Source organism: Sceloporus undulatus, chromosome 5 (genome assembly GCF_019175285.1).
Source record: "Sceloporus undulatus isolate JIND9_A2432 ecotype Alabama chromosome 5, SceUnd_v1.1, whole genome shotgun sequence".
In the NCBI taxonomy this organism is placed as follows: Eukaryota; Metazoa; Chordata; class Lepidosauria; order Squamata; family Phrynosomatidae; genus Sceloporus; species Sceloporus undulatus.
In genome coordinates, this window is record NC_056526.1 from 75,678,250 (window position 1) to 75,822,428 (window position 144,179).

The 144,179-nt window shown below is 39.3% G+C and overlaps 7 protein-coding genes across 15 annotated transcripts in view; 3 read left to right on the forward strand and 4 right to left on the reverse strand.

Moving 5' to 3' along the window:
- Positions 1 to 6,926: 6,926 nt before the first annotated feature.
- Positions 6,927 to 18,645, forward strand: LOC121930689 (phospholipase A2 inhibitor and Ly6/PLAUR domain-containing protein-like). The gene is made up of 5 exons (XM_042467369.1): positions 6,927 to 6,975; positions 12,883 to 12,999; positions 14,094 to 14,249; positions 16,738 to 16,878; positions 18,431 to 18,645. Exons 1-5 carry the CDS (start codon positions 6,927 to 6,929, stop codon positions 18,643 to 18,645), a joined length of 678 nt encoding a protein of 225 aa, XP_042323303.1.
- Positions 18,646 to 25,135: 6,490 nt separating this feature from the next.
- On the forward strand, positions 25,136 to 49,752 carry HDAC10 (histone deacetylase 10). Of its 8 annotated transcripts, none has more exons than XM_042466718.1 (22): positions 25,140 to 25,251; positions 27,584 to 27,650; positions 29,162 to 29,231; positions 30,569 to 30,703; positions 32,748 to 32,844; positions 33,975 to 34,072; positions 34,163 to 34,267; positions 34,360 to 34,428; positions 35,877 to 36,003; positions 37,198 to 37,263; positions 38,601 to 38,660; positions 38,793 to 38,882; positions 39,292 to 39,398; positions 40,199 to 40,266; positions 40,773 to 41,058; positions 42,541 to 42,619; positions 45,052 to 45,137; positions 46,410 to 46,463; positions 46,957 to 47,038; positions 47,549 to 47,734; positions 48,361 to 48,520; positions 48,753 to 49,752. In XM_042466718.1, exons 2-22 carry the CDS (start codon positions 27,605 to 27,607, stop codon positions 48,776 to 48,778), a joined length of 2,097 nt encoding a protein of 698 aa, XP_042322652.1. In that variant the 5' UTR covers positions 25,140 to 25,251; positions 27,584 to 27,604; the 3' UTR covers positions 48,779 to 49,752. The 8 variants fall into 8 exon arrangements, with proteins under 8 accessions (XP_042322660.1, XP_042322658.1, XP_042322652.1 ...); XM_042466719.1 differs by having other exon boundaries at positions 25,176 to 25,306; XM_042466724.1 differs by lacking the exon at positions 48,361 to 48,520 and having other exon boundaries at positions 25,138 to 25,251.
- A 7,920-nt stretch (positions 49,753 to 57,672) lies between these two features.
- Positions 57,673 to 86,518, forward strand: TUBGCP6 (tubulin gamma complex associated protein 6). Its single transcript, XM_042466727.1, is given in 33 exon segments — positions 57,673 to 58,463; positions 59,747 to 59,910; positions 60,749 to 60,959; positions 61,619 to 61,792; positions 63,243 to 63,364; positions 65,093 to 65,168; positions 65,603 to 65,712; positions 66,361 to 66,452; positions 68,179 to 68,318; positions 68,424 to 68,573; positions 71,331 to 71,346; positions 71,545 to 71,615; positions 71,700 to 71,803; positions 71,947 to 71,993; positions 71,996 to 72,035; positions 73,593 to 73,717; positions 73,824 to 73,927; positions 74,181 to 74,246; positions 74,249 to 74,321; positions 74,324 to 74,435; positions 74,437 to 74,641; positions 74,643 to 74,731; positions 74,890 to 74,968; positions 75,048 to 75,675; positions 76,236 to 76,288; positions 77,776 to 77,971; positions 79,181 to 79,349; positions 80,175 to 80,316; positions 80,512 to 80,706; positions 80,928 to 81,060; positions 81,451 to 81,664; positions 84,643 to 84,842; positions 86,071 to 86,518. Coding segments are annotated over 33 exon segments (5,139 nt in total). The 5' UTR covers positions 57,673 to 57,716; the 3' UTR covers positions 86,163 to 86,518.
- Positions 86,519 to 92,208: 5,690 nt separating this feature from the next.
- On the reverse strand, positions 92,209 to 101,569 carry LOC121931645 (angiopoietin-related protein 5-like). Its single transcript, XM_042469619.1, has 7 exons — positions 101,460 to 101,569; positions 99,947 to 100,026; positions 98,766 to 98,790; positions 96,933 to 97,024; positions 96,110 to 96,242; positions 94,004 to 94,189; positions 92,209 to 92,501 (listed from the first exon to the last, which is right to left on the reverse strand). The coding sequence occupies exons 2-7, from the start codon at positions 100,016 to 100,018 to the stop codon at positions 92,209 to 92,211; spliced, it is 801 nt and encodes a 266-aa protein (XP_042325553.1). The 5' UTR covers positions 100,019 to 100,026; positions 101,460 to 101,569.
- A 4,241-nt stretch (positions 101,570 to 105,810) lies between these two features.
- On the reverse strand, positions 105,811 to 119,942 carry SELENOO (selenoprotein O). Its single transcript, XM_042468551.1, has 9 exons — positions 119,361 to 119,942; positions 117,820 to 118,023; positions 115,430 to 115,610; positions 114,357 to 114,487; positions 113,247 to 113,527; positions 112,920 to 113,070; positions 112,087 to 112,272; positions 111,419 to 111,575; positions 105,811 to 111,261 (listed from the first exon to the last, which is right to left on the reverse strand). The coding sequence occupies exons 1-9, from the start codon at positions 119,912 to 119,914 to the stop codon at positions 111,061 to 111,063; spliced, it is 2,046 nt and encodes a 681-aa protein (XP_042324485.1). The 5' UTR covers positions 119,915 to 119,942; the 3' UTR covers positions 105,811 to 111,060.
- A 3,323-nt stretch (positions 119,943 to 123,265) lies between these two features.
- LOC121931152 lies at positions 123,266 to 137,933 on the reverse strand. 2 transcript variants are annotated; one of them, XM_042468554.1, is made up of 7 exons: positions 137,781 to 137,933; positions 136,877 to 137,346; positions 131,204 to 131,486; positions 130,543 to 130,645; positions 128,213 to 128,442; positions 126,486 to 126,606; positions 123,266 to 123,831 (listed from the first exon to the last, which is right to left on the reverse strand). In XM_042468554.1, the coding sequence occupies exons 3-7, from the start codon at positions 131,279 to 131,281 to the stop codon at positions 123,551 to 123,553; spliced, it is 813 nt and encodes a 270-aa protein (XP_042324488.1). In that variant the 5' UTR covers positions 131,282 to 131,486; positions 136,877 to 137,346; positions 137,781 to 137,933; the 3' UTR covers positions 123,266 to 123,550. The 2 variants fall into 2 exon arrangements, with proteins under 2 accessions (XP_042324488.1, XP_042324487.1); XM_042468553.1 differs by having other exon boundaries at positions 123,266 to 123,837; positions 137,781 to 137,932.
- A 5,743-nt stretch (positions 137,934 to 143,676) lies between these two features.
- TRABD (TraB domain containing) overlaps positions 143,677 to 144,179 on the reverse strand; it is a 40,769-nt gene continuing 40,266 nt past the window's right edge. The window contains exon 10 of the mRNA XM_042469549.1: positions 143,677 to 144,179. This exon is cut by the window's right edge and continues 2,824 nt beyond it. The gene's annotated coding sequence lies outside the window, so the exon portion shown is untranslated.

The following is a 144,179-nucleotide window of genomic DNA, read 5'->3' on the forward strand; positions in this document are numbered from 1 at the left end:
TTAGTATCATTTGTATATATGGGTTTAATGTGATTTTGTTATACTGCTTTGTTACCCTTTTTAAGTATTTAGATAAAAACATTTTATACTACTTTGTCCCTTTAGTCTCTTTTCAAACCCATTGTTACAACTGAATGTAACAAAGTTGAAGTGCCCGGGTATTGCTATGTCTGTGTTTCTCCCTGAATGGAATGTATATGTATATATCGATCTCTTAATAAATATAATAAATATAATAAATAACCTAAAAAGAATACCAAAGGAGCCTGCTTATTCCTAAGTAAATATTCTGAAACTTGCATACTTGAAAACTTTTAAGTGGAGTATTGATGTTAACTGAGCCTGTTTGATTTAGCCGCTATCACGTCCTTTATATCTTTAGTACATCATAACCTGGTTTATATCTTTAGTATATTTGATTATCTGTAATGACTATTTTGTTTTATTCTGCATTATGTGTGTGTGGGGAGGTCATTGTACTGTATTTAAGTATGCAATTTTTGTATTTTATATTATTGGAATAGATATGTTTCATTCTGTAACTATTTATAAAGCACCATGTATAAGGATGGTGCTATATAAATAAATGATGATGATGATGACAATGATGACAATGACAACAGCAATAACAGCAACAGCAACTCAATGTCAAGAAGTAGATAGAAGGAACCCATTTGTGCAGTCAATAATTGGTCCTCAAGCAATCACCATCTTTCATCAAGAAATGACTGTCCAAGCAGCAGATCTCAGTGAGGGTTAGAAGGCAACCCTCTGAGTTGAGAGAATGTGCAAGGAATCCAAGCCCTAGAAGACGGACAACTTGAGGTACCAATAATCCAGTTTTTGTCCATACTTTAAAAGAAGCTATCTAGGGTACTAAACTATATTCCCTATCAGTGCCATGGATAGCTTCATTAAAGTTTATGGGTGGCAAGGGGTTCAGAAAGGTTTCAACCAAGACAATGCCTGGTGGCCAAGCACAAGCATCAGCCTCCTGATGCTAGTTCCATTTTCCTAGAATGTTTCCTCTCATACATAATATCTGGCAAAGTTCCTGTTTCCAATACCATCCATGCCTGATAGGCATAGGTAGGACACTACCCCAATGATATCATAACTACCAGCCTCCCCACCTCACCATTAGATGCTAGGAGAAGAACATTTTCTACTAAGAATTTTATAACCATGACTTAAACCCTTTTAATCTGGTGATAGACAGACTGATACAGACTGATACAAAGGTAGTGCTAGCTTTAATAAACTGTACCACATCTGCAGGACTACTGATCAGATTCTAGTAAAATTCCCTCCCTGATAAAAATTCAAAAATACACATTATGGCTATATCCTTATCAGGCCAAGCAAAAGGTCTAATATGTTTAACATGGTGTGTATGTTTAACAAGGTCTGAATCCCTGATCAGGTATGGAAACCCATTGGGTGACTATGGGCAAGTCACACTTTCTTAGCCTCAGAGGGAAGCAAACGAAAAACCCTCTGAACAAATTTTACCAAGAATACCCCATGTTGCCATAAACCAAAAGAGACTTGAAGGATACAACAACAATGGGTTTAGTAGTGCTTTTATGTTGTTTTATGTTTTATGTGTAGGATTAATGTTCAACAACTAAATTTACTTACTGGTAAATTAAAAGGTGTTTGCAGAGAATAAAAAATGAAAGCAAAATTAGGTGTCTATAAATGAGCCAGGCTTAGGAGCAGAGTGACAAGTAGGCCAGCAAGAAAGAACCCAAGGAAGGAGTTAGAAACAGAGAAATAGCTAGAGTGTGTTGGAGAAAAGTTGCCTGTAGGCCTCTGCAAAGAACTGCTTGCCTGGAACCTGAGATGAAGATGACAGGAAAAGTGTAAAACCTATATTTCATAGAGATTGTGATTAGATATGCCTAGGGCTAGTCTACATAATTAAAATACTCCTCATTCCAGTAAAATAGAATACAATCCACACGTGACTCGCAGGTGTTTGGGCTCACCCCCCCCCCCCCCATAAAATACTCCTTAAAATTGGTAGAAAAGGGCTTTACCATTTTTCTGGAATATCCTCATAAATCAACAGAAATGCTCATTAGCACACATGTAGTCATCTGTCCGCTTTGCATGGATTCAGATGGCTGTGCATTTTCCGCAGAGGGAGGGTAAAAAGATGCAAATTTGCACAGGAAAGTAAAGACAATTAACTGTGGATGTGAATGTGTGAAAATCCTCAGCAACATGCAGAATACACTTAAGTGTAGACTAGCCTCTAGCTAGAAGAATATGTTTATTTTATTTTCCTATTGCTCAATTGGGACTTACTGCAAATTGAAACAAAATATATTTTTTAACCATCTTAGGATCCAATTCTGAGCACTACCAAAATATAGGTTTTGTTGTTGTTATCCCTCAGAGTGTGGTGAGGTCTCCTTCTTTGGAGGTCTTTAAACAGAGGCTGGCTGGTCATCTGTTGGGGATTGTGAGTTCCTGCATGGCAGGGGCTTGGACTGGATGGTCCTTGTGGTCTCTTCCAACTCTACGATTCTATGATTCTATAAGATTAATAAACCTTTTTATTATGTTTTGTCTGCTTTTAGTATGTATAGTAGTTTTAGATATGCATATATATAATGAGTTTGTGGTTAATCACTCCATACCTAAAGCCTTACCAAGTCATCAAAAAGAGGGTTCACTTGTGGAACAAAAATTCTGGGGCTGTTTTGGTGGAAACATCCCAACAAAGACACCCACCTGATGGCAGCAGAAGAGTAAATACACTGTTGGAAAGAACTGCACACACTCTTTTTAGCCAGCTTTATCCTCCCCGCCACCCACTCCAGACAAGGCTAGGCTGGTCTGTGACAAAATTATGGGAACTTTCAAAACTCACTGGCTTCTTTATCTGACAAAGATGTTAAAAAATAATTGATGTTTGTAGTTGTGTGGCTTCAAGTCATATCCACATTTTTCTATTTTAAAAAATCATGTGGTGTTGTAGAGAGACAGAAACAACTTTGACAGCACAGAAATAAGGCTTTATCAACATAAAGCAAGTAAAGATAGGAAACCAAACAGAGGGCCCGAACAGACAGGCTGAAATAAAGCTGTTTCGGGTCACTTTGGAGGCATGCTGTTTAAGTGACACATGCATCTTAAGAGACCCGAAGCTGCACCAAAGGTGCTCCCCAGTCCTTAGGACTGGTGCATGGCTTTGGCATGGCTTCTGGCCTCTTAGGATGTATGCATCGTTTAAACAGCATACTCCTAAAGTGACCCGAAGCAGCTTTATTTTGGCCTATCTGTTCAGGCGCAGAGGCTCCTCAAAAGAAAAACCAGTTGGGGGCCTTCTGTAAAGACTGCAAACTGAATTAATGGAACCATGGGTTAAAAGTTAGAATCCACTAGAAGCTGACACAGAAGAAGTGTTAGAAAAATATAGTAGGGAGCAGCACCTGAAGCATTCAGCATGGATGTAATGAACAAGGGATAAAAAGTAATCTCATCTTATGCAGGGTGACCAGATGTCCTAACCACAAAGGAGGACAAGGCATCATGAAATGTAGAACATTCAAGAAAATGTAGGAAATTACCACATAAAAGTTAAAAACATTAATATAAATATAAATTAATGCTTCTTAGACATGTTCAAAATGGAGGACATTTTGACATTCATCCTGGACAGAATGTTGAAATGTAGGACATGTCCTGGAAAAGGAGGACATTTAGTCACCCTGATCTTGTGGGAGAGTTGATGGAGGGAAAGGGTGCCCCCATTCTGAGCCATGAGGGGACAGAAGGCTAAAGCAGTAAAATCCATTAGCTGTTTTGAATGCAGAGGCTCACACATTTGAAATACTGGGTTCTTGGGTCAAGGTGTAGCTTCTTATGACCAAGCAGAGCTCTCCCATCCCTGTTAAGAATGAAACATGCTTAAGGAAGGAGAGGCCAAGGTGGAGTGTCAATCAGGGACAGATTTCTTGTTGAGTAGAGAGGAGAAATGTAGGAGGCATAAGGAACCTGCTGTTTGGGAAATCTGGCGCTTGTTTATCTGTGCTTGCCCTGTGGGTTTAAAAGGAAGCAAGTGGGGTGACTCATTGGCCTTTACATTCAGTCTTTTAACATCCAGGCTGGCATGCACAACTTGGGAGGAATGTTTTTGTAATGCCAGGGTAAATTCCACACATGTGAAGTCAAAGGCTTTCATGGCCGGCACCCATAGTTTTCTGTGGGTTTTTCGGGCTATGTGGCCATGTTCTAGAAGAGTTTATTTTTGATGTTTCACCAACATCTGTGGCTGGCATCTCTGAAGATGCCAGCCACAGATGCCGGTGAAACATCAAGAATAAACTCTTCTAGAACATGGCCACATAGTCTGAAAAACCCACAAAAAACTAAAGTCCTGTCAGGGATGATGGGAGTTGTGGCTCTTCACCTGGCCTGGAACTCACCACCTGGTTGTACACCACGCTGACCAGTTTTGGCCAGTTGTTGTATTTTTGCAAGAGTTGCAGCGAACTGGCTGAAGACCCCGACAAACTCTCCAAGCCTTCTCACTCTTGCTTCCACAGAAGTCTTCACCCTTCTTCACCAGGGTCCTGCTGGTTCTTGTAGCTTCACCCAAGACATCAGACAACTCAGTAGTCTTATATAAAAGATCTACTTTATTCTACTATATACACAACTCCAAACAATACTCAACTCCTCACTCTCCAATCCCACTACTACAACCCACAAAATACATTGGGATGTATAGTCCTTATTATAGCCATATCATGGTACCACCTACTGTGGTCTGTTTCCACCCAGTAGGCGTGTACATCATTCCCATTGGTTCTCCTTGTTCATCCCACAATTAATGATTTCATCATCTCAGCCTTGAACACTTAACAATTGTCAGGTGTGTCCAATTATTCACTTTGCAATTCTTGTCCTTGGCACTCTGGACCTGTTAATTGTATTACCATTCACACCTGTGTGGTTCTCAGTTGGCTTCTGCTGAGTCACTCTGACTCTCACATACATCTTTTATTTCACTTACTGTATAACCCATGTTGCTTTTTCCTTAACAAGTCCATATACATTTAATCATTGTATATAGATCAGGGGGTTTCAAGCTTGAGTCTCCAGATGTTGTTACTATTCCTATTCCCAGACTCTGTGACCATTAGCTATGCTGCCTGGGGCTTCTAGGAGTTGCAGTCCAACAACATCTAGGGACTCCAGATTGGGTGCCATTGATGTAAGTAACAAGGAAGGTTTGTGAGTTGTGCATCAGGAAACCGAGGAAGCTGCCTTATATAGCCTTTTTAAAAACATCACAGGAATGTATTGAGGGGTGCATCTACACTGTAGAAATGGAAAGGTTTTTAGCCTTTTTTACCTCACAAAACTACAAATCCCAGGATTCTGTAGGATGGAGCCACAGCAATTAAAGTGGGGTTGAACTGCATTATTTCTACAGTGTAGATAACAGCCTAAGGGGAGATTCACACTCAAGTTTTTTGTCCCAAGGAGATGCAGATCACTGCACTGATGCATATATAGAGATCATTGTTCCCATTACGTTTTGGGTACATGAATCTTTCCAAGTCATTTTAACCCTTGTCTTACTCACACATACCATTGTTTCAGGATAAAATGGAGCCGCCTCCACTCCCTTGAATGATACAGAGTGATCCAAATCAATTTGGAAGTGTATTCACACTGCCAGAAATGCGGATTAATGCAGTTCTTTCAGGAAAGCTCAAGAAAAAAAACGGTATCCAATATCCCAAGTTATGTGGGGGGGGGGTTGGTAGCCCCCCCTAAAAAAAGTATACTGAGTGCATTCAAGGTGAGTGTGAACACCAAGGAAATAACCTGGATTCATCCCAGATTATTTTCATAGTGTGAATGGGATGCCAGTGAGCTTCAGGCTTTCATTTCTCCCTACTCATTCAGCACCTGCAGCACCATGAAGAATCGACTGGAAGCTTCTGCTATTTGGTATTATATTTGAATCTCAACAAACTGTGGTACCAAATTTCAAACTATGGAGGAGCTGACTTATTCCAATAAATTATGATTACAAATCAGCACAGCTTATGGTTTGCATATCATGTTACAGTAAACTGAAGTTAGTACACAATAAAACACAGGCCTCCGTTCCACTCTTTGTGATGAACTGGTGCAGGGTAGGGAGAGTTTGCAATCTGAGGTTTACTTAGGTGTGTTCCTTTAACCATAGGTCATCCTTTTTCATTATGCCCAGACATAGCTATTGTTTGCTGGTGCTATCAGGTTTTGTTAGCATCAGTGTCTCTGTTGATGAATTTATGAGAAACAACTTCTGTGTTTTTATCCCCAGCACAATTTATAGCAGACTCTGGCACCTATAATTTAATACAGCCTGCCATATAAACAGAGTAGGCTTCTACATCAGTGAGGCAATCAATCTGTTCTGGTTGTTAGTCTAAACTTTAAATATCCACAGTAGTGAATCTATACTGAGGATAAATTCACTATTGGATAGATCCTTGAATGTTTAGACTTACCTCCAGAGCAGATTTGCCATGCTACTGACGCCGAAGCCACATTTTCAAAATTCCTCTTCAGCTATGAAACTCACTGGATGACCTATGGGCTATCATCATTTTCACTCGTTCTCAGCTTATGCTACCTTGCAGGGCTGTTGTACGGATAAAATGGGAGGGTATATGCTTAGCCTCTGTAGAGGGTGTATGCTCAGCTTCTGAGTTTTTAAAGAAAAAATTAAGTAGAAAGGTAATAGTAAAGAAGCCATTATTGCACAACTTCTTCTCCAGTTGTGTGACCATGAGGAGGAATGATGCCTTGGAACACGCCTCCCTTATTTGCAATAATTGTTTGTATGACTATAATTGCCAGCGGAGGAGCTAGCTACATCAGATGCTTAGCCCAATTCTCACTCAGCCACAATGCAGGTTTCCCTTAGGATTGGCCTCCTCTTAGCCTTCCTAGCCAGAGGTGAGTATCTCATTCTATGATGATGGCAATCTATATGGTATGGACAAAGTGATGCCCTATATATGCTCCCCCTGTGGTTTGTGTGTAACTATATGTATGCACATACATTAGAGTCATAGAATTAATTCCATAGTAGTTTTCATTCACGTGCTTTATCATAAAGATCTATCCTTCCTTCCAGAACATCATAATCCCCAATGTGTACTTTTCCTTTCTGGATAATATTTCAGAATATTAGAGCTCCGTAGTTCCTAATCATGGAACTCTACCCTGAGAGGTTTGTCTTGTCTTCCTTCTTAATGGTGTTTCACAAGAAGGCAAAACCCATTCTGTTTAGAAAGGTGTTTTTGTTATCAGAGCTATAAATGTTTTTATGCAATGCCTTCCTTTTGTCTGCTGCATCTTTCTCTGTTTTCTAATCTTCTCTATTTTTGGCTGCTGTTTAGAATTATATTGTATGTTGTGGTTGGTTTAAACTGTTGTTAACCTGTGTAAGAACCAGATGAACCTGAGTGTGTATGTGTGCATGAGAGAGAGAGAATGAATCTTCATCTCTGAAAACGAATGCTCTTCATTTCTGAAGTGTTCATCTTGCTCCCATTTATACCAGCTATACAAACCTGTGAGAAACACAGCTTTTATTGTTCCTGTTAGTAAATGAAACCAAACCCCACAACCCATTAAAAACATCTCTGGAAGAATGCCTTTGTAAATTGAAATTATTCTAAGGGCCTTTTAACCCAAAGTTTGTTGCTGGGAAGATATGATATCTCATCCCCTGCCCACTCCCTCCATATTGGTATTTGGATTGCTGTGTAATCCCAATATACTGTGAAAGCATCGCCTACACACTTACACTGTAAAAATGTAGTCACGCAGGTATAATGGGACCTTTTAGATATATATTTTGTGATGAAACAAGTCATAAGAGGCAATAGTTTGTTCTGCCTGTCTGCACTTCTAAGAACTCCCCCTCTTAAGATTTCATTTCATTTTTAGTGTTTTCTGTTTGGTAGTCTAGTTGTGTAACTCCAGGAAAAAAAGCCTTCATTCCATCATTTATTACTTCAAAAAGGATCAACAGATGACAGGTTAACATATTTCTTCCTTCTTGCTCTGTCTTCAAACATGCAGCAGTGCTTCACACAATTTTTGTAAACTTCTTCAACTATATATTTTATTTGAAGTATACAGAGCCAGGATGGTGTAGTGGTTTGAGCATTGGACTATGACTCTGGAGATCAGGATTCAGTTCACAGCTCATCCATGAAACCCACTGGGTGACCTTGGATAAATCACAGGCTCTCAGCCTCAGAGGAAGGCCATGGCAAACTTCATCGGAAGAAATAATTACAAGACAACCCCATGATAGGTTTGCATTAGGGTCACCATAAGTCGGAAATGACTTGAATGCACACAACATACACACAACACATACAATATTTTTTGCCATCAATGAATAAATAAATCTTCCATATCCAGAGGTAGTAAGGCACTAAAAATACCTGTGGGGGGAGTGGGCAAGAGTGGAGATTATTATCCCCAGTTTGTACACTTCCCAAAGACACATGGCCAGTAGCCAGTATAGGAAGTCAGATATTGGATTAAATGGAATGCTATCCCAAAACAGTTTGTTGCACTAAAGTATTTGAGTTCTGGTTTAAAAAAAAATCAAATGTCAAAACAGAGCATTTGGAAACAAAGAAGGAGACTAACAAGAGAGAGGGGGAGAGGAAAGATATTGAGAAGAGTCTTTTTCCTCCCTTCCCTGCTTCCTCTCCTACTCAATGCTACATCCAGCAAGTTGCCAGGGAATGTTTGGAAGTGTAAGCAAGAACAGACTGTCAGAAACATATCTCACAAATTTATGCAACAAAAGGCTAATCTAGATGAGACCCAAAGCAAAGCAACAAATTGTGTCACCATCCCATACACCCAAAATCAAGTTGCATAATGCCCAGACCAATCCAGTTCTTTCAACATGCAATGCCCAAAGTGTTACAAGCATCTCACCCCCCCCCCTCCCTAACAATCAAAGTATACAAAAGTTCAAAATTCAATGCTGAATGTTTTGCTATCCTTTCAGATTAGTGATCAAAGGTAGCTATTCACTGGCAGGGCCAGCCCTATAGGTCCCACAGGACTTGCTTTTTTAAAGAAGAGGTTACCCATTGCAGCTTTTCTGTGCTGGAGCAGATGTCTGAGAAAAGTAAAATTCAGAAGGGTTAGCATTATTACACTTATTGCTGTGTCTCCTAAGATATGGCAGGGCTATAGCTATGGGGGTGGGGAGCAAAATGAAGGCATTGCCACTCCAAATAAGAATTCCACCCCCCTGAATTAACTTTTCCTTCAGTCCCCAAATTTATAGCACTTAGCATTTAGAAGTACAGTTTAGAAATCCAAAGAAAAGGGGCAGCCAAAGTTATCAAAGGAATGGAACACAGCAAAAGAGGAGTCCTGGGTATTTATGATTATCAACGTCTCACTCTCTGCAATGCTAGAAATTTGAGGACTGAAGGAAAATTTCATGGGGGAGGACCAGAATCCAATTTGGGAAGGCAATGTCTTCATTTTGATCCCCGGATATGGCTAGGTTGTCATGCTCATGATCTAAAAATAAAAGAAATTGCACAAAATATGGCATGCAGGTAAAGTATATACAGTATTTATTGCTCCTGTGGTATGGGCATGAGTTTTAAACTTAGGTCTACAGAATGTGCTTTCTACTAATTGATCTCATCTTGTTTCAGTGTAAAGCCTTGCTATCATAGGATCTTAATAATTAGGAAGATATTAATTGGTAAATAATTGGCAAATAATTGGTAAAAATAATTACTAAGATATAAATTAATCACTATTATTAGGCTGTTGTTGTTGTTGTTGTTGTTGTTATTTGAGTCTCCCCTATCTAGAATTCCAAAATGCAAAATTTTCCAAGATCCAAAGTTGTCTACATGGGTCGCTCAGATAGTGACATATTTGCTTTCTGATGGTTTAATATACACAAACTTTGTTTCATGTACAGAATTATTAAAAATGTTGTGTATAAAATTACCTTCAGGCTATGTGTTTAAGGTGTATATGAAACATAAATGAATTTCATGTTTAGACTTGGGTCCCTTCTCCAAGTTATCTCAGTAGGTATATGCAAATACTCCAAAAGTAAAAAGAGGTTAAGATCCACTGATCTAGAGAATACGTAAATACAGGGATGGGGGATATCTGGCCATCCAGCATGGCAAACTGGTGGCAGTGAACCTATTTCAGATTTTAATCAAAAGAACTATCCAAGGTTCTGAAGCCCATCATCAAAATATTGTCACTAGTGTCCACTGGCCTCTCTCTCTATATATATATATAATCCATATCATTCCCATTGTCCCTCACCATTGTCTAAACTAGTGCTGATGGGAGCGGAAATTCAAAAAGATCTGAGGGGATACTACTTCTATTTGTTCTCAAGTTATCTGGATTTATTATTGGAATTATTTTGCTGGACAACTATCTGCCTGACACAATGACTTGGGAGGATGGAAGATATTGTCAGCCTGAGAATTTGATGTCTTATAAGATTGCCTGCAAGAGTACACATCAAAGAGCCTGAGTTCTGGCTATCTGTCTGCCTAGCTATATGTGTTTCTAAGATTTACAGTTGTAAACATAAACTTGACACTTGTATGTAGACAATGCCTAACAACGTATTAGCAGCCAGGTGAAAAAAAGAGGGGATAGGATTTTATCATTCTACATAGCTTTTCATTGTTGTTGTTTTGTTTAAGAAAAGCAGAATAAATTGCAAATGCTTGAACATTTTTTTTCTAATTTACATAATATTACTGGTCGCAGAATTCAATTTCTTTCCTGTAAAAGGTATTGGCTATTTTTTAAGGTTTAGAGAAAAGCCTGTGAGCAATCTTGTGACGTCTTTTAAGTTTAGAAAGAATGACTCATCCAAAGCCAGCCAGAATGTTTCTTTGCTGATGGTGAACAGGTGTATGAACCAGATCAACAGGTTATGTTTTTGGCCGTGTTTGCTCTACACAAGTCAACTTAGCATAATATTCAGTAGACAGGTGGCAGGAATAATCTCTAACCACACAGTGTCTCAAGATATTTTCCTTTCACTGGAATTTCCAAGATCCCTCATTGGAATCCTACTGCCAAAAAAATTACACCTGGAATGAATAATTCTGAGTCCAGGAGTTCATTTCAAAAGCTAGAACAGAACAGAAACTGTAGTTGTTCCATTCAAAAAAACTACTGTTAGTTACTCTAAGCTTTCATTATGACAGTAGTGGGGTAGGGCATTTTGCTGTTGTTAAACAATGGAGAGTCAGAAACTCTTGCTGGTGCACTGCAAATGAACTGAAATCGATCAGTAGTTCCAACTTGACTCCTTTTCCATGTATTTATTTATCTATATATTTAGGATGTGTGCACATCACCCTTCAACAATAAAGATTCTAAGAGTGGTCTTCATTTAGTTAGTTTGGCAGACCCCTGCCCTCAGGATTACAATTTGTTGCACAAGAAAAGGAGGATGGTGGGGTGGAAACTACTGTACACTATATACTTGACTATAAGTCAACCTCATGTATAAGCCAAGGGCACGTTTGGAGGCAAAATTATTGATATTGATATGACCCATGGATATGTCGAGAGTAAAACCTAGGGGCATGTAACAAAGGAGCTAAAGAATGAAGCAAAGGAAAACGATGCCAAACAACTTACAAAATTCCAGCAGGCACAACTCTTTGTGCATACTTTAAAGGCTGGATGGATGAGAGAACAGAGGGGGTTCAGTGCTACCAGGATAGATTACACTCTTCCTTTTTATTAGAGGATGGGTCCTCTTTTATATAAGAGTTAAAGTATAGTACTTACATAGACCGATGGATAAGCTGACTCAGGTTTTTTGGCTCAACTTTTTGACTAAAATTTCTAGACTTATACATGAGTATATACAGTAAACTCAGCAGTCCCTAACTGCTTTTTCTTCCTCCTCAGAAGCCACAGCAGTACCAGCTGGAATGGTAGGAAGGGCTTTCGCCAGTTCCTGGGCCCAGACAGATGGAACTGGGCCCGACTGCTCTTCTCTTCCTCCGAAGCCACATCAGTGGCAACTGAAACATGGAGGGAGTTGTTGTCACTAGCCACTGGGGACCAGGCTGTACCTAGTTGTTCTCGTTTTTCCATTAGAGGACACAGCAATGGTCATTGGAATGGATGGAGGGTTTCTCACCAATCACTGGGCCCAGACATGATGTACCTATGCCTAGGTGCCTTCACTCACACAGAGGCCACCTTTAGCAAGACAAACACCAAGATTTGGCATGTTTGGATATCTGCTGAGAGCCCAGTGCCAAGATCCCTCTCCTCCACTTCACCATCACAACCTTCATATTTGCCTGCCTCTCACTGGTCCAGGCAACAATGGTGATATGCATAAGAAGCTGTCACTTTCTACCTGCTCTCTTGTACCCCAAATGCAGGAGCAACAGCTGATAGCAAAATAGGTAAACAGGCAGATTGAACGAGAGACAGGGGTACATTGATTGTTCCTTATTCAAATGCCCTTCAAAGCCTGGTGCTGACACTGTTGTTTAATCTGATATTCATCAGGATGTTAAGAATATAAATTTGGTCTGCTTTTCCTCCCATATCTTGTAAACACATAACTATATACACACCCATAATACTTCAGCGTTAACTATGGGTACAATTTTTAATCCTGTTAGGCAAGTTTCTAGTTTAGTAAAATAGATGTGAGGCTTTAGAAGGAACTTTGGTTCTCCAGTTGTTTAAAGTCAGCCTTTTCCACCCTGAAAAGCACTTGAGGAGATGTGTAAAATCACTTAAGACACTACCTTTGTCTCCTTCTTCCTTTTTGTTTTTCATCCTTAGGGACTGCTCTGCAATGTGAAGTTTGCACAGGTCTTGGCCACAACTGTACTGGTGAAGTGGAAACATGTCCTCCAAATCATGATTTTTGTGCCATCAGTATGTTTGAAACTGAACGGGGTAAGCAACATGGGGAAATGTGTTTTTGTTTTTGTTTTTACAATTATTGTATAGTTTATAGAATTCAGAATACGGTACTCATGTTCTGTAGTTGCAGAATGGAGAAGGCCCACTGTAGGTTGTTAATGGCATTTATTTATTTATTTGATTTACATCCTGTTTTTCTCCCAAAATGGGACCTTTGTGGTATTCTTTTCCCAGGGTAATGGGTAGGCAGAAGACCAAAGCTTTTGTTTTCAGAATCCTGTACCTCTTTTTTGATAGCCAATTGCATTTGACAACTTAAATCTAGGATGATTTTTTAAAAACTTTCATGCTATTGCTATATTTAATGAGCTTTTAGACTACACATATTATTATTGTTGTCATGTGCCCTCAAATAGTTTCTGACTTATTGTGGTATCATGTGTTCAGACAGGGTTTACAATTGACTTTCTCTGAGGCTGTGAGGGGATGCTTTGCCCAAGGCCACCCAATTGACTTTCGTGGTTGAGCAGGGATTTGAACCTTGATCTCCTGGTTTCCTAATTCAGTACTCAACCCACTACACCACACGGACTTTCAGTACAATGTTATTGTACTGTATTGTTTAGGCAGAACCATGGGCAAATTTTCTGCCCCCTAACCTTTGGTATGGGGCAATTGCACAAATACCTAAAACATAAAAAAAAATGCAAACCAGAACAGAAACAGAAGTGGTAAAATGATCATTGGGTTTCTACAACCTAACTGAAAAGCAGATGGCAGACAATTCATCCTGTTTTCACCAGAGAAATGGGATCCAGGGAATTTGGAAATGCTGAGGGCCATACAATTATCCCACAAAGAAATTTTGCTCACTGTTGATGTACAGTGTATGACGATTTTGCAATCTACTTCAGAGAATAGTCTTGGCTTTGAAGCAAACAACAGCAGCAATGGTCTTGATACATAAAATTTGAAGCATTCTATCAGAATGAGAAGTGACTGGCATAAAGGGCCTCTAGTCTTCCCAGACCCAGATTAACACAAGCTTAAAGAAATTATTTGCTTTTAAACTTCTTTGTATCATCATTATATGCTGGAAAATTTCTCTCACTTTCCTTCCTTTGCAGAAGAAATAAAAGTTCATGGTCTTGTTAAAAACTGTGTTCCATCCACTGTCTGTGAAGCTGGTTCTGCTGATATTAACTTGGGTAAAAAAGGAAGATCGCGGACAGGTGTTTTTTGCTGCAAAGGCGATGCTTGCAATACAGTTTCTTCTGCCAAACGTAGGTGTTTATCAGTTTTTGTACTTTTACTATCTGGTCTTCTTACACCACTGCACCACTATTTGAGGGAGTTGTATCCCCCCCTCTTTATTATAGTTTCCAAAATTCCCAGTTAGCATGATTACAAAAACAATTTTTCCAAGCTCTGCCGTGCATCGCACATGCATACAAACACACACTCCTACATACTTCCTCAAGCTTTTGTTAAAAGAGGAATGGCCGGAATAGGCCCAAGACATTTTGCCTCTTTAAGCAGCAGTATTGCATGATTTGAGATCCACGCACTTGTTGCTTCTCATAGGGTGCTTGGACTCTTTGGTAGCACCAGGCTTCAGCAAAACATCATTCAATTTAAATAACTTTTAAGCAAGCAAATGCCATATAGATCCCAGGGATGACTTGACTATGCAAACAATTTAAATAACTTTTAAGAGTTATTTAACCATATATATGGTTCTCTTAAAAGTTATATATATGGTTCTCATAAAAGTTATATATATGGTTCTAATAAACATTATTTAAATTGTTTGCATAGTCAAGTCATCCCTGGGATCTATATTGTGTATGGTATTTGCTATAAGGAGGTGGCTGCTTGTCCAAAGTCATCAGCAATAGTGATGACTTGCTTAATGGGCTGGAAGTGGTGGGGCCCTTAATTGGGAGTGACCATATTCTCCCAGAGTTTGTTATACAGAGCAAAGGGGAAGCCAAGCGTAGCCAGATATGCATTCTAGACTTTAAGGAAGCTGATTTCAGTGAACTTAGGGAAATACTGGGTGTGAACCCATGGTTAGGAGTACTAAAAGAGAAGGGGTTCATGATGGATGAGAGTTTGTTAAAAGTGAGATACTGCGGGCATAATTTTGAAGGTTCCAATGAGAAGGAAAAATGAGAGGTGTCTAAAGAACCCAGGACAGATGTTTAAAGAATGTTCATTTGAGCTCAAATTGCAAAGGGACATGTACAAGAAATGGAAAATAGGGGAAATCACCAAAAAGGAATTCAAACAAATAGCCAGCATGTGTAGGGAGAAAGTCAGAAAAGCTATAGCACTGAATGACTTCAGGCTTGCTAGAGAGGTTAAAAACAATAAAAAGGGCTTTCTTAGTTATGTCCATAGCAAAAAACAGAACAAGGAACTGCATGGAGAAGATGGCAAAATAGTAACATGGGACAGAGAAAAGACAGAATTACTCAGCACCTTCTTTGCCTCAGTCTTATCCCCAAAAGACAACAGTGCTCTGCCTAAGGAATATGAATCAGATGATGCAGTAGGAGAAATGCAGCACAGAATAGGTAAAGGGGTACTACAGAAATGCCTTGCTACTCTAAATGAATTCAAGTCTCCAGGGACAGATGAACTACATCCAAGGGTAGTTTTAAAAAAAGTGGCAGAAGTGAGAATTTCTGGAGAACAGAAATCCCAAGAGACTGGAAGAGGGCAAATGTTGTCCCCATTTTCAAAAAGGCAGGGGGAGGGCCCAAACAATTAGCAACCAGTCATCCTGACATCAATACCAGGAAAGATTCTAAAGCAGATCATGAAGCAAATAGCCTGCAAACACTTAGAAAGGAATGCCATGATCACTAAAAATTAACATGGATTTCTCAAGAACAAGTCATGCTACACAAATCTTATCTCTTTTTTGGATGGAGTTACCAGCTTTCTAGATGAACAGAATGCTTTGGGTGTAGCATATCTTGATTTCAGTAAGACCTTTGACAACCACTCCACTTCACATCCTGTGCATTCAGAAGTGATGCAATCCAAGGGCTGTACACATGCTATTCTCAGAAACTAAAGACGATCCTGGCATGGCAGTTATAGTGGAGACAGAAAGCCTGTTAAGACTAACATTTGAGTGTAGATGATTTAGATGGTAGATATAATGAATAACTCAGCTCTCAAAATGGGTATAGCATCTCAGGGTTAAAGTTTCTCTTGGGGAGTAGGAAGTGAATCTGATCCTCACACCAAAGTTTAACTCAGAGTTGCCATTGTACAATGCCCATATATACATATATATTTGTTAGATTATTACAACATACAGTACCAGTTTTGCATTGGACAAATCTTTAACATATATGTTCATTTAAATTATATCCTTGACGGAATAAAACTAATGGTCAACATAGTTTATGCTGTTATTGTTGTTAAAAGACTTGCACTCCAAGGCTGGAAAGAAAACCACCAACAATTCAATGGTCCATTCAGTTCAATGGTCAGAAGATCTCACTGCTTTAGTTACTTATTAGTCCAGTATTTTATAGATGCCAGCTCTGAGAAAATATGGTCAGCTTAATATTAATCTATTTGCCTAGTCCCCATTTGGAAACTATTTATTTACCTGCTTCTCTGATTTTTTATCTTCTTTTCCTTTCTTTTCAATCATACTTTTAAAAATCCAATAAAGTTTATATTTTTTAAATGTTTGTAACACACATTATCATACTCAGAAGCTGACTTTCTCTTTTTGTGTTTGTTTAGTGCCACTTCTAGATCTCAGACTCAATGGTCTGCGGTGCCCAGCGTGCTATGCTTCATCTTCTGAGTCATGCAATGATGATGTAGTTGACTGTGTTGGATCAGAGTCTCACTGTATTGATTTGGTTGGATATGTATACACAGGTAATGTATTTATGATGCACACAGTCCTGCATACAGTTTGCTTTCTTATTGGCTTCAGTAATTGTCCCCATATCAGATTTGTAGTTCAGATTTGTTTTTTAAAGTTATGAATATTATGCAGAGGGAGAAATAAAGAAACACCTGCTGGATCTTGTGAAACTCATCCTAGTAGCCTTGCTACAGCAATCTGAGGCAGCATGATTATTTTTATGATACTGATCTAACACTTAATATATCATATATCATATATCATATCATGTAACAAAATATCTCAAAGCAGTTCTCATGCAACTCCAGCTTGCTGAAGTACAATGAATGGCAACGAATGGCAAGAAAAATGATTAAGGTGGGAGATAACAAGATAGACAGGGCATGAATGCACTACTGTGGCCCTCCAGATGTTGTCTGATGGCTAACCAGAATAATAATGAGGGATTATGGGATTTGTAATCCAGAAACATCTGGCAGACCACATACTATATAGAAGATAGATAATAGATAGATTGATAGATGTAAATGGATAGACAGAAAATCTGCCCTGTGTGTTAATCTAAACTTTAATGGAGTTATCCAAGGTGTAAAACATATTTTAGGCATAGGGTTGAAAAAGGGAACCATCAGAGTATAATTTGCCTTGCACTCTTTCCCAAACTGCTCTTAGAGATCTGTAGGAATAAAAAAGTGGTTAAATTCTTCTCACCCTGATGTGTTTTAACCATTAACTTCAATACAATAAACGGCTGGCAACTTTCCACATGAACTTATGTCCACAACAATGTTACAGTTTTTATTATTATCATTATTATTCTGGTTAGCCTTCAGACAATATCTGGAGGGCCACAGTAGTGCATTACAATTTGGTTACTTTTATGAATATGCTCCTAACTTTAGATACCATATGGGTTCATCAAGACAACAAAATTGTTAACTTCAGTCTTGATTCTTCTGTTTCATTGATCTGCTCTCCACTGCCTGTTTTCTTTCAAATCTCTGATTTATTATGCTGGTTTCATGTTAATATTGTATTGTATTTAATAGTTGCAGAAGACTAAATAATCCAGAGGCACCACATCCTGTCTGATCTTAGAAATTAAGCAAGCTCAGCTCTGGTTAGTTCTTGGATGGGAGACTGTCAACAAATAGCAGGTGTTGCAGGCTGTATTTCAAAGGAAGGAACTGACAAAACCACCTCTGAATATACCTTGCCTAAGAAAACCCGATGGGATTCATGGGATTGCCATAGGTCAACAAGTGACTTGAAGGCACGTACACTCAGAGTTTACTGTTAGCCACCTTGAAGCTTTTCTTGTTGAAAGAAAGAATATGAATCCATCAAAATTAAAAGGAAAAAACCACACAAAATGTGTCGCTTCTGAACAGGGAAGGGCACCAGCCAAGAGAGAACAAGGGAAGCTTTATCTAGCCTTTATACAAATACCAGTATAATCTTTTGTTCAAATCTTTAGCCAGTTGAGATGAAGATAGATGGCTAGCGATTGCCCCCTCGTGGCTAACCAGTATCTTGTTCATTTTTCTGTTCTAATATCATCAGGTGAAACATCAGAGAAAGTGGCCATGAAGGGCTGTGCAACTCAGGCGGTCTGTGATGCTACTGTAGGAGGTGCAGCCACTTTTACTGGGGTCAGCTCAGCTATCACAAAGCTTGAATGCAGAGCAGCCAGCAGCATTGCCAGCCTACCTTCTAGACCTTCTGGACTCTTTCTTTCAGCCATTTTTGGGCTCTTGGTGATTCAGCTCTCATCCTAATTCAATTGGCCCTCCATAGCCATGGATTTTTTTATCCACAGATTCAACCATCCACAGCTTGAAAATCTTAAAAAAAAATCCAGAAAGCAAACCTTGATTTTGCCATTTTATATAAGGGACACCATTTTACTATGCCATTTATTTAATGGGACTCAAGCATCCACGGATTTCAGTATCCATGGGGGATCCTGGAACCAAACCCCAGCAGATACCATGGGCCCACTATATTTGTATTGATTAACAAATGGATGGAGGTCCTAAACTGAGGACTATGCTAAAATTTAGCTCTCAGTTATGATAGTTGGGCATATGGGATAACTGAGCTCAGGGATGGTGCACAATAATTATGGTTGTATAAAAACCTTAGCCACAAACTGAACTTTAAAAAAAAAAGTTAGCAAAGGGTTTGATTCATCCATATCTGGTTATCTTACAGCAATATCATAATATCAGAAAACAGTCATAGCTACTGGGGAACATTTTGATATGCATGGTGATTTAAAAAGAATAGTGCAAAAGTAAAGCTGTTCTTATTCAATTCTGCACCATTCTTTTTGAATCATCCTGTACTGGTATAGTGATGCACCTAATGGCCCCGGTGCAGAAAAGTAAAATTCGCCTATTGCTTCTCTAATGGGGTGACATATGGCTTTAATTATGTTATCTGGCCTTTGTGTCTCTTTCTTGATGCCCACCTATATGCTTAGAAAGAGCAGTCTCAGAGGCCAAGGTCATTGTAAGGCCCTACTTTCTGACATGAAAGACTATACAGTACGACCCCCCATATCCACAGGTGATAGGTTCCCAGACTTACTGGGGAAACATGAAGCTGTGGATAATTGTGAAACCTACTGAAATGAATGACTGCTGGTAAAAATTAACCACAGACTCATGCTGGAGGGCCTAGAGAGTCTTAAAGCAAACACTTCTAGGCATTTCTAGGTCTTCCAGTACCAATCAACCTCTACTGGAAGCACACTGTAGATTCACACTGGAGGACCTAGAAAATGCCTAGAGAGAACATATATTTTTCAGATGTGGGTAAGTGAAACCATGGGTATTGGTTTCATGGATACAGGGGTTGTACTGTATTACATAATCCAAATGCTGAGATTCTGTTTATTCCGTGTTAGGCCTCAGCAGTGGCATCACTAGGGGGGTGCAGGGAATACAGCCTACACCGGGTGACATCCCAGTAGAGGGGTGAGACCCAGTTGGGCCTCCTCCAGCACCCCTCGCTGCCATCGCAAACACACTGATGGAGAGGGCCAGGCATGCCAGCCCCTAAAACCCCACCCCACAGGAGCCCTGCCCCTCGTACCAGGTGACACCCAGACATGCTACTGGTCCTCACTGGTGCCCAGAGGCTTCCATAACATGGGGGAGTGAATCCAGACTAACTTTTAAAATAGATAAACAGGGAGCCAAATCCTACCCAAAATAGTTCATCACCTTGGGTAGCTTTATGATTCACTTTAGAAAACAAAGCCAATTCATCTCTCTACTGACAATGCAAATCTCCAGCAGCCACTACTGCAGTTAATAACTTTGCCCCCAAATCCCAACTCTTGAGTAGTCATAGGAACAAATGGTAGGTACACTTGCACATGTGCAAAGTTCTTCCTTTGCCACACTGAGGGCTGGTCCACACACTCCTTTTAAGTTACAGCTATTCTGGATTTTGGCTAGATTATGTTGCTGAGCGAAGTTGTAAGCAAGCATAGTGACACTAAGCAATGAAGTCCACATACAGCCTTCCTTTACATTGCCCTGTTTTTTTTAAGAATATCCCCATCATCTAATTGACATTAAACTAAGATAACAAACTGATTAAATGTTTGATTGAAAAACAGTTAGATGTCTGACCTGTTCTTTTTAGACAACCAGTTCCTTAAATAGCAAAATCAATGACAGAAACAAAGTGTAAGATATTGATTTGTATGTTATTTACTGAAGCTTTGGACAGGTTATATTTCTTCTCTGTGTATTTTACAGCCTTGTTTTGATTTACTGATCAATGCATTGTCTGACAGATGGCAACAATAATCAATTATAGCTTTCCATTATACTCTACATTTTAGCTTTTTCATGCTGAAACTCAGGCAAGGGTATTAACAACATGGGTATTTAAAACATCATAATTTTCTAAAAGATAACTTTCTGAATGATGGTTAATTAATCTTATAGGTTTGTTTTTAAAACAAAGTCTTGCCTTTAAATTCCCAGCTTGACATAAAACATCCACTCACAATCCCAGTGGTATCTAATTTCAGGCTGGATCATTCTACAATCACGAGTAAATTTTTATCATCTAGTAATCTGATGTGAAGAGCTCAAGAATGTTTGGGGAATACTGCTGAAGCTAAACAAGGGATGAACTGGCGTCTGCTTGGACTGGAGACTAAAGAAAGTCTCAGTTAAGGAGCTTAGGGCTCTACAAATGTATAGCAAGACATCAAAGTGGGGTCATTGAAAATCAGTCCACAATGTCATTTTTTATAAAACTTCCACCTTAAAGTTCACTGCATGAGAGATTTTGGTGGCTACTGTAAGAAGATAAACACACAACAATTTCCAGATCTTACTCAACTCAGTCAATCATCCTTCAGTTACTACAGCTTTACTTACTTTGATGTTTGAGCAGTTCATATAGTCAGTAGGTAGGCACCACCTAAGCACTAGTTCTTTTGTTGTTGTTGTTAACTGCCTTCAAGTTGACCTTGACTCATGGTGATCATGGTCACCTTGTGAATAAAACATCTCCAAGACATATTCTCTACCACTCTGCTGAGGTTCTGCAAGTTCAGGCCATGGCCTCTCTGATTGAATCCAGCCATCTGGCATGTAGCTTTCCTCTCGTTCTATTGCCTTCCATCTTTCCTAGCATTATTGTCTTTTCTAATGAGTCACGCCTTCCCATAATGTGGCCAAAGTACAACCTCAATTTTGTCATCAGTTTTGGCTTCCAGGGAGAGTTCAGGTTTGATCTATTCTATGATCCATTTGTTTGTCCACAGCATCCCCAACACTCTTCTCCACCACCACATCTCAAATGGGTTTTCTTCTTATCTGCATTCTTCACTGTCCAGCTCTCACATCCATACATGGTGATGGGGAATACCATGGCTTGGACAATACTGACTTTAGTGCTTTAGGATCTTTCATAGATATTTGGGTACACTAGGGTAGTCTCTTGTTTCAGACACTTGAGAAATTGAAGATCTTTGTCCAGCTCTTTGTCTACCTTTAAATCAAAAAAATGGCTTTTTGACCTTGACCTCTGCTGCTGTTTTCTGATTTATCGCCAATGGTTCTTTCATTCATGCCATTCAACTTTATCTGAGAACCTGGGAAGAAGAATGAGAAGACAGGATTCCAGATTCAGTCCCCAAAACAGAACAATATGCACAAAAACTTTGGGTGAACCAAACAAAAGATTTAGAGACAAGAGCTGCCCTAAAAACCCTGTAACCATTGCCTGTCTTGTCCAAGGCCATCTGCAAGATAAGAACATCAAAGAGGCCATACCAAGGGACTAATAGCTACTAATTGTCCTGCCTTCCTTCCCCTTCTTGAGACAGCTAAAGGCACGGGATGGTGGAGGGAAGAAGAGGAATAGGCGTGCACCTGTTCCTACTCTTCCCCCATCCTCCCATCTCTCCATATGAAATGGCTTCGCATACCAGAGCGAACATGTGTGCCATAGGTTTGCCACCATGTGTCTAGGATAACAGAAAGGGATATTTTACTGTTCTGTTAAAACAAACAAAAACAAACACACTAGAATGATGGCAAAAAATACTGCAACTGTCAGCAGCCTCCTGATAGGTTTTCCCTATCTGGAGGGGCCCAAAATATTGGTCAAAATATAACATAAAAAATAAGCACTTCAAAAACAGAACATTGAAAGACAAAGCCAACAGCTGGCTTTTGTCCTTTGAGAAGGGGACAATTGTTGTCTACTCCACCTGCAGCCCCAACCATCCCCTTCCAGAAACAAGTCATACCAGAACACCTCCTATCCACTGGCACTGTGCTGTAGACATATCTCCAATTACAGGATTTGACTACAAGGCCTCTCAATATTGTCACCTCTGGCATAATGAAAGTGCAGTAAATGTCTTGCAGGAGCGTTTCTGTCACAGTTTGCTGTTGCCTCAGAGGAAGACAATGGAAAACCTCCTTTGAACAAATCGAGCCAAGAAAACCCCATGAAACTTATGGCCTTAGGGTCGCCATAAGTTGGAAGTGACTTGACAGCACACAACAATAACAAATTGCCTCTACTAAGAAAGAAAGACAGGGGTGGTGACAACTGAAAATTGATGGGAAAAGATCACTTGGTGGGAAACATGGTGCAAGATGAAGCATCAGCGCCTGCCAGCACAGCTGTACAATCTACAGTTTTCCCATAATGAGCAGAGAAGGCTAAATATCTCACAAAACTAGAAATCCTAGTATTCCATTAGCAGGACAGTTAAAATGATGCCAAACTGACATAATACTGCAGTATAAGTGCAGCCTCTTTACTCCCTTTTTTGCAGGTTGAGATGAGTGCGGTTTGAAATCAGAATCACAGCAGGGCTGTGTGGAGGTTTTTCTTAATAAGGGGAATTGCCACAAAGCTTTTCACAAAGGCATCTTGTGCTGATGCACAACTGCAGTACTAAAATATGAACCTATGTCAGGAAATGTACGTCTTCTGAAAACGATACACTTTGAATAGTGGCATTAGTCAGGTCTATAGTATTGGTACAGATTATTGATAACTGATTTTATTAGAAGCAAACAAAATCCTGTCCACTGTATGAACCATCATGACACTACTTCCCGCATTGAAACTCCTCAAGGGCAATATTCACACACATATTCTCTCAAGATAAGGTGGTAGTTGTGGTAAATAATGGCTATTTTGGCATGCAAATTTGGCTGCATCTGCACTGCAGAATTAATGCAGTTTGACACCTCTTTAACTGCCATGTCTCAATGGCATGGGATTCTGGGAATTATAGCTTTGTGAGATATTTAGCCTTCTCTATCAGAGAGCTCTCTGGGGCCACAACAAACTACCAATCCCAGGTTTCCATTGGATGAAGGCATGGGTGCATCTACACTGTAGAAATAATGCAGTTTGACACCATTTTGAGTGCTGTAGCTCCATTCCATGGAATCACCCTTGTGATAAGTCATATCAGCCTTGTGAATAAATGCAACCCACTTGTTTTCCACTTTGATAGCTACTAGTCAGGGCAAAAGGCCAATTGATTTCTCCGGGAGAATGTCTATATTACAATGATTCATAAAGGAGATACAGGGTGCATCTACACTGTGGAAATAATGCAGTGTGACACCACTTTAACTTCCATGGCTCCAGCCTACAGAATCCTGGGATTTGTAGTTTCGTGAGGCACCAGCACTCTTTGGCTTGTTGTTGTTGTTGTTTCATGCCTTCAAGTCATTTCTGAGTCTGACTTACGGCGACCCTAAAGCAAACCTATCACAGGGTTTTCTTAGCACGTTTCTTCAGAGGGGGTTTGCCTTTGCCATCCTCTGAGGCTGAGAGAGTGTGACTGGATCGGGGTCACCCACTGAATTTCCATGGCCGAGCAGTGATTTCAGTCCTGGTCTCGAGAGTTATAGGACTTTCTCACACGATGAAAATAGGGGCTTTAAACAGTGATTATCCTATGAAAAATCACAATTGCGATTAAGATTTTCACACACATTGCAAATAAAGAGCCATTATCCTGGGAATAAACAGGCAACAAACAGCAAGAACTCATTCACAGTATAATGGCTCTTTAATCGTGACGTTGTGTGAAAAATCTTAATTGTGATTGCGTCTTTTTCAAGGGATAATGTTTAAAGCCTTAATTTTCCTCGTGTGACAGTCCAACCCTCAAACCACTATGCCACACTGGCTCTATTATTATTATTATTATTATTATTATTATTATTATTATTATTATTATGTACTCAACCATATGTTTCTGATAAATTTACAGCACTCTATAAATAAAGCCTAATAATAATAATGAACTTCTCTACATAATTACAATGCCTTCTTGGCTTGCAATATACTTCTTAGGACTCCTCTTTGTCAGGCTCAGAATGGAGGACATTTTGTATATACACTTTTTTAAAATATACTTTGTGTTTTTCTTCTTCTTTTTCTTTTTATATGTGAAAACACTGGTATATGTTTTTGGTTTTGGGGGAGCAAAGAGGTGGACATTTTGGAACCCTCCCTGGACAGAAGCTTAAAATGGAGGAGGACATGCTTTAGCAAAGGCCAAGACTAGGGAATTATTAAATACCAGAGAGGCCTGGGGTCCAATCAGATACAATGAAGCAAAGAGAGGCAGGAAAGGAGCCTCTTTTTGTTTCTTTAGCCAGATGGAACTCTTCCGCCTCTGCCTCCTTTGCATTACTGCTTCTGATTGGGCCAGTTGGCTATCCTTTAGGCTTCCCCTGAGCCAATCAGGGCCCGCAATTTTAGGTCCCTCCTTTCCAGCCCTTTGAGCCTTTTGCAACTTGGGGGTTTTCTTCATTTCCCCAAATTCCTCTCCTTCAGCGCATAGGTTTCTCAGCTGGACCCTGATCTGGGTATGTAAACTTCTTGGATTCTTTCCTGGAATTGCATCGGTGAGCAGCATCGATGGTTAGTATCACAGGCAGGCAGAAAAAGACAGACAGACAGACAGACAGACAATCAATCCAAAACTCACTGCAGAAATAATCCAGTTTGAGACTGCTTTTACTGAGCTGGGAATTCCCAGAATCCCAGATTCCAGCTCAACGTTAGGAGGAACTTCCTGACAGTAAGGGCTTTTCGACAGTGGAACACACTCCCTCGGAGTAAAGTGGAGCCTCCCTCCTTGGAGGTCTTCAAACAGAGGCTGGATGGTCATCTGTCGGGGATGCTTTGATTGAGAGTTCCTGCATGGCAGAATGGGGTTGGACTGGATGGCCCTTGTGCTCTCTTCCAACTCTACGATTCTATGAATTGTACCTTGTTGTAGCACCAGAGCTCTCTGACAGAGAATGCTCAATGTCTCACAAAACTACAGTTCCCAGAATTCCCTAGCACCTAGCCAGGGCAGTTAAAGTGGTCTCAAACTGGATTATTTCTGCAGTCTCTTTTGGACCAAAGTTCAGTAAGCAGGGAGATAAAGTGAAGCCTTGCTCTGACCCCTTTGCCAATTGAGAGCCATTCTGTTTCTCCATATTCTCATTCTGACAGTAGCCCCCTGTCCTAAGTACAGATTTCTCATCAGGACGATCAAATCTAGTGGCACTGCCAAATCTTTAAGAGCGTTCCATGACCGGTGCAATCCAAGGCTTTGCTATAGTCTATACATCATATGCTGATTTTCTTTTGGTATTCCCTGGTGCACTCCATCAGCCCCCCATATGTTTGCTCCTAAGGACTGGAGTGCAGCTTTGGCACAGCTTCCAGCCTCTTAGGACGCATGCATCGTTTAAACAGCATACCTCCAAAGTGACTCAAGAAGTGAACCCTGCGTTTTAGGTTGCTGCCAGACTGCAGAATTTATGCAGTTTGATACCCCTTTAACTGTCTTGGTTCCATTCTATGGAGTCCTGGGATTGGTAGTTTGTTGTGGCACCAGAGCTGAATGTCTCACAAAATTACAGATCCCCAGAATTCCATAGCATTGAACCATGGCAATTAAAGTGGAGACAAACTGCAATAATTTCTGCAGTGTAGATGCAGCCTTAATTCCTTGATGTGTGGTTCCTTAAGAAGCAGATGGAGTGTGTGCACATATCTTTCGTCATCTTCACGGTATCACTGTTGAGAGGATGGGGCAATCTTTTTGGAGTAGTCATTGTTTCAATTAATTGAGAATGTTGCTAGAGTAAAACAAACATAGTGTGTGAGATGTGTGGTGTTGGGCACAGGATCCCTTCTCAAGCATGTGGGAACATGCCATAGTCTTGCAGAAGGGGCAAATATTCTGTATGTGTTCAGAGGCACTTTTGTATCAGTCCTTCTTGAAATTAGGTTCTGTGGCATGGCTCTGTGGATTGCTTTGTGAATTGCTGGTGCCACAACAAACTACAATCCCCAGAAATCCACAGCATTGAGCCATGGCAGTTAAAGTGGTGACACTTTGGATTATTTCTGCAATGCAGATGCATCCAAAGAGTGGGTGGAGAGGTGCTAAGATTCACCTCCATTCAGGGGGCTTCAAAAGCAATTGTTCTGTTCTCATGCTATGATGAAAAACAGGGAGAGGTTGTTGGGCCATTTGGAAGCTAGCTTTTCATTCTTGACATCCAGTTATTTTATCCATCTGGATGGATGGATGTGTTAGCCCCTAAAATGCCACAGCAAATTGCTTCATCTTCAGTAATTCATGGATGGATCATTATTTTCTTCTCACAGAACAAGTTATGGCAACACTACTATGAGGGGCAGTGGTTTGAACAAATTCCAAACTGTACACATCTTTGAAGGACGTTTGTGAACCACATACAAAATCATAGTCTTCATTTAGTGTGCACTGGTTGAGAGATAATACTAAACCATAGTTCAGGCTTGGCTTTCCAGATGTTTTTGGGTTGCACTTCCCAAAAGTAATAGATGCTTTGGTGAGGGCTGGTGGGAGTCACAGGTCAATAACATCTGGAAGGACACTTTTTCCCCTAACACTTGTTTTGTTGAAACAAGCTATGATCAGAAGCTTTGATTTGATCTTGGTTTGTTTCAGTAAACTAGAACTGTGCTACTGTGACCTTCCAGATGATCCTGGACTGTAATTCCAGATGTTGTTATATAAAAGATGGTGAGGATTATAAGAACTGCTTATCAAAAACATTTGACTGACCACAGTTGTCCATTATTACAGTAAACTGTAGTCTAAACTTGGCAAGTAAAGAACACTGGCTAATTTGTTTATTCTTATCTATTTAGGCCCTCTCAATTTGATGAGACATGTTGGCCATGGATTTTCAAGCCCTAAAAGATTCTTTGCCTCCAGGTGAGAGCAAGACAAGGAGTGTGATTTGTTTTGTTTTAAAGTTTCTGTACATACCTTCTCTCTGCAAAACTAATCTCTTTCCCTTTTGAGACTGAAAGCACACTGAGTTAGCACAGAAGGGTTGCAGTTGTGTATGGTCCAGTTTGGCATAGTAGTTCCACCTATGGACCTGTATTACATTTGGCCATTTATTGAAACCTTCACCCCCCCCCCAGGCCTACTGTAGAGTTGCTACAACCTCATTTCCTTGGCTGTTCTGTGCTGGTGAAAATGGTGGGAGCTCAGAGAAGAGTCTTGTTCTATGTGTGTTTTTTGCCTTCAAGTCATTTCTGATTTATGACGAACCTATCACAGGGTTTTCTTGGCAAGTTTCTTCAGAGGAGGTTTGCCATTCCCGTCCTCTGCAGCTAGAGACTGTGACTTGACCAGGGTCACACAGTAGGCTTTTATGGCCAAGCAGGGATTCAAATCCTACTCTTCAGAGTCATAGTTCAAACCACGCCATCACGCTGTCTGGATGTATACACATAACTAGATGCTAAGCAATTACATCACCCACAAAACTCCACTGGGGTCCTCCAGAGGTTGTCGCAGAGGATTTAATCATTTTGATCCTGGCTTCAGGACAAAGCCAGATGCTTCCACAAGACACAAAATTTCTATAGGGACACTGTAGTGAGTCTGCAATAGGGTAGGGCAGGGATTTGGTTGGCATGAAGGAAGAAAAGTAATGCTAACATCCACACTGACCAAAAATATACAGGGTTGCACCTGCACATATCACTAACAGAAAGCCAGCCAAGGACTGATTGTTTGAAAAGAGGCAGACAATCTGGTTGTTGCTGTGTGCTTTCAAGTCATTTCTGACTTATGGTAATCCTAAAGTGAACCCTATCATGAAGTCTTCTGAGGTTAAGAGAGTGTGATTTACTCAAGGTCACCCAGTGAATTTTCATGGCTGAGCTGAGATTTGAACCCTGGTCTCCAGAGTCATAGTTTATTACTCAAACTGCTATACCATGATGACTCTTGCAAATCTATCTACTTATAATCTGTACAAGTTCATACAACAAAGCATCAACCATTCGAATTTTGCACAAATTTTCTACATGTGTTTTCATTTTTATGCGTTTGTTGAAAGTGCTGAAAAATCCCTAACAGAGCAAGAAGCATCATTTTATTTTCTCATCCTTGTATGCATAGATGAGGCAGTTTAAATGACCTACTGTTTGTGCTTGTACTTGGTTTGTGCTTTATACTTGGTGAGTATAAAACTAAAACTGTGGGTGGTTTGAATATGAAAAAGAAAGCTTCCAGTCTGCTCTATGCTGGAAAGCAGCAAAAGTACTCAGTACTAAAATATTTAGTGTTATGTCTGAATCAGAGCAATGTGACAATTATTCTCAGCTCTGACTTACCGAAGAGAATAATAAAGGACTTCTGTTTTGGAAAGATGGTTTATTTCTGCCTGAAATATGTGCAGATGTTTTGTGTTTGTTTTGTTTTAATAGGAGCCATGGCTTCTGGAACAGCTCTCATTTATGATGATGAAATGAGAAGCCATAAACTCCTATGGGATGAGTAAGTTAATTTGCAGTTACCATTTTAACTGCTATGAACATTGCTTTAAACTGAAAGGAAATTACATGAGTACAGTAGTCCACTTTTCTACTAAGCAGCCCATAAATGACAACAGCTTTTTAGTGTTATTTGTGTTCAGTACTTGTTTGCAAGGTGTGTTGTTGGATTGCAGCTCCTATCAGCCAGTATTGTCCATGTTGAGCTTTTATAGGAACTGTAGTCCAAACACATCTGGAGAACTACAGTCGTTCATCCCTGCTCTAATAAACAGTGAGTGTCCAGACTTAGAGATTCAAACAGGGAGTATGAACATTGAGCCAGAATGAAATCTAGACTAATACCACTTTGATGAAACTTTTCCTTCAAACGTTTTCTGGGTGGGAGATCGATTTTCATCAGAATCACTGCAGAGAAAAAAGAATTCAGCTCCAATCTCCAGCAGTTAGGTTTGCAGCTGCGCTCCCCTTTCCAGCAGACTGCTACTCAGAAGTTTTAAAAAAGATGTACATGAAACAGAAGTACAACAACACGTTCTGTCCAGCTTGCTCCTCGGAGCTGAATTCTTAATCATTGGCTTCATCTAGTATCTGAGGCCAGAGTTTGTTTGCTTTGCCCTTGCTCTGGTAGATTTCCTCAGTGAGCAGTTCTTCCTCTTCGTGACCTTTCCATTGCAAAAATTAATGTATGCTGGGCACACCTATGCCTGCCAGTTATGAACTGTACTGAAAATATGAACTCTGGCAGATGTTCGGTCTGAGAAGAGATGTGCTAAAATTTGTCTGCTGCATCATTCCTAGCATACTGAAATATGGTATTTGGGTTTGACCGCTAGGAAGTGGTAGCTGGTGTCATCTCTGTCTGAGTTTGAATCTGTTCTAGTTTTTAAGAGCTTTAAAGGAGCTACCTTCTATTTTGGAGATAGGGTTCATCACCTTGGATAGCTCCTTTAAAGTTCATACTAAAACCCAGAATGGAGTCACCACCTCACTAACATGGAAGCTGTCAACTACTAGGATAATGGGGAGATTAAAAATTAGGGAAGGATGGCAGGGTTGTGTGTGCTCAGGGAAATATCTGGCATGATGTAATGCCCATGGGCTTCCACTTAATGCATTTTTAATAGCATGCCAACCCAGTATTGAAGTACTTTTTCAATATTTATTTCCTTCTTTAATTTTTCAGACAAGGAAAGAAATAAAAAGTGTATGTGTATATAATATATATACTTTTTATTTCTTTCCTTGTCTGAATATATATATTCACAGAGGTGATGCAAAGTGTTCTTTTACTGTATATCTTTACTGCCAAAAGAAAATGTATGTTTGTTTGTTTTTTAGCCCAGTTTGTGAGATTGAAGTGCCAGAGAGGCTCTCTTCTTGCTATGAGCACCTTCAGCGCTATAATCTGATCGAAAGATGCGTATCAGTACCTGTCAGAGAAGGCACTGAAGATGAGATCATGCTGGTTCACAGGTCTGCTTTCTGATATATAATGTATTTTCATCCCTGTCTGTGTTAGAGAAATAATAGAAAAGGCCTTCACTCTTAGATTTTTTTCTTGAACTTTACAATATGGTTTATTCTTATAATGAAAGAGCCCAGACGAAGACCTAATCCCCCTCAATGGGAAATGAAATCCCTGCCTATTGTGAAAAGTAAATGAAGCTTCACAGTGGAAGATAGGAAGTGCTTCCTCTTGATCAGTTTGGTGGGAAAGATGTGAGGAACAACTCAAGGCCAACATAGGTTAGCCTAAATCCAAACTTGAAAGTCTTTCAGTGGATTTTGGAAATAGGACTGGACTAATGATTAGGCTAATGAGACTGAAAGCTAAAACCTTCAATTTTCTACTTCAGCCCCAGAGTTCATTGGAGGCCTTAGGCTAGTTCCTCTTTCTTAGCCTTATCTTGCTGTTGTTCTGAGGATTTATAGGAAGAATAAGATGTGTGTGAGTGTGTGAGTGTGTGAGTGTGTGTGTGTGCGCGCACCATCCTAAATGCCTAGAGAAATGCAATAAATAAAGCCAATTAAAAGTCAGGATATCATATATTGTTATTCATACAGTGAGTAATCAGCATACATTGCCACTTTTAGCTGTCATGGTTGAAGGTACAATCAGAACAGGTTTGATATCCAAATTAAAAAAATAACCAGTTTTTAGAACTTGGTGTTTGTTGAGAGAATGTTTTCAGACATGTAGCTGAAGTCATAGTTCTTCATGCTGAGGTGGTCTGCCATACTGTGGCTCAGATGAAACACAGTGACAATTAGCTTGTTATTCTGGAAGTAATCTCTAAATTGGGACCTTTTTGGGAGGATGCACAACAGTGAGAATGCAGATCAAGGAAAGGCCATATATAATATCTATCAAAATTATTTCTGATGAATTCATTGGTTTGAGGACCATGCTGATGAAAAGTATAAGTAAGCTGAACACCAAAAAAGACAAGACAGACAATGAAGCAACTGTCCCCACAACAAGAAAGTTGTCAGAGTTACTACCTAATAATCAAATAGACCATCAGATCAAGGCCTTTTCTGATTTTGACAAAAACCTTGGGGTCCTAGCAGTTTTTTCCGTTTAATTTTTATGTTCCCAAGCCATTAAAGCTATCAGATGTTGCTGTCAGAAATTTCTCTCAGTAATTTGTTGAATTGACATTCTTCTTAGATGCTGGCAGCAAATGAAATTGAAACTACATTGTAGAATGATCAAAAATCTCCTCACCATGACTACTTGGCCCTCTTCAATATTGAGAATGAATTTCTCATATCTTACTATAAGGATGACATCATTTGTGATTTTGCCACAGCCAAAGCTAGCAAAATAGTTGTCTTTGAATTTATGAGTGTAGATATGATTTGTGTTTCACAAATTTGAATGCAGTTGCACTGATGGCTTGTTGATAGACTGCACATAGGCATGTGGTTGTCTACTGTGTGAATAAAATACTGGAACGAGACTGCTTTTCAATTTGACCTAGACATTATCATATGAAGTCCCTAGGCTACTCATATGCTTAATATGGGAACAGATTGATATGTAACATCCATTTCTTGCAGGTAATCCTGGTGCAGCATTATGTCTTGTGTTGAGGCTTGCACTAGCTGAAGCTTCAAAAGTAACCTCATTTCTATTCATAAGGGCAAAGTTTGATCAAAGCTAACCAGAATTAGCATTAACATTGGAAATTTAATTGAAACCCTCCCTTGACTTAGGATACTGAATGGTTTACCTTTCTAAAAAATATTTTAGGTAACTGCCTTTGACAAAGAATCATGCCCATTCGTGTTGTTGCAGTTTGGGGACCAAAACAAAAAAGCCGTGCTGTTTTCCATATAGGTTCAGTTCTGTAAGCCTGGGCTTTGCTTGAACTGATAGTGGGAAAGAGACTATGGTCAATCTGCTGGCAACTAGATCTGGCTGGCTGGGTGGGTAGATGTACAAGTAGCTGCTTGTGCTTCAGTACCATCATCCCTCTTCTCAACAGTCTGAAGCTTTTCTTTCTCTTTCCAGTTCAGATTATTTGGAAGTTGTAAAAAACACTGAGAAAATGAATGAAGAAGAACTCCAGAAAACCTCAGCTGAATATGATTCTGTTTATTTCCATCCAGTATGCAGGCACAGTCGTTATCCATTCATATGTATATAATGTTCTTCATCAATACATGTTTTTGTGTTTCTTTGCTAACTGAAATTTTGCATAGGGGAAGTAAGGAAAGGCAGGAAGAAAAGTTGAAGGCTGTACTTGGAAGCTTATTGTCATACATACCACAGCTTTGAAAAATCACTGTTTTGGACTGTAACTCTCAGAATCCCCCCCGTGGCTATGCTGGCTAGAGGATTCTGGGAGACACAATCCAAGTGCTTCAAAGATTGGATATATTATTATAGCAATCTGAATTGTCTGAGTGCCAGTTCATAAGAAGCCAAAACAGCACCATTCATGAACAAGAATGTGGTATCACTGTCTAGAATAAAAGAGGAAGAATATTTAAATATTAGGAAAGATCAGATAATCAATGGCAGCTTTAGGGGGAGGGGTGCATAGAACATACTCCAACCTAGGAAACCAATCCATTGGGGACAACGTTCTGCTCACTGTGAGGATCCTGATGACAAAAGACTGCTTAAGTCAGCTGAGGGACATCAGCTAACTTCCTGTTGGCTGTCCACATGGAATCCATAAACCCTTATTCCAGTGCCTCTGTGACTATGGAGCTTATCGCTTGGGCAAATAAGCTGGCCTATCTCTTTGGGCTTCAGTTCTGGATCCGGGATGCCTCCGGATGTTATCATAGCTAAATCGCTTCTAATCTAGGTGGGATGATGCCGCCCGGATGCATCCCTGGTTGAAGCCTTGCTCAGTTGGCCAATTTTTTTTAAGTTGGAAGCTCCCCAACTTCGAAAAAGTGCTTTCTGAGTGAGGCTTTGATCCGGGATGCATCCGGGTGGCATCATCTCACTTAGATTGGTGGCAATTTAGCTGTGATAACATCCAGAGGCATCCCGGGTCCAGAATTGAAGCCCGAAGAGATAGGCCAGTTTATTTTCCCAAGCAACAAGCTCCTTCGTTTCATTTTGGCAGAACCTCAAGCCTAAGTTCCCTGGGAACTGACTGGATCAAGATCCTGGAATCATTACAGTATTTTGTTGCAAGTCCCATTTATGTACTTCTAAATGCTAATTCTTTTCAGAAACTACAGTAGGGGGGATTGAGTCTTGGCATTTATTATTTTTCAGACTACATATCGCTGTGCCAAATTGGCTGTTGGAGCCACACTGGAACTTGTGGATGCAGTGATGTCAGAAAGAACATGTAATGGGATGGCTCTAGTAAGGTAACAATGTGGAAGTTGCTTCTTAACAAAACACTTGGGTGTTCTCCAAATCAATTAATAGCTAAGTAACCACATCATGTTCGTTTACAGGCCTCCAGGTCACCACAGCCAAAGAAATGCAGCCAATGGGTTTTGCATATTCAATAATGTTGCTATTGCTGCAAAACACGCCCAGAAGAAATACGATCTGCAAAGGTTGAGTATATATTTGTCACTCTGTTGATTGTCTTCTTGCTTCAATGTTTTTTCATTCTACTAGTGAATATTGTTATTGTTGGTTTCAACAGGATCCTCATTGTTGACTGGGATGTGCATCATGGACAAGGAATTCAGTATATATTTGATGAAGATCCAAGGTTTGCCAATTACATGATTTTGCACATTTGGGGCAACACTGAGTATGTTTTTCAAAATGCTTCTTCTATACTTGTTCTGGAAATGAGTTATGCATTTATTTTTAATCTGAAACAGCAAGTCCTAACACATTTTTGTCAACTGATATCATTAAAATGAAAACGTTGTGAGGTTTTTTTTTGTATTTAGTTTTGTGTGTGGTTTGGGTTGGGGATGTGGGAGTTGAGGGTACATATATGTATTAGTGTGAGTATTTTAGTACAATGTATTCTTATATTGCAATGTGTTTAATTTGTTTATAAATTATTATTTTTTAAAAGTGAAAAAGCATAAAATCATTAAAACAGATGCATATGTATATGTATATGTATAGAATGTGTGTGCATCTATATATCTATCTGTCTCTATATCTCTTTATCAGTCTGCTTGTATTCATTTATTTTATTATAAATATGCACTGTATGTCGTGTGTATACCATGTGCCATCAGCATGGAATAGGCAAATCTTGATACTAATCTTCTGCCGGTATAAACTCCTCTGACATTAGTGCATGTTCTTTCCTGTGCATGGTAGAAGGAGGTATCCACTGCCTCTTTGTGCAACAACCCTGCTGCGTGCAACCCAAACTTTACAGTGCAGGGGCACACCCTCATACCCAATCCATGGCTGGGAAGGGGATTCCCTGTACTGCAGTTTTGCAACTGGACTCGCTCTCCTGAACCTCCAGTGCTCTTGCTGGGTGGCCATGGTATCATAAAGCATCAATGTGCCCTGGAAATATAAAGCTGCATTGTATGGAGACAGAAGCATACCAGCAGGGTTTTACACTCTAAAAAGACTTTAGAGTTGCATTTGGTTTTAACATGGTTTATAATTATACATCTTAGGGCTTGTCCACATGAGTCAAAAGGCCCATGTTCCTCCTAACTTCATGTCATCCCAGGGGCAGGATCGGCCTAATCCTGCCAGACTGGATCTGGATATGGTGGATCTGGCCTGATCCCAGGGTAAAGGGGCCTCAACGCAGATCAAATTGACCTGCTGTTTGCTGCGGAGTTTCTTGAAAACTCCGTGATAAACCCTGCTTATCTTGTGGGTCCTGCATGACCCTTACCTCTGTAGTTGGTGCTGCACATGAGCAAACCCCCCATTGCTGCATCTGATGAAGAAATGAGGCACCTGGCCATGTGACTGCAGCTAGGCACTACAATTTCTGGCTTATACCAAAAAACCCCACTTTTTTTCTCTTGCTGGGTGACTGCTGAGATTGGCTTCTGTATTTGATGTAATTATGATTAACTAATTGTGCTTGGTTTTGTACATATTCTAAGTGTGTGATGTTTCAAGTTCCTTCTGGAGTTGCAGGAATGTCAGTCAGGCACAGCAGAAAAACTTCAGGTGATCTTTCATAACACAATTGACTTTGGGTTTTCTTTTTCTTGTTTCCAGTGTTCTCTATTTTTCCTGGCATCGATTTGAACACCAGCAGTTCTGGCCTTCACTCAGAGCATCTGATTATGATGCAGTTGGGCAGGGAAAAGGGAAAGGATTCAACATAAATGTACCTTGGAATAAGGTGAATGTCACCTGATAGCATAATAATGAAAATGCAGTGAGCTCTAGTAGTAATCCGTTTAGGTGCAAGGTACTATTAAGAAAGAAAGAAAGAAAGAAAGAAAGAAAGAAAGAAAGAACTCAGCCATTGTATACATATAGTGGTTACCAGTGATCCTATTCGCCCAGGGTTTTTCTACACTATTAAAAACCCATCAATCACTTTGAATTGGTAGCAATCCTGACATATTACATTCTAACTAATTCATGTGAGGCTTTTAGATACCTGATGGTTTTAATCTTTAGGGGAAAAAATCTTGATTTTCTCCAGAATTTCGCGAAAAATTTGGATGAGTGGATGTATGACCAGCAGATTTGCATTGGCGATGGAGAGAGGAATTCATGTTGATTGGGGCAGGACAAACAAGGACAAGCAGTTATATGAATATTCTGCCAGGAAGGGACAGTTCTCAAAAGACAGAAAGTTTAAGTGCCTTATTCATCATTTTTGCCCATAATTGGGTATCAGTATATCTGCTTGTATACCTCTATCTGTCCAGTTCTGGTTAACTACTTAGCTGTGCTTAGTTTAGTGATGACTGAAGGTGGTCCTCTCATGGTAAAAAAAAAGGAGACCAAAGAGTGTCCTGGACTAGGGAAGAAATGAGTATGATTGCATCCTTGGTGGACAAGGAGAAAAATAATAAAGTGCACTGGCCATGGATGTGTGGCCAAAAATGATTCAGGGAAACTAGCTAGTGGGACACCATTTTACGAGGCAACCTTGGAATGGAGGAAGGTGAAACTGTTTAAGCTGAATTTGCTATGCTTTGTCTTGGTAGCCATAGTAATAGTGTAGACAACTCCAGGGTTGCTGCAAATCTGGAAAGCCCAGAGCCCACCCAGATTTTACAGTAAGTGTAGACAAGCCCTTGGTGGTAAAGAAAATGGAAAGAAAACAGTTTCTCTTATAATAGAACTTCACATTACCATTCTTCTGCTTGTATGTTGGAACTCATTACAGCATTAAATGTGTGCATAAAGCATTTTTTGTTTCAGAATATGAATTTCTTATTGGATTCTGCTGATAATTATATGACCCACAGCAATTCTCTGCTTACCTACCTTTGGCCTGAGGTGATTTCCCCATATATCTTAGTGGAACTCTAGATCTATTTAACAATTTTAATCTTTCTTTTCTTTACTGGTTTTGCAGGTTGGAATGGGAAATGCAGATTATGTTGCTGTATTTTTTCATGTATTACTTCCATTGGCTTTTGAGGTAACTTTTAATCCTGGCTTTTAAAAGGAAAAAAAAAAACCCCAGCATGAGTGAAATGCATCTTGAACTCACCAAAACACATTCCTTGTACTGTCATCTTCAGAAATAATATTTGGGTAAAATAATCATTTTTGAAGGTTATGCTGCTGCTTCTAGTAAAAGCTATCTGCATGTGTGATGAAAGCTGTCAGATAAAAAAGACTAACGGTTGTATCGACTAGGGAAATAACTGAGGAAAGCAAATAGAGACTTTGAGGTGCTAATAATGTGAGGGATTTGTAGAATTGGAAGTTTATTCTCTTAGGGGAAGTATCATGGCAGATTGGTTTTAACCCTACAGAACTCCCTAGGTTATATAGTGAGGAATGAGGTGTGTGTGTGTATTTGTGTGTGTGTTTAAGAGAGAGAGGAAAAAGAAAGGAGTGATAATTATTGATACTATTCCTTCACTTTCTGTTCAGATCAGGGATAGGAATTGTGTGCCAAGCCCACTAGAGAGGGGGAAAAACACCTCATATGGGAATTTGCGGCTCAGAAGCTTCCAAGACAAGTTAATACTCATTCTAAGGCTATGCCATGATTTCCCTGTCTCTTTTTAGGCCTTAAATACACTAGTTCCACCCCTTTTTTGATCCTCCTGCACAAGAGGAATTGAGCGTATGCCAAAATCCGATTCTGTGTAATGGGGCACACTCCTGTGGCCCATTGTTTTGATTGGGACTTGCCTTCCATGTGAGCTCAAGTTCAGGCAAGGCAAGCCCATGTAAAGGGTAGGCCAGCTGTTTCCCTTCCAAAGCTGGACATTACTGGATATTTTTTTAATGGTTAGCTGTGGCCCATGAAAGATCCTGGTCTTGAAAACAGGGTGAGTACAGTTCCCACACCCTACAAGGCTGAACATCCCTGCTTTAGATCATAATTGCACCATACTTTGTCTTCTAAAAGAGAATGAGAGAGGGAGGAAGCTCACCCCCACCAGGAAACATTAAATCCGAGGGTATACATGGAAAAGTTTCTAGAAGCTTGAAATCTGAGGATTACGGGCAGCAGAGATATAAAAGCTTTTGTATAAGGCCTTGGAGTAGACAGTAATGGGCGAGATGAACAATGGTCTGATGTGATGTTCGTATGTACTCTATTGTGTTGTGAAGAAGAGACATTTAAGAATACTCAGTCCAGTTAAATGTTTATATGCCGGTGAAGCACTCATGAAGAGTCCTTCAGAAATTCAATCCATTATTGGAAAAATTTCTCTGGCTTCATCAGAGTTGGCTGAATAGCATTAATAATGCATTCAAAACATTGTTTTGAACTTGGATGTTTTATTTAAATCATAGTTTGATCCAGAGCTTGTTTTGGTTTCTGCTGGTTACGACTCTGGAATTGGGGATCCAGAGGTAAGCCATTCTTGTAATCCTCCTCCAAGTATTTTTCTCCAAGAGTTTAGTTTGAAAATCACCTTTCCTATAAGATCAGACAGACACATTTAACATTTGAAGCATTCATTTCTTTGTTTCCCCATTTTCTAGGGTCAGATGTGTGCAACACCAGAATGTTTTGCTCATCTTACACATTTCTTAATGCATTTAGCAAAAGGAAAACTGTGTATGATTCTAGAGGTAAGTTTTAAATAATATTTAGAATTATATCCTGTGATGTTTCCTCTACATGCTTCATATATTCATATAATGTTCTACTTACTTTGAAAGCATATTACAAGAGGTCCTCCTGAATCTATCTGTCTATCTGTCCATTTTTATATGGCATGAGTGAATCAGTCAAAATAGAAGATAGTCAGTATTGAATGGCAATCTCCCATTCAAGCACTGCCCAAACTCAAGAATCTGCTTAGCCACAGCAAGGTGCTTGGATCATGTGCCTTCAAACCATCTTTCGAGATCATTATGCATGATGATCTTATGTTGAATTGCATGAGATACAACACTGTAATGCTACATTATTCTACTTATGTGTATTTATGTGTGTGGTTTGCTCTCTTGTGTTTTCACATCTTTTGTTCATGCTTAGGGTGGATATCATTTGAGGTCACTCTCTGAATCGGTTTGCATGACTATTAAAACTCTGCTTGGAGATCCATTGCCCCATTTGTCTGGAGAAATGGCACCATGCTTAAGGTACGTGTCCATCTGTCTGTATGTGTGAGCTTGCATGCATGTAAAAAGGATTAGGTTGAAACATTAACTGTATCTGTGACAAACTCAATTTGACCAAATTAAAGCACTTTTACATCTCATGGATTCTAGGTGAGGAATTAGTCTTTTGCTTTGTTAGCCATGTTCAGGCATTAGGAATTAGTGTACTGCACACAGGTGAGGAAAGGGAACATATTGGACCTCCCTCTTCATCCTAGGTACCTTTGTCCTCTACACATGGAAGATAACTCTTTGAAGAGGTGAAAGTCTTGGTGAAGTTTTAAATACTACTTTTCCCAGCATATAAAATTGTGTGGAGAGGCTACATGGATAGAGGCTACATGCACAGAGAATGCTCTCCATTTCAGAAAGTTTCCTTCAGTGTTTGGAAGCTGACACAGATGAAGAAAGAGAGTCAGGAGCTAGTGCACTCTCCCTTCTTGTGTGTGCTTAGTATACTTGATTTCTGACATCTGAAGATGGTTTCAGTTTCCTATTAGCAACTCTAGACATGTTGTTTATTTGCCAGGGCAGCATAGTGCTGTGCTGCTCACAATGATGGTCTGTGGACTCATGGCAGGCCATGAGCCATTGGATGCTGGTCCACGGTAGGTTTTATTTAACTATCTATTAAATAAATAGTAGTTGTTCTCTAGTTTTATGTTGTGTATCTTTATAAGTAATAGGTGTGGCATCTTTTCAGATATTTATGGAGGCTGAGTGGATAGTTATTTTGGAATTGATTTTTACAGGTAATTTCTCTTATAATTTGTCTTTTGCAGTGCACTAGAATCAATCCATAATGTGAGAGCTGCACACAAACAATATTGGAAATGTCTGGCGTATGAAAGTAATGACCGATTTGTTTACTTCTTCTCAAATGCAGTGCAATTGATAACACAAATGTGGTGAATACACTAAAACCACTGGTGGGTTAAAATCCCAGAAATAGTGTGTGCACCTTGTTTTAAAGTTGATTGGTGAGCCAAAAGCCTCCTCAAAGCTTTTATCAGCATCATAACAAGGCTCCTTGTATGCCTTGTTTTAAAATATAAATGATCACATTTGGGGCAGGGGTGGGGTTTGATGCTGTCATGGCACTGAGATAGTAAATGACCTCCAGTGGGCTGAAAGCAGTACTCTGGCAATCCTACTCTGCAGCGTTTCCTTCCCATCATTAAGTAATAAGACTGATGTGGTCTGTGAGCTAGAATGCCAGATTTCAGAAATATGTTCAGACTTGAAGACATCAGGTAGTCTTGGATATGTTACAATATACAGTCTTACAACATGGACTGACATCTGATAAGAGACAAACTGTTTTTTGTGTTGTGCAAATGCTGTTGTTTTTCCCAGGCACAATTCCATTGCAAGACCTCAGTACCAGATCCTACCAGACAGGGAAGGCAGAATCTGCACAAACTGGTGCACAGCTCCTCACTCCACAAGAAGCTGGAAAGTCACGTAATGATGAGGTCATCAAAACGGATAAATTTTTGGAGCTGCATATGAAAAAGATTATGTCTCTCAGACCTCCTGTTAGAACGGCAGTAGTTACTACTGAAAGTCATACACACTTGCTACCACCATCTGTTCAGAGTGAGAAAAAAACTGATGCAAAAGAGCTAAATACCCCAATCAGGTTAGCCATACTTTTTGCTAGGACAAAAACAGGACATGCTGTGAAGCATCTGACATTCAGTACATAACGCAGATTGCAAAGAGAAATAAGCAAATCTGGCATCTCTAAATTAAAATAAGTGGAAGCCAAAATCCTCTTTGTGTTTTACTTCCATGTAGAGCATTCATATAAGAGCATTCAGGAGAAGAAGGAAGGTACCATGTTGTTAGTTCCACTCCTGATGTGATGCTGTATCACACAGCATCATGACATGGAGCATAGCTGTCTGCAGAGGAACAACTTTGAGTGTCCTTCATGTGAGCAAGACATAAATAGCACCCAAGAGTGCTCTACTTTGGCTGGGTTATGCTGATAATTTGTACCTCAATGAGTGAGTGTGCTATAGTGGTTTGAGTGCTGGTCTCTGGGAGACCAGAGTTGAAATCCCTACTCAGCCATGGAAATCTACTGGGTGATCTTGGGCAAATCACACTTTCCTAACCTTAGAGTGAGGAAATAGCACCTTCCTCTGATAGGAGGAGTAATAAATCAGAATCAGCTTGAAGGCACATAACAACCACAATTGATGCTGCATATTCATAACTCATGCACTTTCTTATATTTCAGTTAGAGGTATATGCAATAACAAAAATAATGATGTAGCTAAAAGTAAATAAATCTTAAGATTTTAAACTCTACTTTGGAGTATTCTCATGCAACATTAGTTATAATGCTCATCGGCATAAAAAATTCCTCCAGAAATTTTTGTAAACGGTCCAGGATAAACCACACATTTTATTGTTGCAATCTCAGATTGTAAAAGATGATCAGGTTACAATGTTGGCTACTTGATGTCATGTTTTAACACCCCTTTTGAAATAATTCTCATCTAAAAGTATTTTAATAAGGTCAAGATAATGATGACAGTCATACAAAAAGAGTGTGCGTGTGTGTAGGTGTTTGAGCTAAGCAGAAGAACATACGGATGAGGAGTATAGAATAATTCATCTACTCCATAACTCCATAGTTACTGTTTCTAGACCCTCTTTCTACTTGAGAGTTCTGGTGCATTGGAGAGAAAAGTCCTTGTGGAAGTAAATTTGGATGGGGCTGAAAATTTGATTTTTTGCCCACTTTCTCTAATATTCATCAGTGATATTAATATCCTATCCTGATAGGATACAGTCATAGAGTGTCAAGCAGTTCATGACAAGATGGAGAATGGAAACCAGTATGAAATCCAGTTACTTAATGCTTCCTAATCTTAGTCTTCTCATTTTGTGAAAAGGTCTTAATATTCCATAGTTAAAACAAGGTATCTTATTGAGGAACCACTACATAATCTTTGTTTTATACATAAACTTTGAGTTATTATCCTAGTATAATGTGATTCTGTTACATGGGTGTAAGATTGCAACCTAAAAGCTCTATATCCTGATCAGCATTTACAGTTGTTCCAAACTTTTCAATTTATAATAAACTTTAAAAAAATATGTTTTACAGTGGATTTGATGCTGAGCTTGTGAAAGAGGAAAATGTCTTGAAGATGTTGACTGTTCTTGAAAAAATAATTAAAAAGGAGGTAATGTCTAGTAACTACTCATCCTGTGTTTTCTTATCCTTCAGGGTAGCAATTACTACACATTTTTCTACTCTACTAAGCTGAAATGTGATTGCTTATATTCTCCACCTCTTCCCCCTGAGCATTCTTTCTTTCTTTCTTTCTTTCTTTCTTTGGCAATAGGATGTGAGACATACATCCTTTTAATGGCAATAGATAATAATACTGTGTGTACTTCCTAAACATCTATGTAAGTCTGGGCTGCACATATGGGAATAATTTTCACAAAAATAAGCAATTTATGTTTATTTCTAACAAGTGTTAAACATCTTGAGCTAAAGTGTAAAATAATTATTTCATGTAAATAGGTTTGTTCATGCTGCTTGCTTCCCACTGGAAGTCCGAGAGGCCTAAACTTTGGAAGGGATCTCCATCTAACCTAATCCCTTTCAGATATAGAAGCTTTTTGCTGTTGTTGTTGAATCATCCCTGATAGGATAGAGTCATAGAGTTCAGAGGAAAGCCAAGAATGGATGTCTATGGACTCCATCCTAGCTTTCAGGCTTTTAATATGGCCAAGCACCAGTATGCATGTCTAGCCATAGTAGTAAAGTTTATCTGTGCTAGTAACTTTTCTGGGTGTACTTCTAAGCCTGGTATAGAAGAATCACTATTTATAACTAAATTAGCATAGGTCCGTGATATCCAAAGTGGCAGATGTCCTGTTAGAATGAGGCATATAAGCTTCTAGAAAAAGTATGTTTCTCCTTCTGCTCAGCAACAGCAAGGGGATCCAACAATAAATGTATTAACAATAACAGTCCTGGTATAGCAATAGTCTGAAACTCATAAGCAAGTATATAAGGCTATTCTGTAATCATATTACTAGTGCAATGGTCAGTGTAAACTACAAGTATATATAATAAGACATACTGTACTATTAATAGAGATACAGTAGTCCATGTAGGCAAGTTTTATGACAAACCTATGCAAAAGGAAATATACAAGTGGTGTTAGTATCCAGCTGTCAATTAACATACTATATGCATTATACAATACCTTTCTCACATAAATAAAATATGGTCCCCACAAGTAATTATATACCTAGTAATTAATCAAAAGGCAATAATTTATCCACAATGTAAATAAAGAGCAAAACAAGGAGCAACGCATACATACTTAAAGAGTGTTAAGTCCATAAATGCTACTCGGTTAAGCTAAATTGTAGAGTCAGGGAAATTCCTTTTAAGAATAATTATGATGCTTATAGTAGTTCCTATCTGGAAGACTTCATAAACAACAGTTTATCAGAATGAGTAAAATGAAGGTCATGTAAAACACTGCTTAGTTTCAATCTGGGCTGTTGTAGGGCCCCAAAATTTTTCTTATGAGAATAATTATAAAGATTGTTTGTAGTTGTTCTGTCAGGAAAACTACTATAGACCTTGTAGGATATATGATATATTTGCTACAGCTACATCAGATTTTTCCCTTGTGAACCTTCATAATAAATTGAAGATTACTTCATAAGCTTCAGGAAGAGCATACAGGTCAGCAAGTCCATACTCAAAGAGACTGTATGTGCTGTCTTGATAAAGGGATCAGAATCCTGCTGATCCTCCCAAACCAATGTGTTCATGTAGCTTGATTGGTACCAGAAATAGAATAGAAACTTTCATACTTCTTGATGAGCTGCTTGCTGAGGACCAATAGTCAGCCTTTCATTTTTCAATGGCTATTAATTTTAGGGAAGTTAGTCCATTTGTGACAGTGATCCTTGTGTTGTTGTTGTTGTTGTTGTGTGCCATCAAGTCATTTACACCTTATGGCAACCCTAAGGTGAATCTATCATGGGGGTTTTTGGCAAGATTTGTTCAGAAGAGGTTTGCCATTGCCTTCCCCTGAGGCCAAGAGCATGTGTCTTGCTTAAGGTCACCCACTCGGTCTCATGGCTGAGCTGGGAATCAAACCCTGATCTCCAGACGTTCCCTTCATTTTCACCTTCTTGTCTAATTCAACAGTTTATAGTACTTGGAACTGATGCTGTAATGGCTGAATCAACACCTTGTTTGTCAGAGATAATAATGTACCCTAGTTGTAAAACACACATGCCTCAAAACACTTTATTCTCATATAAATGTTATATTAATAGCACTATGGGATTGCGAAATATGTTCTCGCCTGTATTACAACACTGTTTATTAGGTGAGGGTAGTTAAATTTTTGTCTCAGCTTCCTATTCAGTTTGACCTTCACACAAATCATAAAAGATAAGGTTCATGCTCATAAATAAAGATCTATAGCTAAAGTTGATGGTTTTATTTGCTCTTGTAGATGAAGTATTAAAACAAATCTGTTTTTTTATATATATTACTATTTTTATTACCTTTGCTTGTATCCATATCATTAATAAAAAATGATAATGATTAAAAGTTTTTGGTGTTTTTTTTTAGGTAACCAATGGCCTTGCAAAAACATCTGTAGCTTCGCTTTCCTTGGCCTTTGCTCTAAAACATTGCTGTGATCTGAAGGTACAAAAGTAGGTAAATGTATTTTATATCTAGTGTAGTACAGTTGCAATTAAAAGCTTTTTTAAAGAGTTTTTAAGAGTGTGAACATTTGCAATAGAATGACAGAACAGTATTATCTGCTATTGTTGAACTGGAAATTATTATTGATAGGTCCAAAACTACTGATCTTGTCATAATTTGCACCACTTTACTCAGTAATTTTCCAGCAATGCAATCATAGATATGTCTATTTAGAGAAGCTCCAATAAGTTTATATTTGCATCTGGACATGTATAGGATTGTACCATTAGTGGACAATACTGAACACCTTTCATTGTGGTATTGGGGTGTGCTTTCAAGTTGTTTCTGGCTTGAGAGACCCCTAAGGTTAAGCTATCACAGGGTTTTCTTGGCAAGATTTCTTCAGAGGAGGTTTACCCTTGCCTCCCTCTGAGGTTGGGAGAGTGTGGTTTATCCAAGTTTACCCAGTGGGTTTTCATGGCCGAGCTGGGATTTGAACCCTGGTCTCCAGAGTCCTAGTCCAACACCCCAAACCACTTTGCACCACTGGTTCTGTTATATACCTGTGCTAGTAAGTATGTCAGTTAAACTTAATAAGGCATGCTTCTGAGTAAGCATGCCCAGGATTGCACTGGACCACAAAAATACTGTGTTTTGGTAGGAACAAAGTTTTTATCGATGTGTATGTTGACAAATGTACATTTTCACTGAATGAGTAATAGGTTAGATGGAATTAGACATGGTGAGAAATAAAAGTTGTCTGCTGTATATTTGTTGTAAAATTAACTGCTGTAAAGAGACCTTCAAGATGTTACTTTCATGCAAATATTTTTTTTTTACAATTGGCACTTTTCATGAGAATGATGCATAGCCTTAACAATGTTGATAGCATTCAAATAGGCTGAGAGTTTTGGGTTTTGCTGTAGACAATGCAGACCTAGAAACAGATATTTTAGAAATATAAATAGTGTAGACTAGCTTGCTGCTTGATTTGAAAGTGTATCTGTGGATGTGTGCCCCAGGGATTTAAAGGCAGAGCTTACTTTATTGCCTTCTATTAGCAGTGTATTACTTGTCTTTGTTTTTGTCTGGGGTTTTATTGTTAGCAGGATATATTTTATTTATTCAAATGTACAGTCTGCTGTGACATTTTTTATGTGTTGCTTATAAGCAGATTGTAAAAAAACCTATTTTAATTCATGATACAGTACTGATTTTATATCTTACATTTATTTTAATGTGCATTTTAAGTTATAATATTTACAACGTATGTTTTGTAGAGTCCTATGTGTATTTGTCGGTGACATGGACATGAAAATTGACTCGGGTGATGGGTAAGTGCTTCTCCATCATTCCACCCCCACCGGTTGGTTTAAATTTGCAAACTATAAACTACATAATCTCTAGCTAGAGCTGCAGGTTTGGGGGCAGGTTTGGAAGGATGTTAAGGAAAAGAACTGAGATAGACCCATTCCTAAACCTTCAGTCTTGATGTCCCATTTATTTAATGGGTAAATTAACGGGCAAAATTTAAATCTGCAGGGTTTCATACTTATTCAATATGTTTAGGCCTGAATCTCTTTTTTGTTACCCGAATACCTACTTTCCAAAACTTAAATATATCTTCTGTATAATAATAATAATAATAATAATAATAATAATAATAATAATAATAAAAACATTATGACTGTAAGAATTCTTTCTACTCATTTTCTCTTAACTCTTCCCCCAAAATGGCCAGGCACTTGGTTTTGATATTTTTTGTGATTTTTAAGTGTTTATCTCATCAACTAGTAGTAATTTACTTTCTTCACTATTATTTTCCAGCAAAGTCCTTTTGATCAATATCTCTGCTAAACAATCTGAACAATCTAACACCAAATACAATATATTTTTTCATTGGAAAGAGGTAAGCTTAATATTTTTCTGGTCACACCGAATTGTCTCCATGAGTATCCACACACTGCCACCCATGAATTATAGGGCTATGTTTCCACTTTAACTGCCATGGTTATTTACTATGGAATCCTGAGATTGGTAGTTTGATGAAGCCCTAGAGGAGGTAAAATCTAAATTCCTCTCTCTACACAACCAACCCCAGGATTCAATAAAATGGGACCATGGCAGTTAAAGTGGACTAATAATGATATAATTCCATAATGTACAGTAACTGAGCCTCAGTTCTCTGTGAGTAGGTTTACCCATGTTCTAAAACCCCCACAACACAAACTCTTACTTGCATAATGTTACTTACCTAAACTCCCTTCCTATTTCACCCTTTTTTGCAAGTAATATGAAAAGACAGCTCCTGTATCCAGTGGCTAGGAAATGTCCATTCTTAAAACAAATTGATTAATTGGAATGTTTAAAATTATACAACTTTTTTTAATTAAAAAAATGTCTTTTATTTTACTGAAAGGATGATGAAACAACAACCTTCTTCTTGGCTGTCGCTGGATTCATTCTTCCGGTAGCATACAGCTATCAACCTGACCTAACAATCATAGTTGTTGGACAAAATCAGAGCCTCAGCAAGAATGGGATTTCTTTACTCATTAATTTACTGCAAGGATTAGCACAGTCTCAGGTTTTTGTTCTGGTTCAGGTAAGGAGCTGCCATGATCCTACAATAAAATAAGAATAATTCCTTGAATAGTAGATGTAATCAAGCAATAGAGAGAGAGAGAGAGAGAGAGAGAGAGAGAGAGAGAGCCTTGGATGGGAGCCTGCTGCTTCTTTTCTGTAGGATCAAATTGGTATTGTTCCACATCCTCTTTCACCTCCAATATGCATTGTTTAGCAACCCCAGGCTATCTTTCCTTACTTACATGATGGAGAAACCAAAACAAATCAGGCCTTCTGTAGTAATCAGGAGTGATTGCTTTTAACTGTCCTACAAAACTGATTTGTTGTTCTTGCTGCTGGGTTCCTTCAAGTTGTTACTTGGCAAGATTTATTCAGTGGATGTTTGCCATTGCCTTCCCCTAAGGCAGAGAGCATTTGACATGCCCAAAGTCACCCAGTGGGTTTCATGGCTGAGTTGAGAATCAAACCCTGGTCTCCAGAGTCATAATCCAACACTCACACCACTATGCCATACTGGTGTGTGTATTTTAGATAAAGAGATAATTTGCCCCAAATAAAACTTGTATTTTTTCTTTTTAGAATACACACATTTTATTTTTTAAAAAATGAGAAGCTAATCAGCACAGTTTTATTTTATTTTTTTAGGATACAGAATTAAACCTAATGCAAGATATAATCAAGATTTTGACAGGTGACTTTACACCTTTTTTTGGAAGCTACACACCTGCTTTAAAAGAGAATGTGCAAATGATAAAAGAACTAAGACAGCAGTTTCAACAGGAATGGAAAGTGCTCCAGTGTTCAGGCAAGTAATCAGATACAAGTTGATCTTTAAAAGGAAAACAGCATAGGCACTAAAGTTTATCTTGCTCTTCTAGAAATGTTTTCTGTTTTTGCTAGGTCTTGGTATGATATGGTATCATACCGTTTGCATGAGCTGTGATAACAGAGCTCAAGAGCAGGGAAAAAATCATTTTGAGGCTGTGCTGAAAAGTCTGACAAATTTTATTTCTCCTCCCATCCTCTTTCTTTTGTAGCAATGGTTTCCAGTGCTGAAAGATGAAATTGACTTGGCTGTTATTTTTGTTCTAACCTGTGTGCATAGAACACAGAGAGGAAAATGGAGGCCTTCTTGAAAAGTGGCAGATTAAAAAATGAAGTGTGAGCTATGCATCCTGAATGACAATGGAAGATGTATTGGCAACAGTGTTGTTTCTAGGTATATACATAATTGTTAATTTGTATTGCTACAAATTACTGATATGTTGTATTTGCATTTGTAATTTTCAACATACCTAATTACACCAAGTTTGTAAAAAAAAAATGGTGCTGGCTTTGCTCAGATGTGAAACATGTCTTTGAAGCCAGAATTATGAAGAAACACCCACCTTGACACACAATAGCCACATGATATCTCCTAGAATGGGTTGAAGATTTTTTTAAAATGAGATTTAGGGCCAAACTAAATGTTGCCAAAAATGTCCCTACTTGTTTTTCCTCTGCAAATATTTCATCCATTTTAGGAGTGCAACTTTGGTTCTGCTTCCAAAGGAAAGTGGAGGTTGGAAATAGAAAAAAAAAATTAAGACAGTTTTTGACAAGATGGGTTGTTTTTGTTGTGTGCTTTTCAAGTCGTTTCTCACTTATGGTGAAAACTCTCTTCAGAGTGACCCACCTTTGGGGATTCAATATAACTAATGGTATCTTAAATTAATTAGGTACTTTAACCACTGGAAATATAAATAACAGGGATTTTAGAGCAGTGTGACCTTTTAATAAATATAGACACATATACAGTCAAAGTGCTAAAGAATGGTACATTGATACCACTTAATGTTAATTAATGGTCAGGCCAAATATCAAATATTCTCATCATTAGTCAACACATCCCAGATAGGTATACATATAGATTTCTGTAACAGTTTTTCCCATGCACATGTTACCATGATTTGGGTGAACAATGCATGGAAAATTCTTCTTCCTCTCCTTTTGTGCCTTTGGGGGTTTTCCAGGTATTAAAAATGATGACAAAAAACAGCTTCCTTTCTTCCTTTTCCTTTGGACATATATTGCAAAGATAGCAGAAAATCATTTCTTTGAAAATTGAATATTCCACCTTTATCCATCATACTAATTACAGAGGACCTTTTATCTCCAAATCCTATATTTATGAAAGCCATACATTGGGAATGGAGGTGGCTGTACACAACCACTCTGCCCCTGACAAGCTCAGAAATACCGTATCTACAATCGAATGGAACATGCACTGTTAGGGAAAGAATACACACTACACGCAAAGAACTGGCTAACAAAGACAAGGAGCTGCTATCAGTCCACCTCACGATCAGTCAAAAGATGAATACCCAAGACAACAAAATTGACAGCCTCACCTACAGAAAAATGGAAAAAGGTAAGGTGGACCACATTGAAAGAAAGAAATCAAAAATTCAACAAATGCCACCAACCCTAGCTGAAACCCTCTCTGGACATATCAAGAACCATCATCAATCTGATAGAGCAGCAACTTTCATTGCCATTCTGGGACGTCCTGGTCATCTGCAAACTGAACCAATGTTTGGGCCACTCAGTATACAGAAAACCTACACACAGAGAGACAGATACCTACACAAAAACTCCAAACCATCACCCAGGATAAAAAAGAAGCACAATAAAAAGACTGGTAGACTGGGCAAAAAGGATTTGTGAACCCCACTTCCTGGAAGATGAATTGAAGCACTGAAACTGGGTTCTCCAGGCTAAAGGTTATTCCAGCTCAGACATCAGATGGGCTGCCAAACCCAGGAAAACCCATAGGAGTGAAGATAAACAACCACTCAAAGTGAATGTATTTTTATCATACATCAAAGGAGTCACAGACTGAATAGGAAAACTGGTGAGGAAACGCAATGTCCAAATAAATGCCTACAAACTGACCACGAAAATCCAGCAAAAGCTGCGCTCAGTGAAGGACAGGAGAGACCTTCTCATGGCTGCAGGAGTTTACCACATACCATGCAGCTGCAGACAAGTTTACATAGAGATCACCAAATGCAGTGTTCAAACACGAATCAAGGAACATGAGAGACGCTGCAGACTGAGTCAGCCAGAAAAATCAGCAGTAGCAGAATACGTTATAAACCATCCTGGGCATAAAATGCTGTTTGAAAACACTGAAATTCTGGACCATGCCAACAACTTATCAGGTCAGAATGCACAAAGAAGCCATTGAAATCCACAAACACCTGGACAACTTCAACGCAAAAGAAGAAACCCTTAAAGTAAAAGTTTGGCTACCAGTCCTGAAAAACACCAAAATCAAGACCTAGCAAATGCAGGTGAAAACCACCCAGGGTCAGGAGAGGTTTCCAGCAAACAATGGATCATTACCGTAATTAAATAGACACCTTTAGGCCTTGCCATTTAACAACAGAACAATACACAGATTAAAATGTAAATTGCTTCCTCTCAAACAACTGTATGTACAGTTGCCCCTTGGAACTCGTGGGGGATCCATTCCGGATCCCGCTGCAAATTCCAAACCTCACACATATTGAAGCCCCATAGGCTTTAATGGGGTTCGTGCATGCAGGATGTGTGCCATGGGTGCACACCCCATTAAGGTTAATGGCAGTCGCCCCTCCACAGATTTCCAAGTCCACAGATTTCAAGTCCGCAGAGGGGTGACTGTATACCCCACTCTCTTCCATGCCAGCATTCTCTGAAGATGCCAGCCACAACTTCTGGCAAAAGGTCAGGAATAAACTCTTCTAGAATATGACTTTATAACCTGAAAAACCCACATAAAAGTATCACAGAAAGGTTTATTTAAAAATAGCAAAAAAGATAATAATAATAATAATAATAATAATAATAATAATAATTTGTTTTATTTATATACCGCTATTCCAAAGATCATAGCGGTGAACAGCAAGTAAGCTAATTAGCAAGTAAGCTAATTTGCCCCCAACAGTCTGGGTACTCATTTTAGCAATCTCGGAAGGATGCAAGCCTGAGTTGAGCTTGGGCCCTTTTGGTGGTCTTGAACTCGCAACCTTGTGGTTTTGAGTGAATGGCTGCAGTACAGGCATTTAAACACTGCGCCGCCTGGGCAGTGATCTGTCCCTTACAGCAGAGGCTCTCACTCTATCTGATGTGCAGGATGGGCAATTATTTTTGTGATCAGCACATGTGTGCCTATTGGATGCAACTCTTTCTTTCTTTCCTGGAAATTCTCCAAAGGTTGGCGGTCAGTGGCCTGAGGACCATTCCTAGTCCAGTGACCACCACTTTGAGCAACACTGCCTTGAAGAGCTTAAAAGCTACTTGAAAAAGCACGGCTACACAAAAGAGAAACCAAAAGCTTCTAGCCAAGCACTGTGACTCTTTCATTTTGCACCTCAAGGTCCAATTGACCCATTCCATTTTCAGCCTACCAATTTTCCATATTTTTATTATTACTATTATCAAGAAAAAAATAGGGGAGAGGAACAGCTATGAGAGCCAGCATGCTGTAGTGGTTTCAGCATAGGACCTTGGAGACCAGAGTTTAGCCATAGGAATCCACTGGATGACTTGGCAAGTCACACTCTCTCAGCCTCTCAGATCTTGCCAAGAAAACCCCATGATAGGGTCGCCTTAAGCTCGACATAAGTCAGAAATGACTGTCCGCTCTAGACAGACGTACTCAACAAACTTTTTAAAATATAACTGACCATTTAGGAGCAAGATATTATAAAGAGTGGTGTTAGGATAGAACTAATCTCCTGCTGCTTCCTTTCTTTTCCCTCCAGCTTTGCTTCTTGCCTGCCAGCCTGGACGCATCTACATTGTAGAAACAATGCAGCTTGACATCATTTTAAGTGCTGTAGCTCCATCCTATGGAAGCCTAGGATTTGTAACTTTACAATGTCTTTAGCCTTCTCTACCAGAGTTCAGGTGAAACTACAAATCCCATGATTCTGGGATGGAGCCGTAACAGTCAAAGTGGTGTCAAACTGTATTATTTCTACAGTGTGGATGCACCCAAAGCTAACAGCTGAAATCCTATGAAATGATCCTGCCCAGAATTATCCTGCAAAGAGTTAGAACGGGGTCCAAGTCTTCTAACAGGCTTTCAATACACTTTAATTCACTGATATGAAACACAAACATATGTTCAAAAGCAATAAAAGGAATCTCGCTGTGACTTAATCAAAGATAAGTAACAACTGAATTGATTAAAACAAATCCTGAATTTGGGAAAGAACTGTGTGTGGACCAATATTTTTATTATGTTTCTTCAAGGTCAGCACCCAGAAATACATTTAAAAACAGCTTTGTTGTTGTTGTGCATCTTTGTATGGAGACCCTAAGGCAAGAGGGTCTATCATAGAGTTTTTTCTTGGCAAGCTTTTTTTGAGGGGTGTGTGTCTTATTGCCATGCTCTGAGGCTGAGAGAATGTGCCTTGCCCAAGTGGGTTTCATGGCTGAGCCAGGATTCGCACCCTGCGCTGCATCAATGCTGCAGAAATAATCTGGTTTGACACCTCTCTTAACTGCCATGACTCGATGCTATGGAATTATGGGAACCGTAGTTTGTTGTGGCACCAGGGCAAACAGACCACAAATCCCAGGATTCCTTAGCATTGAGCCATGGCAATTAAAAGTGGCATCAAATCGGATTATTTCCGCAATACAGTCTCTAGAGTCGTGTAGATTATCACACTATGCTCTTATGGTGCTGCTATTCCACTCTTAACTGCTCTGGGCTGCCTCCTGTTGCATTCTGAGACTTGTAGTTTAAGGAGGGGCGTTTAGAGCATTCAGCCAGAGAGCTCTTAGGCCGCACTGGACTACAAACCCCAGAATGCAACAGGAGGCAGCCAGAGCAGTACAATGTGGTACCATGAAAGATACAGATATATGTTAGATGTAACATTTGAACACCTAATGAATATACAGGGGGTGTAAATGTTTAGTGTAACCAATGAAGATGTGATTTGTAGTTTCCTTTGTTCAAAATACTATAAAAAATTAGGTTCATTTTAGAAGCCAGGCCCCAGAAATTTGGAATATGGATTTCCTCTGGGAACAATGCTGCAGCTGAAAATAAACTATGTTCCCTTTCCTTGGTCTCCCTGCTGGTTTCTGGTTAAAATTCTGGGTTTACAATAATCAATAACCTATATATATATCACATTATAGTGCTGCTTATTCCACTTTTAACTGCTCTGGTGCTGCCCCCTGTTGCATTCTGGGACTTGTAGTTTAAGGAGGGGCGTTTAGACCGTTCAGCCAGATGGAGCCCTGGGCCCTCACTGGACTACAAAATCCCAGAAGGCAACAGAACGGGCGGCCATTTTGTTTGCTTTGACGTCACAGGCCTAGACTGCTGCCCAGCTCCTCCTCCAAAATGGCGCCGTCCTTCTGTAAGTAGGAAATGAATCGACTCTGCCTTTTCAGAGAGGGAGAGCTGGGTTGTGATGCATGCCTTCACTTCATAAAGCCTCTGGAGGGAGAACCAGGATAATATGCCAGGAGGAAAAGGCTGCATGCATCCGCACTGCAGGAATAATCCAGGCTGACAGCCCTGAGCCAGTGCTAGGGAATCATGGGAGTTGTAGTTTATTGTGGCACCAGAGCTCTCTTCTCTGACAGAAGGCTAAGTGTCTCCCAAAACTACACTTACCAGGATTCTTTAGCAGTGAGCAAATCTAGTTTAAGCTGTATCAAACTGGATTATTTCTGCAGTGTGTTTTGTTTTGGACCTTTCACTGCCATGGCTCACTGCTAAGGAATCCTGGGAATTTTTGTTTATTGTGGCACCAAAGCTCTCTGACAGAAAAAGCTAAAGAGCTACAGTTCCCAGGATTCCCTAGTATTGAGCCAGGGTCAAACTGGATTGTTTCTGCAGTGTGTTTTGGTCGTTTAACTGCTAAGCTGTTTAACAGCTTAGTGCTATGGAATTCTGGGAAGCTCCGCTCTGGTGCCACAACAAAACACCATTCCCAGTATCCCACAGCATGGAGAAGTGGCAGTTAAAGGTCCAAAACACACTGCAGAAATAATCCAGGTTGACACCGCTTTAACTGCCCTGGCTCAGTGCTAGGGAATCCTAGGAATTGTAGTTTATCGTGTCACCAGAGCTCTCTGATACAGAAGGCTAAATGTCTCACAAAGCTACAGTTCCAAGGATTCCCTAGTATTGAGCCAGGGCAGTTAAAGCATTCTCAAAATGGATTATTTCTGCAGTGCGTTTTGGGTCAAAGTGGTGTCAAACCGGATTATTTCTGCAATCTCCTTGAAACTGGGCCTTCCAACCCTCCGTTGTTTTGCCCACGCCATTAAAAATCTGCCAAGGACAGGACTTGTGACCATTACACTGGGCCTGATCCTATCTTGGGATAGTCCAGTACAAGCCTCCATTTTTAAAAAGAAGGATATGTTTGTGTGTTTTTTAGAGTGATCGTGCCTAAACTCTGATCCTCCAGGTGTCTTGGACTTCGAGTCCCAGAAACCCCAGTCAGATTGGCAAATAGTCATGAATTCTGGGAATTGAAGTCCAAAACGCAAGGGAGACCTGAGTTTGGGAACTGCTGCTAGAGGAAACCATCCCCATCTTGCTCTCTAGCACTGGTTCTCCATTTTATTTGGACTTCAGCTCCCAGAAATTCCAGCCAACTTGGCCAGAAGTCAGGAATGATAGGAGCTGAAGTCCCAATCGAAATGAAGTCCAAATAAGAGGAAGGAACACCAGCTATCTAAGATATGGGGGAGATGTCATACAACTAGCAGAAAACATCAGAGACTTGGGACAATTACTAAGGAAGGTCAAGGAAGAAAGTGCAAAGGCAAGTTTCTTGCCGGATATAAAGAAAACAAAAATAATGACCAGAGAGGATCTACATAAATTCAACCCAGATAATGAGGAAATCGAAATAAAGATTTCCCGTACCAAGCATCAAACATTGATCAGGACAGAGACTGCAGCCAAGTGATAAGAAGAAGACTAGGAATGGGAAGGGCAGCCATGAAAGACTTTGATGAGATCCTAAATTGTAAAGATACACAACTGAGCACAAACGTTAGAATCACACAAGCCATTGTATTCCCCAGCGCCATGTATGGATATGAGAGCTGGACAGTGAAGAAAGCAGATAGGAAGAAAATCAATTCATTTGAGATGTGGTGCTGGAGAAGAGTGCTAAGAATACTGCCGAAGAGACAAACAAATGGTTCCTAGAATAGATCAAACCTGATCTCTTCCTAGAAGCCAAGATGATGAAACTGAGGCTGTTGTATTTTGGCCACATCAGGAGAAGACATGACTCATTAGAAAAGACAATAAGGAACAGTGGAAGGGAGTAGAAAGAGAGGAAGACCGAACACCAGAAGGATAGACTCAATCACGGAGGCCATAGACCTGAATCTGCAGGACCTAGGCAGGCCTTTCCTGAATAGCCTCCCAGCCACCAAAGAGAGAAAGTAATGGACCGATCCTGCTGCTGTTTGCCTGTCCATTGTTGTTTGTTTGTTTTTATTTATTGTTTACATTGTTATTGATAGGTTTTTAACATGTTTTAATTCTATTTTAAGGGAGGGAGGATTGGGGGATATGATATGTAAATTTTTAATGCTGTACACCACCCCGAGTGCCTGAGTGCAGATGGGGCAGGATATTAATAAATATTATTATTATTATTATTATTACTATTATTAGGCAGAGCAGTGGAGGACAGGGCTTTTTGGAAATGTCTTATCCACAGGGTGGCTATGAGTCGAGGCCAACTTGAAGGCAGTTAACAACAATGAAGTCCAAATATTCCGGGAACCACTGCTTTCCGGGGATTGTACTCCTTGTTGAGTTAAATATGCCTGGGAGACCTGGGTGTGAAAGAAAGCTTCTGACTCTGTTTGATTTCTCTCTCTCTCTCTCTTATTTTATTTTGTACAATTAATGCAGTGTTTGCCATGATGCCCATGGCTCCATCCTGTGAAATCCTGGGATTTGTTTTGGCACCAGAGCTCTCTGACAGAGAAGACTAAATATCTCACAACTGCAAACCCCCGAATTCCATAGAATGGAGCCATGGCAGCTAAAGCAGTGTCAACTTACATTAACTTTGCAGTGTAGATGCAGCTGAAGGTACATAACAGCAACAAGAACAAAGCATACAATCCATCCATTTCTTTTTTATTACTGTCAAAACACCTTTGTATATTAGCATTAAAGATATATATAAAACATATAAAAGTAATATGTACTTTATATGGGAGAGTTGTACCTCATAGGTTGGGCACATTCGTTGTATGTAAAAGTTTCAGGTTTTGGATTTTAATTCCTCATGCATCTAGATAGAGCTGGGGAAGGCTCATGTTTGAAACCTGAGAGAGTTGTTGATTGTCTATATGGAGATAGTATTGTGCTGTATGTGGCTGGTGATCCCAGTAGCATGCATATTTTATTGGAAGTGAATCCCTGTATGATTAATTAGGTTTTACTCTCAGGTAAACATATCTTAGATGTGTGCCTAATTGTTGTTGTTTGCTTTCAAGTCATTTCCGACTTATGGTGACCCTAAGGCAAATTTATCGTGGGGCTTTCTTGCCAGGCTTCTTCTGAGGCTGAGATATATAACTTGCCCAACATCACCTAGTTGGTTTCATGGCTGAGTGGAGAATCAAACTCTGGTCTCCAGAACTGTGAGCCTAATAGTCACAAGTTTTGGTCTGGCAAGCTGTTCAAAGAGTAGGATGTGAACAGCTCTTCCCTTGGACTGTGGGATTCTCAGTAGGATCACATGTGATGTTTCTTGAGGGTTTCCTTAAACTCTAGTTTTTTAAAAAATAGTCTTTAATATAGAGTCTATAAGAAGACGGAAGTAATGAAAGAATGGAAACCCATAACAGGAGATGGTTATTAATAACATTTCTTTCACTTTTCCAGACACAACAGTGGATCCCTATCCAGTTCTTAGTGCAAGATTCACATTAACAGTGGACCCTCAGTAATTGATGCTGCCATGGAGAGTATTACAAAACTGTTTAGTGACCTGTGTGAGGCCCATGCCTCAGGCTTGCCAAAGACAGTCCATTTGGGTAGAGGAAAAAGTGGCAAAAAAGGGTCAAACAAAAGTCTCAAGAAGATAGCATATAATGCTTTATTTGCCAACCTTTTCCTGGAGGAGGGCCGGAAAATACAATCAAACACCCCTAAACTACCGGTGAAAAACAAAGTTTTAATGCTATCTTTCAACTTGAGAGTTGCTGGAATGGGCCCAGAAGCCGACAGACTGGAGGAGCTTGTAGATGAGTTGGAAAAGTCTACCTGTCTACCCTTTACTGAAATCACTTCTGTTCTGGATCTTCTGGTACAGCTTGCAGGAACTGGGCCCCCTCAGTGTTCACCACTCAAAAAGGATTATTTTCTGAACAACAAATATGTCGGGAGAAATGTTAAATACCAAGGCTACGATTATTATGATGTAAGTGTGTTTGAAGCAGACATACAAGCATTTATTGCAAATGAGGAGCATCATTTAAATGATACAGTTCAAAAGACTTTGCAGGTGATGGAGGCAGCACCTGGCACAGGTCTTCCTTCCGTAGAACTCTTTTCACAAAATTGCGCTGTGGGTGATAGGTTTGAACGAGAAACTCGTGTCTCCCTGTTTGGTGCTCTTGTTCACAGTCGGACATATGACATGGACATCAAGCTGGACCTGCCACCAGTGCCTGACAGTGCAGATTTATCAGGACTTGCAATTAAGGTATGGACCTTTTGTGTGGCATTTACCTTATTTATAGTTTGTATATGGATGTTTGTATATATACCTGTTAAAATGCTTCAGTAAACACAGTACGGTTTGAATTTTCCTTATCCTAAATGCTTGATACCAGAAGTCCCAATTTGGGATTTTTAATTCCCCCACCCCACCAAGATTTTGGAATAGCTGTATTTTTTTATATGTACATAATGAGATATCATGGAAATGGGAACTGCATCTAAACACAAATTCATTTTTGTTTCATTTACACCTTATGCACATCCCCTGAAGATAATGTTATACAATATTTTTAATAATTTTGTACATGAAACAAAGTTTGTGTACACTGAACCATCAGAAAGCAAAGGTGTCACTGTCTCAGCCACCCATGAAAAATGTGTTGGATTTTGGAGTATTTCTGATTTCACAGTTCTGGATAAGAGAGACTCAGCCTATGTGATAGCTGTATTAAATTCAGTTTGAGTTCCTTATTAGCAAGTCACATTGATGTCAGTGAGATTTTAATGAACAAAATGTCTATTTTGAGTTCCTCTGTTTTAAATGTCTTTGTTCTATAGTTTGCGTATTCCTTTGTGCAGCATTGCATGGCCAAACAAAATTGAACCTATCCTCACTCATGCTCAGTGCTGGGGAATGTCGATTACTTATGTGTCTTTTAGGCCTGTTACAGACTGCCTAAATAAAGCTGCTTCGGGTCTCTTTGGAGGTATGCTATTTAAATGATGCATGCATCCTAAGAATATGGAAGCTGCACCAAAAGCTGCACTCCGATGCTTAGGAATGGAGTGTAGTTTTGGTGCGACCTCCGGACTCTTAGGACCCATGTATCATTTAAATAGCATACCTCCAAAGAGACCCGAAGCAGCTTTATTTTGGCAGTCTGTAACAGGCCTTAGTTCTCCTATGCCTTGCCTGCAATTGCTGAAGAAAATCTCAAGTTAAGAGTTAGTTTAGCAGATGACTTGTTAAAATAGGGCAATATGTGCTCTGAAATAGGTATGGAAAAGTGAAAGGTGGTTTTTTAAAATTATTTTTAAAAAGCTAACCTTGAACAACCAGACTGTAAACAAAAAATACAATATTGCATGAGATATTATTTTGTATCCTGAACAACCTGAGAAGGCAAGTGAACATTGCTAGGATGCAACATATAAAGCTGGCTCTTCCTGAAATGGGTTGGAAAAACCTGCTGCTAGAAGACAGAGAAAGAATTACAGTTACTTGGTTTTACAGATGTGAATGATGTGTTCCCTTTATGTTTATAGGTTCCCCAAAGTATTGATCCTTCAGAGGATGAAGGATTCCAGTCAGCATCCAATCTCACTCCTGACTCGCAGTCAGAACCCAGTGTGACACCAGATATTGACATCTGGGAAGCAGTTCTTACCTATGGACCTAGTAAGCGAAGATGCTGGGAAAGGATTGGATGGTATGTTTCAGGTTTTCAGCTTCAGAACCTTTTGTAATAAGGTGTTTTCACAGAAAGCTGCCTAATCAGTATATTCCTGGATCTTTGGATTTGAAAGTGTTTAGTTTGAAAATGATTTCCCAGATAAGTCCTGGAATTTCTAACAACAACAACAAAACACCCCAAAAACCCTGGGACTTGAGAATGGCAGCTAAATACAAATTAAGATTCAAAAATATGCACACACACCTTCACTTTGAGTTCTCCACCCTTTTTTATTGTGGAAGGAAATCTCTGGAGATGCATCCTATACAGTAGATGTGGACAGAGTGTGGCCTTCCAGATATTATTGGCTCCTAACCTTCTTCAGCTGTAGATTGTAGTCTAGTGATATCTGGATAACCACACTTTGACTACTATAAGGTGGTACAGGATGCAGTGGCTTAGCAGTTAAAGACGATAACAGAAGCGAGTTCCATAAGTAGGATGCCACCATCAAGAAAACCCTGCCATGTGTGGTAGCCAGTGCTTTGGGCGACTTACAAGAATTAGCTTTGAACTGAAACATAGTCCCACTGTCCAGCTCTCAGTAACATAAAAGTTAAAATAGAAAACAGTATCATAATAAATAAAAGGGTACTAGGTTGGAGAAAGTTCGTTTACAGTCTATATCCCCCTTTTAACACAGCAGGTATTTGGTTTGTAGCTAAACTCTGAAGTTGAAATACAGAAGACCAAATTCATAATTGTAATCTGTGATTGTGTTCCTGGGTAAAAATATTCCCATGCCTCCATGTTCCTTAGTTCTGTTTTATAGCTCTCATTATTGCATTTGTTTTGTTTTGGGTTTCTGACACAGTCCACCAGGAAAGAAAGAAGAACCATACCTTTCTGAGGCTGGTAGAGAAGCTTTTGACAAATTTTGCAGACTTCGAGAAGCAGAATTGCAACTTTTCAGCAGTAACAAACTCCAGCTTCCGCAGCGTGTGCTAATAAAAGAATCAGAAATTGTTAAGGATGTTCTCAATGTCCTTATTGGGGTGATTTCTAATTCATTCCCATTTAATCAGGTATGAAGAATCCTTTGTAAGTAGCAACTACATTTCTGTAGTCCTGCAGTCTACGCTTCTGTTGTGTGACAAAAATGATGTAAGGAGTATAGATCTCTTTGCAGAGATGATACATGTTCCCAAATTTTGCAGGCAAGTGTACTGTTTAAAAAGAGTTCACAGATACAACTGGACTGGGACAATATTTAAAGAAGTAGATAGAAAACCTCATAGAATTACTTTAGAATCATGTAATGATTGTGCTACTCCAGGGTCTTGTATTGTGGGAAAATATATAAAAAGTCATCCAATAAGATTGCCAGAAATACTGATTTATCCATAGAATGAATTATGTGTACATTTCATTACTAGTATAAATATTAATTTAAAGCTTTCCATGTAGATTTTCATATTGCTTTAATTTTCCTTAAAGATTTACTATGCTTGCTTGTGTGTATGTTCATCCTTCTAAAAATCACTCTCATTTGATTTTGCTTTAATTGTTACTTGAATGCTTATTTTCACAAAGTAGACTTACAAAGCTTCCTCACCACTCAATCAAATAGTTACTTTGAAATTGTTCAGAATCATAGTGATGGTGACTTGTGTCCTTATTTTGTAAGTATTTTATGTGGTCTGCATTTTAATGGATGATTTTCATCTTTGCTACAATCTTGTAGGCTGCTCAGAAATTTGTGGTCAAGCAGGGCATATATGTATCTGGAACATCACCTGAAAGCATGAACTGCCTTCTGTCAGAAATTGCTGAATACGGAACATATTACACACGCCTGAGCCGCTTCTCTATCCAACCTGTCTTGGACTCTTCATACAGGAAAGGACTTGTGTTTCAGGTAGCATGCCTGTAGTCTTCATATCACTAACCTGGTTGAATGAGCTGTTACAGTCTTGTCTTAACCAATGTCTGTTGGTTGGAATTTCTGATGCCCTTCTGTTCATGGAAGGAGTTTGAATACAACTGAACAATTTATTCTACCTCCTGTACTATTCTGCTGGGTTCTGTAGCATGACACAGCAAAGCTACAGGGGTAAAGAAATGAATTGAATGCCTCTGCTGATTGAGTTCAGCATATAGCTCAAACTCTTTCACATAAACTGGGGAGTTAGTACCTCTTTAAATAAAAATTGCTGTACAACTACCTAGAAGCCATATAATTATATGAATGCTAATGTAGCATAATGGAATCAGTGTTAGATTTGGGTCATGAAAGTTTAAATACCATCTTAGGCTACAGACAGTAACTGTGGTGTATTTCAAAGAGAGTTTATGATAATGAGGTAAAGAAAAATTGCTGGGAACATATGCTGGTGGGACAGAAATGAAAAATGGAATCATTAAAACTACAATACATTTTCCCAAAGCAAATTATTTTAGTTTGGCATGGGGGGACTTAATAAGAAGGCTGTGAGAGCAAGTGGAGGTAATTACTGCATTTGTCCAAACAGAAAGGGTGATGAACTTGAATTGTTCAATGGACAGAAAGTGGTAGGCTGAGTAGGTTGAAGATGTGGTTGTCAGGTGCTTTGAGGCTCATGCTGCAGCTACACTGCAGAATTAATGCAGTTTGGCATCACTTTAACTGCCATGGCTCAACACTGTAGGATTGCGGGATTTATAGTTTTGTGAGATATTTAGCCTTCTCTGCCAGCTCTGGTGCCACAGCAAACTACAAGTCCCAGGATCCCATAGGATGGAGTCATTGCAGTTAAAGTGGTGTCAAGTTGTATTAATTCTGCAGTGTGGCAGCAGCGACAGTTCCTCAGAAGAGCTAGGTGGGGGATGGTAAGCTTGTTGAAAAGTTGTGTGCATATAGGTGAAACCCATGTATCTCCACAAAAGATGCAGGAGATGCCTAGAACCTGACTGATACCAAGTTGGATAGTCCAGCCCATGTTGTTTATTCTAGCCTTCCTCTGCTTGGTGACATCCAGATGGGTTGTCATTGCTGGCTGAAGATGGTGGGAAGTCTGGTGTTCTCTCACTTGGACACAAGTATTTCTCATCATTTGCTGCCTGGTCTTTGTGTGTGGCTTGAAACCTCGAGATTTAATCTGTGCAAAACATGTGTTGTACTACTGAACTGTAGTAACTCCATTCAACAAGATTACTAGGTAGTTGCAAATAAGGTGTACAGGTTTGAATGGAGCAATACACTCTGAAAGAAATTAAATTAGAATAGTGCGCCCCACACTATTCCTTCCTGTAACATATTTTTCAACAGGTACTGTATGTAAACAGTTTTAATAGAATTTTTTGTCTCCTGCTCACATTCACATTCACAGGCATTCACAAGTGGGCTAAGGAAGTACCTTCAGTATTATCGAGCATGTGTTTTGTCAACTCCTCCCACGTTAACTCTTCTGACTATCAGCTTTCTCTTCAGGAAACTAGGACGCCAGCTAAGGTAATGTTGCACTATTAAAATACAGTGTAAATGAAGTCTTGAAATTTCATCTCATTGATTGCAAACACAAAGGAATCAAAGATGTTCCATCTGCATTTCAGCAACAAAACCGTGGTTGTTTAGCCTTATTGAATACAGCAAGCCTATAAACCTGTAAGTACTGCTTTGACCCAGTGCTAGGTTAAATTGGCTTATTTCGTATTGCTGCTTCATATAAAACCATTGTTTTTATAGTTGCTATTCATACAAGATAACCCACAGGAGGACATTTATTTTTGGTCACTTGCAACAATGTACTCCTAAATAAAATATAACATTCTAATATATTATTATGATTAAAGATACATGTTTCCTATGAAAAAGGTTGACGTAGGGGTTCTGAGGCAGCAGGGATGGAGTGAGGTTACTTTTTTCTTTGAAAGACCTAAATGATTGTCAAGCTGTAGAAGTATATTTTATTGTACAAAGTGAGGATTCACATGTATGAGAGCTTAGCACTAAAGTTACTGCAGTGTGGTAGTAACAGTTCCCTAAATATGAAGCTTGTACAACTAGTACTAGTCAGATGTATGAATATGCACCATTACCTTACCATATGTACATTTTTTGCATTTACATTATTTCATCATAAATCTCTTTTTAATATTCCCTCAATAATAAGGTCCATAGCAAAGTTGCTAGCACCTAGCCATAATAGCTTCCAAGTATAGTTTCTATGAAGTATAGACATCTTAAGTGTAATAATCTCTGTGTATATTTACATATCACAGATGTTACATGCAAAATGGAAAAAAATGCTATGTATACTTAAAGAATGGAGCATCTCTGTTTCTTAGTTTTCGCCAAGAAAAATAATACCAAAATGATTCTGTTAAATATTTAATGGTATTCATTCTTTCCAGCATACATTTGGTTGGGCTACTAGAAGCCAAATAAATTTCCTTAAGTGGCTGATTTGATATGTGAGCTTATGTTAGCTACTGGGATTAAAAACAAGATTACTGGGCAATTGGACAAACTGGCTGTAGAGTTCTTGCATGATTGTAAATGGCACAAGAAGATTTCCCCTCTTCTTTTTGGTTACCCTGTTACACTAATGCGAAAAATGTTCACATAGGCAAAACTAACTAGTTTTTAACACAGTATCTGATTTAGCTAACTTGTTTTTCACATAGTATCTGATTAATTTTTTTTTAAGATACCATAGGAAATGTGATGACTGCTGGCTTAGGTGATGTTTTTAAAGCATTGAATTTTCTAAAGGAGATTCTATCCTGCCTTTTCTCCAGCCAGCTTCTTCCAATTTTTATTCCCACAGCAACCCTGTGAGGTAGATGGTGCTGAGAGAGTGTGCCTGTCCAAAGGTCACTCAGTTTGCTTATGACTGAGTGCGAGTTTCAACTCGGATCTCCACAGTCCTAGTCCAGCACTTTAACCACTGCACTATACTGGCTGTCATGTTGGTCTAGATTGAGATGATATTTCTATTTGCAGTTAATAGCCATGAGAGCTAAGCAGAACCTTATCATTAATTCAGTTTAGGATACACTCCTTGCTATATTTCCGAATACCAGCTGCCATAGCTAGATAATAAAATAGCTAGATGTTGCATCATGTCATCATGTTTGTGAGTATCCCAGGGGATTTGATTAGCAGATGACATAGAATTCTGGCACAAATGGTCTAGTAAGACTTCTCTTATGTGCTGTATGTCTTTCTGTTCTTTAGGTATTTAGCTGAACTCTGTGGCATAGGAGTGACTTCAGTGGGAATTGGTGGTAATGCCGATGCATTGTTTCCAACTGTGAGTATATGATTTTGCTTCTCTCCTGAAATCACAGAGTGGGGTGATCATGCTGTTTCAAAGTGCTTTGGAAATATCCACTCTGTATGCGTTTGTACTTAATAAAGTGATTTCCACAGTCAGTTCACCTTATGTGTATTTGCTGATCAGTATTTAAAATGCTATGCCCAGATAGTATAAATGAGCAATTATTCCTTATAAAAGAAACATCATTGGTATCCTGATTAACATAATTTCTTTTCTTCTTGGTGCTCCTCATGAGGTGTCAGTAAATAGGAATCTCTGAAAGCAAGCTGTGCTCAACCATTGGAGCAGGTTTTCACAGCTTCTTGCCAGTAAAGATAAAATTGTCTGATACAACTGAACAAGTGACTCTGAACAAAAGTATACGTGTTGTGATTTCCCTTACAAAGAGTGCCTTATATCTGTTTCAGGGAGTGAAACTTCTTTCGTATCTATACCAAGAGGCCCTTAATAACTGCAGCAATGAACATTACCCAGTTCTTTTGTCACTACTAAAAACAAGCTGTGAACCATACACAAGGTATGTGCCTCGGGTTTAAATTATGTGCTTCTGTGGTGACAAAGAATATTTAATAGATTTTTCCCATAAGTGGCATTCACAGAATCAGTTGGACTTTGAGAATGCAGAGATCCTTACTTTAGACTGTTGAAATGCAACTAAACCTTGAAATACAATATTATTATGGTTAATGAATTGCAGTTTTTGTATAAAAATTAGAAAGAGACTCTTTTAGAAAACTCTTAGGATTACATACAGGGAGAACATGAGGCCCAGAGAACTTGACAGTTGTTCCCGTACCATAATAGTCATTTTAGTGGTAGCATTCTAGCATGATTTATTTTCTGTTGAGACAGAGGCTGCACCTGCACTGCAGAAATAATCAGTTTGATACCACTTTAACTGCCCTGGGTCAATGCTGTGGAATCCTGGGATTTGTAGTTTGTTGTGGCATCAGAGCTCTCTGACAGAAAAGGCTAAATATCTCACAAAGCTACAATTGGCAGAATTCCATAGGACTGATTAAGTCCCATGGTGTCAAACTTGGTTAATATAAATAGTGTCAAACTGGGTTATTTCTGCTGTGCGAATGCAGCAATAGTAACTTTTTTTTAATAGGGGCATGACATACCTTCTTAAAATGTGGTAATTCACTGTTCTGTATTTTAGATTTATACATGATTGGGTATACAGTGGTGTATTCAGAGACGTGTATGGTGAATTTATGATTCAGGTGAATGAGGATTATCTCAGCTTTAGAGGTATGTTGGCTTTTGAATTCCTGTCAGATTCTTTCAATGAGGTGATATATAATGGAATAAAATTGTGACAAGTGGCAAGCTGAGGATTCATCCACTGAGAAAATACAAAACCAAAAAGGCACAGCAGCTTTCTACTTCTGTCATGGCTATAGGACTAAATATGATGCAGCAGGACCATAGTCCAAAAGGTTTTTGCTCTGCAGTTAGAAGAGTATTTAGTGTGTTAGGGTCTGAGACACCAGCAGTGTTACTTTAGTCATTTTATAATAAAGGAAGTTGTACTGTATCCATGACAAAGGTAGGATGCTGCTGTGGCTTATTGGTTTTGTATGCCCAGGAAATAAGCCAGTGGGGGAATTATTTAATTGGTATAAGAAAAAGGTTTTTCACAGTGCAGGGTAACAGTAGGTGATTGGTGTTGTTGAGCTTTAACATTTTTGTTTTAATATAAGGCAGATCCTTAAAGTTTTTTCTTAGTGGTTGAATCCTCAGTTTGCAACTTGGCTCAATATTATTTCATTATTCTGTGCTTCCTTTTATAGTTGATATTTAGATTCCTCTCCCCTGCCATTTTTTGCTTTTTATGAGTATATCTGTATCTGTCTGTGTTTGACTCTATTGTATAACTGTATATATTCTGGCAGTCACTGATTTATGACTAGACAATAACAAGCAGAAGAAACCAGTCAAACATCTCAAGATGTCCAATTGATGGCTGATTTGATTGATTGACTGGTTGACAAAAAAGGCCAACACGTTTTGGCCTGCAAATGCTCACAAAGGTCTTTGGAGGGGGGGGCTGTATAAAATCATAGAAAGATACAACACATAAATACATAATAGACCATAAGAAGAAAGCCAAACAAAGGACATGTCTACACAAGCCATTTACATTAGTTCCCCCCCACCCTCACATTGCCCTATTTTCACAATGCAGGGCCAAAGCCCTGAATCACTGGTCTGTCAAGACTGTCTTCATGATAAGCAGCCATTTCTACATTGAATCCAGGCCATCCCTGCCTTAAACAATTAAAAAAAAACCCCATGTTTGCTCTGGATTTGGCTGTTTACACAGGTGTCCCACTGTACCTCTCAGTACCGCCACTCTTGGCATGATTCACTCCCTCTAACGTCACAACAAGGCACCCAGCCATGTGATTGCTGCTGATTGCCTTGTTTTCAACCTCAGAGAGAGCAATTGGCAAAAGTGGTGGCACAGTGGGACATGTGTGTAGACCACTGTTCAATATCACTCTGGAATGCAGAGGTATTGAGGGAAATTTGAGACAGTTTCAGGGCCAGAATCCTCTGGGAGCAGCCTGGAGTATTTTGACCTGCGGAAAACTTTTTAAATGCTACCAATACTGGAATTGCACAGAGGACAGAATCAGCAGGGCTCAAAAATATTTTGATAATAGTATTACAGATTCTAGTGGGTTCCAATGCCATTTTCATGATCACATTCCTCATGGCAGTCATAATACTCATAGCTTTCTATGGATACGTAAAACATTACTTATGCTCTACTTATAAGCACATAAATGTTTTTCCCACCTACTAAATTTGGCAAGTCTATTTGGGGATGTATGTTATTCGTACAACAGAAGAAACATCAGAGGAAGTTGGCTTGTCTGTGTGAAGAAAAGATAATAATTCCTTAAAAAATTAATTGCGCTCAAGAATCCTGAATGTGGCATGATATTTTATATTTCCTTTGGATCTCTAGACAAACGTTACTGGACCCATGGATACGTTTTGATTTCAAAAGAAGTAGAAGACTGTGTCCCTGTGTTCCTGAAACATATTGCTAATGATGTCTACATTTGTGGAAAAACCATAAACTTGTTAAAGTTGTGTTGTCCCAGGGTAGGTACTATGACAGTGGGCTTTAAAACAACATAAGCAGACGTACAAAACAAAAATAGAACAAGACTTTCCCCATGTCTTCTGTATTTATTTTTACTTTTTCAGCACTATATATGTTGGTCTGATATTCCTGTTCCTCGGATTTCTGTAATTTTCTCCCTTGAAGAATTAAGAGAGATTGAGAGAGACTGCGCAGTGTACGTCAGTCGAATGGAAAGAATTGCACGCTATAGTACCATCAGCAAGGAAGAAAAGGTAAATTGAATAAATAGAGTAATTTTGTATTAGTAAAATTCATTGTCAGTAACATGGACTTTGTGTACAATATCCCCTTCCATAAAATCCAAATTGACATAGTACTGTACACATCCCTGTACATATCTTATCAAAAACAAACAAACAAACAAAAAAACCCAAAGTTTATAATTGGACCCATTCTCAAGTAGGCGAATATAGGCTTGTAGCTTTAGAGCAGTGGTTCCCAACCTTCCTAATGCCGTGACCCTTTAATACAGTTTCTCATGTTGTGGTGACCCCCAACCATAACATTATTTTCATTGCTAAATGCAAATATCTGTTTTCCAATAGTCTTAAGTGACCCCTGTGAAAGGGTCATTCGACCCCCAAAGGGGTCCCAACCCACAGGTTGGGAACCACTGCTTTAGAGTATCACATCTAATATAGTCATTGTTTTATTGTTTCAAATATATATTTGATTTTAATTTTAGCATCCAACTTTTGACAGTGATAAATATGGGCAAAACTACCATATATACTTGTGTATAAGTCAACCTCATGTATATGTCGAGGGCAGTTTTTGGGTCCAAAATCATGGATTTTGATACGACCTGTGGATAAGTTGGGGGTCAAACACTGGGGCATGTTAGAAAAGATCTAATTGGGGAAACAAAGCACCACTCCCCTTCTCCCTCTCTGGACTTCTCCCAAGGGTCACAGTCTCAGCATGGAAAATGGGAAAACAAGCCTACACACACTCTCTCTCTCTCTCTCTCTCTCTCTCTCTCTCTCTCCCTCACCAGCATTTCCAAGTCTTATGGCTTGCAAAATGGGGTAGAAACCTCTCCTTCTCTTCCTTTTACCAAACAGCATCATTTTCCAAGGCTCATGGCTTGCAAAGAGGGGGTCGAAATCTCTCCCTCTCTTCCCTTTACCAAAAGCATTTCCACGGAGAAAACCTTTCTCTCCGTTCCCTTTACCAAAAGCATTCCAAGAATCATGGCTTGCAAACAGGGTAAAACCTCCTCCTTCTCTCCTTTACCAAAAGCATTTCCAGGCTCATGGCTGCAAAGAGGGGTAGAAATCTCTCCCTCTCTTCCCTTTACCAAAAGCATTTTCAAGGCTCATGGCTTGCACAATGGGATAGAAAACCTTTCTCTCGCTTCCCTTTACCAAAAGCATTTCTAAGGATCATGGCTTGCAAAACAGAGTAGAAATCCTCTCTCTCTCCCCCTCCCTTTACCAAAAACATTTCCAAGACCCAGGCTTGCAAAGACGGTAGAAATCTCTCTCTTTCCCCTTTACTAAGCATTTCCAAGATTCATGGCTTGTAAAATGGGATAGAAACCTCTATTTCTCTTCCCTTTAACAAAAGCATTTCCAAGGGCTCATGGCTTGCAAAACAGGTACAAAACTGGGCATACTCTCTCTCTCTCTCAGCAGCTGTTTGTTAGCTCTGGCTAAGGGAAGGCAGATGGATAACCCACACACACACACACACACACACACACACACACCCGGGGGAGAGAGCATGGGACTCAAATGGAGCTGTTTAAAGATACCTGGCTACAAAGAAGGTGGGCACTTCTTTTAGGACCTTTATAAGCCAGTATTAACGTATTGCTCATATATAATTTGACCCATTATTTTGGAGTCCATTTTGGGGCATAAATTTTTGACTTAGTTGAGTATATCGGTATATAGAATGAGTTTATAATGTTTCATTTAGCTGCTATAATAATGAGTGACAATTTTGAATTCCTTGAGTACCTCTTTGAGGCCATGTGGGCTCTTAAGCTTTCTTTCTTTCTAGGTTTAGTGAAGGATAATCTGAGGTCTAGTCTACACTTGCCATTAAACCAGTTTTCTCCTTGCCCTGCGACCTGTCCAATGATGCAGGCAAAGCCCTGATTTGAGTGCAGGCTGTCTTCACATGGGCAAACCAGTTCTATACCAGATTCTGGCCATCCCTCTTTAAAGCTATTTTTTAAAACCCTGTCCTTAGCTCTGGGTCTTACAGGAAAACCTCAAGCACTCTGGAGTGATGCCAGACAGCTCTTCACCAGCATTGCACTGGAGTGCACAGGTAATAGGGAATTTGGGGCAGCTTTGAGGCCAGAATGCTCTGGGGCAGCCTGGAGTATTCTGGCCATTGTAGACCAGCAAAAGTTTATTATCACTATTAAAGCAGGGAAATTTCTAGCAGACCTGAGTACAAACAGTTCAGCCCTTAGTGTTTGCCGGTGATGTGTGACAGGAGCGTGTTGACAGGGCCAGGAAAAATCTGTCTGCTATTCCTTCGGAACACTGAAGCTTAGACCCATTCCTCTCTTGTCTTTACCTAATGGAAAAATTGTAAGCTTGCTGGAGAAATAGGTATATCTTCTCAAACATAGAACAGTCTGACATTTTTATCCTTCTCGGGGATAAAGCAGAATGTGGAGAAGGAAATATGATGCTATCACTAAATGTCCTAGGAGAATTGTATGCTCACATTGAACACAAGCTTGATTCTAGTCTTAAGTTATTACATAAAGCAGTTTTAATACCTGTGATATCTTTAGCTTCGATGCCCAACATGGATTTCTATGGAAGTTAATTTGTGTGAGGCCTTGAAAATTTGTTCTATGCCTAGTACAATGCAAATTACCAGTCTGCTATTACTGCTTCCTGCATTCTGTAATGTATCTTCCAGCCATGTCAGTTAGACAGCAGGTTCTTTTAGCAACAGCCAGAATATTTTATCCTAAATATTTTCTAGTACACCAATCTTAGGATCTGAAAATGAAAGCTCAAGCTTTAATGCTATTTTATCTATCAAATTATGGTACTATAACTGCATCGTGAGATTCCTATTTATATTTGAGAGGGTTTCTTGATTTACTGGGGGTTTTGCTCATGAAAATGCACATCTAAAGCATGCATTACAGTGAAAGTCTTGACAATCTCGTAAATCATTTTAACTACCCCTTGACTTGCGTATGGAAATTGAAAAAACAGGGTTTATTGTTCCATGCTCGAGAAGCAGCTAGCGAAGCTCTTAAAGCCATTACTGGTAAGTTACAGCTGTCTTTGATATTCTAGTTGGTTTTCTCAAGTGTTTTTTGCTAATAACGCAAGTGGCATTTAAAATGTATTTAGATCCAAATATCTCAGAAAATGGTACTGGATGCAAAGAAGCGTGAACAGTTTCAGATTAAAAGAACAATTTGAAAAGATCACAGGTATTTATCTTAATTGAATTTTCTGCTGGTAACTTTAAAAGATTTTAAAAACCTTGTCTTGAGATGAACTTGTTTGAATATAAAATACAGATCTCAGTGTGTGGTTTTGGATAGTTATCTCTAAAGTTTTCTGAATTTATATGTGCGCCGACGTGCTCTGAAACAAGAGACACTGATGATGATTTTAGTTATGCCCGAGAGCTCAGGAGAGGGGAGAGATGAAGGCTTTAGAGAAGATTTGTAGGAAAAGAGCAAGGTAAGAGAATTCCAAGAATAATGCCAGTTGAAAGTGTTATGTTGAAAATTTTGTATGGTCCAACGCACTATCAATACCAGAACCCAGGATCATAATTGCTACTTCTCATGTATGTATTTGAACTGTGGAATTCCCCTTTTGGATGTAGGATGATCGAACTTGATGGCTTTAATAGAGGATTAGACAACTCCTGAAGCATTAGGCTAACAGTGGCATCTTAATTATGAGGGCTGTTACTTCTGATATCAGAGACAGAATCCTGTTCAAGATTCTAGGGAACATGAATAAGAGTGCTGCTGTTAACACACGTTCTGCTTGTGGGATTCTTAAAGCTCTTTGGTTTGCCATTCAGTTAGCAGAATACTAGACAGGCCTTTGATCTGATTCAACAGGGCTCTTACAAGTAGCTGCACTTATCTTCTTGAACTCTGTCAATCTTCTCTGTTGCTGCTACGCTGTTGTTGTTTCTGCGGCGAGGCAATAAGCCTGGCCAGGAGGAGTCTGTGTTGTAATTTGACTTTATCCCATCAGCATATCCCAAACCCCATCCCAACACGATATTGTAAATAGTCTTTTAGCCATAAATATTTGAGCTGATACACATTTCAAAAGTATTGCCACCCCCTGCAAAAGTTTAAAATGTTCATATCACCTGCTTTTAATATTGGATCAAATATGCTTATGATATCACTCTTATAAGAGCGCACATGCAGCACTCTTAACAATTATTAGCTATCCTCTGAGTAATCCTGTAAAATAGATTGCTCTGAGGGTATGACTAATTCCTTGCCAATAAACAAGGCTTGAACTTGGCATTCCACATCCAGATTAACCTGCTCATAGTCAGTTACATTTTCACAATTCAAATTTAAGAGAGGAGCCTTTTTCAAATCTCTGGGAGTATCTTCCATACAAAAAGGCTCCTGCACACACATGAAAACGAAAGGCTCTGAGGATCAACCTCATGTGTACATGAGTACAACCTTAAGTAATTCATAAGTACATTCTTATTGCATGTGTGGAGTCACCCAAGTATAGAGATGGTTGGTGTTTCTGAGCTCAGTCATCATGGGTGCTAGAGTTTATAAAAATGCAAGTGATTTTAACTGTTAGTGAATAGCTCAGCATATCACCAATAGTACACAACTTAAAATATGTTTTTCCTTGGTGTTAGAGGTATAACAGTAAACAACCTCCTACAACTGCCACTCTGCACAGCAGAGAGATTTATCTGAAAATAGAAAAAAAATACACAGTATCCAGCTACCCACGTTGCTGAAATTGAATTATACCGTTGAATTATATTAACCTATATAAAATAAATATTATAGGTTACAGTTTTCAAGGAATGTGCGTTTGAAGCACAGATTGCTGAAACATGCCAAATGTTATGTGATATATATTGATTTTCATCAGTACCTTGCGAGTCACTGACCTTCAGCTTGTGGGGTACATTTTAAGGTCTGGAAGGGAATATAGCATGAGAAAATTTGCTTTTTCCTCTCCTTTATCCCAACATGACCTCGTAATATTATTTTTTTATTTCATGCAGGCAAGGTTAATTGACCATTACCGCAACACTATCTGAAGATGCAGCTCGTAGAGAAAAAAAGCCTTATGGAAAATTCAGAGACATAAATTGGAACACAGCCCGTCTCAGTTTCTGATGGAAGATCAAAAACGTTTGAGGTAGTGTAGTTGCTTTTTTTCTTTTTTAAGAACAAGCAAGTTGATCATATGATCATATATGCTTAACATATATTACAGTTTTGATTTTGGCCCCCATTTATTCCTTGGAAATGCTTGAAAAACTTCCTGATGGAAAATACAGGAGGAAGGTAGACATAATTCCAGAAAATCGATGTCAACAGGTTGCAGCTGCACTTGGGCCAGTGACAGATCCACCTTCAGGTTGGTGTGCTGTCTAAGTCTGATAACAGTTATACTATCATAAGCGAATCAAAAAGTAATATGGCCATATAAAAACTGTAGAATACTACATCATATAGTGTTAGAAGATATAATATAATATAATATAATAAATTTATTATATTTTCTGCATCTCCCTGCGGATCGATTGTAATTGAAAGAAATAGAGAAGCTATCTCAGCTGTATGAATAACTTATGTATCTGTTTAATAACAGTTTTCATTATTTGCACTTCAGTTAGCTCCTGCTGAGCCTAGCTATCTACTGATGGGGACAGACACTGGCGAAAGACAGAGTCTCAGCTGGAAAATGATGCTTCAGATAAGAAATCGCTGGACTTCACAGCCAACAATATACAGGTAATGAGTATCCTGAGTTGGAAGAATCAGAAACTACATCCCAGGTACTCCATACGGAGGAAACAATCTCTCCCTCAAAATCCATGTCTGAACAACAAGGTCTGGATTTGAAGATTTTTACCAAAACCTCAGAGAAGAAACATTGCTGCCACCTGTGTAAAGGAGACCAGTTTATTAGAGGAGCTTTGCGAATATCAGTTCCAGTCTTCCCTTGGTGATCAGATTGGTGAAGAAAATTCTGTGCCAAAGGATGTTGTAGAAGGGGAAGCCATTACCCCAGAATATGACTTTATACTGTTCTCAGGCCTTCAGTTGCACACAGCCACTCAGAGTTGGAGAAAATGTTTTTGATGTTGAAAGCAGGAGGCCTCGATGGAATATTCATGGCCATGCATCTGATGCAAGCATAAAATAGGAGAATATGTTCCAGATGCAGAACAAGCCCAACCACATTCAATCCTCATGGCCATGCATTCTGACAAGCATTAAAATAGGAGAATATGTTCCAGATGCAGGACAAGCCCAGCCACATTCAAATCCTCATGGCCATGCATCTGATGCAAGCATAAAATAGGAGAATATGTTCCAGATGCAGAACAAGCCCAGCCACATTCAAATCCTCATGGCCATTCTTCAGATGCACACATTAAGATTGGGAGATATGTTCCAGATGCAGAACAAGCCCAGCCACATTCAAACTCATGGCCATTCTTCAGATGCACACATTAAGATTGGAGAATATACTTCTGAGGAAGAACCTATCCGGCCTCGCTGGAATATCCACGGCCATGTGTCTGCAGCTCACATTCAGGTTGGACAATATGCCTCTGAGGTAGAACCCTCAAGGCCCAGGTGGAATATTCATGGGCATGCTTCTGATGCCAACATCAAAATTGGTGAGTATGTGTCAAACATAGAGCCAAATAGACCTCGGTGGAACATCCATGGGCACATGTCAGACGCCAGCATCAAAATTGGTGAAAATGTTTCTGAAGTGGTGTCCTCTCGACCACGGTGGAATATTCATGGGCATGTCTCCAAGTCACACTTTAAGACTGGTGAGCTGGTTTCTGATTTTGAGACTTCAAAGCTTCGATGGAGTGCCTTTGGCCATGCATCACAGTCAAGTATTCAGATCGGTGAGTGGACGCCTTCAAGTGACAGTGACCCAATACCTCACCTTAAAACAATCTCAGGTCCTGCATCTAGTTCTTCAGTACAGGCATTCCTGTACAATGCGGAATTCTCTTCAGGCAAAGACAATGATAAAGGACAAGAATCAAAACCATCTGAGTCTGTTTTGGCAGTTAACCTGGATGAAAAGCAAGAAGAAAGCTTAAGAGAGGAAGAGGGTGAGTAACAGTGAATCAAAAATTGGGGGGGGGCAGATTAAAAGCAATCTACTATTAAATCAGAGAGATTAATTGGCTCAGACTGATGTTTAGCTGGATTAGTGGAATTTAGCTGGGTTGCATCTGTATATTCTTACAGTTAGCGTAATGGGTTTGTGAATCAGGTTTACTTCAGTTAAAACTATGTTATGTATGGGTTGGAATTAACTAATTGTACCTGTGACTTTTTTGCCTTCAAAGCATAGCTTTTAAACCATTTGTGATGAGTGTATAAAAATTAATGTAACACAGTGTATCTTTTAATAGCTGAAAATGCCTTATTAAATAGAGGACAAAGTCCAATACTGAGTTTCACCCTCACTAAGTAAGGAAGTGTGGAGATTTAAATTACTGTATTTTTGAAATATGTTTCATGTTTACAATATTCTGTAAGTCTTAAGTACAATAAATACCAAAATAGTGTGTTTAATCAATTTAACATGTTTCTTGCCTTTAGATAGATACACAAACAAATAATATTCTCTTTCTCTTCTTTTTTTACTCCCCCCCCCCAAACATAGCATTCATAAGTGATGATGTCAAGCAGCTACCAAATCCTATTCAGAATTTGCAGGTGAGGAATAAGTAAATGTTGACATTTCTGATTACTGTCCCCCTAACATTAACTATGAATTAATGGCATATGAGTATTCTGATAGACTTTCATGTCAAAGTGGGTAATTTTCTATTAATGTATTTGTGGTTGTGTACTGAACACCTGTTTGCTGGTGTCTTTAAAAATAATGAAACCAGCCCTTTTGCTTTTATAGCTGTTCTAGTATATGTTGCTGTAAAATTATTTTTAAAATGCAGTGGCTTAGTGATGAAGATGCCAATTCTGATGATCAGAAGAGTGGAAGGTTGGCAGTTCAAGGCTCGAGTGCTGCATGATGGTGTGAGCTCCTGTCACTAGTCCCAGCTTTTGCCAGCCTAGCAGTTCAAAAGCATGCAAATGCAAGTAGATAATAGGTACCACTTTGTTGGGAAGCTAACAGCATTCAGAGCAGTCATGCTGGCCACATGACCATTGGATTGGTCTTCAGACAATGCTGGCTCTATGGCTTGGTAACAGAGATGAGCACCATCCACTGTGGTCAGTTACGATTAGACATTCACGTCAATGGACTACCTTTACCTCTTTAATAAGTCTTACCCCGATCTGTAGACAACATCATGCTTATCATAGATTTCGCTGCAAACTAACTGATTATTGGTGGAATCAACTCCTATTCAGTACAGTTTTAAGAACTGAGAGCCAGTTGGTGTAGTGGTTTGAGTGTTGGACTATGACTGTGAAGACCAGGGTTCAAATCCCTGCTCAGTTATGGAAACTCACTATGTAACCTTGGGGAAGTCACACTCTCTCAGCTTCAAAGGAAGGCAAGGATAACCCGTCTGTGAATAGATTCTGCCAAGGAAAGCCTGTGATAGGTTTTCCTTATGGTTGCCATAAGTAGGAAATTACTTGAAGGCACACAACTACACCTCCTTAAAAAGAATTGCCATTGGCTAATTTAGGTGCTAGACTGGCATGGTGAGAGTGGGCAGGTGTGGTGTGGAATTCCCTTGAATTACCAGTGGTTTAGCTGAAAACACAAAAGAAAGACTTAAGGTGGCTTTAATAGGGCTAGATGCATAGATGCATAGAAAAGTGTTATGTTTTACAGAGCTTGGAAATGTTACTTTTGAGGATTGTAATTCCACAAATACTCAAGACTCGGGAATATGGAGAACTGTCATTAAGAAATAACTTGTATAAACTCTGTCTGTATGACTATCCAAATAATTTCTAGATTCTGTTGTCAGTGTTCACAGGAAAAGGTAGATTTTGTACTGACCCCCCCCCCCACACACACACCTTTTATATGACTATATGGCACACCATAGACTGTGTGGCACACCGTCATCTTGGAGCTACCTTCTGAGCTCTACTGTGGCAGCTGCATTTTTATTCAGCTGTGAGCTGCCTTGGAATTCAGGCAGATGAAGGGTGATCTATAAATGTTTTAAAACATTTCAATGAGAGTGGCAGAATAATAATCAGATGTGCTTTTTCCTCAGGAAGAGGAAACTGAGAAATCCACAGAATTGGTTCTTATGATGACTGAACAAATTTGTCTCTCCGACGCCCAAACATCTGAAAGTCAAGAAAGCGAAAACACTACTGTTGCCATGTGGAAGAAGGAGGAGGATTATTTGAAAGCATTATCTGATCAATATTGTCTTGAAGAATATCAGGACAACTATGATTTGATGTGTGAGTGTTCTCAAAATGAAGAACATAAAGAGCACATAACAGTTTAAAATACTGTTATGCTTGTGGTCAGCAGTATGTATGCTTGTCTGGAATTCGATAGAGCTGGATGGGGAATGTGGCCCTCCAGGTGATGTTGGCGTGGAAGTCACATCATGTAGTGTGCCACAATTCATTTCTGACCAGTGTCTATGCTAGCTGGGGCTGATCAGAGTTGGTGTCTTAGAACAGCTGAAGAGCCACATAAGTCGGGTGGGCAACTGCATGGGCGGCTCAGGGGCCAGTTTTCTTCCATGTCCCTTGTGAGCCACATCCACTCACAGAAAGCCCAAATATCTCCATTTTCTCTTCATGGCCTCTTAAGAAGCCATGTTCCACCACTTCCTCTAACCATTTTGACAGAAGTGAATGGTTCCGAGGAGTTTTGAGGTTGGAGTGGGGATGTTTTTGCATGTTTTTGTGTGTTTTGGGGGGGGGGGGTGCCTGCATGGTTTTTATGGGAAAAAATTGGGGGAAAATTCTTTCAAAAGAATTGAGACTTGGAAGGCTTTGAGGGACCACAAAAATGGGGTCCAGGAACCACATGCAGCCTGTAGACCTCACTGTCTGCACCACTGTTATAGATTATTCTCAGAAGTTATTGTTTTCCCACAATCAAATTTAAACGAAGGGCCCTTTAATTACTGTAGCAGCTGCCTGGAAGCTTCCCTGGGATTCCAAGACTATTTGAAGGATCGTATCACCCTGTATGAGCCCCTAAGAATACTGAGTCAGTGAGAGAGGCCTTCTCTCTGTCCCACTACCCTCTCAAGCATGTTTGGTGGGAACAAGAGAAAAGGCCTTTTCAGTGGCTGCTCCCAAGCTCTGGAACTCCCTCCCTAGGGAGACCAGGATGGTTCCATCTCTGCTGTCCTTCCAACGGCAGGTAAATACATTTCTATGCTGCCAGGCTTTTGCATGACAGGGATCCTGTTTTGTTTTTATTTTAAAGAGTTTTTAACAGTACCCTTGTGTGCACACTTCCTCCACTCCCATTATTAATGTCCTCAGAAATGCCCTGCCTCCTGACATTTTTACCCATCTGTAGAATGTAAACATTCAAATTAATAATTGCATTAAAACCTTTACATTGTTGTTTTGAAAGTACTTTAAAAAGAGCAATCAGTAACCCTAAACGGAAATCAACACAGAGATTTCTTTGCTCCCATGCAGCAGACCTTCCAGTTTCCCATCTCCTGCATCATGTCATCCCAAGATCCTACACATTCCCTGTGGAGCCATCTGCAAAGTCAGCAACCGATGAAACAGCTGTACAACTAAGTGAACTCTTGTCTCTACCAGTGCTGATGAAACGGTCAATTACTGCTCCCTTGGTTTCTCAGTAAGTAATATTTAGACTTGTTTGTAATACTTAAGAAACTGATCTATGCTGGTGATCAAGAAAGTCTAACTATTATTATCATTATTATTAGTAATAGTAGTAGTGGTAGTAGTATCCTGCTTTTTCCTCTAAATTGGGACTCAGAGCGGCTTACAATTTAAAAGCACACTACAATTAAAAACCTACAAAAGTGACAATTAAAATAGAATTAGAATATTACTATGTTAAACCAGCTCATTTCTTTAAAAATAGAATACAGTTAAAAAGATAAATGCACTTAAAAACCATACATCTTAAAACAGCACAACATCCCCAGGACATTCTTTAAAAATTGTTTTAAAAGCCTGTCTGAACAAAAAGGCCTTAGTCTGTTGGCTGAAGAATAACAAAGAGGGGGCCATTCTGGCCTCCCTTGGAACCCTATTTGAGAGTAGTGAAGATGATTCATTAGAGCAGGTCCCTTGGAAAGAGCCTATAATTAATTTTGGTTACTGGCTCAAACTTTTGAATGTTTTTTTTAAAAAATTTACTTCACACATAATGACTCCTTTTGCTACTCTCAACTAGAATAGGCCATTGAATCAGTGGGATTTATGTGAAAGTTGACTTATTAAGTTCAAATTGATTTTGTAGATCTGTCCTAGTTGGGACTGACAGTTGGAATTAGACCAGCATCTGATTTAAGATTCAAAATGCAATTTTATCTTGGATTTAGGTTGCTATTCAATAGTTATTTAAAAGTTTATCTTTAATGAGTAGTGAGTTGGTGGACTTTTTGATTTAATTTGTGTTAAGTACTTGGTGCATGTGTTCACTTGCTTCTAGTGTTTCCCTTGTAAACAAAGCCATTGTCGACTACTACTTTGTGGAGCTGAATGTTGAGAAGCATTTTGGAGCATTAAGGCATTTTTTGTTGATGGAAGATGGAGAGTTTGCCCAATCACTCAGTGATTTACTTTTTGAAAAGGTATTTGCACAGGATTTTCTTCTCAACTTGTTTCTTGAATATATATCCAATTGCTATTATAAAAAGCAACAGTTGCCTGTTTCTCTGCTATCAAATGCAGGGAAATTCTAAAGCATCTGACATACAGCATTGTTTCTTCAAATGGTACTGTGCCAAATATATTTTCAGTCTCTGATACCATGTTTCTTATTGCAGCTTGGTTCAGGACAGACACCTGGTGAACTTCTAAACCCACTAGTCCTCAATTCCATCTTAAATAAAGCACTGCAATACAGTCTTCATGGAGACACTCACCTAGCCTCCAATCTCTCCTTTGCACTGAAATATCTTCCAGAGATGTTCAAGCCCAATGCGCCTGATGCCCTAAACTGTTTAGAACTACGATATAAGGTGAGAAAGCTTATAGAAAAATTGGAAAACAAATGGAATGTTCCTCTTATAGATCCATTGGAACTAATCTATTCCAATCATCTTGTAATGCTACTTATAAAGGCCATCTGTTTTTTAAAAAAGAGCAACAGTCTTTGAATCCTTACCTTAAAGACAATTAAATTTTCTGGTGCTACGGGGACATGCAATAGTAATATATGTTTCAATTATTCTTTTTTAAGGTTGACTGGCCCTTAAATATTGTCATTACTGAGAACTGCATGAATAAATATAACAAAATTTTCTCCTTCTTGCTGCAACTGAAGCATATGGTGTGGACTCTTAAGGATGTTTGGTTCCATTTGAAGCGAACTGGTGAGATGATTTTGGCTCTTTTTATTTATCTACTTTAGAATCCAACCTGTTCAGAAAAACAGGTTATGTATACATCTAACAGGTATCTCCTTCATCTGCATTCCATGAGATTATTATAATTTATTTCAGATCTACATAATTGAAGGTGTCCACAGTCTGCTGAAGATCTGTCGTCGCCCCCCCCCCCTTGAGTGTATATTATGTTAATTTAATTCAGTGGCAATGAGAGCAGCTACTAGTTCCTGGTACATCACAACTATTACACTAAAGTGCATTTGAAGTGCAAAAAAGGTGGTGGTCAGGGGAAGATAAACAGTTTCATATTTATATGTGATTTTTTTTTCCTGGTGCTGCTATTCATCTTTTTCTTTTGGGTGCTTTTTCCCCCAGCATTAGTGAAACATGCATCAAACTCAGTCCAGTTTCGACAGCTTCAGCTTTATAAGCATGAAATGCAGCACTTTGTCAAAGTTATTCAAGGTTATATTGCCAACCAGATCCTGCATGTTACCTGGTGTGAATTTGGAAACAAACTGTCTTCTGTAGGGAACTTGGAAGAGATCTACAGAACACATGCAGAATACCTCAACAAAGCAATCTTCCGGTAAGAAAATTATTATATGCAATGTAGAGAATTTATCAATTTACGTATAAATATTGGTCAGAATCCTGTATGGGAGATATGTATGTGTAAGCACTGTAGTTAACGGTGCTACACAGTGAATCCTGGCCTAGTCACCCCACATATCCCCATGTACCGGGAAGCAACTGCTGTGATCAATGAGAATCTGTTCCCCAGTTGCTTGGGAAGCAACTGGCTGCCATTTGCACACTCTTCCATAGGCCATCTCTGGTGCAACAGGCAAAAGCAGGACCCCTGTTGCAATTCCCTGTTGTGCTGGAGATTGTTGTCATGGAAGTTGGGGGGGTGGGGGAGATAATCAGTCAGCTGCTTTTCCAGTCAACATGGGAAGATACCCCCATCAATCACTGCAACTATTGCCTGATAAGTTGAAATTGGAGGAATTTCATGGTTCCTACGTAGGTCCTAGTTTAGGGGCTACATACGGATCATGAATATGTCAATCATGTATGCATAAATCTAGGTTATGTATTTCTAACTGTCGTACAATCCTATAAGTAAATACAGGATTCTTGCCTGCAACAGTTAATATGAATCTCTTTTATCTTGGCTTTTGGTGCTGATTCCACTGTTACTGTAGCGTAAAGAGTAAGAGGAACTAGTAGTTCCTACCTAGGAAGTGTTTCAGAGATGGAAATTAGGATGAGAATAGGGAAGAAAGCCCCTCCCAACAATATCCAACTTCATTGTCATTGCTACAGCCTCCTTGAATCCCATTTTGGGAGAAAGACGGGATATAAATTCCATAAATATCCCTGGAGCCCTGGTGGCACAGTGCTTAAATGCTGGTACTGCAGCCACAAAGTTGTAAGTTCACAAGGTTGTAAGTTCAATCTTAGAGGCCAACTAAGCCTTCCATCCTTTCGTAGGTTGGTAAAATGACTACCCAGCTTGTTGGAGGCAATTGGCTGGCACCTTGTAATCTTCTTAGAGACTGCTTAGTTCAGTATGAAGCAGTATAGAAATGTAAATGCTGTCAGTATTGCTTTCTACTGTCTTGATGTCTCCCACATTCCAAAACCTAGCCCTGGTTAGTTCTTGGATGGGAGACCACTAGCTGTTCTAGACTATATTTCAGAGGAAGGAATTAGCAAAAAAGCTCCTAACTATTCCTTGCCTAATAAAACTCCTTGAAATTCATGGTGTCACTATAAGTCGACAGGTGACTTGAAGGCACATGCACACATACATATCAGATATTAGCCAGAGACAAGTCAAGGGTGCAGTGTGAGAATTGGAAAGTAGTCTTGTAATTCTTAATTTAAAACAGTTTTCTTGGAAACAGTTCATTTAAAAAAAATACTGTGTGCATATATTCTGATGCCCACGCTTTGGCTTTTATAATTTGGTTATCAAATCAAATCTAATTTAATATTTAATTTTCAACCACCTGCATGGGTAATGTTGTAGGGAGCAAAGAGAAATGGGAATCGATGGGGGAGATATTTCTGTATTGTCTTTCAGCAAACTAGGGCTCTCGAGGTGATGGACAAATAAAAACCAGTCAATACAAAGACACTTTTTAAAAAAAAAACATTAAAATGCTCTTTAAAAACTTTTAAGAGCAGCTTAAAAACAACCTAAGAATTCAGTTTTGAAACAGTTAAAACAGCAATTTCAAACATTGAATTCCATGTGGAACAGCACTGATTTGGCTGTCACTGGAAGATTAAAAAGATGAAGCCAACCTAACTTTCTTGGGTAGAAAATACCACAGTCAAGGCAGTTCTACAGAGAAAGCCCTGTTTCATGTACACATCAACATAACTTCACGAGGTGTTTGGTCACACAGTAGGGCTTCCTCGGACTATCTCAAATTTCTGGCAGGCCCATATGGGATGAAGTTTCAGATATCTTGGCCCAAATCATTTAGGGCTATGAAAGTTAACACCATAATAAGCATCAGTACTGAAGGAGTGGAACAGATGAAAAAACTGAAATGAGGAGAAAGAAGAAATTTATCCTAAAATATGTTGAATAAGTTGGCCCTACTAAGCAAATTTGGGGAATGTATAGTCCTCCATCCAGATTTTCTTGGACTATAACTCTCATCATCCCTCAACTCTATTTATGCCTTGGCATGATGGGCCACACAATGTCATAGAATGAGGAAGACCACATCTTCCATAGCTCTGTGTAAAGCATGGTCTGGAAACCATGCCCTATGAGGAACGACTTAGGGAGCTGGGGATGTTTAGCCTGGAGAAAAGAAGGTTAAGAGGTGATATGATAGCCCTGTTTAAATATTTGAAAGGATGTCATATTGAGGAGGAAGCAAGCTTGTTTTCTGCTGCTCCAGAGAACAGGACCCGGAACAATGGATGCAAGCTACAGGAAAAGAGATTCCACCTGAACATTAGGAGGAACTTCCGGACAGTAAGGGCTGTTCGACAGTGGAATGCACTCCCTCGGAGGGTGATAGAGTCTCCTTCCTTGGAGGTCTTTAAACAGAGGCTAGATGGCCATCTGTCAGGGATGCTTTGATTTGGATTTCCTGCATGGCAGGGGGTTGGACTGGATGGCCCTAGTGGTCTCTTCCAACTCTATGATTCTATGATTCTATGATTCTGTTAAACTGGTTGAAACCTTAGTAAATAAATGTGTGTGGAAGGTAGCACAAGATGTGCTAGCTGTATCTGATTCTCTCAAGCATTTCCCAGAGTAATAGGCCTACAGGATAGTTGGCTTTCTGCATGACAATAAAAGACACAAAGCACAACTCTTCAAAACATTATTGGTGGCTCTTTATAGCATGATGCCATGACTTTCCAGAATTTTTCCAAGCTAATTCCTTGATCAAATGCCAGAAGTGTCAATAGATGAGACAAGTTCTACAACTTTGGGGATGGGAAAGAACACGGTTTTAAACATTTACTGCCCTGGAATATGAATTTTAGCTTCACTTGTCAATTGATAATCTCTCTCTCTCTTTTTGACAGGGGATTGCTGACTGAAAAAGCAACTCCTGTGATGAACATAATTCACAGCATCTTCAGCCTCATTTTAAAGTTTCGTAGCCAGTTAATCTCTCAGTCGTGGAGTTTTGATACTGGCAAGCAAATGGCCATTCATCCCAATTTTGGCTTAATGCAGCAGTCCTATAACACATTCAAATATTACTCTCACTTCTTATTCAACGGTAAGACCTGAGTTGATGGAGAACAAGTTAGGTGGAGGAAAAAAACCATAGTTTGCATACTATAGCAAAGACATTTTTAATGCTAAATGTATGTTTACAGCAAAGACATTTTAATTACTGCTAAATGTATGTTTATGGACTACTTAGCACAAATCATCATGATGATCTTCTTTTCTATCTATAGCCTTGAGAAGGTCAGATCAGGCATGAGCCTGATGTTTGCATCTGTATGTACTTCTTGTGATAAAACCATGACTTAGAATTCCACCTGAATTGGGCAGCTGTATTAAGCAGTTCTTCTTAAGCTATCAAACATGGAGTACCACTAGGGACCATTACCATATTTGTGCTCATTGGCTACAACTCTTCCTTTTTTTCCCCTGGAAGCTCTCCAGGATCCAACTTTGAGGTTGATAGCTCATGGATTGACATTAATCCATTGACCCTCACTTTGAGAAACACTGGTGTAAAGCTTGTGTGATCTTCATTGGCAAGAGTATATCTCAGGAAATAAATTCTCTTATCTCTTTAAGAACATAAAAGTGAGAATAGGAAGCTGCCTTATATCAGGTTAGATTAATTGCCTATCCAGCTGAATACTGGGGTCTTGGACTGACAGTCTCTATCTGGGGTCCTAAGCAAACATTTTCACAAAACCAGCTACCAGATCCCATTTTTGATGCAATACCAAGGACTGAAGCTGCCATCATATGCAGCATTACTTGTGATCTACCAGTGAATAACACATCTTTCTTATAAAGTTCAATTTTTATCCATTCATTTTACTTAGAGCTCCATCCCACTATGTCTAGTAAACATATGGTTTTTTTGTTCCATATGTCTTCTGTAGGCTAAGCTGTAGCCCCACTTTGTTGAATGAAGCATTTCTTGAAGCACATATCAAGTGACATAACATCTGTCCAACACATACACATTTAGTTGCCAAAAACACTGTAGAAGTGCAAAATTCTAGATGGGCTTAGCTAAAATAGAATGAAATCATGCTGAAACAAATAAAGCCAATTCAGCAGTTAATTTCACTTCAGCTAGCATGCATATTTTCTGATATCACCCTGAAACATCCACTTTGCTTTTCCAGAAAGAGTGTTTGAACAGGCTGAATTGTATACATTTTGTATTTCAGAATATGTATTATTTTGAACAAACTGAGAGTTTGTGTAATTGCTGAATTTATTGTTCTAAACTTTCTTTTTTATTCTCCCCACAGTAGTAACTAAGCTTGTAAACAGAGGATACCAGCCTCATTTGGAAGATTTCCTGTTACGAATCAACTTTAATAACTACTATAAAGATAACTGAATTTGTGTAATACAAGACAAATGATAGAACAGAGACTCAGAATCAGCAGTTTACAGTTTTGTTTTGCTATTTAATGGACTTGGTCTGTTGAAAAATCCCATGATGCTTCTAAGACAGGAAGCTTTTCCTTTAAAGGCACTGTCAAAGAATGGGATAGGATCCATAGAAAATACCATTAACATCTAGGAAGATGCTTCATCTTTTTTCATAGCATGGCAGACGTTCTTACTGTCCTTTTTGGTGCAAGAAAGCATGCCCATACAGCAGTGTCTGCATCAATGTAAATTTGTTAATGTGTAAATTGTGAGGGGGAAAAACACCTTGTAAATGTGCGAGTAATAAACAGTAAAGTAAAACCATGTGTGTGACTGTGTTATGTGCTTTCAAATCACCTGCCAAATTATGCTGGACCATGTATTTCATAGGGGTTTCTTAGCCAAGGAATACTCAGAGGTGATTCCTTCCTCTGAAATGTAGCAAAGCACTTGGTATTTGTGGACAGTCTCACATCCAAGTACTAACCAGGGCTGACCCTGCTTAGCTTCCAAGATCAGATGAGATCTAGTGTCTTTATACTGTACTACTTTGTAATTAACATGAAAGTGTCCAAGGTAAATCCAACATGAATTGGATTTAGGGACTATGGGAAAGAGGTGGGAACTGAGAGGCATACATAGGCTGTGATGCTAGACGACACAGTATACCATTGTGGTTCCATAGGCAGAGCTATGCTTAACTGGACCATTGACTATTCCCTGGAACTACCATAGAGTTACTAAATCACCCATGGCTATTCATGGTATGTGTCTGGATGTGACCCCATAGCTAGATGTGAAGTAATTACATTATCCACTGAACTCTGCTGAGGTCCTCTGGTGGTCTCAGTAACTAATGTAATCATTTTGTTGTTTCTACGATTCTCCCCCAGCGGCATGAATAGCCATGAGTAGAGGGGCTTCAGCAGGTTTACAGGATGTCCAGGAGATGTTTTGGTTGTTGCACTGGAAGGAAAGGAATATCAGTCTCCACAGCAACCAAAAACAGACATGGAAGCATAAGTTAACCGTATGCCTGCATATGCCACTGACAGGATGCCAGCCATAAATCTTGGATCCAATTTTGTAGTTGCTTATCACTATCATTCTTTATAGCTTTAATCATGCCTTTCTCAGTGGGCACTACAATACGCACAGACATCTCCATCTGTCCTTGATTACTTTTTAAACGAAGCAACTAGATGAAAGAGTGTGCTGCCTAATTACTGTTTCCCTAAAATACTTATGGGCTTCAAATGTAAAAACAAGAAAGGTGTGGGTTTTTTTTGGGGGGGGGGAGATGAACCTAGGAAGGTGTATCTTGATGGGAATAAACTTGGACAAGGGAAAGAGTATATGTATGTGGGTAGGTGGTGATGCTGGTTGAGAAAGAGCATGCTTATGTGTGCTTGGGTGGTGACCTTGGCATAGTGGGAGACTGCATGTAGGCAATACGTTGGCAGATTGGCTGTCAAATTACTTGTCTCTGAGTCTTATCAGTTAGTTGCCTTTTGTGAAATGGGGAGATCTGTTTTGCTGTGTATCTGGTTTGGCATTTGCGGTTGGGAATCATACCCAACCTATTTTTTGAGTTTATTTTCTTAGGTGGATTACCTGATTTGTGACAGATCATACCCTGAGACTAGCCATACGTTTCTCAAATTTCCAAATGCGCCTATGGGTTCAGCAGAAAGCTTGGCATTTTGGTTTGAGTCTTTCATGTTTAGCCAGTGATCTGAATATTCCCAGGGCCATTCATAACTGTTCTTTATCAGGACCCGCTTCTCTGCAAATGTACAGATTGCTGCAAGAAAATCTGAATTCTGTAAACTTGCACTTCTGTTTCTTATCACTGCTTTTTGCCTCAGTTACGGTACAGTGTACTCCACATTACTAGAAGCATTATTGAGAAACACTTAAGATTATGAAATCCAAATATTACATAAACAGTGTAAGATATGGTGTTACCTTTGTCCTGATCAGATTACTGAACTGTTGTTTTTCCAAGCACTAAAGAACCAAAATCCCTTTCAACTGGGCTGGCTATGTTTTGGCATGAAAGAAAAACAACACAAATAATGATTATCCTTGATAAAGTGTTACCCCCATTTTTTTGAACAAAGGGAAACACTTGGAAAGCCAAAAGAACAGGTTTTATGAATAGGTTCGCCTGAGATATGTCACTTTCCATGTAGAAATTGTGGTGAGGTACAGCTAGGCAGTTCCTTGCTCCCATGTTCAAGAAAGCACAAGTAATGTCTTCCAGTATACATGTACAGCTTGAGTGGAATGTCAGTTCTGAATTCACTAAATGATTCTGAGTAGAAGAACCATAACTCAATAGTAAAGGAAATGTTCTGGAGTCAGGTGATCCTGGGTCTAAGCTCCATGCATTTCCAGATTGTTGTGTGCCTTCAAGTCATTTCTGACTTCTGATGACCCTATCATGACGTTTTCTTGGGGAAATTGGTCAGAAGGCATTTGCCTTTGCCTTCCTCTGAGACTGAGAGAGTGTGATTTGCCCAAGGTCAACCAATGGGTGTCCATGGTATTTGAACCCAGGTCTGCCAGTGTCTTGGGCCCGGTACAAACAGGCAGGAAGCACTGCAAGCGGGCCAAAACTAGGATTCAGGAGCATGCAGCAACCACATGCCCCCGAACTCTAGTGCATGACGGTGGCGGCATCATGGCGGCCTCCAGTCCACACAGGGGGCATCGTGATGGTGCAGCATTCGCACGTCGCAGACAGGAAGTGACATCATGGCGGCGCCCTTTCCTGTTTGTGCCACTGCAAAAAAGAAGCTCTAATCAACTTCTTTTTGGCAGTGCATTGGTGCCGTGCGGTGCGGTTGCTATGGCACTGACGAGGGGGAAAGACATGTGGCATGGAGCCGCCCATCTGTCAAGCCCCTTAGTCCACCATTAAAACCACTATACCATGCTGGCTTTCATTTCCAGATAGGACAGTGAAATAGTTCTGTCTGAAACGCTGGAGAACCAACAATAGTGGGTGAGATGGTCTGCTGGTCTGACTTCAGTGTAGTCCGATATGGAGTCCTGTGGTACTGTTCTAGATAAAAGACGGCATGTTGTCTCTATGCCTCTAGGAAAAGATGTATTTTTTTTTCTTTTTCTTTTTTTGCTAGACTCTTATATTACCTTTTACTTGTCATAAATTTACATATACTTAGCTAAGTATCAGAGGTGCTAAGAAAGCCTGTTAGTGAATTGCAAAGATGCATATCAGGGCATCACATAATAGTGTCACTTTGCTGATTCTGACATATAGTAAATGTAACAGCGACCCTCTGTTGTATACAGATGCTACGAAACTGACCAGATCTAATTCCTGCATAGGTAAGTCCACTTACAAAGATGTAACTCCCACACAGGAGTCCAGCCTATGAAACAATTTAGATATGTCTAGTAATTGAATTCTTATATTCTCAAGATTGTTGAAGGCTGGGACAGTCGCTTTTTCTGTCTGATCACTCCATGCAGAGTTGTGAATGTAAAGGAGCAGAGTATTGTATGCTGCTCTAGGAAAGTGTAAATGGTCACTGGCATTCTATTGCAGTTACAGATCTGTCAACTAGAGTTATGGATCTGTAACTGCTCCAAATTCACTAATATTACATAGTCACGGTCATGGCACTTTTGTCACAATCATAAATGCCTTCCCAAACCTACTTTAACAGGCAGCAGCTGCTCCAAGAGATGGAGGTCTGTGCTGTTAATTGGGGGTCAGGAGAATAGCATTTCTATCCACCTCTCACTGGCAAACTAGGCTGTGACTATAAAAAGCAGGACCCCATTGCAATTCCGTATTGCAGCCTTGTTCACTGGTAGGTGGGGGGGGGGAAATGTCATCATCCTATGTGACAGTTACCAGAACTGACTTGCACCGCCCAGAATGACTACTGTCCAACGAAACTTACCAGGGCAGGGTGGGGGAGACGTTAGTTGGGCATTTATAACTATGTAGGCAATGTAGAATATGAACCCATCAGTTCCAGCCTTGAGCAATGGTCTATGATGATGGGCACTGAAATACTTACTTGGATCTGAGACATTAGTAAAAATAATACAACAGAATGCTTTGTTTAGGATCTAATTGATGCCAGTCAGGTTATTTTCTAGAGGCATTTATTCAGCTGGTGGTGTGGGTCAACTGGAGAAAAATTCACCATCTCTTCTGTAAGTGTCCCGTGAGGTTATAATAAATAATAATAATGAAACTTATTTATATACCGCTTTTCCTCCAGATCAAAGTGGTTTACATACAGGTTCTTCATTTGCTTTGGTTTTCTTTTGGAGAGAGATGGCTATATATATATATATATATACACACACACTCCTTCATCTTTCTTACCTGATTTTCTCACATGATGGCATTCTGGTCAATCCCCACTTGCATGTGAAAATGCTGGGGAAAGGGCTGCCAGGCCCTGGACTGTTCATCCCAATTTAGGAAATAATTTCAGAGAAAAATTAGCTGAACCATTGATGGCATGTTTCTCAATATATCTTAGAATCATAGAATCATAGAATCGTAGAGTTGGAAGAGACCACTAGGGCCATCCAGTCCAACCCCCTGCCATGCAGGAAATCCAAATCAAAGCATCCCTGACAGATGGCCATCCAGCCTCTGTTTAAAGACCTCCAAGGAAGGAGACTCTATCACCCTCCGAGGGAGTGCATTCCATTGTCGAACAGCCCTTACTGTCAGGAAGTTCCTCCTAATGTTCAGGTGGAATTTCTTTTCCTGTAGCTTGCATCCATTGTTCCAGGTCCTGTTCTCTGGAGCAGCAGAAAACAAGCTTGCTCCCTCTTCAATATGACATCCTTTCAAATATTTAAACAGGGCTATCATATCACCTCTTAACCTTCTTTTCTCCAGGCTAAACATCCCCAGCTCCCTAAGTCGTTCCTCATAGGGCATGGTTTCCAGACCCTTCACCATTTTTGTCGCCCTCCTTTGGGCACGCTCCAGTTTCTCAATGTCCTTTCTGAATTGTGGTGCCCAGAACTGGACACAATATTCTAGGTGGGGCCTGACCAGAGCAGAATACAGTGGCACTATTACTTCTCTTGATCTAGACACTATACTTCTATTGATGCAGCCTAAAATAGCATTGACCTTTTTAGCTGCCGCATCACACTGTTCACTCATGTTCAACTTGTGGTCTACTTGGACTCCTAGATCCCTTTCACACGTAGTTTCATTTAGCCAGGTGTCACCCATCCTATATCTGTGCATTTTATTTTTCCGCCCTAAGTGCAATACCTTACATTTCTCCGTGTTGAATTTCATTTTGTTAGCTTTGGCCCAGCTTTCTAGTCTATTCAGGTCATTTTGAATCTTGATCCTGTCCTCTGGGGTATTAGCTATTCCCCCTAATTTGGTGTCATCTGCAAATTTGATAAGTATGCTCCCAATTCTGTCATCCAGGTCATTGATAAAGATGTTGAATAGCACTGGGCCCAGGACAGATCCCTGTGGGACCCCACTGGTCACTTCTGTCCCCTCTCTTTCATTTCAGCTCTTGCCCTTCTTTCTTTCCCTCTAACTCTCTTTTCTTGGTTGGGCTTGCTGTATTATGAGACAGTGTGTCATTAGTTACAATATTATGTACGCAATTGCAAATACATATAAAATTGTGACTACCCTCATGCCTTTTTTCAGAAATTGACAAGAAAAGCTGAGGAAAGAAACATGTGAGTGTAATTTGTGTTGAAAAGCAGGAAATATTCAGTAAACAATTAAAATCTAGAAACCTCATTTGCTTTATCAGCTCAGTTCAGTTTTTAATATCAATTATAAGTTGAATTATATACTGCACTTATAGCAATTTGTTGGAGAACATTAAATTTCCTTTCTAGACTTACTGTGCTTCATTTAATGTTTACTGACATGTGGTGTGTCCTTTGTCCTTCAGATTCATGATACTTCAGAAATATAAAAGGATAATAAACTACCTTTCCAAATACTGGGCTAAAGACACTCCATTTTAATAGCATTTCACCTTGAGCTCAGTAAACAATAATGAATGGAAGCTACTCCATGTTTCCCAGTACACGGCAGATGACCAGCCTTCACAGTCAGTTTGGTTGTGCCAAATCCCATTGAGATCCACCAGGCCACAGTTACTGAACCACCCTGCAGAATGTTGGTTCTCTGCACAACTATTGAATGCAATGTCTCCTATAAAGCACGGGTGACAGTCATCATTATCATTGTTATGTGTACTGAATGGACGGCCATCTTGTGTCCCTGAATATTGGTTTCCTCGAAATGCGTCTCCTAAACCAAGAAAAGGACAAAGAATTTGAGACTTTTGGCATCACCTGTGTCAGAACATGGAGCAAGAAACCAAATCATTTGGCACCAAAGACTTGGCTTCATAGTATCACCTAATGCACAGGCAGGCAGGCTTTCTTTCAATCAAAGGCCACATTTTCAGAGGCAATATTGTCAGTCAGGGGCACTCTTTCCAACTTAGCAGGCTTGGAGAGTTATGTATGTTTAGTTATATATGTATTGTATTTTAATCTATGTTGTGCCCTGCCTCAAACCTTGAGGAGAGGCGGGTAAGAAATAAATGTTGTTGTTATTGTTGTTGCTATGAACTGATCAACTGCAGAGGGCATTTGAAATTGGGCCAAGGTCCACATGAATTCAGGTGGAGAGCCACTGACAGTCCCTGGTCCAGTGCTTCTGTTCTATACAGACCTTGAAATGATATGTTTGGATTATAAATCCCAGAATCACTCAGCCAGCATCCCTACTGGTCATTCTGGTTTGGGAATTTTGGGAACTATAGCCCGCAAGTTACCATACTCAAAGTCTAGTCTACAAGTACAGTGTCTGTCATTAACATGGATTGCTTGCCATCTAGAGATTCATCAGTTGACCCAAATTTACCCTTTGCCCACCTTTGCCTTCCTTGATCTGGATTTGATTTTAAGAGATGCTGGTAAACTAGTATCTCAAGCAAGAGGAAAGTGGATAATCAACCTGGGGGTTGTTTTAAGAGTATTTTTTCCACAAATGCAAAGACAATGAAGCTACATAGATCCAAATGAAATAAAATGGTGCGCCAACATCCTTCTTTATCTTTATACATTTTGAATGTCTGGAAACATGTTTTATTTTGTTTGTTTGTTTTTGTTTTAAAAAAGAACTGCACACTACCAAAAATAGGTCATTATTCTTGTGGCAATAACACATTTATGGGGTCAAACTGTGTTAAAACACACAAACTTGGTAGGCTGACTAGAGTAGACTCAAGAGTTAACTGCTGAATGATACATAGAGCATTCCCATTCAATCAATGGGTTGACTCTCATTAGATCATACTATATTATCAGTATCTGTATTACTGTAATTTCATTTAAAATTTAAATTAATAACAGAATCAGAGCTCACCTTTAAAAAAAAGTGTTTTAACCTTGACACTGGGAAGGACTTTATTCTATGCAGGCATGCCCATGCTATGAGATGGGAAGATGTCTTCTCTTGGTTGTACCACCCTCACTGCCACATCTAGTGGGGGCATGAGGGAAGGCCTTCTTAGTGGCTGCTTTTAAACTATAGAGATGTTAGACTGCTGCCCCTTGCTGTCTTCTGTCAGCAGCAAATACATTATTATTATTATTATTATATTATTATTATTATTATTATTATTATTATTATTATTATTATTTAATGAAAGAAAGGGCTTTTTTGTATTGCAATGTCTCTCCCCCCCCCTTCCTTCTCTATTTTTTAATGGATGTGTTTTAAAGTTCTGAGGAAACTCTTACCTGTATTTCCTCTGTAGCTTCCCAAATGAAGGCTATAACGTGCTGCCTCACTGGCAATTCTGAAGCGGTCATAGAGGGCATAACCTTTTTGATTTTGGCAGTTGATCATGTCCACTCGGAGCTCACATTTTTTGCCTGGCTGGTTGGTCAGCTCATGCATGTAGTCAAGTCCCAGCCAGTGTTCATCTGGGGAGAAAACACTCTCTTGAATACATAGAAAAGATATATGTCTACAGTTTACAGAGTGTTCAGCTTTATGCTGAAGATCCAGTCTCTGGCATTTATAACTAAAAATATATAATAGGTTAGTCCTTTGCCTGAATCTCTGTGAACTGTTCTCTTCAAGAGTCTGGACTTCAGATTCCCGGGATTTTCAAAAAGGTGATTATACTGGTGTGCCTGACATGAACAGAATTTATGTTGTGTCATTTCCATTTTCCTTTTTGTCCAATTTTCTGCCTATTTTCTTCGGTTCTGTTTCTTTGTGGTATATGGGAACACTATTGATGGAGTTGGGGATGAAAAATCACTTGATTTTTTTTTAAAATATGGATTGAGCCTGGAGAATTTGAGGAGCTTTGGTAGGGCTTCAAGGGCCACCTACAATGGCCACATGAAATCTCTGTAGTTTTCCCATCCTTGAGGTTCATTGTCGGGAATTACAGTACCAGCAGCCTGTAATTCATACTTAAATCTCCTTTTGACCATCTCCAAATCTTTTAAGCAGCAGTTTATGTTCCTCTTTCCTGTCCCTACCCTTGCAAAACTTACACATTTTACTTTTGGGAAAGACCCAAAGCTGATAAGATGCTATATGCTAGCTAGCTCCAAGGTTTTCTGTGGAATTCCTGATGACAGACTGGACATAAGCATTGTAACCTGTTGTCACTGCTGCTGCTGCTGCTGCTGCTGCGTGCCTTTAAACCATTTCCCATTTAGGATTATCTTAAACCTATCACGGGATTTTCTTGGCAAGATGTGTTGGCTATTATCTTGTTCTGAGGCTGGGAGAGTGTAACTTGCCCTAGATCAACCAGTGGGTTTCCATGACTGAGAACTGGCATTTAAACCCTGGTCTCCCAGAGTCCTAGTTCTGATCCATGCTGGCTCTCTGAAGGCACATTCTCTCCCTCTCTCTTTGTGTGTGTGTTTGTGCCTTCAAAGTCACCTGTCAACCTACAGCAAACTCATTAATTTAATCAGGATTTCTTTCCCAAGGAATACTCAGAGGTGATTTGCCATTGTCTTCCTCTGAAATATAGCCTACAGTACATGGTATTCCCTGACAGTTTCCCATCTAAGAACTAACCAGACCTGAACCCGCTTCCCAGATCTGAAAGGTTGTGTGTGAAAGGGGGAGAATATCTAAATGAACTGTAAGTGGTGGGATTTGTTGTTGTTAAATTCGCATTTGGAATAACTATCCACATTAGAGAACATTCACCTCAGAGAATAACTATTCACCTTAGAGGACATATAAGGACCAGTATCAAATACAGTACAGTACAGCTTTTTTCAAAACCAGTAACATTTACAAACTCTTTTAATAGTGCAATTTAAAAGTTCCAGTACAGCCTTCACTGTTACCCACCACTATGTCTTAGTTTGCCCATGTTTATCACATTCATCATAATTTGTATAAGACCTGCCTCTCCCTTTCCAAATCTGGCCATGTTTTCAGTAAGTTGGCCAGTTTTTGGCTCTAGTTTATGACCCATCCATGACCCCTCCTAATATTTTTCAAGGATCTTAGGGTTATCTTTTCTTTTGTTTTGTTTTTATTAAGCATTATATATTCTAAAAACCACATATTGGCTGCTATGCATTGCCACTGGGCTGTCCTGTCATCTTATACTTAACTACGTATAAACTTTTATAAAACTTCCCTTTCTTCATACATTTATAGATTAGGAACAAATACTGTACATTTGAAATGAAGAGAAGCACTTGTTTTCCTGGTGTGATATTCTCAGGAAATGAATGCAAAGAGGTACTACAAAAGAATCCATTTTTTAAAATACGGCATAATTTGATAGCAAAAGTAATAGGCACCTAGTTTGGATCTACCCAGTATGTGTGTAATAATAGAAGATGTTTTTTACTTACACCTAACATCTCCAAATCCTCCTTGGTAATCAGTCCATGGTTTATAAAAATCCACAGGGTTACCATCGGCACCTTTCCCATTGCGTCGCTGAATGACAGTCCATCCTCCATCTGCTCGGTTCTCACAGAATGCCTATAAATGCCATCATATTGTTATTTCAGTTTTTCTATATCATTCTGGAATTAACAGGAATGTTGTTGTTGTTGTTGTTGTTATGTGTCTTCAAGTTATTTCTGATTTATGGGGCCAAAACACACTGCAGAAATAATCCAGTTTGACACTGCTTTAACTGCCCTGGCTCAATGCAAAGGAATTCTGGGAACTGTAATTTTATGAAACATTTAGCCTTCTCTATCAGAGAGCTTTGGTGCCACCACAAACTCTCATTCCCAGGATTCCCTAGCATTGAGCCAGGGCAGTTAAAGTGGTGTCAAAATGGATTATTTCTTCAGGACAGTTAGTGTGAACATAGTTATTCCTGCCAAAATTTTGTAGTTTCTTTGGCATCGTTTTCCTTTGCTGGTCATATCAAAATCCATTATTTTGGCTCCAATATTTGCCCTTATCTTTATATATGAAGTTGACATGTAGACGAGTATATACAGTACATCCGTACTACTTATACACAAACATTTAGGAAGACCTAAACCTGACAAGCACTCTACTCATGTAATCATGGAAAGCTCTCTCCCCAGTATACTTCCAGAGACCTTTGAATTGGGTGCCAGGAAGAGCAGTCTTCCATCTTGTATAAAAGAAAATCCAAAAAGGCACCAAATGAACGTATGTGGCTATGACTCTCATTGTGGAACTATGCCTTACCCGAAAAGGATGAGGTGCATTAAATGGTTGAATCATGTATGTTCCACTTGTGGCATACGGATTTTCGGCAATAATTTCTGTACAATCTGTTCCTTTAGTAGAAGGAAAATGTTATAGATGGTTTAGGAATACAGTGCAACAGATAACTTAATCATTTTGGGGTGGTGTTTTCCCATATCAATCAATCATACACTAGACATGGGGACATCTTTTGTTAAGCCTTTGAAAGGGGACAGGAAAGAAATATAGCTTTAGAAAAGTTACTCTTTTCTCAATGGATTCTGTGCCTTATATTCAAAAAATGCAACTTTTCCAAACTCTCTTCCTTACTAGATTAGGACTTTTCTTGTAGTGGAAAATAAAGTAACCATTCCCCAACTGCTGTTGTGAGCTACAGGTCAAAAGAAAGATGGTCTGACCACTGATGCATGTATAGATCAGCAGAACCACTGAAGGACCATCCACAAATGATGCACTTGCATCATGAGTTTTAATATGTCTCCCCAACTTGGCCACATTTTGCCTCAAAGTAAGTAGTTGTCAATCTTTGCTATCTCTTTCGCTGCAGGTCCAACATAATGGCCACTTGTTATAGCAATATCAAGCAACTTCTAGGGGTTGAGGGGTGCATCTTGCCCACTTTGGTCCCTGTACAGCTGTACCCCCATTCCTCTACTACAGGAATGGCCCTTTGGCCATTCTTCTACTACAGGAACAGAAAGGAACATAATAACATAAATATTATTTTATTTAAAGGTGGATTATTTTAATATGTGTACATCTTGTTTGTCCTTTTAAATTGATGTGTGTTTTAACTGATGTCTTTTTTACTGATGTTGTTGATCTGTTAATTGTTGTCGTTCCCCACCTCTATCCGTAGGGTAAAATTTATTATTATTATTGTTATTATTATTATTATTATTATTATTATTATTATTATTAGGATATATAACTAAGGCTTGTCCCTGTCATTGTGTATTAATGAACTTCTATTTAGTTATTCTCTTTTTTCAGCTGTGTCTGGCTATTCCTATTAGGTTCTGATAGAGAGCCATGCTTACCACAGTGAATCCACTGAACATCCACTGGACCATACAGAGATCACATTGAGGCATAAGTTGTCAGAACTCATGGTTGGTTCTGCCAGGATGGCATATGTTTTCTGGATTATGGACATATATTATGGAATAGTTTGGCATTTCTTTGTATATTAAACTAGACAGGCCTGATAGCTTTCTCCCAGCTTTGAGTGTCTGGTTTGTTTGGGCCTGTGCAGAATGGAATGTGTGATTTTACTTTGCAGTCTTTATGCTTCTGGCCTGGTCGTTCTTTGGTATCAGTAAGGGGGCAGGTGGAGAGATGTATAATTGTTAGAGCTAGCTGTGGGAATGCAGTTTTGCCCTCCAATTTAGGGAGAGAGATTTTAGGCTTTGGGGGTTTGCATTGGGGTGGGAGTAGCTAGTTCTAGTTTAAACCCTGACTTGGAAACTTCTTTCCTTATGTACTCAATAAAGTTCTTTTGTTTTGTTTCGTCATCAGACACTGGGGTTTGTTTGTTTTTTTGTTTTGTTTTTTGCATTGGGGGTTGAGTTCCATAGTTCTGACAAAAGTACTAAATCCAAGGAGGGATCTTGAGGGGGAAAGTAGCGAGATGAGTTACAGGAACCCAGGGGTTTGTAATTGTGGGGCCTGGAGAGGGGCCTCTCTCATGTGGCCTCATTAAGCCAGTGTGAATAAAGACTGTTACCAAGTGCAAATTAAATAGGGATATGACACAGTACTATATAAAGTTAATAATTATTAAAGGATTAGAAGTGAAAAAAAATGTTATACCTTCTGGAGGTGGAGGGGGTATTGCCTGTAGAGAAATTAACATTTATCAGTTTATTTAGGTAACTATTATCACAGCTATTAGTGATAATCAAATCATTATCTAAGCAGTTAATGAGCAACTGGAGACCATAATGCATCGTAATTTGTTTCCAGATTGCTTACATCCACAAATAATTTAGCAATCCGTAATCCCCTGACTGAGGCATGATTGGCTTAGGCGTGATGCTACCTAGGCAATGTGTAAAATAGTGTCCTCTCCAGTCACATGGACAAAAACCAAGTGTCCTGGAAGCTGAGTCTTATGTCTACAATGGTGATGCACTTGAGAGCAGCTTAGTGTGAGCTTGGCCATAGCACACACACCTCTGTAGTCTTATACTTGCCACTATATTGTAACATCTGCTGCCTGAGTACAGCTGTCTCACTGCTGAATGTTAAAGCTGGATTTGGGTCGATGGATGAGCCTGGAAAAAGTTAGTTTTATGAACAACTCCTCCTAGAGTCCTCCAACCATCATGGTCATGGACATACTGGGCAACAGATTCTGGGGGTTATCCATAAAATTAACTTCCCCCAGCTCTGGGGTGAATCAAAGTGTGCTTCATCTTTTTTCCATTCCTAGGACAACTACAGTATGGATGCCAGTATTCTTTCTGGAAGACAAAGAAAAGCAACTCCTTTTCTTGCAAATGATTGCATCCAAACTAGTCTCCCTTTGCCATGATGCTCTTTCAACAAGACAGGAAGTGTACCTCTGAATGGTTCTTCTTCCCTGGTTGATGACAGAGGTCAGAATGTACTCCTCTCTATGGGTCTCCAGTCCCCAGAGCAAAATATGTTGATTGCAAATCTTTGCAAACCCTGTAATATTTACTCTTTATTTTCTCATTTTACTTAGAACACATAAACCCCATTACCTAATTTCCTGCATGGCATGCCGAACGACAAATGATAAGACTGCCATCAAAATATTTGGTCCATATAAGTATCCTAAACTTAACAGACTTTACACTGCTTTTAATTTGGACAGCGATGGTGTATTTCTTCAACTAGCATGCATTGTTTTGTCAGAGAGCTGGGGCTGTCAAAGGCAATTCAGGCCCACCCAAATTGGTGACATGCCAATAAAGGAGGGTTTGTATTTGTCCTCCTAGTATAGGGTTGGTATATTTGTTCATTACCTTTATTCTGGATTGCTGAATGTGCAGTATTAATAGAAACACAATCCTCTTGAAGTGGAAACACCGGTTCATTCTTATAGCTGAAATGTCAAGAACAATGCAGCATAGAGATTCTCCAAACAACTGCATTCTATGGCACAATAAAACACTGAGGCAATTAATATTTGATTTTAGCAACCATCCAACAAAGTGTCAAGTAATCTAATACCATTACATTCTAGAATTCAATTGTAGATTGTGATTAGAACACAACAGGATGTCAAAACTATACAGCCCAGACCTCTTGCATACAGAGATTCTTGGCTTATCTAGTTGCAGGAAGATATGAATCTGCCTTTTACTGCTCTGCTCAGATCTTGCAAACTCAGGGCCAGGGCAGCCTTGAGTCAATCCATCTATATCGTGGTCCTCCTTTGTTACCACCTTCACCTTTCCCAGCATTATCAGGCTGTGATATTTTAAACACATCAGTGGTATAATTATTGACAGCAATTGTATTCAAAGTTTATTGTAGTTTATTAGGATAAAAAAATAATGAAATAGATTTGCCATGGGAAGTTACAGCTGAGTTTTGAGTGAGCAAGACTTACCTCCCAGCAGACTACCAGTGGTGAAAACTGACAGGATGAACTATGCCTACTATTACTCTTATCCTTTTAAATTCAGGACCCTGTGCCATATTTGGTTACTTAAAAAGAATTCTAGATTCTCATTGGTTAGGTCCCCAACTTTGTATTTTAATTTCTCCTCTCCCTCTTAACATTTGACTATCAATCCTTTCCAATATTCTTAGAATACAATACATTTTCACCCAAAAAGATTTTGCAATTTTGCTCTGTTCATGAATTCCTGTATAAACCACAAGATGATACATTTCATGCTGTTGAAATACCCAGATAACATCAAAACATTTCCTAACTTCCCGATCACTAGATTTTGTTCTAGTTCCTATTTTGTGTAACTTTACCTTTCATATTCATCATTTTCTCTTTCTAAATGCCTGGAGTTTCTTGTTTAAAAAAATAGGTTTGGCCTCTTCTAAACTCTGGTCACAGATACATGTGCTAAACTGTATCCTTGTATGCATTTTTTTAAATTATATTAATTTCTAACAACAAAGAATTTGTTACGGGGATTCATTCAGAACGCAACCTGATATCTGGTGTAGGAAACTATTTTATAGAGATGGATGTTTTCAAATTATTAAAAATATTACAGAATCATACTGGTTTCTGTATGCTTTGTTCTATAGGACAACCTTTGTTTGAGCTTATCTTTCCTGACTGTAATTCTTCAGCTTGCTTATTTTGTTTTGCTCGCTTAACAATCCTTCAACTGATTGCAGTGCAAGAGTCCTTTGATTGCAAAGAAAAATAGTCTACACAACTGAATTTTTCTAGCATACTATTATAACACTTTAGCAAAACAAAAACGAGTTTATTGAATAGCCTGAGGGCCGTTTCAATATAACACTTTAGCAAAAAGCAAAAGGTGCAGAAAACATGGTTTATACCTTGTCCAAGTAGGTCATACAATGCTTCGGAGTTAAAGAGATGGCCAGTTCTTTTATCCCAGTAGCAAAGAAGGTTAGGAGTTTGGACATCAACTCCAACTGAAAGCTTACTTTGGTTTTGCAACAAGCCACAGTTGTACTTGCACTCAGATATGTATGGTCTCTCTCACTTTTCTATTGTAGTTCTTGCTATTGCAGCCTAGCTAGTGGGTTCTTATAAAGACTCCAGCCTAGTCCCAGCTATTAGCAAACTCCTCCCTTAGCAGGTTTCCCAAATAACCAGCCACATTGTTAAATTGTACTATAGTTTCTGCCACGTTGTACAAGTGATCTTTGTAAAAAACTGGTGATCCTTGTCATAACCTGAATGTGCTTAGCATTCCGTGTTTACATAGCTCCTGAAGATATTATCTACAGTATATAGAGGGACATAGTGGCTTAGTGGTAAGATGCCAGTTCTGACAATCACAAGGTTGGAAGGTTGGCAGTTCGAGGCCCAAATGCCATGTGACAGTGTGAGCTCCGGTCACTAGTCCCAGCTTCTGCCAACCTAGCAATCCGAAAGCATGTAAAAGTGCAAGTAGATAAATAGGTACCACTTTGGTGGGAAGATAACGTCCTGTGCAGTCATACTGCTTACATGACCACCGGAGTTGTCTTTGGACAATACTGGCTCTCTGGCTTAGTAACAGAGATGAGCACTGCCGTCTACAGTCAGTTATGACTAGACGTTCACGTCAAGGGGAAACCTTTACCTTTTTATAGTAGGATATTGTCTCAAAAGCTGAAACTGGCATAGTCAACTGGTCCAACTACATTCTTCCAAGATTTTAGGTTGTATAAGGCATCTTCATTTTGGGCAGATCTCCAGTGCAAAGCCATTATCTCAAACTCCCTTGACTGTTAACACCAGTCAGAGTTTCTAATAGCCATTTCCACATTTCGTTGTTCTTCAACTTGGCTTTTACATGTCCAGGCTTTTAGCCATTTTCGTAAACTGAGGCTTGCTGGAATTTTCTGCCACACCTCTTTTATGCTTTTTCTTTTACTCATACTGTGTAAAGATCAGAATCCAGATAGAAATCACAGCCAAACATTTATCACATGTAAACATCTAACAATGCAACTGCATGCACACCTACTGAAAAGGTCTCTTGTGCCCAGATTTAGAGTGAGTAGATTAAGAGGTATTTGATCCAAGTGGTAAAGAATCCAAACATATAGAATCTCTTGGACCAAAACAGCAGTAGTCAATGGTGCAGAAACGGATGTTGAAGAAATAACAAAATTGAGACCACCATCAGTTCTGAAGGCATTCTCAATCATAAGACACTGCTGTTGGAGTTGAAATCAGTGTCTGGTATTGAGATCTGGGTTGGTACTGATGTTGTCATTAGAGAAAATGTTTTCAACTTTTGATGGACTGCCTGTTTCCGCCGTTTTGATGCCACTGTAGAGACCAAAAAGAGGTTTGTAGCAGCCTGATCTGCAACTTGCAGGGATTGTTCCCAACAGCAAAGTTAAAACCATAAAGCCCAGTTCTTCAAGGTTTGAGCAGTAGTAAAAACCCCTATTAATGCAATACTGTTGTACTAAAGGTCCTTCACCAAGGCAGTAGAGACACTCAAAATGCCCTTCTGAGAAATAAACCTTTTGCCCACAAGAAGCGCAAACTTTGAAGAGGGAAGTTGATGCCATAGAAAGAAGAAGGACTGAGGCCTCAAGTAAAGAGAATGAATTAAAAATATAACAAGAATAGACTATGGTAAAAAAGACCAAGTGAAAGGAGAAGCTACTCAACCACACAAGAACACTCCAAGAGAAGTCACTCTGTCTGCGGATGAAGAGAAACTGAAGAGTAGCTTGGAGGGCTTGGACATGCACAACAGATGGGAGGGGGCAGGATGCCTGCCAAGCTACTCAGTCCAACTGGGTCCTTGCACAGCCACGGAAACTCATTTGTGTGAACAACAAAGACCACGGAAAAGAACTTGTATTTTCCCACTTTGTTCTTTTGACAGAACAGAGAAGTGGTATAGAAAAATTAAATTCCAGACTAATCCCAGCTGTCAGCAAACTCCTGCCTTATCAATTTTCTCAAATAACCAACCATATTGTTATATTGTGCTATAGTCTCTGCAACGTTGTACAAATGATCTTTGTAAAAAACCAAAACCTGTTGATATGTCATAACCCGAACATTCTTAGCATTCAATGTTTACATAGCTCCTGAAGCTACAGCAAATACAGTACATAGGATATTGTCTGAGAAGCTGAAACTAGTCAAGCCACATTCTTCCAATGTGGTTGTATACGGTATCTTCATTTTGAGCATATCTCCAGGCCAAAGCTATTATCTCAAAGTCCCTCGACCATTAAGCCCAAATAGAGCTTTGCAGCCATTTCCAGTTTCCATGCTTCACTGCTCTTCAACTTAGCCTTTTTATGTCCAGGCTTTTAGCCATTTTCTTAAACTAAGGCTTGTTGGAATTCACTGCCACACCTCTGTTATGTTTCTTCTTTCATTCATATGGTGTAAAGATGAGAACCCAAAAATCTGCTTTTACCACACAGCCAACACTGTTGGGATACCTAACCAGGCTTCCCCTCCCACTTGAAATAGCAGTTTTGTATAACATGCTGCAATTAGAAGTCCTTTCTATTTCAACAGCAAATTCCTTATTTTGCATCAGGATCCATTATTTGAAAAGCAGAAATCTGAAGTCTCTTAGCTTTGTTGGAACCACAGGAAAAAATCTATCACATGTAAACATCAGTGGACATCAAATTAGGATCAGGTGTTTGCCCAGAGTACAAATAAAACATTTACAGCAGTCCCTTGGTATCTACTGGCGTTTGATTCCAGGACCGCCCTGTGGATACCAGGATGTTCACGTCCCATTAAACATAGTGGATAGAAAGATGATGACCCTTATATAAAATGGCAAAATCAAGGTTTGCTTTTTGGACACCCCCCCCCCCAACACACATATATAGAATATTTTCAAGCAGTGGATGTTTGAATCCATGGATATAGAGTGCTGACACCACTCTTGATTTCTGAAACATTTTCTGTTCATTAGATCACCTAGTAAGTTTTTTGTGGGATGAACCATCTAATTTTTGGTGGGATGGCGGGCAAGGGCCTTTTCCGCTGTTGCTCCAAGATTCTGGAACTCCCATTTCTAGAGACTAGAGGGTGGCTCCTCCTTTGTAGGCTTTTCTTCTGCAGGTGAAGGCCTTTTTATTCCAGCAGACTATTGGCATTTGACTGTTTACAAGAAAAAGGTTTTTTAGCGTGCTGTCCTGCTTTTCTTTGTTTTACACTATTTTAAATGGTATAATTTTTTTAGTTTAATAGTGTTTTGATTACACGTTTGCATTTTTAATCATCTATGCCTTTATTTGTAACATTCCCTTTTGAGTCCTGGTTCGAGGAAAAGTTGATGGAGGAATTGATGGATTTTACAGATATTGTATCAATTTGCTGTTACAATTCCTCTCAAGAATCAAGTCTGAAAAGCAGAGTATATTTTTAAATAGATAATATATGTTAATAACAGTGCTGATCTTCATGCAGTCAATCTGGCATCATACACACAAGAGGAAAGTGTTAGACTTGGGAAAATCTGGACTGAAGAACTAAAATGTTAAGATGGAGGAGAATCCTAACCATCCAATGAGCATGCTAGGACGTAAAGCACAGAATGGAACGGGAAAAGGGAAAATGATTTTAAGATGAATATAAGAGAGAAATAGCTGGTCTGAAAATCTGTAAAATTTATCTGCAATGTATCATTTTGTTGAAGATCCTAACTGGTAAAAATATCTTTCATCCTGATGGTGAAATTATGTATCAGTTCCTCTAAATATATGCAAAATGGCATTCATAACAATTTTCTGCACTATATTTCTACACATTACTGTCAGAAATATATATGAAAGAGTGAAAGATATATTAGCAAATCTATAGCACCCCTGTATTTTGGACTCATGACCAATTAAAAGTAATTTATGGCAATAGGAAGCAAAATAAAGAGATGATTGGCTTCCATTCATATATACTTCCCTCCTTCTAAGTTTGCAAACTGAAATATTTACAGATTTACAGATTGATCATCTCATGTGCACAACCTTGAACAACTTAAGGGTAGGATCTAAAAAGTAAAATAATGTGAAATCCAAAGTGAAATACTGGACAGCAATTTTTGCATTTTGAAGTAGCTGCCATACTAATACAGTCATCTTCACACCTGTATGGCTCTGATATAGAACTAAAATACACATATGCACATGCAGTAGACATCTGTTAATTCCGTCATTTTGTTAATATAAAAAAGACATTTTAATGTGAACATGGTAAAAGTTATTTATTTATTTATTTTAATGAACAGAGTAATGGTTTCCACATCTGTGCAAATTTAAGTAGTATTTGGAAGATCCCTTCCAGAATAAAGTGCAAGACTTAAAGCATAATTAAAAACATTCATGTGGTATTTATTGTCAAAATTAGACAATTAAAGTGAGCTGTTTTACAGGCAACAGACATATCATTTGCCCTGAGTGCTTTTTATTTAAATCTGTATGTTAACACCATAAAAAGCCAGAAGACCTACTAAAAATAAAACTATGAATAATGAAAAGTGAAAAAAATCTTTATTTGCAGATATTTTTTGCACCACTTACCATCTCTCAATCATAATCAACCAACCACACTGATTTTCTAACCAAACAGTCTATATATTCATTACGAAGGCAGAAAGGACATATCTGGTCAGAGTAACACCACAAATGAACATAAGATATCTTGAAGGTACATCATACTTACTTTAACCTAGTACTAAAGAAACACTGCAACTACACTAACCCTATAATTGACCCATTAAAATAGTGACATCTTGTTTTACACTTCTGAATTATGAGGCACTGAGTAATTACCATGAAGGTACATTCTGAGCTGGTTGAAAAGACAGGAGGAATCTATCCAGTGTGTGGCACCCAATCACCACCCAGAAACACACAGGAAAGTCATGTGTCTTGAAGATGGTTGGTCACCTAGCACAGCTATCTTGGTATAACAATTCACAACCTAGTTATAGAAACAGCCTACAGAAAGAAGGTGTAGATAGAAAAGAAGTCACAAATAATCTCATCCTCCACCATAAATGGGATCTTCAAAGTAGTCACAGCGGGAGGACATGGATTCTTAAACTCTACCATTCCAGAATCCAGCCTATGTTTTGTCTTCTGGGCTGGCAAAAGGAGAAACTGAAACATAGTGGAACTTAACCTAGGCGTCACTGTGCCTAAAGGATGGGAATGGTTGCTTATACTTAGCAATCATTCCAGGATGACAGAAGGCTGTAAAGGGACAAATCTATGCTGTCCCTTTGAATGCTGGATTGGGGCCACGGCAACTGCACGCTGTGGCCCCAATCCGGCATTCTTCCACCACAAAAAGCTGCAAAATGCCGCTCTTATTTAAGGTGGATAAAACGTGCCCTTTCCGTCGTGGTGGCGATTTTTCAGAATTTCTGCAGCATGGCGTGTGTAAATGCTGCACTGCAGAAACGCCATGACATCGCCCGTTGTGTACTCAGTGGGGCAGCATGACACCAGCTTGGGGGGTGGCATCAGGGCATGCGTCATGCTTATGCCACACACCCACGAAGCCGGTGTTTTTTGCCGGTCTGTTTTGGCCCTTAGCAGATTTAAATTTGTCTATTTTACAATGTCTGATTAATGTCATTGGCATGTTCTGGATTGCTGCTCTTCAAATTTCCAAAAATAAGACATTAGAGCAGAAAGTATTAGAAACAGTAGCTCTGGCAGAATGAGCTATAGTGTTAGTTAAGCTAAAAATGTTGTAAGCTAATATTGGCCTTTGATCTATTAAGTCAAACTGATCTTAAAACCCTTATGCCCCAGAAACACTGGATGAAAGGAGACACAAAGGCAAGTTTCACTGTCAAAAGTGTTTTGTTCTGGAAATATAAACCTTTAAAGAGCAGCAAGCACATAGATTATGTCAAAGCTGTTCTGATGGGCAAGATAACCTAGGACAAAGAAGGGCAAAATTAATTCTTGAGACACATGAAAAGAATAAAAACAATCTTTAGGGAGTAAAGAAGTATTGAGGTGAAGTGCAATGAAGTCTTTGTGAAAGGTGCTGCATCTGCTCTCTAATAGTGCTGACAACTTGGAAATTGGCTGTGCAGTAGTGACTGCCACTAAAAAGGAAAAGTATTTAACAATAGTAGGTGAAGTGAATTTTCCCCAAGTGTTTTAAATAGTGGTTTGGGAAGAATTGGAACCAAAGTCCAAGATGGAAACAAATATACCATAGGAGAGAAATCATTTAAATACCTCAGAAGAATCCTTAAAAATGAGGGTGAGACGAGAGGCAGGCCAGGTTTCAAGAATACTGACAACAGTGCAGCTACAGGTCTCTTCAATTTTTAGGTTTCAGCCCACGATAAAGATGCAGACACTGAGATAGCAATGATACTCAACAATTTATTGAGCTGAACTTATACTAGTTGGTGAATATTTTCATATCACCTTGTATATCCTGGTGATAGAACACACAGTCATAGAATAGGAGTTGGAAGTGTCCTTATGGGTCATTGAGTCCAACCCCCTGCTTAGCACCAAGAAAAGGGTAGAAATCTGAGCAGTCTCCGCCTGTCAAGACCTGATGCTTAGCCTCCAGATGGCTAACTGTTGCCCAACTGAATTGGCATGGAAAACTTGACCAAGGACAGAAGGGTTGGCATCATGAAGGAAAAATCAGCCATCCTCAAAGCCATCCTGCTGAACCAACTCTAGAACAATAGTCTCTTGGTCTAGTGGGAATACCATGTCTGCTCTTTCTTTTCTAATCCGAGTCCTCCAGACTGAAGAAATACACACAGCATGGACATCAACTTTGGGGAATCAAACCTTTTTTGCTTCTTGGGCTAATTTTAGTCTTCTGTCCTCAAAGAGAAATATTATCCTTGTATATATTGATCAGTGCTACTACACAGATTATGACATCAAAAAGGTTTAAGTGGCTCTTGAGATTTACCAAAAAGTCATGAAAGTGCAGCCATAATTTACAGATGCTGAGAAAGCTTACAGTAAGGAAGATTTTCTGAGTAATGTCTTCTTAGACTTTGGATCTGCTAGATTTCTGTACAATAGGTTGGGCCTAGGACAAAATGGGCAGAACCTTTACTTTTCTGGATAGAAATAGACTTCAGATGAACTAATACCTTTTAATAGTTGTAGGAAACAATCCAGGAGGCACTTGTCTGCTTATTATGCAGAACAGTAATGAAGCTGCTGGGGATACCATACTGAACAAGAGGAGATCCCAGACCCTGCTGCCAGCTTGTGTAACCATCAGCTTGGAGGGGAAAAAATCAGCTGGAAAAAGAAGATGTGGACTTGTTCTACCTTCAAGGACTGAACTATGGCTACTGCTGAGGCTAATATAAAATTGTCTTGATTCTGTGGCTACACACTTGTGAAAGGCATAGAATTGTTCAATCACAACAATATCTGTTCCAGTCCTCGTCGCAATGACAGGTAAATGTGGCAAAAAATGGCAAGTGATTCATATGAGATATGTTGGGAAGGTGTACTGGGGTGATTTGACAGGGAATTCCATTTTTGTGCCCTGGCTTATTGTATGGTAAGATGAGTTCAGTGTTAAGTTGTCCAAAAGGCTGTCTACTGCATCATCCTCACTAGCACAGTCCACATGGACTAGAATCACTGTTGAGCTCTGCCCTCCTGAGAATTCCACCACAGGCACAGAAACAGGGGCTTGAGGAGCTAACTGGGAAAGCTCTTTCTGAATGTCTATAGAGTCTATTTCAGGGGATTTGTCAGAATAGTTTGGACTATATTCTTCTTCCTCTTTAAAGGAATGCCACATTTGTCTCCCAGTCAATTCAGGTAAGCAGAAAAAGAAAATGGGAGAAAAAAGAAGGCAAGAAATCCTTTAAAAAGATAAGACAGTGCACAAAAGAAAAGGTAACTGACTCAAGCTAAAATAGAGGAGTAAGAGAAGCTGGCCACACATACAGGATCGATCAGATTTCAGGTTCAAGGCACATAATTTCCCTGCCTGTCTCAGAGCAATGATGGAGGAAACTCATAGCAATGATGGAGGAATGTGTGAATTCCTCCTCTGCAATCCAGAGAATAATTAGATTTTTGAAGTTTCTGACTGAGATAGATACACGCTAAGCATGCTACTTTTTCAATGTTCAAATGCTATTCAAATATGATTGTGCAATTCTGATGAGAACAAAAATCTTTCTTGAGGTAGTGAAGTTGAAAAATAAGAAATAATCTGCTTGAGAAGATGCAAGTATGAAAACGCACAAAATCTGAATGTGGAAGACCTTGTTTAAATACTAAGGGATTCTCCACATTTTGACATAACATTCCATTTGGGAGAAATATAGTTTAAAATTGCACAATGTTATTATATACCATATTTAGCTAGGCTTGCACATTATGGCTTATAGTAAGCACCCAAACAGCTAAACGTACCACACACATGTTCATTGTTTGTTGACTGTCCTCTGTAAACCTAGTACTATGGTTTACAGCTAATTTCTCTGGCCTGTCAGGGTCAAAACATGTCAGAGTGCCAGGTTTAGACAATAAGCAGTACTTGGCTGATCCCACATAGACAGGAACCGATTGGGCAAGAAAAATCATCAAACGGTTCACCCTCAGCCTGTAAAAGGACAGAAGTGGGACAGTGTGGTTTAGTTACTTCAAATGTTCAGCAATTAACTGGTGTCACTAACAGTGCATATCCCTTGGGAAGGAGGATTGCACTAGCTGTTCCAGACCCAGTGAAATGCATTGCATGCACAAATGCAGAAGCATGGATTCAGCCCTGAACCACAAGCAGAGGATCCACTTGCATGTTTACTTCCCAACCTAACTAGAGAAGATTTGAGGGACACATGCTCCTTTATACTCATGATTCTATCTGAAAATGAGCCATTATACATACTGCAGTGAACCTAAAACTTTTTTTTTCCTTAACTGCTTCCATTCTTTTTTGGAATGCACATTATTGCTATCTCTTCCTCAATGACAATGTCTTTAAAACATGATATAAACATAAAGGTTCACAATAAATGAACTACATATTTAAATGAAACACAGCTTCAAATAAGCAATGGTGCATTTAAAGTCACCCCCACTGAGAGAGAATCAAAATATCCCTGCATAAGAAAAGTTTTATAAACATTAGCCAGAAGTACTATTGATTCATTTTCAGACAAAAATACATCCAACAACTGGTTTTCTATTTTTGTCTTCAAAAACACAGATTTTGTTTGGATAGTTCACAGAAAATTGTGCATAGAAATATAAAAGCACTTTGTGCACGATGGTAAGAAAATTAAAAGTTTGGCCTTTCTCCGAGACAGCCGATTGTCATTTCTCATAAAATGGACATGGCTCTGATGAGACTGTGAATACATCCAAATAATCTGTTTGAGATCTAATAGCACTTCTGTTGTGCCTTGCTGCACTCTCCACTAGTGAGAAGTTCAAGACCTCTTCGTGGAAAATACTACCAAGGCAGTTACGATGATCATGTAACACAGAGTCCTGAAGCCCAGAGTGGAGGTTTACTGCTATATGGCACTCCTCTCCGCATTGTTGAACTGCAGGCAGCAGCAGCATCAGCACCAACAGCATCTTCTTCTTCAGTTTCTCCAGTTACCTCACTGTAACATTCTGTATCTTCATATGGCTTTTCTAAGAGTTTCAAGACTTTCTCAACCTGTGAAAGAGAGAGAGAAACACATTCCAGCAAACACTCAATTTTATTTTTCTTAATTATTATGAACTTTTATATTATTATTTGGCTTCTGGGGCTGTCAAGTTTTATTTAATTTGTTTACCAGATTTACTATGTATGATTGAGCAGCACTATTTACCTCCGTGAAGTCACCATTTTCTGCTGCCTCTATTGCATTTTGAGCAATGTAGTTTCTCAAAATATATTTTGGATTGTTTGAATTCATAATTTTCACATGTTCGGCATGCCAGCTATCAACACTGCTAACATTTTCCATTTCTTTTTCTAGCCGAGCTCTGAAAACAAAAGCAGAAGTAAAATGAGGGTGCCTAGTCTGATGGAAGATGCTTTTATTTTTTAAAAGCACCTTTAAAATCAGGTTTCTGAAACACAATAATACTTTTGTTTAGACAAAGGAGCTTGAGAACAACATTAGCACCCTACTGTGATATCCAATATTAAATATTAAGATTTCATCCTTGAAAACTTATTTTTATTGCTGTGTGCCTTCATGTCATTTCTGACTTATAGCGACCCTAAGGAGACATTAGCTTATTAAGAAAAGCACTTCAATATGACTATTTAAATAGAATACCTTACTTGAACTAAACCATGGTAATAAATGCTGTAGTATAAAATATAAAGTTTTATATATAATTATAGCAGTAAACATTAATAAAAGAACACCTGCATTTTGCAGTACAGAGATAAAGGAATACATGGTGTACTAATATTATTTATTTATTTATTTTTAAAAAGATTCACTAATTCTGCTAAAATAAGTGGAATGTATTAAGTTATATTCACCTGTATTTCTGCAACCAGTCTTTCCAGTGTCCTTTATTTCTACTTAGTAAGTCAGATGTTGTTAACTGCTGCAGTTTAGAGAACTGTTCTATGCGTTCCAATTCTTTATTTATATTGGATTTTGTTCCAATTAAAGCAAATAGTTGTGGATTAGACTGTGCTAACATCAGCATCATTGAAAGTTGTCTAGAAAAGGAGGAAGAAATTACACTGTCAGAAATTAATGACCATAGTTAGAGATTGCAAGTTTGATAGACTTATTCAATATACTGCATACTGAAATAGTATACCTTGGCAGCATAGATGTTTCTAACCTCAAAACGTATTTTGAACAGAAGCAAGCGGACACGTAGATTTTAACTGTGACAAATGCCTGAGTCTAACTTTGCTGTTATCCTGTTACATCCAAAATGACTGCCAACTTTCACTTTTGAATCTTAACTTCAAAGTGATCACTAAAATGGCTTAAATTTTAAAACAGGGACCATTATTATCCACCTTCTTAAGACATTTTGCCCAGTCGCCTCAATTCTCTTTCCTCTTTAGTTACTGAACCAACTGAAAATATGGAGAAATATCCCATTATATTTCTATTTGTATATTCAAAATACTGCTTTTCTCCTTTACAAAGAAGTTGCTAAAATTTGACAAAATTTGAAAAGACATCCTTACCAGAAAAACCCCATTACTCTATAACCAGAATAGAAAACAAATTAAGGAGCTGTTATTGCTATGTTCACAACTCAGCCTGTGCAACACATACCTTTTTCCCACCCTAAAATCTAAAAATAAAGCACCCCCTACTCATGCCACAAGATCACAATTCAATATACCTGGGATCCATCTGAGGTCTGTAAGCAACTTTAAGTTCTTCTAAAGATGCACATTGTTTTGAAATCTTATCTAAGAAGTCTTCTACTTTTAAAGGATCTGAGTCTGTTGGGAAAGAACTCAGCAAGCGGAAAGTATTTGTAAAATCTGCACCTGTGAAATAGATTTAATAAAAACTTTATATTGAGTCACACAAGAGCATGCATCAGATTTGTATTCGATTTTTAACAACATATTGGATTGTACAATTGTATTGTAATGATTCAAATTATTTTATGCAGACAAGCAAATCAATCATATATTATTTCTGAATATAAATCAACACTAACCTGTAACATGCATAGTTTCTAAGAAGTCAGAAACCAATTTATCATCATCATCTAACTGAAGCTGAATGAATCCTAGCTTCTTTCTCATAATCTGCAAATAATGTTTCTCAAATTCTGCATCATATTCTTCTTCCAGAATGGGTGCACTGATCTCCATTGGAAGTTCTGGGACTAGGGCTTCAGCAAGTTTGCCTAGATTCCATTTACAAATGTCTGGTTGTTTATTATAAGCATAGCGTCCTGTGTTGTCAGATCCATTGCAAATATGTTCAGGATCGTATCTACAAAGAGAAACATTCAGCACAAGGTTTGGCTTATAATAATGGTACAGCAATCACTAAATAGACACATAAGAAACCACAGATTGAGTATCCATTATCCAAAATGCTAGGCCCAGAAGTGATTTGGATTTCAGATTTTTTTGGATTTTGAAATATTTGCATATACATAATGAGGTATCTTGGAGATGGGCTAAACATGAAATTCATTTATGTTTCATATACCTTATACACATAGCCTGAAGGTAATCTTATACAATATTTTTAATAATTTTGTGCATGAAATTAAGTCTGTGTACACTGAACTATCAGAAAGCAGAGGTATCTCAGACGCTCATGGGAAAAAAGGGATTTTGGAGCATTCTGGATTTCTACTTTTTGGATAAGGGATTGTTTGTGAGCTGCCTTGGGTCCCTTCTGGGAGAAAGACAGCATACAAATGAAATGAAATGAAATGAAATAAATAAATAAATAAATAAACTGCATTTGAAAATCGTGTATTTTAGGATTACTATATACCACAAAGCACGGTTCTGCAATTCTATGCAATAATTTGACCTGAGACCAGTTAATCAAATATAAATTAAAGTCAAAAGGCTAGATGAAACACATAAATTTGTGATATTTGACAAGTTTAGTAAGATTAATGCTGCAACAAAAAGCTGAATTATTCCAAATTCTATTATTTTCCATATTTAAATATTACAGGAAAATATTTAGGAGTCCATCATAAAATATATTACTAATAAATAAAACACTGAAAAAAGATTGTGTGCTATTTTGCATAGTCAATTCAAACATTTATATGTTTTAACCAACAAGCTACACTAACCTGTCCATAAATCCAAAAGGTCCATAGTCAATTGTGAGTCCGACTATGCTCATATTATCAGTGTTGAGCACACCATGGCAAAATCCAACACACTGCCACTCAGCAACCATCCTTGCTGTCCGTCTTGTTACCTTAATTTAAAAAAGTTTTCAAGCTACTATCTATTTGTTGTCTTACACACTGCATAACTATATTTTAAAGATTAAACAGTTACAAAAATGCATATTGAGCATCTTTCATGTACATATATTCAAGTATGGTATTACCTATGGTTCCATCATTTCAATGGCTAATAAAGTCTCTCTTTTTTAGTGGTTACCCTTGAACAGGGGTGGCACTGTGAACTGCTTTTTCGAACTCTGTGTTTGGTTGGTTGTTTTGGTCACTAAACATCTGACTTGTTTACAATGGTGATCCTTTCTTAAAAAGACTGTATAACAAATTCATACATTATTAAGATCAGACATCCCAAGACTGCACTAGTTTTTAACTAAGAAATGCAAGTATGGTTAAAAAAAGTCATTTACTCAATTAAACTTTTATTAGGTGAATAAAACTTTTAAAACCAGACCACAGCTTGCATTATAGGGAGCTGCAGCAGCCTTAAATCCAGTAAGAACACACCAAGAGGTCTACTACTGCTGAGCCACAAGAGCCTTCAGCTACAAAGTCAGCAAAAGCGGTTTATAAAACCTGAACCACACACATCCATCCCAGACCTGCATGACACAAATCTGGAATGAAAAAATGAATCTCAGGAGCATTCATCTTTAAAAATCCAAAGCAAATTGAAAATCTCTTTTTTAAAAAAAACAGTAAGATGTTGCCCTTCATATGCAACAAATCAGAAAATTAATGCTATTTAGACATTCATTTAGGAGTTGAGAGCCAGCATGGTGCAGTACCTCTATCAACAGGTTTGAGTGTGGGTGACCCAGGTGAAGTATTAAGGCCAGAACGTCCCTTGGGAGGAGTGTCCAACTCTTAACCATAATAACCAACAAGAGAATTTGGATAAAAAGGAAGATACAAACCTACAAAACATTTAAATTATCAGATAGTGGCTATCTTACCTCCCGGAAGAAAGCCGCATTCCTCTGAACATTATTATCTGAGTGCATTTCCAGAATCTCTGGATAAAAAGTACTGATCACATAATCAAGCATTTGTATTCGGATGTCATTTCTATTGACGCTGGGTCCTTTACGTCCTGTATATTCATCGGCAGGTTTAAAAATCTCAAATGATCCAAACCTGTTTAAAATAAAAGAATTGTTTGTTGTGTTATGGCAACCACATGATTTTCACAGGACTTTTTAGGCAAGGAATATTCACAATATCACGCTACACTGTTCTAGCGCTATTATTCCACTTTTAACTGCTACGGCTGCTTCCTGTGGAATCCTGGGATTTGCAGTTCATTAAACGTGGAATAATAGTACTGTAACAGTGTAGTATGATATTGTCCTCAGAGATGGTTTTGCCAGTTCCTGTCTCTGAAATACAGCTTACACCTCCTGATATTCATTGGGAGTCTTCCATCTACATACTAACCAGGGCTGACCCTGCTTAGCATTCAAGACCAGACAGGATCTGGTGCTTTTAGGGTATTTAGAGCCCTTACTACTAAATTAAGTTCTTAGGATATCAATATCTGTTTTTTCCTTATCTGATTTCATTAAGATTTCCCCCCTCTTATTTTAATTTTACCCCAACTAAAACAGGAAACAAATTCCCTTCTGACAGCATCTACGACAGAGACAGGGTCCAAGGGACCCACTGAGTCCTGCAAATATCTCTGCCTCCCCGAGATAAATACCAAAACAGAAAATGGCCAGAGGTTCATTGATATCTTTCTAAAAACAGGGTTTTAAAAACACTTGCTAAAAATGTAGTGGGAGGGGTTACATTTCCTTTAGAGGAAAAACCCTGAAGCCTTCCAGCAATAGCAATTAGTCTTTCTTTGCTAGATTTCTTTCCTTTGCAAGGGAGGTGGGTGGGAAGCAAAAATGGCCTTTGGCGCCTTGTGATTCTCATATCTGATTTTCAGAATTAATATGCAATACTACAGCAGCTTTCTCCAAGCCGATTCCTGCAGATGCGCTGGCCTACAACTGTCATCATGTCTAGCTAGCTTGCTGTCTTTGGATGACAGGAGCTGTATCTTATCACAAGGTGGTACTATAGTAACATTTTACTAGAATAATATATCTGCAAGCCTAATCATCATGTTCACTGCATTAAAAGTATGTGCTTTGTAAGTACAGTGGACCCTTGTTATAAGCTGGGGTTTGGTTCCAAGATCCCCTGTGGATAACAAAATCCGTGGATGATCAAGTCCCATTAAATATAATGACATAGCAAAATGGTGTCCCTTATAAAAAATGGAAAATCAAGGTTGGATATTTGAAATTTATACTTGTTTTGAACATTTTCAAACCATGGATGCTTGAATCTGTGTATAAGAAATCTGTGTATAAGAAGGGCCAACTGTACAGGAATACATCAGTTAACAAAGCCTGTGACAAAGAAACTCTTTATTACAACCTAGCTCAGTCTCCACCTCTTTTTGTTATCTTCTGGCTACCAGAAAGTTTTTTGCAGCATTGGCACTGGGAACATGGCGAAGGAGAGCTGGAAAAAGACAGACTTTCCGTGTTGAGTTGCAGCAGTATGTCTGCAGTAAACAATGCAATGAAGTTTAACCATTTCGCATGTATACAGTATTAGTTTTGAATAAAAAGTTTACTGAAACATGCTGGGATTGCTGTTCTTTTTTGTGGCGTAGGAAACTGTCCCAAGACCATGTTATTTCCACCTCTAGTACAAAGGTTTCTGTTAAAGTAAAGCCTAGGAACACATCTGCTTTGTTAACTGAATTATACCTGTATCGTATCAATCAACAATTATACAAGTAATTGAATGGTGTTTCAAGAGTCAAACTGCAAGCTAGACATCTTTGATGTTTTAGTCTTACACAGGAAAAGAACAATTCTCTGAAATTTAAGATTTGACCCAGGAGAGCATTACAAACAGAAACCAGCTAATCTGTATAAAGTCATTACAGGTTAATGCACACGTTTTCTCACTGCTTGTACATGGAAGTTAGAAAGCTCCAAAGCTAAATATTTACAATCAGAACAAACACTCCAGGTATACGAAACATATACTGTACTCTTTGTTGTTGTGTGCCTTCAAGTCGTTTCCGACTTATGGCGACCCATCATAGGGTTTTCTTGGCATGTTTCTCCAAAGGGGGGGTTGCCATTGCCATCCTCTGAGGCTGAGAGAATATGACTGCCCAAAGTGTACTTAGGTGGTTTCATTGGCTGACCAGGGATTTGAATCCTGTTTTCCAGTTATAGTCCAGTGCTCAAACTGCTACACCATGCTACTGGTTGACTATCTAGAACACACTTAAGATACACAGAATATCTGATTTAAACCCAAACGGCATGTTTACCTAATAAAGGTTGGAGCTATTCTCAGGACAATTGTACACTTTTCTTTCTTTGGATTTCCATCATAAAAAACGTCCCGGACAACTTCTGAATCGGACGTTACACAGGTCCCGGCTCTGGTTGTGGGTATCCCAAGGTGAAACATGGCTTCGCTGCAAAGGAATTCTCTTATGCTCGATCGCAAAACTTTACGGCCGTCTGCCTGTCTGAAATTCATAAAAGACAAGAGATACAAGTCAGCATTGTTTTGTCAGAGGTCCTCCCCCCCCCCATGAGAAGGAAGAAATTATCCATGCATCAAATATCAAACAACTGTTATGTATTTCAATCAAAAGTCCTGAACAGCAAGTTATTTAAGTGATGAAGTACTTCACTGTAGGAGAAATAAAACAGGGAATAAACAAAATCTAGTTGTTTTATAGTAAAGTCCTACACAGATTGTCTCAAAAGTAAATTCCACTGAATTAGTCTGGTTACAAATAGCAAACTACTGCTATTTGATAAGTTAACTTTAAATATGCCCTTTACCAACAAATATACAACACAGTATAGTACTGTATAACCAAAAACAACAACAAATTGTAACCTTTCACATAGAAATTAGGAATTAATTTTGTGCAAAGAGAGGATAGCATGGAGTATGGGCTATTTATGTTCAGTATTAGTGCAATGTAGAACCCCATGCTTCAACTGAATATAACTTTTCTAATTGATCCGCATTGCCATAACTCAAAGTACTAATCCTACATACGTAAGAATCCCTTGCTGGGATCCTGCCCTTAGATTTCTATCCCACCTTTCTCCCCAAATGGGACATCAACTCCCAGAAGCCCCAGCCAAGTGCTGCCCATAGCAGGTAATTATGGGAGATGTGATCCAAAATATCTTGAAGACAAACTTTCCTAAGATGGTTTGCTTAATAAGAGAAGGCTTGCATAAATCACATAGGCTGCATCTGCACTGCAGAAATAACCCCGTTTGACACCACTTTAGCTGCCCTGGCTCAATGCCAGGGAATCCTGGGATCGGTAGCTTTGCAAGCCGTTTCGCCTTCTCTGTCAGAGAGCTCTGGTGACACCAGTTAAAGCGGCATCAATTCTGCAGTGCAGAGACAGCCTTGGCTGGCTTTAGGAGAAAAGGCAGGAGAGGAACACCTGCAGAATAAGTTCAAATAACAGCTCATAATAGCTGAGGTGGCTTCTCAAAGCCAAAGGGCCTTTATTATCGTTTGGCATTATTATTGCCGCTCCCGAAATAAATGCCAAAATATTATTATTATACATTATACATTATTACACATTATTATTACTTTGCATTATATATTATTAATCATTCTTCTTTTGCATTATACATTATGATGATGTCTTGTTAATATCACTTTGCGTTATAGATCATTATCAATTATTGTAATGCATTATTATTATTATTACTTTACATTATACGTTATTATCGTTGCTGTTTTGCATCCTGAATCCCTATGACTGTTATTCTTCTTCCCCCTGCCTTCTCTCTCTCTCTCTCTCTCTCTCTCTCTCTCTCTCACCGGGAGAAGGGAGTGAGCCCGGCGCCCTTGAGCTGGAGCTCCCATCGCTCTCCGCGGGGGCTGAGCACTTCTCCCAGGTAGATGGCGGCGCCGTCGCCCAGCTGCCCGGCGAAGCTCCCGAACTGGTGCCCGCAGTAGCAGTGGGCGGCGGGGTCGGCGCCGGGCAGGAGCCGGTTCCCGCTGAAGTAGAGCGCCGCCTCCTCCTTCTCCTCCTCCGCCTCCGGCTCCCTCAGGCCCAGCAGGGACAGCGCAGGCAGGGACATGGCCACCAGCCGAGGGTGGATCACCGGCGTCGGACGCACCCGAGAGAAACAGGCGCCGGGCACCGGCCGCGGCACGTTCTCCTCGCTCGGGTCCAGGGGCAGCGCCCTCAGCGCCCGGTTGTCGAAGCGGAGCGCCCCCAGCCACTTCGGAGCCTCGCCCGCCTCGCAAGGAGGAGCAGAAGGGCTCCGGCTCGGGCCGGCCGCCATTTTGTCAAAGGAACGCGAAGCCACTGCGGAGACGCAGCGTCTGTTCCTAAGCAGAGCCCTCACGGCCTCCGTCGCCGCCGCCATTCGCGGCCTTATCTCTGACTTCCAACCGCTGCCGAGAAACGCCTCGCGCCCGGCCACGCCCCCTCCCTTCGGATTGGTCCACCTGATCTCGCGCCTCCCAGTTACACCCCCTCCCCTCCCTCTGGTTAGCCAATAGCAGGCCGAGGCATAGGAGTCTTAAGACCTTTAACCCATAGATTATAAACTTAGGAAATATAGAGACACCCGACCCACCCACCCCCGTCTTTGCTGCTCCGGCGAGTTTCCGGGTTTATCCTTACCTAGGAAATTCATCAAAATCTCAGTTGTGTTGGCACTATGTCTTTAAGGGCGTTCTAGATCACCTTTCTTGATCTATGCCAGTGGTTCCCCCACACTGTGCTCTTTTAAAGGGAAGTTTGGACTCCAGCTCCCAGAACCCCAGGCTATTGCCCAACATGGCTGAGGCTCCTGGGAGCTGAAGTCCAAAGTCTCTTAAAGGGCACAGTTTGGGGACCACTATGTAGTCAAAGGCTTTGTTATATAGTCTGTATAATGGACATGCTGATTTTCTTCTGGGATTGTTCAGTGTTTTGTATGTCCGCAATGTGGGCCCCAGTGCCTCTTCATTTCCTGAACCTGGCTTGCACCTCTTATGGATTCCTCTCTCTCTTTTGGAGTTTATCACACGGAGAAAATTGCAAGGACCCATTGTTAACTCACAATCGCACAAACGGTTTTCACACGCAAAGCACTGTTATCCTGTGCAGAACCCAAGATTAACCGGCACTTGCGCGCAAATGCGTGGATGGTTTTGCCTCCATCCTAATAATGACAAAAGCACGTGCATCCCAAAAAAGTGATCAGATGCACAAATCATTTTCACATGCAACAGATCTGTTTGTGTGTCCCTGCCTTCCCTGGCTATTGGGAAAGGCTGAAGCAGGAGACAGAGAGACATACACAGGTTCGTTTTAACTAACAGAACTAGTTTTACATCTGTTTTTTCTCTTAATACTTTGTAAGCATCTGTAACAAGGTTATTTTTATATTGAGATTTTGATATAATATTATATCTCAGGATGTATCGTAGTAGCTGTTTCTTTAAGAGCTCTGGCTTGAAGGGAAGGCCAAAGTGATCCCCAAACTATCCCCTTTAAGGGATTTTGGACTTCAGCTCCCAGAAGCCTCAGCCATGTTGGGCAATAGCCTGGGATTCTGGGAGCTGGAGTCCAAAATCCTTTCAAGGGGACAATTAGGGGATCGCTGCATCAACTGTTTGTTTTAAGAGCTCTAGCTGCAAAGGAGGGTGGGTACTTATTGCACTTGGAGGACATTTTGGCATTATTCCTAGACAGAAGGCAGAAATGTACTTCCCTTTCTGGCCAAACACCCCCCCCCCCAATTCCAAAACACACACAACAGCACATTTGGGCATTGAACATGGCTTTATTTAACATGGCCTCTTGCATATTTCAGAGGCTTATTGCATAACCAAACCCTTTGGGTTTCACACTTAACATGGGTTAACAGGGCTATTCACATTGAACATGTCAAGGTGGTTTAACAAGAAGTGGATTTGCCTTCGGTTTCGACTGTACTTCTTACAAGTGTGTACTTGGTCAAGGCACTTTGTTTTTTCTTCACTGTGCATGAGTTTGTAAAAATCAGAGCGACTTACATTGGTCATGCCTCAGAGAGTATCAATATCACCATCATCATCACCATCATCATTGACAAAACAAGTCAGACTTGTTAGCATTAAAAGCAAAAAAACACACACAGAAAATGCACTTTGGAAATCACACTCTCTCAGCTTCAGAAAGAGTGGGCACATGCTTCAGAAGCTTGCTGATATCAATATCATCATCATCATCATTGTCAAAACAAGGCAGACTTGTTAGCATTAAAAGCACAAAAAATACACAAAAAACAGACTTTGGAAAGTCACACTCTCTCGGCTTCAGAAAGAGTGGGTGCTGGCGGGATATGGCATCCCTAACCACGACCTCTCTCTCTCTCTCTCTCTCTCTCTCTCTCGTGTGTGTGTGTGTCCCTGCCTTCCCTCAGTAGCTGCTTTTTAAGAGCTCTGGCTATGGAGGAAGGCTGAAACAGGAGACAGGCAGACATACACAGGAAAGAGCGAGTGAGAACTCAGTCTTTTCTCTATCTCGCTTGCTCTCTCCTTGTTTTTGCCTCAGTAGCTGTTTCTTTATTATTATTATCATTATTATTATTATGCAAAAAGACATTACAAACATGTAACATATATAAAACAAAACAAACATTCTTCTTGGCTTTACTTTGCGAACGAAGATTCAGGAAGGATTCATCCGTGCTTTCTACAAGTGCGCTGATGACGCTGGATGTATCATTAAATATCATTAATATTAAATATTAAAACAAACATTAAATATCACAATCAAATCAGATCAATCATTCTTGCATATCACATCATGCGTACTCAAGGAACTTTTTTCCTGACCAAAACCCTGGAGACTTCCCTTTTAAAAAAAGTTATAAAGAGAGATTTCAAATTCTCAGATGTATCTTAGGTCTTAAACATACCCTAAATATAACATCATATCATTTAACACCAATAAAAAAGCTTTAAATAGTACCCTATTTACCAACAATCGTACAGTTTAATGGGCACGCATAAGCAGATTATCCTGAAGTAAATCTTCAGAGATCCTTCTTATATTATATGATTATATATTATAAGCACCATTGTATTTGCTCCTGAGATTCTGATGTGGTTTCCACCTTTCCCAACCACTGCCACCAAATGTGTGGACTTCTGCAAACCCCACCTTTGCCACCAATTGTGGGAGCTTCCACATATCCCACAGTTATGGCATCAAGTGTGGGGACCTTCTGAATACCCTTGTGATACCGGTGTGAAACTATATTCACCTAATCGACCCATCAAACATCAGCACCCTTGCTTAATTGCTGCCATCACAGATACCCAGCAGAATGGAAAAATAAGATTAGAGAACGATGAACACTGATTTCCTGGGAAAACAGACAATTACAATTGTTAAATCTATGTATAGCAAAAATGTTTTGCACATGAATGGGTTTCTCCTCTGAAGAACTGAAATTTGCTACCTCTATAAGTTAAGCATGTCTTGGGTAACTAAAAGCTTTATCGCACTAGCAAGCTCCCACGAGAAAATGGGAGTTAAATGAGAGTTAAGTTAAATTAGAATTTAAACAGAACTTGCAAATTTGGGAAGTTTATCACACTGAATTGCTGCTAAAATGAAATAACGCAAAGTTAATCCACAGTTAAAGTCACTTCCACCGCGCGATGTGCGGACACTACGTGTCTGCTACGCATCCACTATGTCAAAATGGTGGCGCCCGTGTGGAACAGGCACTGCCATTTTGTACATACCCAGTATGTACTAGGGTTAGGGGTGTCAGGAAGTGACGCCCCTTCCTAACCCTAGTACATCCTGGGGACGTACTTTACGCCCGTCTGGAATGGGCCTTTGTATAGTTTCATAGATAGTATGTTAGAATAGTGACACTAAATCATCAGTTACAAATCTTTCTCTATTCAGTTGCTTTTTACTCTTAACTCTCTAAATTTGAATTGTTCCCTTCTTCCTCTCTAATATAAGAAATTATCAGAAAAAGGACTGGAAATTCCACTTTTAGTTTGTACTTTTAAAAATTTGTTGTTGGGAAGAATAATGAACAGAGTGGATGTGATTGTTTACTGAATGGAATTCCATAACGCACTTCATTGACAAAATGTTCACAGTTCCTTTTTATCAAATGATAGTCTATTTTGTCTCCAACCTTTTCAAGTGCACATCTAACTATTTCTTGTGCAGGTTTGGGTGTGTAGGTTTTGTCACTCAAGTTATTGATTTGAAACTTGTCATTTCCTACTACATCCAACAGTAGTTCTTTCTTCACCACAGATTTTTCTTTTCCCAAGTGCCCTGGTCCTGGAGGGGGAAAAAAAGGCAGGGGGAGAAATTCAGAAAGTGTGATTGTTCGGCACAAATGCAATGAAAGCATTTCAGCAAAAACTTTTTCAAAAATATAACAAGCTATTTTCTAAATCTTGACTTTCAGCTCTAGAAGAAGCCATCAATATGAGTTAGGTCCAACTTGTATTTAAAAAAAAACTTTTCAGCTGAGTGACTATGGTCCTGAACCGCCTGCATGCAGGGTTGGGTCTGCAGCTTCCAGTGCATCTTTACACCTGCCGTTTCATCCCTCACCTATCTCTACAGGGCTTTTTCGGAAGTTGGATGTATCCTTCGAGCCTGTGCAGTGGATTTTTCTGGTGGAGCACAGCACAGAACTGGCCTCACCCTTTAAACCAGAGGTTCGTCCGCTGAGACCTTGACAAGCATGGATGGTAGCAGCGAGGTCCTCAGGTCATAGGTTTGATTAGAGTTTCCTTCTCTTAGATGGTTGACCTTACAGGGTTAGACAAGCACCATCTGGCCGGGTTTGGGATTAGAGTTTTCCTTCTCCTAGGATGGTTGCCATAAGGCTAGAGAGGCCATCCTGCCCTTTGGCACTCTTGGTCAGACCCTTCGGTTGTGACCTGTCTGGCATGGGAGGCCCTGCCGGTGGCTATTATACCACCGCCAGCATAGCTCACAACTTCATTAGGGTACACAAGCCTCTCCCCCACAACAAGGGGGCATCAAAGGAGAGGACTATGGTACTGCACAATATTTAAATATGGGATGGAGCAATTTCAAATTTTAAAATCTAGGCAGATTTACATTAGCAATTGCAGTAGTAAAGAAATATTATTGCATTTTTCTAGCAGACACAGCTAGTTTTGAAATGGAAAAGAAAAACACTGCACAGTCTTTGTAATACGAATCTATTGAGTTGTTTTAAGTCACTGGTCCTCCCCTTGAATTCCCCCTCGATTTGAACCATTTCAAGAAGGAAAAAGAAATACAACAAAATGTTGTTGTTAGTCCTGGAAGTATTTCACCACACCCAGGACCACGTTTACCTGAAACGCAAGGAACAGGAAGCTTTGGAGCAGCAGGGGCAAGTTTGTGAGCAATAAGCAATTGGGTACTGTATACACTTATGTATAAGTCTAGAATTTTTTTAAAAATTGAGCCAAAAATCCTGAGTCGACTTATCCACTGGTCTACATAAGTATTGTACTTTAACTCTTATTAAAAAAAGGAACTATCCCCCTGGTGAAAGGCTGGAGTGTAATCTGTGCTGGAAGCACTGACCCCTCTCTACGCATTCATCCATCCAACCTTTAGTGTGAGCACAAACAGTTATGCATGCTGGAATTTTGTAACTTCTTTGGCATTGTTTTCCTTTGCTTCATCCATTATATCCTTTGTTACATGCCCCTCAGTTTTATCCTCAACTTATCCATGGGTCATATAAAATTCAATAATTTTGGCCCCAAAACCTGCCCTTGATTTATACACGAGGTTAGCATTCTGAGTCCACCGTCTCTGCAGTTTTCCCTCTGATCAGGACTTCTGGTTTGCATTGGTAAAGTATGGTCCCGGTTTTTTTAATCTCTATCCCATTTAATCTACCTTTAATTCGTTAGCTTTTGTATGAGTGTGTGATTGTGTGAATGTTGGAATCCCATTTATTGTATCAATAAAAATACATTTTAACTTGTACAGTGGGCCCTTGGTATCTACTGGGGTTTGATTCCAGGACCACCTGTGGATACCAAAATCTGTGGATGTTCAATTCCCATTAAATACGATGGATATTAAAATTGTGTCCATTATATAAAATGGCAAATGCACAGTTTACTTTTTAGAATTTATATATATTTTTAATACTTTCAGATCATGGATGCTTGAATCCACAGATAAAGAATCTGTGGATGAGGAGGGCTGACTGTATTCTGGAATCTAGCTCTTGGAACCAGTAGAAACAGGTAAAAGACCCCCTGCTTTAGAAAGTTACCAAAAAGCCTTCTTGCTGCTCCCTTGTGCTAATTAATTAATCCCCCCCCCCATAAAAATTAATTTGGAGCAGTTTAGGTAATATCAGGAGAACAAAAAGGTGAAAAGATTTATAGACCAAGTCTTCAGTGGTCACAATTACAACAGTGGGCCCACAGTTGGTTTTAAGCTTTGTTTTGTTTTGTTTTGTTTTAAAAAAACAGGGAACTGCTGTGCATTTATCATATGCCTTTATACTGAAACATCTTTCCAAAGCATAGAATCATTCTTCACCTGCTCCAGGTGTTCTTGTCCATCATTTCCACAGCTATTAGCCCTGTGGTATATTTTGTTCTAAACTTCTGTCTTCACTGTGGTATAAATAATATTGGATAGTAAAAACAATTACTGATTTAAATGTGTGCACTGCTAAAAACCAGGGGCAGAGCTAAGGAACAGGAAATATAAGGATTCAGTCTCCAATATAAATATTTTCACTTCTGATGCTCTGAGTAAGGGAGAGATGAACTCTTGAGGGTCCAATTTTGCAATTTGCCCCCGTGTATTTATTGGGCATGAAGAGGACACGAAGCAAGGAAACTGCAATGTGGGCTAGTATGAAATCTGTTCCATTTGAGATATTCCCCACCACCCCCCAATCCAATCTCTATTTTCTTTCTCTAATAATGTACCTGTTGAAGCTAAGTGGACTACAAATCCATGGGATACGTATAGAGCCCAGTGCTGATAAACACAATATGGAATTTTAACACGACGTGGAATTTCAATCAGGTCTCCAGCTTTTGGTACCACCTGCAAGAACAAAACAATGAAGCTGATACTACCTAAAACCTACACAAAATGAGCACGACATTTTTTTTAAATGAATAGTGACTGCTGTTATTTGCTATGAACAGAGCTGTAAAAAGTTGCCTTTTTGGATTACATCTCACCGAATACTCTTTCCAACATAACCATTTGGCCATGGAAACCCATTGGGTGACATTCTCTCAGCTTCAGAGGAAGGCAAAGACAAACCCCTCTGAACAAATCTTACCAAGGAAACTCCCAGCATGCTTCACCTTTGGCTCTGATGGCTGGGTCTAGAGACCACTAGCTTCTTCCAAAAGAGCATCTATTCTAAACCCATTGGTTCAATGAGTCTAACCTAATTGGAGCTAACAAGTGGATTATTCACTCTGGCTCAGTTTTCGATGGGAGTTTTAGTTCCCCATCTGTTGAATCAAAGGGATTTCTCTGCAATACCATATTCCCATACAAACCAGAAACCTAAGACCTTCAGGGGAGGTCTTTCTTTGAGTCCCAGCACCCCCACCAGATCACTTGCTGAGGACAAGAGAAAGAGCTTTCTCGGTGACTACTCCCACCTGCAAAGACCTTTTTGTTTAAGCAGGCTTTTCATGGGTAACAGTTAAAGTTTTTATTTAGATCTGTTTTTCTTTTTAAAAAATCTTTGTGATGGCTTTAAAATAATTTTACTTCATATAATGATTTTAAAATTGTTTTTAAATTTTAATTTAGGCTTTTAACTGACTCTCTTTGCAGGCCTCTTTATGTACCACTCTGGGAGAAAGGAGGCATTAAAGTTTCTGTTAAGGAAGTAAAGCCCAGGAACACATCTACTTTGTTCACTGAGGTATACCTGCACAGGATTTTTGGTGTCTCATTCAGTATACTTAAAGTACAAGCTATCCAATCCTCAAGGAACATGCTTTATTTTTGTCCCATTGGTAAAAGAAAAGGTGCTTCACACATGCTCAGAGGAGGTACTGTGGATGAGACATCAGGAGTTCTTATATCTCTGTCAGGGTTATCTCTTCCTCCACCATCGTAGTTATAGGAGAGGGCTATAATTCTATAAAACACTCCGTTATCTTTTGCACCAAAAACTCTTGGGAATTAATAGTAGTTTTTGTCAACCATAAAACCATTAAACTCTCTCAGTGTGCTCCTTATAACAAGAATGGGATGAGCCATCTTTTTACGGGGAGCAACTTCACAATTGGTTCATCATCTCTGCCCCCCAACCCCGGCCACAGTAGGAGATCTTAAAAATCAAGCTAAATTTCTAATATGTTTATCAATTCAGGCATGAGGATGGTAGTGGTTAAGTCACACACCCCCTCTCCTGACTAGAAAAGGAGCGCTCTTCACCTCCCCAAACTCCTCTACTTCACAACAAGTAACACCCATGAAGCAGGTGCCAAATTCATAGCTCCCTCACCATGAAACCCAAATCCCGTATGTTTAATAAACAATGATGCGATTTCGTCACATCCCTAGTCACAGGCCTATATTCTGTCTCAGATGTTATTTCTGTTGTTAGTTAAGATGATTTGGATTTGAACGTTGCCTCAAATGTTACCTTAGATACATGAAGACAGTCGACAGTACATACCTTTTTGTTATCTATAATTTCAAACAGCAGAGTTGTGATAAAATTCTTGCTAGTGTTACTGAAGTCACAGTAGTCTATCTCCTCCCCTATCATTGCCTTTGCATCAATGATGATCTGTTGTACAGGTTTGTGCCTGTGGGTCTTGTCATCCATCTCTATGGTAAGGTATGGGCTATCTCCCACTAATGTGTGAAGAGGTTCATTTTTCACCAAAGCCTTTTTTGAGTCCCCTTAAGAAGAAAATAACAATAAAGAAATACAAAAAGAAAATGTCAGCCTCGGAAGCACTCAAATCTCTATGCTATTTTGAACCAAGGTTTTTCTAGTGAAAACATTTTATTCTTCTTTTCTTATAAACCAAAATCACAACAACACTTTGAATACTGATTTAAGAGCCCTAGTAACATACCAAGTGACAGTTTTGCAAAATTCAGGTACTCAAGGAGGCTCCTCAAACCCTTGTGGCATAGAAAGCTTTGAACCCTCCTACGAAAAGGAGGTAGACCTCCTTAGGCTGCCTTTCCAAGCCTATTCACTCTCCCAGGCCCCAAACCTTATAAGGTTGGTTGGTGTTTGCAGGTGTTAAACCCTAATTTCAGGCCTCAGACAGTGCTAGATCAAGCATCAGCTCATGCTCCATTCTCCCTCCTGTATGGGGAAGAGGAAGCAAATGTATTTGCATGTGCTGCCTAAAAGAAATTTTCTCTCCTTTCCGCTTTGTGGAGTATGGGGTAGGTGAATGAAGCTACAACCCTCACCAAAGCTACAGGTGGAGAGAGGTTCCACCTAGCACTTTGGCTAGGGACATTATGAAGTCATTTTTTCAATATTTAGAAATGAAATTGTCTTCTAGACACGAATAAAGTTTTTAAAAAAAAAACAATGCTTAATAACAACAACAACAAAAAATCATTCCTGAATACCTAATTACATGGTTCTCTGGATCACCCATATTTTTGTTTCAGCCACAAAGTAAGGCACTGATGCTGTATGTCCTCTAACTCTTCATTCTGTGTATTGTGGGATGTGTATTGGATAGCGGTGTTTCTCCCATCTGGCACCATCTCATTCTTAGACCCTATAGTGTTGGCTGCATGGGCCAAAAAAACCAACAACACCCCCCCCCCCGCCGCCTTGCATCATCTAACTTAGATGACATAAGCCAAATTCCTTATGGCATGGTCAGGCTCAATCCTGCCTATCCAGACAGATCCAGAGGATTTCACCTGACCCCAGATAAAGAGCCTTTATCCCAGCATAATTAACCCCTGCTTTTGTGCAGAGTTTTTTTTTAGAAACTCCATCACAAAACCAGGCTGTTCAAATGCCCTGCTGCGCTCCTTACCTTGCTGTCCATTGATCTGACTGAGAAGCCCCCCAGTCGCCACATCCAATGTGGAAACAGGGCACCAGGCCATGTGGGTATAGCAGGGCACCCCATTTCTGTATCAGAATTGGCAGCTGGCGGGCTTCTCAGATCAATGGCTTGCAAGGTAAGGACTGGTGCATCAGTCCTGGGTCCAGGAACAGTATGGAGACAGGTGTGTGAATACCCACCTTTCCCTGTGCTGACCCTGGGACAAACCCAGCTGAGCAGCGGGGCCAGGAAACGATGGGCTTGGCTCATGTTTTCTTGACCCATCTACCTTCCTCTCCTAATGGACACATAACACTGACTTCTTTTCCTTAGTACACTCTTGTCTTCCCAGCTTTTAAGATAATATTCTAGCAGTGTTATATTTAAGCACAAACAAATTTAGTTAAAGTTTATGATTTCAGATTTCATTTTTAAAAAACTAAATTTCATGGTTTACATATTAATTAGACTCCTATATATTCTTGGGGCAATGCTTTGCAGCCTTGTAAACCTAACATCACTTAGGCCCTCAGCATGTCTTAATCTAGACCTTTCTTTTAGGGTAGGATCCCTAAGGAAAAGGCTGGGGATCCAATATGGATGTTTTGTTTATTTGTTTACTTTTGTTTGTCTAGCTATTAGGAGGTATGATGCATTCTTTTCTGGGCTTATGTACATTCTTCACTTGTAATGTCATGTACCAGACTGGAAGACGCAGTGCTGTGAGGGAGTTGGAAGACGGGAAACAACTAGGAGCCTATGCCATGTGTAGAAATGTGGCTTTGAGTATGCTCCCATATTTTCAAATGAACATGCTTTGAATATGCTTCCGTATGTTTATTGGAAGAAGAAGATATACAAGGCCATAGGAGTTCTGCTGATAAATTTGGGCCAGAATGAAAACTGCTTTATTTGACATGTTGGGAAAACTTCTGCTGTTTGTGTTATGCTCTCCCAAATAGAGAAGTCTTACTTGAGATTGTCAGGTAAACTCCCGATCCATCACCTATGTTGACAACCAAATGGTTGCCATCTTGCTTGAAAACCTCAATAACATCTCCAGGTTCTCCAAACACCTGTAAGAACAAAAAGAAGCAATGAAAAGGAGTTGACCTCTGAGAAAAACTTAACAGTTGACACCGGATGTCAACCAGAGCTCTGTGTGGGCATCTACAGTTCAGTTTGGAGCCTAATTCAGTGTTTGGATCTGGGCTTGATTTAATCTCAGTCAGTCTGAATCCAATCTGTTGCAACTGAATCCTAAACCCAAATCAGTGTTTGTGATTTAGAATTCACTGTCCTCCACCAGTCACTTCTATTGGAACACTTTGTTTTCTCTCTCGCACATATCAACATCTGGATACATCTGGTGGCGCAGTGGTTAAATGCAAAAGTGTTTCATTTGCTGGACAAAAATGTGAAGTAGGCCCAAGTTGTTTTTTTATGTCAGCAGATGGTTGGGGGGTGGGGGTGGGAATGGAGAGTTAAATAGCATTCAATAACATATTAATGCATCTGAGCCGAGTACCATCAAAGGGCTCTGAGAGAATATATAGGATGAGGAGGAGATCCAGATCCTAATTTAGTCCCCTAGGAGCCAAAGATTTTAATTTTAAAACTTGTCCATTCCATACCTTCTGAGATTCATTTTGAGATGAAGCACTTCTTGCCTCTGAGGTCTCCGTAATTGCAAGGCAATTGTTCATCTCCATTCAAAGACGGAAACTAAAAAGAAAAGCCTGGTAAAGGAATTTCTTCCTTCTGTTCTTTGTCTTTATTTTGGGAGAGGCTTGCTTCTTCCTCTCAGGTAGGGCAGGTCAGATGGCTGGATATATATGCAAGATAGGTAGAATGGTGGTGGTCCCTGTCTGATGTCTCTCACTTCAACCTCAGGTGATAGGAATGCTTTAGCCACACCTGAAAACAAAGACATTGGTTTAACCCACATGCACAGTGTTAAAAGTCTCAAATCAAGTTTCAAGTCAAGGAGCCAACTTTAATAGAAAAAAAAGTACATTTCTGGGGGGGGAGGGAGGTAACAAAATTTACACAACACGAATTGAGTTGAGTCAGTCATTTATTGCCGAGTTGAATCTAGGTTGAGTCATTGAAGTGACTTGAATCTGATTTGAGTCTGAGTCAAGCAACTCGAGCCTACATCATTGTCCAACGTACCCAGATATCTGAACATCAAGCCCATAACCTGTCTGAGCAGTGAAACAGACCATCCCAAAGCAAATTGCTGTTCCTTTTTGAACTGGCAAAAAGGCAGCTATTTCCTCCCTGCTGCAACTTTACGACACTTCTGCGGCATGTGGCATGTAAATGGCATATGCGCCAGAGTGCCCTAAAGCCAGCCCATATGTGTGTGGGCAGGTGGCGTGATGCTGGCTTCCAGGCAGCTTCACAGCATAGCGTCAAAATGCTGTGCTCTGAAGTCGCCCAGAAGCGGGTACAAAGGGGCGGTCTGTTTCGCCCCCTCAGTGATATGGCAACATGTTCAGAGACAATGAAAAACAAAATACAGTGGGACCTCGACATTTTCTGAAGTTGGGGCACATGACCCCCATAAAAATGGGGGGAAATGCAAATAAATAAAAAGCACTGAGTTTTTTTTAAAATCTGAAAGAACACCTCTCTAGAAATCAGTAGGCCCTCTGTGCAACACTATGATCAACATCAGCCAGATGTTGACCACAGAATTGTACTGAAGGACCTACAAATGGATAGAGATGTGTTTTCTCTAGGAAACTCTAAGTCATCCATCCCAGCAGAGTCATGCTGGAGGATTCCTAGACAGAACATATCAAATCCACAAATATCAAATCTCCAAAAGTCAAAAGCTGAAAATCACATTAGAAATTCTGACAAACAAAAGATCAAAAGATAAAAGAGGTAAAAATTAAAGGATCAGAGTTTAAAACTCGGGCATTTGCAGATGATCTTGTCATATCTTTAAGTGATCCAATAAATGATATCTCCAAATTATTGGTTAAACTTGAACATTTTAGAAAAATCTCAGGATTGAAAATTAACAAAGAAGACAACAATTTTAACAAAAAATACAGATTGCCAAGCAAGTTGAATATTAGAAAGACAATTTTGATTTACTATAATTAAAAAAAAATACCTGGGCATTTTGATTACTAATAGAAATTCAGGTTTATTTGCAAAAGAAAATTTGGGGGGAAATAAGGGAAGAACTTTAAAAATGGAATGATTTAAGGAATAATTACCATGATCAAAATGAGTACATTGCCTAAAGTGTTATGTCTATTTCAAACCCTTCTGATAATCAGAAATGTCATGTCATTTGCAGGATGGCAGTGGGATTTGGCATCTTTTATTTGGAATAGCAAAAATCCAAACATAAAATTAAAATATTTGCAAGATGCAAATGAAAGAGAAAGCCTTTCATTACCAAATATCAAATTATACTATGAGGCCTCCAGTCTGATATGAAAAAAAGTATGGATGCAACTAAAAAATGAAAAGTTATTAAAATTAGAGGTCACTGATCTGAGATTTGGCTTCCATGCCTACATGTTCTACGATAAAGAAAAGGCAAATAAAGATTTTAATAATTATTATGTAAGAAATTCTTTATTATGACATTTGGAAAAAGAATGCAGAAAACAAATTTGTTCAATATTACCATTGTTGGCTTCACCACATGAAGCATTATTTAGAAATGATCCTTGGCAAAACAAACATTGGATTACTTATGGAAACGTATTGGTTCAACAAAACAATCCACTAGAATGTAAAAAAGAAGGAATACAAGGTAATTTATTCCTGTATAGACAGATGGACAGTAAGCAAGAAGGAGTAGAAGTAGTTATTTTAGAAATAGAAAAGATATATGTTACATTATATAATATGTTCAGTGCTATGGAATTCTGGGAATTGTAATTTTGCGAGACATTTAGCCTTCTCTATCAGAAGAACCAAAAGTTTAACTTTAAACCAAAAATGTTTTGGTTAAACTGAGCCATGGCAGTTAAAGTGGTGCCAAACTGGTTTATTTCTGCAATGCAGATGCAGCCTAAGAAACACCATGTACCAGGAATGTAAAGAAAACTATTGTAAGATTTACCTTAGATAGTAATTAACACCTGAAAAGCTATGTAACATTTATGGCAGTTGTAATAAATGTTGGAAGTGTGCCAAAGAAAAGGGAACTCTCTTTCATATGTGGTAGAAATGTATAAAAGTAAGAAAATTCTGTTGAAAAATAAACCATATAATAAATGAAATCCTACAAGAAAAGATACATTTTAAACAAAAGTATTGTTGTTAAATGTGATACAAATCTTTAGCAAAAAAACATGGAAGAATTTTATTTTACATTCTGTCTGATGCAAGAATGGTCTCTGCTTGAGTGTGAAAACCAGAAAAAAATACCACAGGTAGAAGATTGACTTCTACTGTAGACGTAATAGAAACGGATAAGTTGACAACATATCTACAAAACCAACATACAAACAAACACATCAAAGACTAGAAAAATGTCATTAATTATTTGACTCGGGAATGGGGAAAGTTAATTTTACTGGATTTAAATACATGACAAAGTGATATGAAAAGTATGCAAGAAATTAACCACAAATTAATCACAGATACCACAAAATGAATGTACCTTCAGGTGGAGGAGATACAGGGCATATGATTTAATCCACAGTCAAATTGTACAGTGTAGGGGGAGGGGGCTACCCACAGCCACTGACATTCTTGGAAGGAGGTTATTTACCATCCAGCATTGTCCTTAAGCTTATCCGGGGAGTCACAAGGGTAGCTTATCCGGGGAGGCACAGTCAGCTACCCCTTTTTTTGCCAGTCCTGTTATCCCCATAGATCCCATGCGATTATTTTATCTTGTGCCCAATGACCCACCACCATCCAGTTGTGGTAGTTGTGATGAAGCACCGAATTATTAGGGTTCAGTGTGCATGCACTGAGTAAACTGGCAACAAATGTGGCATTGCAGGAATCACAAAGATAACATCATTACACATTACATCACATAAATAAACCTCCAAAAAAATTCCAATACCTCTGGGGAGGGCAAAAGCTCATGCTCCAATAACATACAAAAATTTCTTCCTGTCTCCTGGAGGCAACCAGCTGTAAGGATCAGTGTGAAATGAGGATGGGTGAGTTGGAAGCCTGGCTCAAAATGGCAGGATTGACATCTGCAGGCCTATATATTTATGCCGGAAATCTCGTGAGTTCAAGTCCATGTGATCTGGGGTGAGATTTTGCCTCAGATCTCACTGAAAGTCTCGCGATGGCCAACCGGCACTGCAAGACTTGGCCACATGACATGCCCCACCCTGAGCGGCTGGAGCCTGGTGCCAGCCCCATGGAGGCCCAGCGCAACAAAGAAACCTCCAAGAGGTGTCAGGGTAGGACTAAAATGTTTTCAGGAGTAAACTGCAACCAGATGCTGAGGTCCGGTTTGCACTGCCAAATAAAACAACCTTACCGCATTTGCATGACAATTAGACAACGAACGCAAAACCCAGTCACACAGTCTGGATGAACAAACATATATTACCCCTTAGAATATTCACCTTTGCTCTGGAACTGGTTGAAACGCTGGGTGAATACAAGTTGCACTGTACTGCCTTCAACCGCTTCCACAGAATTTAATGCGTTAGCCACTGACGTCCGAACAAGCCCTGCCCTGCCACGTAATCAACTTTGGGTGTCTTGTCCTGATCTCAGAGCAATTTATAGTGATGGTGGTGGTAGTGGTCAGCACTACAGTAGGACACACATGCAAGCAGCTGCTCAACATCACAACAGAGTGCCCACGGTAACAGGGGAATTTTGCGGCAGATCATTTTGGTTAGATTGCAACATGTAAGGAACTGAACTGGAAAACTGGTCCCAGCTTATCTTCCCCGTATCCTCCTAATAAACTATGCTGAGGTATCTTTCCCCTCCCCTGTTTCAGTTTTAGGGTTGACAAATTTTAATCCTGTCATTTGCAAAACAACAACACACAATGTGAACATCTCATTGTCAATATACTAAGAACACACTTCCATGCTGCTAGTCCTTTCCAACTTAAAGATAGTTGTTTGTTGTTTGGATATGTATAATGTTTATGTTGATATGTGTTTTAATCAAGCATTGAATAAAAATTATTTTATAACAAAGATAGTGGTTTGTTGTTGTATGCCTTCAAGTCACTTCTGACTTATGATGACCCTAAGGCAAACCTATCATGGGATTTTCTCAGCAAGATCTGTTCAGAGGAGGTTTGCCATTGCCTTCCTCTGAGGCTGAAAGAGTATGATTTGCCTAAGGTCACAGAGGTTTCACTTCTGAGCTGAGAATCAAACCTTGGTCTTTAGAGTTGTAGTCCAATACTCAAACCACTACGCCATGCCGGCTCCAATAAAAAGATTGAGAACTAATAACATTTCAGTATTTTTTAAAAAAAAGAAATTCAGTGTTCTCAGTAAAAACATAGGATTTCTTTGTTTAAAAAATTGAAACTTAATTATTGAAATCAAGGATAGATACATACCAACACAGAAAGGGGAAAAAGAACCAAAGAAATATCCAATTGCTACTTATAACTTCAAATATTAATAAACCCATACTAACATGCACATAGTAAATGTTCTAATAATAAGCACAATAAAAGACTTCCAACTTTCTGCTGCTGCAGTTGTTAAATGAAGCTTCTACATTTCCTCTTATCATATAAGGCTAAGCAATTGAACAAGAACACTGAATTTCAAATGGAAGTGCCCACCAGTTACTTCATTTGCAAGTGAATCATCTGAAAATTGTCACACCTGGGCAATCTGATGGCAAATTTCTCAGTTTACAAATAGTATATTAAAAGGGCTGAGAAAACAAAAATCCTTTTTTTAAAAGAAGCAAACTGAATGAATTATCATCACATTCTGAGGTAGCAAAATAAAGATTCATAAATTTGATTTTTTGCTGATATTTTAAGTTATTAATTTGTTTGTTTTATGGATGAGGGACGTCATGGTATGAAAGAAATGAAAAGAAATAGTTTTCCTGTACTTTTGCATGATCTATTATTATTCAAAAGATATTTGGGAGAGGGGGATTATATGTGTATATGTAGACACTTGCACACACACACACACACACATACTGGTTGTTATTAAAATGTATCTTGGAGGCACCTTAGTTTGTAGCATTCTTTGGGCAATATCAGCTGAGAGGGGTGAGAGTGAATACTTGGCCCAGACCTTTCTACTTGTATCTCTGTGGAGCAAAGCACTCCTTAAGGTGCCTGCCAAAAATTTTCAGCTTACCTTTATATCCAAGGTTTCTCCTCCATTGTTAACACTTCCATTTGCTCTAGATGTTGGGCTGCTTGTTTCAGCCATATCTTTCCACGATCATCAGGGAAGGAAAATTGCCCAATTGTTTGAAGACACAGAGCCTAGGTTCCAGTCATATATTGTAGGTCAGTGATGGAGAACCTTTTAGAGACCGAGTGCCCAAACTGCAACCCAAACCTCACTTATTTATTATTGCAAAGTGCTGCGTCTCTCTGGATTTGTAGTAACAAACTCTAGTGACGTCTGTGTTGGAACGATGGTGCATGTGCCCACAGAGAGAGCTCTGAGTGCCACCTCTGGCACACGTGCCATAGGTTCGCCACCAATGTTGTAGGTTATGGTCAATCTTCATTATGTAGTGTAGGTCCTGTCTGCATGGCATAGCTTCCAGGCACATAGTATAGATTCTGAATCTGCAGCATGTTTTTCTGAGATGCATTCTGGTGAAGAAAAGATGGTTGCTCCATTAGCCATTGACCAAATCATCCCTTTTAAGAAGCCAAACAAATAAGAATGTTCCTGAATCAAAGCCCACATCCATTGCCTTCTCCACTGTCCAGCCACCATCCTTAGAGCACATGAACTTATTAACAGAAATAACCAGATACAATACAGGGCCCTCTCTGCTTCTTATAGCCTCCTCTTTTTTCTTTCTGCTGCTTAATACCCAACTGGAAGATTTCTAGAGAACCCGAAAGTTTGCTCATTACTTTGACATTTTAGGTCTAGGCATTATACCAATTTGCCTATTAAACTGGTTAAAAAAATCAGATTTTAAAAAATTGGTAATTGAAACCAAATTTATCCTCTTAGCAACTATAATAATAGAAAAATAAGGCAGAGAATAAAATATTTTTTAAAAGACAAGACTTACAAGAACATTGTTCACAACGACAAGATTTCTGTCCTCTAAAGTGAAAAAAGTGGAGCGAAAGTAAGTGGAGTTAGAGAATACCCTTTGTTCCAGATGATGTTGATATCAGTTTTCCTGAACATTCCCTGAACGCCTTTCCTGTAGAATGGTCTCATTTCCTCTCTGGAAAACATTTGAATGCTATATTTAAAAACAGCATATTCCACTTTTTCAAGGTGCTATCTCTTAGTTGTAGGAACCAAGCAACTAATTCGATATGATTTTCAAAATATAAATAAAATTTCAAAATATAAATAAAAACCAAAAAATAACAATTAGAACAATTAAGTGTAAAAGAACCTAGACAGTTGTTTTTGAAAAGTTTTTTTTGTGTTAACTTTCCATAGAGCTTTAAACAAGTGACTTGTTTATGTTACTGATTAGCAATGTATTATATAATCAGTACAAGGGAGTAGTATTAGGTGCCTACTTTTCATCAAACAAAAAGTGACGGGTACCGCTGCCCCTTTTGGGGGGTATCCTTTTAGTCCCCCCCCCCCCGATTTTAGAGTTCCCTTTGAGGGAATTTTTGGGGTTTCACTCCTTTAGATGCTCAGGTTTCTGCGGATCCCCTGGGTTCCTCCCATTAATCTGTGGGACCCCTTCCTAAACCTTAAATCCCCCAAAAGGGACATCATCTTTTGCACAAAATTTGAGGGTTTTATCGTCCTGATTTTGGTGGGCTTTCTTTGGGGTGTCCCCTCTCAATTTGCCTAGGCTCTGAGGATTCTGGGACTTCCCTGAGGGTATCTCACAAGTCTGCGGGTCACATTTCTGTATCTTAAATCCCCCCAAAAGTTCAGCCACCTTTACTGTGCAAAACATGTGTTTGCGGGGGTGGAGTGTAGCCTCTGCTAGTTGCTAGTTGTTTATGTCATAACTATTACCATTACATTTAGTGATCTATGGGAATTATGATTTATGAGTAACATTAGGACAAAAAAACATTACCTAGGATTCTGTATGGTGTGGTATGGAAAAAGGTCAGTGGTTACCACACCAGGTGACACCAACCCTAGTGATAACAGTGCTTAATGTGAGATCTTGCAGACTGCAGAATGGTAGTTAGTCATAAGGGACATTTCAGATAGAGAGGGAGAGAGAAAAGAGGTAGAGGGACACCTGAAGATGGAATAGGAGCAACACAATGAAGTTACTATTTATCATGCTGGAATCGATGAAGATTTTCGTACCAGCGCTTACCGTGGGGTAAGCGCTGGTAAAACACAGATAAAACTGTTAGGAAGCACGTGTGCCTGAAAGCCTGACACGCTTCCTAAATATCAGGGAATTGTTCCCTTGCCTCCAGCATCCCTGAATCGTTCAGGGAGCAGCCATTTCCCATTAACACAAAGTTTCTGTTAATGGGAAATGGCTGCTCCCCGAATGACTCTGGGATGCTGGAGGCGAGCGGACTATTCCCTGATGTTTTGGAAGCACATCAGGCTTTCAGACATGCACACTTCCTAAATGTTTTAGCGGCATTTTTCCAACGCTTACCCGATGGTAAGCACTGGTTTGAAAATCTTTATTTTCATAGTATTAATCAAAGGTATCCTAAGATCTGTTTTCTGGGCAGTCCATGCACAGATCATTTTGCCTCAATGTGCATCACTTTAAGCTTCCCAATGGACATTCTCCCTCACTCACTCCTTTGACCATTTTGGAGAGAATGTTTTGGGAGTTCTCCATAGTCTATTTTGTATTTATTGTTCTGAATTATATAGTGTTGACAACAAGCTTGGTTCTATCATGGTTCACGCTTAGCTCCACATAGTTTATGGTTTAGTTAAATAGAACTAGTTTCTAATGCAGCTTTTTGTTTCGGTTTTACCAGGATGACTAGTTTTCAAACCTCAAAACTAGCAGAAGTTCCCTGTCACTCCTGTGTGTTCCAGAAGAAAACCAATATGTACAACATACGGTACTTTAAAGAATCTTTGAGGTTTAAAGATTAATGTTTTGCTCTTTTCTTCAGAAAGAGTCAGTGTGGTCCAGTAATACAAGTATAGGACTGAGAGTTGGGAGATATGGGTTCTAGTCCTCAGATAGCCATGAAACTCTACCTTGAGCCATTCATTCTCTCCTAGTATGTTGCTTTGAGTGCACTGGTGGAAACACAGGTTATATAATAAATAAGATTGGTAGCTATAAGTAAGTATTGACCCACTTGACTAAACAGCATATCTAGGTGATTTATTATGGTATATCCAGTACAATGCTCTTGTTCCACTGATACAATGGCTTTTGGCAGCAGAATCAGAAGAGAGCACCCACAAACTCAGCCTTGGATAAACCCTCTGGAGCATATTTTCAGGCCACATAAGGTCAAGAGAAAAGTAGATCATGTGTTAGCAGATTTCTGCTTGTTCAGTGCTGGATTTAGACTATAGTTTTTACAAGCATGACAATATCAGGGTTACACAGATAGGTGTACAATATGGAGGGGAGGTCCCTCTGGTTTGCCCATCATCCCACTTACCAATCTTTTTATTTTCTCTTGCTGTTTGGTTAAGTTTGTCAGCCATCATGTAACTAATGTTTTTTATCCACATGAGCAAGACATACAGTAAAATTAAGTTAATATCACCGTTTGTTGTTGTTGTGTGCCATAAACTCTTTTCTGACTTACGGCAATCCTAAGGTGAACTTATCATGAGGTTTTCTTGGCAAGATTTGTTCAGAGGGGGTTTGGCTTTGCTGTCATCTGAGGCTGGGAGAGTGCAACCAGACTGGGGTTCCTGCACTCCCATGGGGTGCGAGATGGGATTTCAGAGGGTAAGATTTCAGTGTTTTGTGTCCTTGAGTGAGTCACGGGTCCTTGCTCAGCCAGCTCCCAGTGTGCCTTGAGAAGTGGTAGAAGGTGGTTGTGTTGCAAAGATAGTAGTTTCATTGTTTTTTGTGGGTTTTTTGGGCTATATGGCCATGTTTTGGATGAGTTTATTCATGCCAGCCATGAAAGCCTTCGACTTCACAGTAGTTTCATTGTTTATTTAATCAAAAGGACAGAATTTTACAATTTACAATACTTTACCATTTCTTCTGAACAAATCAGAGTCCAATTGCTCAATTTAGACTGGCATTTTGTGCAAAGTTAAACACATAGGATTTTGTTAAAGTTCAGTTTGTTCATCCACAGAATTGTATGCAGTTCAATTTGTGATGTAAAAATGAGAAATTAAGACTTTTTAATCTTTAGATGTGATAATCATTTTGTAGGGGATGCGAACATTAACCATACATTTCCTATGGGTGTGGGGCATAGAAAAGGTTGGGGACCACTGCTTTACCTCAATGATACACACATACTCTTCTCCCAATTATTTAACAGCAGCAATATTCTCTTTACCTTTAAAGCTCTATATGGCTCCGGTCCAGGATATTTGGCAGACTGTATCTCCCTCTATGAACCAGATGGGGCTCTGAGATCCTCAGGGGAGGCCCTTGTGTCCATCCCACAACCAACATGGAGACATGAGAGAGGGCCTTTTCTGTAGCTGCCCCTAGACTCTGGAAATCCCTTTCCAGGGAGAACAGAATGGCCCCCTTTTTGATGGCCTTCTGCTGACAGCAAAAACCTTCCTTTTCAAACAGGCATTCAAAACAGAAAACTTTTAAAGAATGCCTCGGGATGCTATACTGTTTTAATGTAATTAATTTTACTGTATGTCTTGCTCACGTGGATAAAAAAAAATTGTTACATGATGACTGACAAACCTACATTTAATCTTCTTTTATTTTATTGTAGTAGTTTCATATTATTTTAATGTATTATTTTTTAGCTTTTTAATTGTATTGTTTTAATGTTGTAAACCACCCTGAGTCCTGGTCCTGGGAGAAGGGCAGGATATAAACAAATATAATATATAAATAAATAAATATGGGAAGAGAACAATACTGATCAGTAGGTAAAGATGAGCCCAGAGTTGATTCTGCCTGCTTGCTCTTCTGAGCTCTGCCTTTATTAACTGGTCAGTACTGTTCTCCTGTTTGCTTTATTTGCATATATGAAGTACAACATCCAAGCTTGGTTACTTTTTCTTTTTTCCTCTTTATTTTGCAGGTGTTTCCTTATAATTTAGATACTGTGCTAATTACATGTTTGTTTTTATATTACTCTAACACTGGTAGCATTGCTTGTGATAATATTGCTCCTGTTAAGAGATTAGGGGAGATTTATGTATCATTGAGATATTCGTTTGCTCTCAGAAATGGTTGCTGAAAATATTTTCTGTACTCTGCAGACAACCCTTTTGGTTGAAACATATTATCCAGAAATCCATTGCATTGTATATTTGTTTTGACTATACAGTATTATTCTACACATGCTGTATATGTTGGGTATGTTCTAATCTATATTGTATATATATTTTGATTATGATATTCTGTACATTGTATATGATTTGAATACATTATTCTGGTCTACAATCCTGCATGCTTTTGTTTTTGGTACCTTTGGTACTTTCTCTATTGCAATTCCTCACCAATACCTGTCTTTTTTCTGTGTTTCTGTGTAGGACCTCTGACACAGGTAATAAATAAGTAAATAAATAAATAAATAAATAAAAATGATGATGATGTATATCCTGCCTCTCCAAAGGTAGCTATGTGTATCATAGCTAATCATACTGAGTACCATTGACTACAGATTTATATGCTGATTTCTAAATGGTGGCATTTTCTTGCTGTATCCTACACTATAAAGTGATATGTATCTCATCTCTAAGTTTACTGAACTTTACAGAAAATTATAAAAGTTTCTTGCAAATATTATTTGCTTGCTTGTTATTGCCTTGATTTTGCTTTCTCTTTTTCACATATTCCACCATTATAGATCACCATTCTTCCGGAAATTCAGTAAGATGAGACTGTGGTCTAGTTCATTCAATTTTGGCAGAATCTGTAATGAAGAAGTAATGTAGTTTGACATTGCCATAACTGTCATGGCTCCATCCAGTGAAATCCTGGGATTTGTAGTTTGTTGTGGCACATGAGCTCTCAGACAGAAAAAGGCTAACTACAAGACTACAAATCCCATAATTCCATAGCATTGAACCATAGCAGTTAAAGTGGTCACAAAATGTATTATTTCTGCAGTGCAGTTTCATCCTTTAAGCTAGAACATGGTGTAGTGGTTTGAGTGTTGGACTTGTTGATAGCTGCCTTCAAGTTGACCTCGACTCATGGCGACCCTGTGAATGAGACATCCCCAAGCCCCCCTATACTTCTGCCTCTCTGCTCAGGTCTTGTAGGCTCACGCCTGTGGTCTCCATGATCCATCTGGTCTGTGGTCTTCCTCTTTTTCTACTGCCTTCTACCTTCCCACCAGCATTGTCTTTTCTAATGAGTTGTGCCTTCTCATGATGTGGCTCAGTTTAGTCATCTTGGCTTCCAAGAAAGTTCAGGCTATTTATCTTTTTGGTCATCTACAGTATCCTCAGCACTCTTCTTCAGCACACCATCTCAAATGAATAAATTTTCTTCCTATCTGCTTTCTTCTCTCCCCAGCTCTCATATTCATACATGGCAATAGGGAATAAATGGCTTGGATGATCCTAACTTTAGTGCTCATTTGTATATGTTTACACTTTAGGATCTTGTCTAGTTCTTTCATAGCTGTCCTTCCCAATCCTAATCTTCTGATTTCTTGACTGCAATCTCCAATCTGATCGATGTTTCATCCAAAGTATGGGAATCCTTTAACTATTTTGATTTCCTCGTTACCTAGGTTCATGAATGAGGATTACTCTTAATCTGAGCATATCATCATATGTATTTTTGCAGTGCATTGTGACCCAGAGGCACACCTTACACACTTTTGGGGGAAAAACAACACACAGTCCACTGGAAAAGATGAAATGCCTCCATGTAGCTATTTTATTATTGTCCTTTTTTGGCATGTGGAAATACACAGAGCACAATCGTACTTCCCGTCCCTCATTTAACATTAGTCCATTCAAGTTTAAGGCTCACTTATTTGCCATTTGCCTTTTAATCCCCTGTAGAATTTACCCAAGTATTAATACTTTAAAGCAAACATAATCTACTCAAAGGTACAAGATAGAAGTTAATTAACAGGTTTGTGATATGTTTTGGTTAGATATTAAGTTTGATAGCCTCATCATCCCATGGCTGAATTTATACTCGAGGATATAAGGGGGTTGAAAGGAGTAAAGCACTGATCTATTTTTTAACTCTTAGGCCCAAGATCAAACTGAGTAGTTGAAAGCAGATCCAGGAAGATGAGATCATTTCCCTACACACACACACACTCCTCTGGAGAGCTAAGAGACTATCCAGAGCAATTTTCTGTATGACAGAAGATGATGATTCCTGGATCCATTGATGGAAGTCAGATTC

Excerpts from the sequence above, each read along its gene's own strand:
- LOC121931152 (XM_042468553.1), bottom strand. The coding sequence starts at position 131,281 with ATGGAGATGAACAATTGCCTTGCAATTACGGAGACCTCAGAGGCAAGA. Across the intron at positions 128,443-130,542 it reads AGTTTACCTGACAATCTCAA|GGGACTCAAAAAAGGCTTTG; the intron begins GTAAGACTTCTC and ends TTTCTTCTTAAG. Across the intron at positions 123,838-126,485 it reads AGTCCACTTAGCTTCAACAG|GACCAGGGCACTTGGGAAAA; the intron begins GTACATTATTAG and ends TTCCCCCTCCAG.
- LOC121930689 (XM_042467369.1), top strand. The coding sequence starts at position 6,927 with ATGCAGGTTTCCCTTAGGATTGGCCTCCTCTTAGCCTTCCTAGCCAGA. Across the intron at positions 14,250-16,737 it reads TACAGTTTCTTCTGCCAAAC|TGCCACTTCTAGATCTCAGA; the intron begins GTAGGTGTTTAT and ends GTGTTTGTTTAG. Across the intron at positions 16,879-18,430 it reads GGTTGGATATGTATACACAG|GTGAAACATCAGAGAAAGTG; the intron begins GTAATGTATTTA and ends TAATATCATCAG.
- HDAC10 (XM_042466718.1), top strand. The coding sequence starts at position 27,605 with ATGTTGGCCATGGATTTTCAAGCCCTAAAAGATTCTTTGCCTCCAG. Across the intron at positions 30,704-32,747 it reads GAGATCATGCTGGTTCACAG|TTCAGATTATTTGGAAGTTG; the intron begins GTCTGCTTTCTG and ends TTCTCTTTCCAG. Across the intron at positions 38,883-39,291 it reads AACTGTGTATGATTCTAGAG|GGTGGATATCATTTGAGGTC; the intron begins GTAAGTTTTAAA and ends GTTCATGCTTAG.
- LOC121931645 (XM_042469619.1), bottom strand. The coding sequence starts at position 100,018 with ATGAACCGGTGTTTCCACTTCAAGAGGATTGTGTTTCTATTAATACTG. Across the intron at positions 98,791-99,946 it reads TTCAGCAATCCAGAATAAAG|GCAATACCCCCTCCACCTCC; the intron begins GTAATGAACAAA and ends ATTTCTCTACAG. Across the intron at positions 92,502-94,003 it reads AAGCTACAGAGGAAATACAG|GAGACGCATTTCGAGGAAAC; the intron begins GTAAGAGTTTCC and ends TTCTTGGTTTAG.